The sequence below is a fragment of the Periplaneta americana genome, chromosome 13 (genome assembly GCF_040183065.1).
Source record: "Periplaneta americana isolate PAMFEO1 chromosome 13, P.americana_PAMFEO1_priV1, whole genome shotgun sequence".
Lineage (NCBI taxonomy): Eukaryota > Metazoa > Arthropoda > Insecta > Blattodea > Blattidae > Periplaneta > Periplaneta americana.
Window position 1 is genome coordinate 53,530,222 of NC_091129.1, and position 111,627 is coordinate 53,641,848.

The 111,627-nt window shown below is 35.6% G+C and overlaps 1 protein-coding gene across 1 annotated transcript; it reads left to right on the forward strand.

The window, feature by feature from the left end:
• Positions 1–23,507: 23,507 nt before the first annotated feature.
• On the forward strand, positions 23,508–103,096 carry LOC138711625 (uncharacterized). The gene is made up of 12 exons (XM_069842759.1): positions 23,508–24,214; positions 32,535–32,808; positions 42,175–42,275; positions 47,670–47,891; positions 51,453–51,716; positions 53,345–53,511; positions 70,537–71,077; positions 79,681–79,954; positions 84,322–84,422; positions 93,262–93,483; positions 97,003–97,266; positions 102,350–103,096. Exons 1-12 carry the CDS (start codon positions 23,692–23,694, stop codon positions 102,517–102,519), a joined length of 3,123 nt encoding a protein of 1,040 aa, XP_069698860.1. The 5' UTR covers positions 23,508–23,691; the 3' UTR covers positions 102,520–103,096.
• Positions 103,097–111,627: the final 8,531 nt, after the last annotated feature.

A 111,627-nucleotide genomic window follows, 5' to 3' on the forward strand; every position in this document is an offset into this window, starting at 1 on the left:
GTTATTGAAAGTCATATTACACATCATAGAAGTTTGTAACTCTTTTAACTCCACAGAATTGCTACTGGGGAATACAGATAATAAACAGTTTTATACAATCAGAATATTATGAAATATACAAAATCAATAAAAAGGTTAAATTATGAACAAAATTATTATGACATTTATTTTTAAATGCTATATATTAATAAGAATTTAACATCATGTAACTTATTAAAGTTACACTCGATTTCGTATTATGAATAAACATATAATATTGATCAAATAATAACACTGTTATTAGAAAATAACTGCAGTATTTAGATGTAGGGACACCATTAAATTGATTAAATTTGTAACAATAACGAATGAATAAAGAAGATTAAATATTACAGTTGAGAAATTGTTGAGGAATGGAATTTCAACCCCTGTCCCGAATATTCAGTATCCATCCCAACATACTGCTTATCTGTTAAGTATAAATTGTATTCATAATGAAGAAAATAACAATAACAGTTTTTAAGCGCTGACTGTAAGAGAGTAATACATTTTAAACAGCTCCTTTTTAACATCACGTGCAAACTGGGAGCACATTTCCTTACAAGAATTTTCATAAATCTGTTCCTGAAACAAAATAGGCTACCTTGATAAAATTCTAAGGTAAACTATAGTGGCAAAGCACAACATAGACCAACTAACCAACTAACACTAGGTGAAGTGTAGCTTAAAATACAACTAATAAAATACTGCAGGAACTTACATTACTTAGGGGATCTTTCGTACTAACTTGCGACTTCGTCTTCCTTGTTGTATACTCAAGACCACTATCTGTCAGAAACTTTCGTGACACATCTTCCCCCCCCCCCTTTTTAGATTTATTTAGCCGGTCAATATCTATCGTAGAAATCGTTACTATCTTGCAGTCGTCCATTTTACGTAATAGATCAACCGAAACCACATACACAGAGTTCAAATACCCAGTATTCGTAAAGAGAACAAACTCCCGTGCAATAACTTCCGATACGATATAAACAACTGGATACGCTAGAAGTGACTAATGACATAGACCGTTGTTCCAACCAAGAAATTTATGATTGTAACTCGTGTAGAAACCCCTCTGATATAGCTATGGAAAAACAATTTTTGTGACGCAGTGTAAGACTATACAAAGCATTATTCCATTAAAAATTCTATTTTCAAAATTGTAACATAGACCGTTATTCGGCCCAACGCTTCATTTGTTATTGTATGTGAAGTAGTTTTGTTTTGTGACGGTGTCCGTAATGTGGATGATTTCTTCAATTTGTTATTGTGGTGTGTTGTTGTTTTTGAGCATCTTTTCTAGTATCTGTAGTGTATCTTTCATAGGTATGTTTGTGTATAGGTTGGTTATGTCAAAAATTGCTAATGTTGTTCTGTGTGGGATATGTTTGTCTTTTATTTCATTCACTGCGTCTATGTTGCTTTTTATTGCTGTCTGTTTTTCGAATTTTATGTTGTTTCTTATGATTTTGTCCATGTATGTGGTTAGTTTGTGTGTTGGTGCGTTTCGGTGATTGACCAGCGGTCTGATAGGAATATTTTCTTTAGGTATTTCCGGTAGTGCGTCTAGTTTAGGTGCTTCTGGTTTGATTGGTTTTAGTTGTTGTTTCTTGTTGTTAGGAATTGTGTGTCTGTTTTTGTTTATGGTTTTTTGTTATGTTACGGTACTGCGTTGTGGAGTCGTTTTTGAGTTGTGGGGTTTTTAGGACAAAAACTCCCACATGAGTAGAACACATCACAGATGCCAACCACACCTACAGTAATATAAACACAGACATGAAAATTCTATATTTCGAACCGTAAAACCAAAAACTAAACACACTAGAACAATACGAAATATACAGACACACAAAAACGCACCCGCATGAAATTCTTAACACACAACTCAATTTCAGAACACACACACTTCTTGACTCCCCATTACACTACACAAACACACCTCCACAGGAAACGCAAACAGAAGGCGCGAGGACCAGGATCACCCAGTTCTAAAGATAGCTCACAACAGGCAGAAACTAGTCAACAAGGTACCATACCTAATATTTAATACGCGAAAGCAATAAACTACATGTTCCAAAGTGATATAGTGTTAAAAGTTGTGTAATGTAGATGTATAGCTATTCTTCGTTTTGAAAATTCTTGGAAAATATATGGAAAGACCAGACAGATCTAAATAATGATGGTAAAATTGTCAGGCAGTCACAAAAAAATGCGCTACCCTATTAAAAACTCAACTTATTAAACCAAGTGCTAATTTAACGAATAGGGCAGACTCCGATAAATTCGGGATACTAAGGTTTTGGTGCAAGAATAAGGTCCATATTTTCAAAAGAATGAATGTTTTTAATGTACGGTACGTACATTGTTAGTAGAAAGTTACATGTCAGCATTTTTATCTCAAATAAATTGCAAGAATAAGGTTCAAATTTTCAAAAGTGTTTTTAATCTACGTACATTGTTAGGGTTCTGGAAGTTACATATTATCAGCATTTTTATCTCAAATAAATTGATACAATAGTTACAAACAAGCAATATAAATATACAAAAAAATCACTCTAGAAGGGTTGGTATAATTTCGTGATAGTACAAGGGTATTTTTGTGATAGGAATTAAATTCAAAATATTTAGGCATATTCTGTCAAATTTTAAATTCATCAGTCAGATTCATACCTACAACGGAAACAATTACAGTCCTTCTTGTATTTTGAAAAGTTTTAACATGTTTAAAGAAACCACCGATCACAACTGACACACTGAATCCATCTTTCGCCATACTTGTCGTCCTCGAAATTTCCTGAGCACGATCCCCACACATCATTAGCCTTAACATTAAGCATTGTAGCGGCCATCTACTGAATTAGATGTTAGAGAAGAAAACACCATAGTCCTTTGTTATAGGAGTGGAAATTTTCAGTGGTTTTCACAAAACAACCATAGTCCAAAGACTTTTTTTTGTTGAAACAGTCATTGTCCAGCCAGGACGATGGTAGCATTTAGAAATATCCTATTCATATTATCTTGAAACATTTATCCTTGCAATTTTAAACTGTAGTAGATTAGAAGTACTGCTTCTTACGTACGCGGCAAAAGCCACCTCAGAGAAAAATACTTTAAACGTGAATTGTTGTATTAGTTATGGAGTCATCTTTAGATGCAGAAGTAACGAAAGGAGAAGAAACAGGATATAATAAATAAAAAGAAGATTAAAGGCGAAGCACACTTCAGCCATGATAAAGTTTATTTCTTAAAACAACTACAATCCACAGTTACCTATATTTACACATGTACTTCTACGACACAATTTAAGTTATAAATGTACTTCAGTTTTCCCAAATTTCTACAACACCTTAAGAAATGGCAGGATGTATTTCATATTTGAAGTGTCAACATCACCCATGCCAGACAGTTTTTTATTTATCCTGAAAATTTTTGTTTCTGGACTATGGTTGTTAAAAAAAACCTTAAATTATTTGATTTTGTTAATCCCTTTACAATTGTATTTTTATAAAGATGTTTTGTTAGGGGACATCACTTTGTGTTAATGGAATTCGTCCTAAAATTTAAAAGATCTCTTCCAAATAAGCTATGTTGAGAGGTCTTAAGACTAAGTTCCACTGTCTTAAAATGGGTGCATGAAACGGGTGACACATTTATTAACACTATTCCTCTAAATACTAGTGTCTAGAGAGGAATTGTTTGATACTTTGAGAAGGAAAAATCGTGAACTGTTTCTTCAAAATAAATCTCCGTCAACATTTTATGTTCCATACTCATCAGGCTTAAATCATGTAAGCGTGGTTGTGACATGCGATTTCTTAATTCATCTTTCATTAATTATAACTTGGAAGATAAAACGCTACTCAAATGCAATTGTCACGTCAGAAAACGTCTCAAAAGTGTCTACAGAATCTTTACTTCGGAGTCCTAAGCTAGAAATCAGAGCAGGCATCTATTATCGGAAAGAATGTCTCTATTCTCAGTTTTTTCCCCTCCTCAGCTCCTCACTATACTTTCACCATCTGAAATTATTTGAGTATAAAACTATGTTTCATTTGACTCATATGTGTCAGGATAGTCACTCACAACTAATTTCGCCCTTGCTTTAGACTCATATTAGAGTCAAGTGTTTGATCACACTGAACTTTAGAATAGGAAAACAACATAGCATTCGCAGTTTCTTCAACATGATTCTGAAAAATAGCACCGACCTTGTAAAAGGGAGACATTTTAATTATTCTGTTTGCTTAAAACTCGTATGCAAACCTCGCAAACATTTAAGAATTAATTTATATTAAGCATACGAAAGTATTGAAAAAAATCATATCTCAGTCTGCGTTACCAGCTTGATTCTTGCAATAATTGATGTCAACATGCATTTTAAGATTGTCAAATGAAAACCACCTCTTATTGTCACCGAGTATTGCTTATAGCGAGAGAAAACTCTTTCCACATCAACTTTCTTAATTTTACATATCTCCGAAAATATAGCTATTTTAGAGGTTTCCTGAAAAACTTTCATAGTATTTATTACAATTTACCACGGCTCTTATCTAATGGTTTGAATGAATGCATTATGAGAAATTAGCAAAATATAACATTATGACGCGAATTTTTACTGAATATGTTACAAAACTTAAAAATGCCTAAATATGTATACAGTTATGCCCAAAATATAACGTTAATATGCAATTTATTACTGCATATGCTAGAAAATTAAAAACGGTCCAAATATGCATTTATATGCCCAGTAAAATCCCTTCCATTTTCTTCAGAATGCTTGGAATTAAGTTTAAATCAGTCTGAAAACCGAAACAATCCCATAGGAGAAAATATGACATGTCATAGAAATCCGCCCCTTACTCATAATCATGTGAAGTATACATCATTTGAAAGTGAAATTCCATTGCCACGAAAATTTGAAATAAATCTGTACTAAATATAATTATATAGCATTATTCCGATACATGCAATCAATTAATATTGGAATATACCATCTTTCTTGTAATATAATACATAAATAATTATTGAAATATAAATTATTTTAATGGTTCTGTAGCTATGTCAAAATGTAATGATGCTAATATGAGAGAGAAGTGAACGCAAGAGAAATGATAGATTGCAAAAATTAATACTTGATTTGACACTCTATTTATAATAATGATAACAATAATAATAATAACAATAATAATATTGAAATAATAATATTACTGTTGTTGTTGTCGTTGTTGACATTTTGAGGCCTCCGGAGGCCGAAATGTTCGTGCATGCGGCCATGCGTTGAGAAGAGTATTACATCCTACAAAGAGTATATAAGTCAAGAGACCGTTTGACCTTGTTTGAAGTGCCAAGTCACAAGAATTAATTTACTGATTATGAAAGACAATCTGTATACTTTGGATTAGTACATGCATACATATATTCATTTTCATATACGTAATAAATTACATTTTGTATAATTTAGGATTTATTGCTTTATTTTGCACTCCGTATCTTTCAATTTTATTTTTGGTATGAACATTCTGCTGTCCTTGGCGATATGTATGTTCAGCATTTTAACGATTACAGCACTGTTACTAGCTACGTATAGAGGGCGGTAGTATGTCATGAGATAAAATGTTACAGGGGTTCTGGGGAAATCCCTATGATTGCGAGTAATGTGTGTAAAGAAATTAGAGCAGTGGTGACCAAAACTCGAGCTGCAGTGTTTACTTGCGACAGACAGCCTATGAAGTAAGGAGACGGAGGAAAGGTGCCTGGCATGAAAACTACAACCAGTAGTGGTTCCTATACTAACATTTTGATCAATCCCGCGGATAAAAATCTCAAGCTTTGCTGTATCAGTAATGTCACTGCTGTCATCAAGAGCCAGTGAATAATATACGATTTTTCTTGCTTCTTTTTTAAACTTCCTCTTGAATATAATCAGAAATTTTCTAAATTATTCTCTCGATGCTTAGTCGAGAAATTCGTAGTTTTACAAAATAAAAAACTTCGTATGGACAAGTTATTTAAGCTATTTTAATCATTTCTCTTTTGAAAAATTCTGTTCTATTAAAGGACTTTAGAGCACGAGATATTCAAACTCCATTAGGTAGTTGACTTTCTCACATTTATTTATCCCATTTTTCTCTTCCTGGCTATGATTTAAGACATGTCAATTCCTGGCGTTTAACAGTTCGTTGGTACATAATATTGAATCAATTTTTCTACACTATTATTATTAAATGAATAACTAATAAATAGTTACCCTCATCTAAAGATCAAGAAGATTAAAACTGAGATATAATCTAATAATTTTATCCTTCTAGGGAGAGGATCTAAAAATATAAATAATAATGCATGTACAGAAGAATTATAGAAACACATACTTAGTGGTCAGTAATAATAATAATAATAATAATAATAATAATAATAATAATAATAAAAAGGAAACTCCTCGTACCCGTTTAAAAGTCTGTGATTACACGATGTAATCACGACACCCGCTTTGGTCACCGCTGAATTAGAGTGAAGGAATTAGGATACATAAATGCAATTTTCTGTAAGATTTAAATGTGTGTTATTTATCCATCTGGATATGAGTAATGCCAACATTGAATTAACTATATATTTTAGAGCACTTACTGTGCACTCATCTGTTTCGTGTCATGTCAAAGTGTAACTGAATAACGATATGATTATTTGAGTAGCTTAATATCAAAGATGGACATCTGACCTCAATCAAAATTTAGATAGCTGTGGTTTTTATACAATTTTTCATGCTCTTTCCAGTTATAGTGAAACCGTATGCAAACTCTAACACTACATTTATAAAATAAATTCTGCTAAGTATTACAAAGAACACTGTGAATTAAACAATTGCCTCTAGATCAAAACTATGGAGACGACAGATGTCCGTCTTTGATATTAAGCTACTCATTCTTTAAAATAAGGTGTACTCCTCATAGAATATAGTAAGATCTCATAACTAGGTTATGCATATGCGGACACCCCTTTGTATAGGAATGAACTCGTTCATATTGTTGAGTTTGTAGGTTATGATGTAAGCAGAAGTCGACAAGAGTAAGGCCTTAGGATCTTGATAGCCAATGCACGTGACCACCGCTGCCAATCCATCCAAAAGCACAAGAACGCATTTGCTGTCACATGTTACTCAGAGTGCTGAAGTGATTGTCAACTGTTTGTGACTTGTACGCGTATCGGATTTGTAGAGATTAACTAAGCACAGCTATTTCTCTACATCCATTATGAACAATGCTGTCCTCATACAATCTCTACTATTCCTTTGTACTCAGTCAATACTGTGTAGTCACGTGTGGTAGTGTCATAATATTTGTAAAGCTTGTTGTAAGTAATATTCAAACAGCTGTATCTCCACACCCATTGAAATTTGGACACATATTTACATGAATTATTTGGCTCATAATACTCCATACTATTATCCCTTAAATTATTTACTATTCTTCCTACATCACTCTGTGTATGACTTAATAATTTAACGGTATTCGGCGTCGTGGGTTCTAAGATTTCTGCGCCATACGATAAATGCAGAAACATCATTTTTCTCAGCGTTGCGTTTATGTTTAATCATATACAGTGTAGAGGCGGGAAAAGGGAAACACGTTTGATGGATCCTTTACTTTGTATAACCAAAGCCACCGTTTCTGGCTTGTGAAATAAGTAATGGGAACGTTGAGAACGAGTATCTTATCTTTGCCGCAGTCTGTGGGCGAGAAAGCAGACAACTGTGATTGGCAGATTGCTGATGTCACTTTTGTTTAGGAGGTGGTACCATTCTCAGCCAAAGTGGCAATAGATACCAGTTACTGAACAGTGTATTTAAGGACACATCCCATAAATACAAAGTGCCAGTATCTTATCTTTGAAGGAGTCAGTGGGCAATAAAACTGACAACAACTGTGATTGGCAGATTGCTGACGTGACGTGTTGCGTGGTTCCGTTCTCAGCTGCACTGGCAAAAAATGCTCACTGACTGTCTTTTTACTCAAGGACACGCGCCAGAAACGCTGGCTGTAAGAGCTATTCTCCAGTCCCAGAAGATATCTCCTCTCCCTACGTTTCCTGATGTTAGGGCTATTACCTGCAACTGCGCATCCAACGTTGGTTTCTTGGACAACGTCCAAACTGTGTTTTGCTAGAAAAAATGTTATTCACTAAAATGTTATGAACTAAAGTATTCTGTTATGCCAAATTCCGTAACAATTTTCAGGTTACATAATATTTTAATCGAAGGTTATAGAAAGAACTTGAGTCACTTCAGTACAGTTTTGAGATATAAAAGAAAAACCAAGTTTAACTCTAATCGTTTCCATTGTGTCAGTGTAGCAGAAATTCAAATAATTTTTCCGTATTAATTATTCATGGGGAATATTGAAGTCGCAGTATTTGCATAGAAATACTTGAAACTTTGGTATTCCAAGTTTATATCATGGTATATTTTTGCAGCTACCATTGCCATGCACGAATCTTTATTAAGAAGAAGGTTTCAGCACCACTTGTATAAGAAGAATTTGTTTTTTAGGCGGAGCGCGGTTTTTTATTTCTCACTATTGTATAATTGTGACTTTATGGAGCACCCAATGCGTTAGCCACACACTTTGCACAGCACGATTTTACCAGCACTAGTGAAGGCATCACCAATTGAAATCCAATTTTTTTTAACTTGGATGCTAAGTCGCATGCGACAGCCGCCATAGCAGCAGACTAGCTAGCAGTATCACCTGATGTCAGCATAAGCTTCTCAAGAAAACTAAAAGAACTACTGTTTCCTTTCACAGCAACTGATTGGTGATGTTTGTGCCAAACGGTCATACTCACAGGATAGTTTTCATCCTGCCTTTCACCGCGGTAGCAGTACAATGAGTCAATGACTTACTCTTCGCATTTCTATTTGTTCCTACTTTACTGTTACTTCTTAAGGGATATACAAACTGTTATCTTGGGAAAGAGATGTTCATTTTTTGACAGAACACATTATTATTTTCAATTATTAAGTTATTTTTATGCATTAGACACGAAGGGATAAATTTTACAAACAATTTTCGAAGGTATAACTTACGAGGGAAAATTGGTGAAAAGAATGTGTATTCTTTCAAAATACGCAATATCTTTCAAAATATGTTAAATATGTAATATATGGCGAAATATTTATTATTTAACACAATATGTACAAATATGTAACATAAAAACTTCGGAATAATGATCCCTTTGGTGTGATTCGTCGACACTTTAGTTTTCCTTATAGCTACATATAGGAACAGAATATGTAATTATACATATAACATCCGGGTTCTAGTGATGACCGTCATGAATAAAAATCTATCATATCTGTTTCTTGCACATCTTGCATTTTGAAATTCCTAACAGAACCAAAATATACGCGATGCGTGGAACAGTTGATAGCCAAATTTTCAGTGCAGAAAGGACCTCAGTCCTGGATTCCGGATCTTTCTGCACTCAACCAGTAATTCAATCCCATGTTTTGCACCTTACATCTCCGCCGACTGGAGTCTTTTCCATGCACAAAGATGAATATACCTTCAGAGATTCAGACTGCTCATAAATGAATTTCATAAAAATGTGATTCAAGTCCTCCAATTATCGATTCCTTTGCTGTGTTCTGTCACCAAGTTATGATTTTCGCTAAGAGAGAGATTATAACACATAACTTAGCATGCGTTGTTATCAATTCTTCTCGTGCATCGCTAATCAAAAATGAGTGGTCAGGGATAGAGTGTCATTTAATTCATTAATTTAATGTCTTAATATTATCATTAATCGTTTCATTTAATTCATTAATTCATTGTCTTGGGATTATAACAGACACAGATTATCTCCTAACTCAGGCATTCCAAAACCCTGCACATTGTCCAGTCGCGCACATTGTGCAGCTGTCTCTGTGCGATGTGCAGTTCCTATTCCCCTACCTGGAGAGAGTGAATCAGGTTGGAGGGGAGCGCGTCAGGGCTGTACAGTACCCATGGTGTACAGTACCCGGAGTAGCAGACCAGCTTTTGTTTCAGTAACACAGATCAGTATGGGTGCTGACTGAGCTGTGACTGTGAATGCGTTATGAAAAATAAAATGAGGAGTCCACAGATATAACGAAGAGGAATCAAGGATCATATAACATAATATTATGTTTTCCTCAGCCAACAATAATTATTTTCAAATGAAAGGCTTTCATCAGCCCATGTCGAGGTAATAGTCTTGTGACAGTTTAGATCACATTTGTAAAGTTCTCAAAATATGATATTCGTCAGCGCTTATTTCTTAATACAAAACAAACTTGACAATGACGTTGTTTTGCAGTCTGTACTAACACAGCCATCAAAGGTTAGGCAACTTACGACTTTCATTTTATAAGCTGATAAGTGATGTGAATATAACGAGGAAATCATGTGAGGTTCTTGAGGTTGTAAGGAGCGCAGAAAGCAACTATTTGCAAGAAGGAAACATTTTCTAGAAAAACATATAAAGGCAAATTTTCCATCTCATGTCACTATATTATGTTAATATACTTACATTAATAAATCTTTAAATCTGACATAAAGAGAATGTCGTCGCTTCACAGCTTGTTAACTACACTTTTAATTTCTTTCAGTAACGCTCCCAAATTGTCGATACTTGCTCTCAAAAGTTTTCCAAATAAAAACTATATGTGAATTTAAATTCTAAGCTTAATTTATATCATTGATTAATATTAATGTTAATTTATATTGACATACAGCAAGGAAATAATTTCAGTGTAAAAACTTCACAATATCCTACTGCATGTAATTAATTGGGAGTATAATATTTTCTTCAACATTTGTGTACCAATGGTAATAATAATGCTTGACGAAAAATGAAAAAGTAGGGTCTATTACTTTAAAATAATTAGGAACCTACTTCGTAAAAAGAAATACTGTGTTCGTTTTTTTGTTGTTTCGAAATTACTGCAATATTTTTTTTCTTAAAATACTATATAAAAATCTTGTTAATAAATTATGCTTTACAAACCACTAAGTAGGCTGAGTAAGCCTAATGTTTCTTATATTACAAGTATCAAATGTAGACACTAATAATAACTGCTAAGTGTGTTTATAATGTCCAAATGCCTATTTAATCCAACACTAGAAGCGCAGAATAGATTATTGTACACCCCTCCAGCTAAGAACGGATAAGAGCAACGCCTGAATGATGCAGTCGGCACAGACCCGCGATCCGCGCACATAAATGCACAATCAGTGCCGCATTTCTGGCATGCCTGTCCTAACTCATAAAAAAGAAAAAAATTGTCTTTAAATGTCGGAGTTTACAGGGTCATAATATTTACTCTGATCATTATTTAGTTGAACAAAACTTAGATTACCAGCGAAATGGTACTACAAATGGAACTTTGATACTGTCAAAAATCAGATTTTGATCTCCTTTTCAAATTAAAATTGTTGAAAGGTAAATGCACAACGTACAAATACTAAAGAAGAATCATTTTGAAAATAAAATATAGGACATGAAAAATTATTGAGTGTAAAAAGGTGAAATCTGCGATAGTTTTTTATTTGAAATGTTTATACTTATAATGAAACTGCCTACTGAAGGATGCACTGGAAGTAATGGTAAACGGGAGAAGGATTCGGAGCAGAAGAAAATATCAGATAATAGACACATTAAGATAGGCTACATGGATCATATGCAGAGACAAAGAAGATGAAAGAAAATAGAAAATATTGTAGAATACTGGATTTGCAGTGAAAGGCCTGCCTTTAGGCGGAAAATTATATATGAATGAATTAATAAATATAATAAACAGCTATCTGCTGCAATATAATATTCATAGTCTATCATTTACAGTATGGCTGTGGCGATTATTGGAACTATAGGATTTTGCGAAACATGCCTCAACGATGTTACAATCAGTTTTTTTAAAAGCATATAGCATATCGTCATAACGACAAATAAATATAGATAAAATTACCATTATACTAAATGCGATTAGTGTTTCCTGAGAATGTGAAAATCAGCAATAAAATATGAAAAGAGATTGTAATCAAACCTTTTGGGACGTAGGTCTATAATATTTATTATATCCGGAGATATTTGTATAATTGGTTTACCTGTCACATTTAATTTCGGAACCTTTAATGATCCAAGGTCACGCGCTGGTGGCACTGGCAGCTGTGAGCTTGCTCAAACACATACATCATGTGTTAAAGGTACATTATAGTTTTCTCTTGGCTTGGCTTTTACGTGGGCTGGACACGGGACGGGTCCGTATACTTACGCACGGTTTGGCCCTTTGTGTTCCCTTACATGCGATGATTATCCAAATCCGACAGGCGGTCTGGATGGCATTCATGACTCCGGCGCTGACAGGTGGGTCATCCTTCCTCAGCACCTAATAGAGCCAATTCTTCTTTGCATGCGAATAGCCTGATGAGCTCCAGGGGCTCGGATCCCCAACCCCTTCCTCTATCAGCATCGGTAACCCGTATTACCCCTAAGAGTACATTCCAGACTATTTTTACTATTGCGGATAACAGATGAAATGAGGGGGAAGTGGAAAGTGTTGGAGGAATGATAGAGGTAACAGGAGTACCACGAGAAAAATCTATGCAATGTCTGCTTCGTCCACCACAAATTCCATCACGACTTGGCCGTGGAACGAACCCGTTCCGTCTAGATCAGCCGTGGCGAAAATGCGATCATGCGCAGAGCCACTGTGTAACCTGAAACGTGCATAGCACCTATGGAGGGAGGCGAACACCTGAAGAAGAAGTGAAGCAACTGTCTGACTTACGAGTAACGGATTTTCATTTTCCTTACGTAAAGCACTTCAATATAATTTTGTACAGTACAAGGTTACAAACTAATATTTAGTACGTGTAACGAAGAAAGAAATGAACAAGAAAACATAGGACACATTATCACAACCTAAAAACAACTGTCTTCAGAATGTCTCTGTGACAGAGTTTCAAAATCAGGAATTATGTCACTTACTGCCAGTCGTAGTTGATCACGAAGGTATTTGTCTGTCAGTCGTGATCTAAATTTCGTTTATACTATTTTCATTATTGACAATAATTTTTCACAAACGTAAGCTGTAGTGAACATGGTTTCAACAGTGCAAGCGAAAGAACGAAGCTTCGGATATTTATTTTTTGGCAAAGATTTGAAAAGTTCAACATTTGTCAAGTCCTTACATTTAGGTTTCATTTAACATCACATTGTAAATCTGTGAGTTAAATTGAAGATCTAACCGCATTATTCGTAGATCTGCTGAAAAAAGATCGACGTACAGAGATAATAATAATAATAATAATAATAATAATAATAATAATAATAATAATAATAATAATAATAATAATAATAACAATAACAATAACAATAATAATAACAACACTTAACCTTTTAATGTTTCGTGAGTGACATGTAGTATAATGCCATTTTATGTTATATATCCGTTTTCCTCGTAATACTTGTGAACAAATCATATATTTAATATTCTCATCATATTGGCAGCAAAAATATGCATCCTCCCATCCTACTTGAAACTTTTGTTTTTGTAGAGATATATGATTTCGAGAGAAACATTGCGACGATACGCCACTCGCAGATCAGAGACAAATACAAATGGAACGGAGTTTGACTCCAGTGAATGAGAGGGTGGGGGTTGAGGGAGAGGAAGCAAGAGCTATCATTGCGAGCCACAATGTGCTCGCGAGTCACATTTTCTCCATGGCTGGTCTAGATGGACGGTCAGGGCGCTAGTACCGGGCAACATAGATTTGCTCCAAAAAATTAGGTTCTGATTCCCTCCCCAGAAATGGCACAGCCCTTTTCTCACCCAAGGTTTCGTTATTCATATTTAGTGTAGTCTGATTCCCTCCATAGATTATATTCCTTAACCATGCACACAATTATTTTCTGTCACACTTTATAAAGACTTCGGATTATCAAGGGTATAAACTAAATAACAAAATAATATTATAGGAAATGCATTTAGTATGTTTTTATTTTATTTTAGTAGGCCTAGGTTATTTTACGACGCTTTATCAACATCTTAGGTTATTTAGCATCTGAATGAGATGAAGGTGATAATGCCGGTGACGTGAGTCCAGGGTCCAACACCGAAAGTTACCCAGCATTTAGTATGTTCAAAAATACGTATTTGTAGACATATTTTCCCTATCAGTCGTAACAGTTAATTAATATTCTTTAAGTTTGTATAGAAGTTATTAAAAACAATTTTTTGTTTCTTCTGCATGAAAACACTGGGATGGACCTTGTAAGACATGGTATACAATACCATGAATTATTGATTTTTCCATTATTTAATTCTTAAATTTTATTAATTAAATAGCATATTTTTTGTCTGGAAGTCTTTGTAGTCGGAGCTTGGTTGATAACGGCGGAATTTACTTTTATTTTGGTGCTTGCCTGTACTTTATGTAAACATCTAACGGAAAGAGAGACATTTATGGGAAGGAATCGGTGTGTCAGCCTTCCGGCAATTAAATGCGGCCGGCCGTGAGCAGTTAGGCGAAGGAGCCGTTCCGCTTCGGGGTGAGTTGTATTTTGATTTATAACTACTATAGTTTACTTTTAACATTCCATCTTGAAACTTTTGACAGTTTAAAGAAAAGACTAAATATACTGTATTTACATAACAAATTCCAATACAATCGAAGGGTTTGATTTTATGTTATCTTATTTTATGTATAATTTAATTTCTCTAACTATAGATTTTCAAAAGTTTCCCTTTTGTAGCGTGTTTACAAGACTCAGAATCACATTTTGTGTAATAAATAATAGTACATTATGCAACGAGCCTATAATGGTAGTAATTAAGATGCGAGTATGTTTGTTTACGAAACGAGCGCAAGCGAGTTTCATAATTTTCATACGAGCTTCTTAATTACCATTATAGGCAAGTTTCATACGACTTTTTATGCTCAACCATATTTCTAACTTGAAATTATTCATAAGTATTCATGTTATGGTTATCTAAGTGAAGAGCGGAACTGACTTGAATTGTGAGATGTGCGCAGACGCGAAAGTATTGATTTTTTTCCGTGGCACGAATGTCATTGACCTTGATATAATCTAGAGAATAACATGAACATTAGTCTTGATATAACCTGGAAATTGGTTTAGAATTGAAAAACGAGATGACAAATTGAATTTATTTGAATATTATTTGCAATTAACGCTAATTATTATAGTAACGGAACATAACCTTCTGCGACAGTATTGGATTTCCAGCCTCCGTGACTTTTCGCTAATTGTCTTTCGACTGCATATCCGAGAATAATCGACACTTGCGGTTTTATAATGGTACAATGGTGATTTCTCAATGGCTGAACAACTGAATTATAATGAATAGGTGTACTTTAATGAGGTGCATTAAAGGGCTACTACCAGGTGTATAATTACTACATTTCGGCATGGTCGAGCATAAAGAACACAGCCTACTTGCGATTGTTCATGTGATCAGGAAGGAATATTATTTATTTACAAGATGTATGGGAGAACCTCCGTATTTCAACCCCACCAGTGCTATGGAAGAATCATGCTACCTATTAGTGATGGGCAGAATCGAATAATTTGTTCTCGAATAATATGAAGACTCGAAACATTTATCCGAATAAAGTTCCCGAATACTACTGTATTAACATTTGAATAACGATTTCATTACTCACTTCTGTTGTTCTCGAGTAGTTGTCGCTTCTCGGTTCTCTTATTCAACATCCAGCATGACAGCGATAACTATAGCAGTGACAGCAGTGTCTTGTGCAAGCATAGGAGTTTACATTTTTTTTTTTACTCTAATCACATGCTGTTGCTATCTACAACTTCCGATAAAGATGTTGACGAGAGAAAGAAAGAGGGGGGAGGTGGGACAGAGAAAGACGATCTGGAGCAAGTTTTTATTGCACGCAAGTACGTCATATTTGTCGAGATTAGCCGAATGTATACGATTGATGAGCCATCGGTGATCTCGAGAATCTCCCCTCTATACTGTTTCTTTCTGTTCTCATTCTTCACTTCTCGCAGCATCTACCATCTGAGTAAAGTATTCGAATACTTGTTCACGATTCGAGATATATTTCGAGAACTTACAAGAATCGAATAATTCGTATTTTTTTATTCGAATACTACTATCATTATTACCTATGGTCTATAACTTACACAGTGTGTTAATTAAGTATGGAATATTGCTAATAACTCTTTATATATTAATTATATAAAACATACCAAAAAACAAAAATTGTTGGAGATATCTAACTAAAACTTATGGCTTGGGTCTCACAAAAGTATTGATTCATGTACACAATGTGGCAAAAAAATAAAACTTCTTTAAATGACACCTTATATTAAATTTTATATATTTGAAATCTCCATTCAATTTTATATACAAATAGAAGTTTGACGTAGCATAAATGATGAATACTCTCTTGTAAATTGTATGGTTCTTTCAAATGCTCTGAAAATGTAACACATAATAAATGTGTGTATTCATATGGAATAGGCCATGAAACAAACAAAACAATAACATAACTGTTTCAAAGAATGTTTAAAATTATAACAAATGTTCAAAATGAGAACCATTCACGGTGAAACATTGCCTCAGTCTATCACGAAACCAATCCATTGACTTTCTCACAGTTTCAGGAGTGATCAGTTCCATCTCATTACTAATCCTTAATTTCAGGTCTTCAATAATGTTCGGTCTATCACGATACACCATGGACTTTAAGAACCTCACAGGAATAAATCCAATTGTTTGAGACCAGGTGATCTAGCTGGCCATTCAATATGTCTTCTTCTTCCAATCCATCTACCAGGGAACATTTGATTGAGGAAATCCATTACTCTTCTCCCATAATGTGGAGGGTATCATCTTGTTAAATCCAGATGTTCCCTTGACACACACCAGGAAACAACTGTCTGAAAGCTGGGATAACATCATCATGCAGAAGCTGTTGGTACTTATCAGAGTTCAAATATCCGTCTATAAAAAACTGACCAATTTTGCTGCTTCCCACTAAATCTGCCCAGACATTGAGTTTTTTTTTTGTGTAAGCTTACTGTGCTTTTGCCATCCAATAGGGGAATTGACGGCACCATGTAGAGGGAAGGTTGCTTCATCTGAAAATATGACACACTTCACAAAATGTGGGTTCTGATCTATCTTCCCAATCATTGTTTCACAGTATTCTTTCCTTCTATCAAAATCATCCTCATTTAACTCTTGCACAAGATGAATGTTATATGTATGCCATTTCTCTGATTTCAACCATTTCCATACTGATACATGACCGACATTATATTCAAGTGCCACCTGTCTAGTTGATTTACGAGGATCTTCTTCAATGCATAACATCATATCAAGGACATTTTCATCACTTGTAATTGTTTTTGGTGTTCCAGCTTTTGGTTTATTCTTGACAATTCCTGTTTCATTAATTTTTTTTACTATTTTTGAAACTGTTGACTGTGTTATGTTCTTATTTGAGTATATCTCATTAAATAAATTACATACCTTTTGTTGATTTCTCTTTCTGTCATCATAACCAGCCATCATTAGGATTTCTATCGTTTCCCTTTCGGAAAGCATTGCCATGATGAACAGTTTTAAACTCAGGATTGAAAAGGAGTGATTGTTGATTTATGTTATTATTTTGTTTGTTTCATGGTCTACTCCATATGAATACTCACATTTCTCTTGCATATCAAAGCCACTGCCTGCTGGATCGCATCTTATGGCTGCTTACACTGCCTACTCAATCAACGTTTATGTGCGAGTAATGAAAAAAGTTACTTTTCCGTTAGGATAGTGCCCACCCCTATTAACATTATCAGTATATGCAAAGTACCCTAAAATAACTATTGTTACGACGTCCTTAAGCTCCAGAAAAGACAAGGGCTTAGAGAGAAACAATGGCCCAAGGTGTCCGGATCCTTCCGCAATGCTTAATATGTAATAATATTAATACTGAACTTAAAACTTGTAAAATAGCAGTTTCTTCAGTCCACGGAAATGTTATACAGACATTAGGCCTATGTTCTATTAAGTTCAATATTGCCAGAAAGTAACTTTCCCTATATAAAAAGGCCCATTTGAAGTGTGATAAATGTTGCACTCATAAAAAAAATTCTTCCCCTCCCCGAAAAGAAATGCTGAGTAAAATGCTGCAAACAGATAATTTACCCCATACCTTTGGAAATATTAAGTTATAATACAATGTATTTTACGAGCTACAGTGTTTTGATCCTTTCCACTTCATGTTGCTGTAATACCATGGATGACATAATATAAATTACACTTAAAATGACAAGAAATTAGCTTAATTAAGATCTTGTAGAAAAACTTACACCATTTTAAATATATTATAATTAATATTATTATGTTTAGGAAACAAAGTTTTATATCTGCTATACAAAAATCTTGTTTAGAAAACAACATTAAATTGAATTTATTTTAATTCGAGTATTCTTACTTCCAACATATTTCATAGAAAAAATCATATAATTAATAAACAATTACTTACATACACTGTAATTACTTCTAAGACTTCAAATTGAAAAATTATAATTCACTCTGCACACTTAGCACACCTAAATCAAATACAGTTACTTGCTGAGAATACTGGACAATAATGCTCCACGCGAAACTCAATGCTAAGAAAGAGGAATGAGCAGGCAGTTACGCAGCCATAAGATGCGATCCAGCAGGCAGTGATCAAAACATTTGAAAGAACCATCATTTTAAACATTCCCTGAAACAGTTATGTTATGCTTTTGTTTGTTTCATGGCCTATTCTATTCTGAATAGACACATTTATTTTATGTTACATAAGTATAACAAAGCATTTGAAAGAACCATAATTTTAAACATTCTCTGAAACAGTTATGTTATTGGTTTGTTTGTTTCATGGCTTATACCCATGCGTTATTCTCCATGTGAACATAGAAGAAAACAGGGATACAAAAGAAGGTCGGTGTTGCTTATTTCACGAATAACAGAAGACAAATTCCCACGCGCTATTCTTCAGTGTGAAAGTAGCAGAAAAAAGGAATACAAAAGAAGGTGGGTGTTGCTTATCTCACGAATACAGAAGACAAATATACTTCGCACGAAAACATGACGACCTTCCCTCATCCCCTTTACCAGTTAACTGCAGGCACGCGCAAGGGATAAACCCTTAGCCGAGTTGCCAATTCTTGAAGTCATTGTGATTTGCGAACGTTTTTCAAACTGTGTTCCGTGAAACCGCGATTTTCAGAAAGACTATATTATCTTTGTAAATATACCTTAATTTATAATTACTAAAACAAAATTGGTATAAAAATGAACAAACTTATTTTAAAAACACTTTATATTTATATTTTCACTAACATGTTTTGCCTAAATAAACAAAAAAAAAAAAATGCAGACTTCTATAATAAGTGTTAAATTCTCATGTTATTGAAGTTCCAGAATTTTATACTTAATTAAGAATGTTGCGCCGGTAAAATTTTCTGAAACTGTGATCATTGAATAGTTATAGAATTTATAGTACAAAAGAGTAAAGTTAGATTTTATCAGCTTCCCCTTGGGTGATAATTTCCACGAATGCATAAAATCTGTTTACTCTAGTATGCTATACAATATTTTATTCATTACTGGTATGTAAATTTAATTTTAAATTGTAGGGCTTTTCTTTGTACTGTGTTGTTGGCGAAGAAGTTCATATATATTCATTTTACTATTGCTAATATGTTGGTTGTCATGTAGAGTGATTTAAAAGCATTTAATTCACTGCTGTAAGTTAGAAAACTTTTAAGCACTGCTGTGAATAATGTCATTATTTAGGTTGCTAAGGACGGTGTTGCTGTTGGCGATATCTCTTTCGCGTGCTGTTCACAAACTGTTCGGCGAAGTAAATCACGTATAAAATCGTCTATCTTACCGAATTCTGTTATAATTTGTTTATTTTCTCTTCAGTTGGTGAACCGTAATTCTTAATTTCTATGCCCATATATCCAACTCCGCCGGTTGCGTCCGATGTTAAGTGATTAAGATTTATACTTATTAAACTGCCTGAACTTTCGATTACTTTATGGATAGAATTTCTAACGTTAGACACAATTTTAACACTTTGTTTTCTTAGCTACGCTCCTCTGCAAATAAGATATTCTGTTTTCTTCGACGGTGTTATTTATTGTTCTTGTCGTGATGGTCCTGGATCTTCAGGTGTATCAGGAGGCCTGGCTGCGGATCATCTGCTCCAACACTCATTAATCATGGCCGGAATAAATTAGATATATTGAAGCGCACAACGGTATAAAACAACACGTCGACAAAGACACTTAGAATGGATGAAACCCAACAGGTAGAGGCAATGACTACTAGATTTGGCAATGCTGGGATCTATTGTATTTCTGCCACGCGACTAGGGGTTGAGTAGAGGATGGGGGTTTATGAGAGATTACCTATTCCAAGAAGAGAGGCCGTCATGTTTCCGAGCCAAGTATACCCACGCGTTATTCGGCTAAACTCCAGAACATGGATTGCACCCTTCCCCCTCTACCCCCACCGCACCTACCATGCAATTAGCTACTTTCCTTGCAGACTCCTCCCTCTCTCGCGTTCTCACGCTTCATCTCGCTCCGTCCGAGACACGCGCCACCTCGAAACATCATGGCGGCCACTGACGATCTCCGTAAACATCGCGCCGATGATCCGACGTGTAGCACATGACGAAAAAAGCGGGGTGTCGGGGCTGCAAGCCCTGACGAGGGATGTCGGGCACTGAAAAGTGCCTTTTGGAAAACATGATGCTCATTTGACAACCCATCACCAGTATCTGTGCGCGAAGTTAATTTCATGTCGCCACCACATTTAGGGCAAGTGTACGTACTTGCTAATAACCCTTTCTGCTGCAAAAACCGCATCAAATTACTGATATCGCTCCTAAAGTTATGCACGGCGAAAATATCGACGAACGATTCCATGTTCCTGGTAGAGTAACACAGTCGCACATCCAACCCTTTCGCACGTCGGCACAAAACTGTCGCCACACCAAGATGTCCAGCGTCACCTGTTAATTTCGCCACCCCTTCTTTCTCTGATTGGCTTTTCGTGGCTTAAGTCCCGTTAACTCAACGCTCCTTTACTCACTCACTCACTCACCCGCCCGCCCGCCATCTAGTCGCATGAATTTACATTAATTTAGGCACTTAAAATACAACTTAAAATCGCTTCATTATAACATATATATCCCTCAACATTATTACAAGCGAAAAAATATTGCTTACATGATGATTTATCTTAAATACCATCACGTCTACACATTAATTTATTCTTGATGATTGACACTTGCAACCCGCATGTTGCACTTTTTTCTTCTTCGTGAACATATATACGAGTTCCGAATTTTTTCTACCAAGAACACGTGTTCTCCAGAGAGACTGTTGAGGATTCCGGCTGCTGAGGACTAGAGGATTCAACAATGAAGATGAACACATGAAGAAGAATAACAACATATACAACAAGGACATAGAAGAACAGAATACCACCCCATGAAGAGATGAAGAGATGAAGAGAGAGAGGAAGAAAAAGAGGAGAGAGAGAGAGAAGACAGGAGGGAAAGGAAAAGGGAAATTACCCTCTAGCAGGTAATTTTTTCCCTTCACAGCTTATGTTGGCATGCCCCCCACCCTTCATTACCCATAATTCCCACCGTCCCCTAGTGACTTGGGGAGGGGATGGAAGGTGCAATCCATGTTCTAAAATTTTCCCCGTTATTCTCCAGTGTGAACATAGAAGAAGAAAGGAATACAAAAGACGGCGGATATTGCTTATCTCAAGAAAGACATAAGACAAATGTCCACGCGTTTTCCCCCAGTGTCGCACAGAAGAAAAAGAATATAAAATGAAGTGGGTGCTGCATATCTAAAAAATGACAGAAGAGAAATAACCAAGAGTTATCCTCCAGTGTCACACAGACAGAGAATAAATACAAAATAAATTAGATGCTGCATATGTTAAGAATGACAGAAAAATTTACCGACGCGTGTTATCCTCCGGTGTCTTAAAAGAAAAGGAATATATACCATAAAACGAAGAAGATACAAGTCTAAAAAATGACAAGAGACAAATACATACCCGTTATTTTCCAGTGTCAACATAGAGGCAAAAGAATATTTGGCAGATCCTTAGGCGAGAAACGCAAGACGTCCACTTTGACAGAGACTGAAACAGACAACTGTTTATTAGTGAATGGAAGGATATGATGACCGATGATGATGATGATAGTAATACATAATAGAACTCAAATGAGCTGACCTTTATGAATCCAGGGAATAGTTTCGAAGAAATTAATTATTTTATGTATAAATATATCCTGGCCCAGTTGCCTCATAATGTTATCTCGTTGGTATCACTTGTGAGCTTCAGACCTGTCTGCGAACAATTGACTAAACAACAACAATTATTTCTAATATTTCTTTTCAAATTTCAAGAAGTTTCCAGGGCTCAGGAGAGTAACGCAGGTAGTCACTGGCTTTAGTGAAAAGCGCGTCATCATTTAAGTCTTAGCGTTCCAGTTCATAAAATCATTTGTCATACACTAGTTAACATTAATTTGGTTTGTGTATAATGCAGAAAATTAAAGCTAATGTTATTTGGATGAATATTAAATAATTTTATTTATGGAGGCGTATGTCATTGTGGAATAGTTTCAAATATTAAATGATTTTATTTATGGAGGCGTATGTCATTGTGGAATAGTTTAAAAACATGCATTGTAATAAATAATATCATTCATAACAATACCAAGAACTTAATTATTACGAGACGCATAAGTCGCATAATGAGCAAATGAGCATCAACTTTTAGATATTTCTCTGTTGTATTTGAATGTGCGCATGCAAGACGATGACTTCTCCAAAAGGTCAAGTTTTCAGGAGAAGGTTAAAACTGATTTGTAGTCACATGTCTTATTGCACAACTTCTTTATTACAACATGTCAATAGACAATGGTAGGCCTAATGCCTGCCTTTCTGAAGCAACGAATTTTATTTGCATTAAGTACAAATACAAATTAGTTTTAACCTTCTCCTGAAAACTTACCCTTTTTAGAGAAGTCACCTTCTTGTATGCGCACATTCATTTGAGTTTCGTCCTCCTCGTCCCGAAGAATCGGTATCAAAACGAAAGAAAATCCCACTATGGTTGCGGAGGAATCTCGGACATTGGCATTCATGGAGTTTTGCGGTGCATACGGCACGGATCAGTGCAAGCTTACCCTTATATTAATAATGTTAGACATGTCATTCATATCTTATCCAAAGATTCGTACGAAACAGATCAACAAGAAAGAGTAAAGGTTTCACCACTTACATACAAGTCACTACAGATGTGAACGGAGTGGGGAGAAAGTTAATCGAAGTAAGCGTTGTTATAAATACCACTGTCCGGAAAAGAATTACGCAGTTTTTTGTTTCGCTTTGTCTAATAATATAACCATTTCACTTGACTATTTTTTTTTTTAAATTTTAAAACGGAATTTAGTTCACAATATTTAATTCTATTAATTACCGCATTATTACAATTTCAATTCTTATCAGATAGACTACAATTTTCATTGTACTCTACAAAGTCAATTAATCTTCACGACGATGTTCTTCTTTCTGGGATCGATAACTCTGACTCTGGTTACCGCTTTAACGGTCATCTTCACGAGTGCATACTTCTACCTCACACGAAACTTCAGCTTCTGGAGAAAGCTCGGCATCCCATATATAAAGCCTATACCATTTGTAGGAAATCTAAAAGAGGTGTTCTTCCAGAAGATCGATATAGCCAGTAGGCTCAAGAATATATATGATGAGCACAAAGACAAACCATATGTTGGAATATTCGCTTTCGACAACCCAGTCTTAATCGTCAACGACTTGGATCTTGTGAAGAAAATAATTGTGCAGGACTCGCAGTTCTTCATTAATCACGTCGCAGAAGTGGACAAAAGTGTGGATCCTGTGTTTGGACGGATGCTCTTCATGCAAAAGGGAAAGAGATGGAAGCATCTTCGTGTAAACCTGACTCCCATATTCACTTCTGGAAAGATGAAGTTGATGTTCTACCTCGTGGAGAATTGTGGAAAAGAACTCGTTCATTGTCTGGACAAGGAGTCTGCTGGAGGTAAGATTTTTAATGAAATTTTTATCTTTCTGGGTGTTGGTATTTCGAATCGTGTGTTGAGATGTGATTTCTTCAAGTTTGAGAACTCTTTATAATTTTCAGCCTGAAAGTATAAAAGTATAGTTCAAGATATGAGCCCTTGTCCATCTTGATATGGCAAAGGATAAAGAGTAGGTTGATCTTGAAAATAGTACGTGATATTATCTCAAAAGAATCCGTGAAAATTGTAAAACTTTAGGAACATCACTCTCAACACATGATTGGCTCTAACACAATAATGCTCGCAAAAGATAGTATTTGTACATTACGAAATACGTTATTTGAAATTTGAAGTATAAAAATCCACAGCTCAAAAATTTTGTGCGTGCAGAAAATCATAAAATATTTTTATTCATGTAAGTCTAATATTACATAGACTAAATACGGAAAATGCCTGTTATTATTCGGTCGAGAAGCTTTTATCATCCAGTCTTCTCTCGAAACAGCTGAAAGTTAGAATTTATGACACAGTTATATTACCGGTTGTTCTCTATAGTTGTGAAACTTGGACTCTTACTTTGAAAGAGGTACAAAAGTTAAGGGTGTTTGAGAATAATGTGCTCAGGAAAATTTTGGGGGCTAAGAGGGATGAAGTTACAGGAGAACGCAGAACTGCACGCATTGTATTCCTCACCTGATATAATTGGGAATATTAAATCCAGACGTTTGAGATGGGCAAGGCATGTAGCACGTATGGGTGAATCCAGAAGTGCATATAAAGTGTTAGTTGGAAGATCTGAGGGAAAAGACCTTTGGGGAAACCGAGACGTAGATGGGAGGATAATATTAAAACGGATTTCAGGAAGATGGGATATGATGGTAGGGACTGGAGTAATATAGCTCAGGATAGGGACCGAAGATAGGCATAATTTTAACAGCAATTTAATAGCACAGTATACTCTATGAATATGTCTTTTATTCTCTTTTATTACTTGTGCAAAATTCCAAACCTATCTGTGAATACACATTCAGTAGATGCTTCAAGAAGAAAATTTTAATTGATCTAAAGTTGAAGTTGAGGATGGGTTGTGTTAAGCATGTTACAAAAGGGGCTGAAAAGGGCTACTCAGAACACTTTTAAGTTATTTTTGTAAGATAATTTATACATTTCTGTTGGTATATGATATAACACCACACAATAATTTTCAACTTTTGTTTTGTACTCGAATGACAACAGACTATTATGTATAAATTAACCTATGCTGAATTCAAATCTGAAATCCGATATTTCCCATCACATGCCATTTTTTTAAGGGTATGTTTTTAAACTTGTGACAAAAATGCATGAATGAAGCCTAATTTAAATATACTTCTAGCTACCTATGAAATAGAAGAATTTCATAGCGGTCAAAATGATTTTAAAATAATCGTACAGAATTCATAAATTCCGGTTTACGAAGAATTACAGTGAATACGTCCTTAGTTGTAATACAGAAATATGGGATAATTTTACTTACGTGATTTGAAAAATTTTCCTACAAGATTCACACTTTTTACTCACACCGGGACGTCATTAATCAGCTGCCAATAATAGTCGAATAACTTATTAGGTGATCATTTTCATACATACCGTCGGCCTGGTAGCTTAGTCGGTATATATCAGTAGGTTTACTGGCATGTAAAAGAACTCCTGCAGGACAAAATTCCGGCATACCGGCGACGCTAATATAACCTCCGCAATTACTAGCGTTGTTAAATAAACCAGAATTTAATGTTTTTTTCATGCATACCATGATACCCCTTCCGAGTTATGGAAAAATCTGAAGGTCATTGGACTTGGAAGGGCTAGTGAACAAGCAGACATACCCATCCCACTTGACCGATTGAACGAACACTTTGTAAAGGACCCGACCTTAAACGACACAACGAAACAAGACACAGTTTTGCCTGACTCAGCTCCCCCAACTCGAGACAAATTCTATTTTACTGACGTCACTCCTATTGACGTAATGAAAGCCATCCGACGCATCAAGACGAAAGCTCAAGGGCCAGACAACATTAGCATATTACTCATACAGAAAATACAAGACATAGTAATACCTACAATTGCACACATATTCAATAGTTCCTTAATCACTTCAACTTTCCCTAAAATATGGAAGCAAGCTTTCGTTCTTCCTCTTCCAAAAGTCAAAGTTCCCACCGACCCGAACGACTATAGACCAATCAGTATCCTGCCAGCCATATCAAAAGCACTGGAAAGAATCGTACACAGACAAATTACTAACTACATGAACGAACACAAACTATTCGACAAGTATCAGTCAGGTTTCAGAGCTGGACACAACACAAGCACTGCTCTACTTAAAGTGACAGAAGACATTCGTGAAGCAATCGACTCTAATAAAGTAACAATACTAACACTTCTTGACCTTAGCAAAGCTTTCAACTCTGTAAATTTCGACCTGCTCACCCATAAATTGAGAAATCTGCATTTGTCAGAGACTGCTGTGAGTTGGTTCGAATCCTACTTACGGGAAAGACAACAATGTGTTGTATCCGGGAATCGAAGCTCTTCCTGGTTTAACATAACATCAGGTATACCACAGGGTTCGGTACTCGGACCATTGTTGTTCACGATATATGTCAGTGATATTACATCTCATGTAAGGCATTGTAACTATCACTTGTATGCTGACGACCTTCAATGCTACATCTCTTCCCGCTTAGATCGAATAAATGACGCTATAGATAAATTGAACAAAGACATTGACTCGATTGTGACATGGACAAAGAAATTCCATCTTAATATCAATCCTGGAAAGACACAAGCAATCATATTAGGACACAAACGGCAAACCGACGCTGTAAAGCACCTCGACATTTCCCCCGTTAAAGTAAGTACAATGCATATCCCTTTCAGTTCTTCGGTAAAAAATCTTGGCATTCACATGGATAATAATCTCAACTGGGACATGCAAATCACAGAAACCTGCAGAAAAGTATATTCTATTATTCATGTGCTAAAAAGGATAAATGTTCATCTTCCCTCTTGCTTAAAAAAGTCCCTTGTGCAGACCCTTGTATTTCCCCATTTTGACTATGCTGACATTTTACTGACTGACCTTTCCAGCGACAACAAAATGAAACTTCAACGTGCTCATAATTTGTGTGTACGTTTTGTAAGCAATGTTCGTAAATATGATCATATTACCCCATCCCTGGAAGCAATAGGTTGGCTTAAACTAGATAAGAAAAGAAATTTACATTCACTTCTCTTTCTCTTCGAAATCTTGAACTCTTCTATTCCTTCGTACCTGTCGTCTCGCTTCACTTACCTTTCTTCCCACCACAATCTGAACACACGCTCTCGCCATGAAACAATACTAACAATACCATCCCATCGCACCTCCTCATACTCATCCTCTTTCACAATAGCCCTGCCAAGACTCTGGAATTCGTTACCTGCTAGCATCAGGGACTGTCGAAATAAAATTCAATTCAAACGCAAACTTACTAGGCACTTGGTCAGTAATTGAGACTCGTTCAGACATGGTTTCTTGTAAATAGTTCTTTTAATCTACCACAAAATATCTCAATATCCGGTAATTTCATCACTATAGAATTTTGTTATTGTAGGTTTAATTTGTAATTTAGTAAATACAAAAATATTCTTTGTTCTTAACTTCTATGATAAAATGTCTAGCTTTCATGAATCAGGTATTCTTGTCGTACTTTAATTTTTATTGTAATTGTAATTGTAATTGTAAATTTAATATTAATTGTAATGTTATTGTTCATGTTATAGTTGTAATCCCCTGGTAGAGGGGCAGAGAAGGCCTGACGGCCTTATCTCTACCAGGTTAAATAAATAAATCTAATCTAATCTAATCTAATCTAATCTAATCTAATCTAATCTAATCTAATCTAATCTAATCTAATCTAATCTAATGATAACAATATCAAGATGAAAACATTCTCATGTACATCACTGACACCACCTAGGTTGCGAGAAAAAAAGCCCAAGTAGGCACATAGAATATGTACAGGGTGGGGCATAGGAAGCAAGTGTTTTTAAAATAATCATAAAACAGTTAGTTTTTGTTTTCAGCACATTTTAGTCTATTGGTAGAACAACGTTTGTGAGAACATACCATTTCAATTATGAGCGGAAAATTACATCTGGCATGTGATGTCCGTCTGTGTTGACGCATTGTTTAAGGCGCTGACGAAAATTCACCTCTATTCTTTCCAGGAGATCTCTGTTGATTTGGGTGATGTGTTGACGTACTGTGTCCTTTAATTCATCTAATATTCGAGGATTATCCTCGTAAACACGTGCCTTTAAGTACCCACATAGAAAAAAATCACGTGGACAGGTCAGGGTACCGAGGGAGCCATGGAACATCACCAAATCTCGAAATGAGGCGATTGGAAAACAGGAGGCAAAGAACTGTCATTGACGCTCTGGAGATATGCGCCGTGCCCCATCTTGCTGAAACCACCTATCTTGTATGGGTGTAAATGTAAATCGCCTTGCAAAATCCGTCTTACCGTACGATTGCTGATTCCAAGAGCAGCTGAATGTCTTCGAGCAGAGCGGCCTGGGCTGCGCAGTATCGCTTTTCTGACTGAACATTTTTTGCAGTACGCACTCTGTGTTGGGGGCCGGGCGATTATTCTTCAGTATTGCGCTTTTTTTTTTTTAAGATTTTTAACCCAACATAAGATTGTGTCACGCACGGGAACAGAATCATTGCGATTAATATTGAATCTGTGGCAAAACACACGCCGTATTGAGGTCACCGACTCGCCATTTATAACAAGACAATCATACGCAAACATGCGTCCACTGCTCCACGATGCCGACTGCAGGTGAAATGCTATGAGCCACGGAATGGAATGTCACATGCCGCACGTCTCTCCCTTTCATAATGACCGAGTACAAGCCATTCCAAAAACACTTGGTTCCCATGCCCCACCCTGTATATTCAATTACATGTGACACCCCAAATTTTACTTGCCTTTAGCATGTTTCCAAATATTTCTCTGTAGATTTCAGCCCTTACATTTCCTAGAAAATTACTTTATACAGTCTTGAATTCCACTCATGCTGGTTTCTCATTGCCAAATAAATTTTAAAGCTCTCTGTCTTGCATTATGTCATGTATCTGTGAGCCAATGAAAGATCTTCTCTCTTTAAAATCTTTCGAAAGTTTTCCGTAAGCCTAACTTAATGTGAAGGGTATGTAGCAACATTTTCTATCTCTTCAATAATGGCTCAAATTTGACACACATTTACTCCAATATTCAAGCATCCATTACAGATCACAGTACGTAGTTCAGGTGGAAGGAATGCTTACCAAGTGATCCGGAGCTATGCTCGGAAGTGGATTAGATTCCCGCTAGGGTTGTTACCTGGTTGGGCTTTTTCCGACACTTTCCCCAAATGTAAGGCTAATGTACGATAATATGAGCGAATCCAGAAATGCATATAAAGTGTTTAGTTGGGAGGCCGGAGGAAAAAAGACCTTTGGGGAGGCTGAGACGTAGATGGGAGGACAATATTATAATGGATTTGAGGGAGATGGTATATGATGGTAGAGACTTGATTAATCTTGCTCAGGACAGAGACCGATTGGGGGCTTATGAGAGGATAGAAATGAACTTCCGGGTTCCTTAAAAGCCAAAATTAAGTAAGTAAGTAACCTAGTGAATAATCTAATAGTTGGTACAGCGATGTTAAATAACACTAAAATAAAGTTTCTCCTCAGCCCGACTGTCCAAATCACACAGAAAGCAGCAAAATTTAGTGAAACTACTCTGTATTCGAGGGTCCGCCGAGTTAGCTCCAGACTAGCCGCCCCGGGTTCGATTCCCGGTGGGGTCAGAAATTTTCATTTAAAATCTCTCCGCAATACATATGAAGAGAAGGCATATGTCACTGTTGATAGTGATTCGTCCGTCGGACGGGGACGTTAAGGCTGGCGGCCCCCTTGGCGCTATTCGACAGGAGTAGGCTACGTGCCGGCACCGGGTTTCCCCGTCTCTCTTCTTCATAATCATCATCATCATCGGTCATTTCAGACACTACACTTACACATACACTCACCCTAGTACACGATATAACTCTCCACAGACACATATAAATAACAGTGTGGACCGGCGAAGTGGTGTACAACTAGAAAAATGTGTCACAGTCCTGCCATCTATCTGCAGTATGCGGAAACCGAATCACGTAAAGTGAAGTGGGTAGGCATTGGATACATACATACATACAGTGCGTTCGTAGCTCGGCCAGACCGTTCCACGGCGGCCTTGGACTGGGTGAAGATTGGCGCGCCTGCCGCCAGAGTAGCACTGTAGCTACCGCTGACGCGCCAGTCAGTCGAGTTGGCTCTGTCGTGAGGGAAAGACGTCTGTGCGCGTGTTGTGAATAAAATTATGTTGTCTCGTGGTGATAAAGTGTGTATTAATAAATGGTTGAGTACACTTTAGAACAACGTATTTTTCTTTATGATGCGTATGTGAAATATTAATCTGCAAGAAGGTGTCGAAGAGAATTTGAACAACGGTTTGCAGGTGTTCGAATTCCTAGCAGGTCAACTATTCATGACCTTGTCAATAAAGTCAGACGTACAGGATCTTTTTTGAACAAGAAACGTGTTCAACAACGCCGTGTACTGATAGAAGGGAAGCTTGATGAAGTAGGGGCTCGGTTAGAGCACTCACCTCGCAAATCACTGCGACGTTTAGCACAAGAGGTTAACATTTCCAAAACGTCAGCTTTTGTGGCAGCGAAACTTCTGAAACTTCAGCCGTACAGGGTAACTGTAGTTCATGCTTTACAACCACAAGATCCTGTAAGTAGGATTAATTATTGCAATTGGTTTTTGCAGTCCGTGCATAATGGCGACGTGGACCCACTTTTAACATTCTTCACTGATGAAGTGTGGTTTAATCTTCACGGTCACGTTTCTACTCAGAACAATAAATACTGGGCTGCCGAAAATGCCCATATTATTCATGAAGTTCCTCGCCACGCTGCAAAGGTTGGGGTTTGGTGTGCACTGAGTGCGAGTAAAATTATCGGTCCCATATTTTTCGACACAATAGTTGATTCACATGTTTATGTAACTTCAATTTTAAATATTTTTTTTTCCGCAACTAACAAGAAATGAACGATTCAGTGGCTGGTTTCAGCAGGATTCAGCTACAGCGCACACCGCTGCGAATTATATGCATAAATCTCCATGCGATTTTTATTTATGGGGAACGTTAAAGGATAAAGTGTACGCATCAAATCCGCACACGTTACGAGAATTGAAGGACAACATCATGAGAGAAATACATGCATCAGTCAACATAAACTTTTGCGAGTGAACCAGAATTGTTTTCGGAGATATAGGGAATGTGTTCCGAGTTGAAGGTAATCACTTTCAACATCATTTGTGATCCAGGTAAGCCTAATGTTGGTAGAGTAGTTAGTGTTCCGTACCCATGACTTGCCGATCGTTTACGTCAGCGTTGTCAGACAGGGACTAAACGGAGCGGAGCGCTCCACTATGACTCGTTGCGTGCTCCGGTGTTTCCACAGACATAAGCAAGTTCACATTCCGACTGCACTCTCTAGCTCCACAACCGGTTTTGGAGCTTACAACTCTGACACTACTGGTTTACGTGTAACTCTGGCGGCAGGCGGTCCAATCTTAACCCAGTCGAAGGTCGCCGCGGAACGTCCGGCCGAGCTATGAACGCACTGTACATACATACAATCCACATCTGTGGAGTAACGGTCAGCGCGTCTGGCTGTGAAACCAGGTGGCCCGGGTTCGAATCCCGGTCGGGGGAAGTTATCTGGTTGAGGTTTTTTCCGGGGTTTTCCCTCAACCCAATACGAGCAAATGCTGGATAACTTTCGGTGTTGGACCCCGGACTCATTTCACCGGCATTATCACCTTCATATCATTCAGACGCTAAATAACCTGAGATGTTGATACAGCGTCGTAAAGTACCCCAATAAAATAAAATACATACATACATACATACATACATACATACATACATACATACATACATACATACATACATACATTCTCTGTATTCGAGGCTGCAGGAGAAACTTTTACAAGAGAGGATAGCTTAAATTCTCACAATATACTGATATGATTAGTCTGTTATTATTATTATTATTATTATTATTATTATTATTATTATTATCATCATTTATCATTATCGTTTATCGTTATATTTTTAGTCTATTATTATTATTATTATTATTATTATTATTATTATTATTATTAGGAACAATGTTCTTTCTGCATATACAGTGTTTTTTCAGGTTCGCCTGTGATGGTTCGAGACTTGCTCGCGCGGTTCACTACAGACGCCATCTCGACCTGCGCGCTGGGTATTGAAAGCAATTCCTTGAAGAATCCCAATGCCGAGATAAGACATTATATGCGTCGTGTCTTCGACTTTTCGCCATTGAAGGGTGTCGTTGGACTGCTAATGTTCTTCTCACCGGCCCTACTATATTTCTTACGTCTCAAATTTCTTGACGTAGAGACGGCTAAGTTTTTCAGGAGCACTGTAATTAGTACTGTGGAATATAGGTGAGTTATACACATTTTTACTTGATTTTCTCTACCTTGCTTTTATCTTTGTTTTACCTCTTATCTTTGTTTTTATTATCTTATAATCAAAGAGAGCAGATGGGGTACGTTATCAGTGGACACAAGTTTACTATATCGAGAGCTTTGATTACGTCACGAAGTGGGGGAAGGGGTCTTACCTACAAGGTATATATTGAAGGTATACCGATAAGCTATCACATTTGACTATAATTATGTGTTGTGTTCCGCCTTTGCTTATCATACAATTAATGGAGAAACTAATAAATCATATTTTCATTAACGTTTTCGGTACTTATGTACCATCTTCAGATGTAGGGCTATGTATATAATGCTAATTGTTAACCAATCCTCTAGGTGCATGTGTCGTAAACTTAAATAATCAGTGTTTTTGTGCGTACTGTACTATATCGATGAAGTGTTGCCATGATTGAATAAATAATTACCTAGCTCTTATATACTGTTTGTTGGTGCAATATACTATCAACATTAAAAATTAAAAATTAAATGTTTCAGTCAATGTTTAAAACACTATTTAAAAAACACCATTTAAAACTGTTTAAAACACATAGTTTGTGCATCACTTTAAATATATGAAGTTGGTGATCACTTGTTGTGCGGTGTTTGCCGATGTGAAGTTGAATGAGGCAGTTGCTGTGATCTTGTTTATTAGCGTTGAGCTAGACGTGGTATCGTTGACATGGCTATGTTTGCTGAAAGTGATGTTGTGGCACTTCTATAATAGTTAATGGCATTGCTGTAATTTGTACCCATAGATGTATTGTTAAAACAAATTGAAGGTTGTCAAGTCCATGGATTTAGTATCGCCTGGCGTGTCTGTAACAATGATTAAGTATTAATTTATGAATTTGAAGTTGAGAATATTTGAAATTGTTAATTTGGAAATTCCTTTAACTGGTGTTGGTTTTGGTTAACTGCTAGGGGTGATGCCTGTTATGTAAGAAAAGTAACTTACAGTTTTACCGCGTGTTGGTCTGCTCGTGCTTGATGCCAGGCTGATACTAAAGCGGTGGGCTTGCTCACAGTATATTTAAGTTGTATTGTCTGTTACCGGAAGTGGAGGGGGAATCGGTGAGATCTGTGTGTGCGATTGTTTAGGCGGGAATAATTTGAATAAATTGAAAAGTGGATTATTTATGTTAGCTATTTGTTCATTTAGTAGGGGTTTTCCTGAGATGTGTTCTTTTATGATATGAAATTGTTCAGCTGTTTCTATTGTGGGGTCATTTGTGATTTTTAGTATTTTCAGAGTGTCGTTAATATTTGCGAGTTCGTGGTTTTCATCTATGAAGTGTTGAGCGAATTTAGATCTAATTCATAGATGAAAACCACGAACTCGCAAATATTAACGACACTCTGAAAATACTAAAAATCACAAATGACCCCACAATAGAAACAGCTGAACAATTTCATATCATAAAAGAACACATCTCAGGAAAACCCCTACTAAATGAACAAATAGCTAACATAAATAATCCACTTTTCAATTTATTCAAATTATTCCCGCCTAAACAATCGCACACACAGATCTCACCGATTCCCCCTCCACTTCCGGTAACAGACAATACAACTTAAATATACTGTGAGCAAGCCCACCGCTTTAGTATCAGCCTGGCATCAAGCACGAGCAGACCAACACGCGGTAAAACTGTAAGTTACTTTTCTTACATAACAGGCATCACCCCTAGCAGTTAACCAAAACCAACACCAGTTAAAGGAATTTCCAAATTAACAATTTCAAATATTCTCAACTTCAAATTCATAAATTAATACTTAATCATTGTTACAGACACGCCAGGCGATACTAAATCCATGGACTTGACAACCTTCAATTTGTTTTAACAATACATCTATGGGTACAAATTACAGCAATGCCATTAACTATTATAGAAGTGCCACAACATCACTTTCAGCAAACATAGCCATGTCAACGATACCACGTCTAGCTCAACGCTAATAAACACGATCACAGCAACTGCCTCATTCAACTTCACATCGGCAAACACCGCACAACAAGTGATCACCAACTTCATATATTTAAAGTGATGCACAAACTATGTGTTTTTAAACAGTTTTAAATAGTGTTTTTTAAATAGTGTTTTAAACATTGACTGAAACATTTAATTTTTAATTTTTAGTGTTGATAGTATATTGCACCAACAAACAGTATATAAGAGCTAGGTAATTATTTATTCAATCATGGCAACACTTCATCGATATAGTACAGTACGCACAAAAACACTGATTATTTAAGTTTACGACACATGCACCTAGAGGCTTGGTTAACAATTAGCATTATATACATACATCTGAAGATGGTACATAAGTACCGAAAACGTTAATGAAAATATGATTTATTAGTTTCTCCATTAATTGTATGATAAGCAAAGGCGGAACACACACACATAATTATAGTCAAATACAAGGTACAGTCCTTGTACGCGCAGAGCTCTCTGATGTTACACGTTCTGTCTTAGATAGTTTTCAATACCTGTGCATTTCCTGGGGTATTTGAATTTCCTGTTTTCTGCATATTCTACTTTATTGGTCCTTCTACACTATATCCTATATTCACTTTTTTCCTATCGCAGTCCTAATTAGTTCTATTTGTGTTTACCGTAAGTGCAAAGCATTTGTTTGCCTTTACATCACAACATAGTTTACAATATGCCGAAAGAAAAGATGCCTCGGCATGTACAATTGCAGCGATTTGTTGAGGAGTTCGGATCGCAGCACTTTCCTACAGATGGTGAAAAACTTACATGCATTGTATGTAAAGTCGATCTACTGGGGAACAAGAGACACCATGTACAAAAACACTACAACTCTAAAAGACACAAGGAATACTTTAAGTTGTTGAATTCGAAAAAAATCGAAGCTATTCCCACGAGTTCAAATGTGGAATGTTATTTTTACCAATACTTGTGCCACATGTTCGTTAGGGCAAATATTCCATTTTAAAAACTGGAACACCCATGTGTCAGATCATTTTTGCTAAAATATACAGGTAGAACACTACCCCGACAATCTACTCTGCGTACGGGTTATTTAGCAAAATGTTATGAAGATGTCTTACGTGAAATTAGAGAAACCTTAAAAGATGAAAAATTGTGGATATCTATAGACGAAGCCACCGGCGTGGCTCAGTCGGTTAAGGCGCTTGCCTGCCGGTCTGAAGTTGCGTTCGGGCGCGGGTTCGATCCCCGCTTGGGCTGATTACCTGGTTGGGTTTTTTCCGAGGTTTTCCCCAACCGTAATGTGAATGCAAGGTAATCTCTGGCGAATCCTCGGCCTCATCTCGCCAAATATCATCTCGCTATCACCATTCTCATCGACGCTAAATAACCTAGTAGTTTATGCAGCGTCGTTAAATAACCAACTAAAATAAAAAAAATCTATAGACGAAACGACAAATATTGCAAACAGATCTGTTGCTAATGTTATTGTTGGGGCACTTCAAACTGAAGGTATGGGCAAAAAGTTTCTATTGACATTCGAAGAGGTAGAGAAAGTAAATCGTGTTACCATTGCAGCTCTGTTTGAAAACTCAATGCGATTATTGTGGTCTGACGAAATGAAAGCAGAAAAGCTTAATGAAGTATATTGTTGTGCACTGTAACAAATGTAGTCATGAAGAAGAGCAAAGTAGTACAAAACAAAATACTATGTTTTATATGTTGTATTTATATACAATATATTGTTCTTATGTAGCTACATTAATATCATGTAACACAGAACTATGTATGTTGTAATTAAATGCACAATATAAACAATAGGTTATTTAATATTACAAAGTGAAATTACTGAATAGTAAAGATAAATTGCTGCAGGAACTGTATTCCAGTCGTTGTTATTGTAGCGACACGATGACATTCACCCCCTCCCTTCCTTGCTCTCTAATACATAGCGATATAGTGCATTTAGCAGTTAATGGTTTACGTACACCAAATGCTCTCTCTCTGCTTATAATATTCTTATTTCTTTCACGATTTGGTCACATAGTCTGTCTAACATCTTACCTGCTTAAAGTTTCAAACTTTTGAAGTAGACAATTCTTAGTTTCGACTATGAGCCAGAGGGAAATCAACCAATTAGACAGAAGCAGATATAAAATATATGGCGACAAGTAAAGATATAGGCGACATCTACTAAAAACATAGATAATACGTTTATTATAAAACTAGATGTCTATTTATGAGATAATTTGAAATTAAATAGTAGTTGGTATATTCTCATTCAATATTTCTCCGATTTTATTCATATTGCCCATTATGTGACATCAGGAGTTCTCAATCATTTCCAGATTTATGTAAAGAGCTGGAACTCTAACAACAGCGTGTTTAACACAAAACCACTTCCCATTTAACAATGTATGTCAGTTACAACGCTTTGACAGCGCTTTAACATGCGGAAATACTTAAGGGAGCTAACTTTTTCAGGAGTACTGTGTGCAGGAATATGGAATACGAGTTGTACTACTGACTCGATAGTTTGCAATGTTAGCCTATTAATCACAGAAAATGTCCGACTCGCTGTCCTTACACAGTATGGAAAATTTACTGAAAAATAGGTCGGCAAATATGTTTCTGTGAGGAGAGATGGCGGTGCACAAATTCTAATCACTAGATTGTGCACCAATTTGCCTGGGTTAAATCCCAAATCTCTCTGCAGTGCATTTGAAGAGAAGGCATATGCCACTGTTGATAGTGATTCGTCCGTTGGATGGGGACGTTAAGCCTGGCGGCCCCCTTGGTGTTATTCGACAGGAGTAGGCTATGTGCCGGCACCGGGCTTCCCCTTCCCCCTTCCTCATCTTCATCATCATCATCATCATCATCATCATCATCATCATCATCATCATCATCACTCATTCCAGACACTACACTTACACGAACACTTACTCATACACTCACACTAGTACACGATGTAACTCTTCACACAGATACACATCATGTACAGTGTGATCCGCCGAAGTGGTGTACAACTAGAAAATGGGTTACAGTTCTGCCATCTATCCGCAGCATGCGGAACACGAATAACACAAGTGAAGTGGATATACATACCGTACATATGTTTCTGTGGTTTGCACGTTCATCAAATGTTAGTTAAACTTGCCATTTGAGATGTCAGAAGCAAAGGGGTACAAGTGACATTTCTAAGAACATGAATTAAGTGCATACAGGGCAAGCTAAAATATTTAAAATTTTAGTGGCAAAGGGATATATCTTTTAACCACACCACATACTAAAATTTAAATAAAAAAAATCACGGAATTTACGAAATCTTAAGTACTTTCAACCACATTTTCTCACAAATAACTTAAGCGCACTTATACCCCTTTGCTTCTGACACCAGGGATATATCTTTTAACCACACCACACACTAAAATTTAAATAAAAAAAATCACGGAATTTACGAAATCTTAAGTACTTTCAACCACATTTTCTCACAAATAACTTAAGCGCACTTATACCCCTTTGCTTCTGACAACACCCCCCCCCCCCATTTCTGCAGTAGCATCTAATAGTCCAAAGTAAATCTCATCTTTCGAAAATGCCGATTATATTCTTCTACTGTCCACTTTGCGGCATATACAACTTACCGACATTATAAGCGATCGTAGCCACATGTTCAGTGAGGAGCTCCAAATTATTGCTCTGTCGCATGGGAAGAAATGAATCGGCGGTGAATGGCGGTGATTTAGGCTTATAACCCCTTAAAAATGAATAATGCGTCGGAAAGAGGCAATAAGAAAGCGTTATGTTCATCTTACCTTTTATCAATGGGTATGTTGAAAATGATATCCAACTCAATTAAATGACATGGAGGACGGCATACCACTCTTACTTAACAAGTCACTTTAAAAGAGCACACGTGCAGCGTCAGTACAAAAAGATGGTCAATCTGAATATCTCTAATAATTAGTCTACGAACCTAAAAACCTCTAAACCAGGTATGCTCATTCTCTGACTCCCGATTACATTCTGTAATCACAACCTTCCAAAGTAGAGCGTGCTGTTCCTCGTTCGAAGCTCGACGGATGACTGCGGAAGGCAGTTCAAGTAGCCTACTTAGTAAACGCACGAACAGTGCGGGAAAATGACAGTCGAAACTTCTGTAAGCAAACGATCATTCCGTACAGTTTGGGAGGAAGACTATTTTTCTTGTGCGTTCGGTGAAAACGTAAAGTGTTTACTATGTTTTAAGTACTGTCAGAAATACTACTGAGCAACATAAAACAACATTATAGGCTCTGCAATCCAGAACGTGCCGAAGTAACAGGGAAGCTGTTTCCTGTAATATGTATTCATATACCAACGTTATTATTATTATTATTATTATTATTATTATTATTATTATTATTATTATTATTATTATTATTATTATTGTATTGATTTTATTCCATAAGAAAAACATGTGATAAAATAATTTTTCAGGGGTGCAACGTGCACTACAGCTTCAAGAATTGAAAGCACTTAAAGAAAGGTCAAACACTGAAGAGAGTTGAACAATTCAGAGACTATGTTTAGGAGCAAGTTATGTAGTATGTTGGGAATTAGCTAAGACACTACAACCCTTCACGGATGGTGAACTTGTAAAGAGATGTATGGTGCCTGAACAAAATATAGTTCATTATATCTCTGTAGCCTACTGGAACAGTTCAAATGTGAATTCACAGAATATAGATTTAGTGATTTTGAACGTATGGAGAGCGATATTAATCTTTTTGTTAATCCTTTCATAGTAAATTTAGTAAAGTCCGTGAGAGTGCAGTTCCAGGGCGAGTTAATTGATCTACAAAGTAACGTAGAATTCAGAACTAATATGTCTTGAAAAGCATAGAATTATTTAAAAAATGAACAAAACGAAATATCCCAAGATGAGCTTATTCGCTGCCACTATGTTAGCTACCTTCGCCTAGACATATGTGTGCCAACACTTATTTTCGAGAATGAAGGTTACTAAATCCAAACATAGATCCCGATTAACAGATGAACATCTTTTGAGCCAACTGCGCATTGCAGTAAATTCGTTGGAAATAGATTTCCGATTACTTGCAGAAAAGAATGCGCATGTTGAATAGATCGCAATGTATGGTGCAATATGAAAATAACATTATCTATGATATAATAATATCATAACTATAATAAATAATGTAATAACTGAATATTACAGTGTATACTCTTTCCTTTTTCAAATTCAGTTTATTATCCGTATTTGTAAGAGTGTAAGAACTGTATCACTGGCGGTGCTGCGATGTACAGTACAATGTAATGTAGTTGCGGAGCCCAGTCCGTACACTGTGTGTGTTATGCAATGCAGCATCATCCGTGTAATCGGTGCTTTTACAATTTTGAGCATACCTGCTCTAAACAGTAAGCGATAACTTCTACATGAGCAGGATATATATGAATGAATGGATGGATGGATAAGTGGATGCATAGATGAATGGATGGATGAGCGCGCGTCCTGGCAGGGGCCTGTCGACAGTAGGTCACAGTTGAATTAAGCGATTTATAACATTTTAAAATTCCCGGTTGGGGCAAGTTACCTGGTTGAGGTTTTATCTGGGGTTTTCCCTCAACCCAATATGAGGAAATGCTAGGTAATTTTCGGTGCTGGACTCATTACTCATTTCACCGGCATTATCATCGTCATCTCAATCAGATGCTAAATAACCTAAGATTTTGATAAAGCGTCGTAAAATAACCTACTAAAAACATTTTAAAAGAGAAGCAAACCGAAAGATGGACGCCATATATATATATATATATATATATATATATATGTTTATAACTTAATATGCAACATTGCAGGGGCGTATTCCTGGAGCCATTTTACAGTAACACAATCCAACATTCCAATACAGTAAATAAAGCCGTTCTTGTTGCGGTGTCAAACACTATAACATCCCACTACATCACTCGTTCAGCTTAGGCCTGTAGTCAGTGAATAATGGACATTCTACTGAAAGGGTGATCACTATGCATGTAAATACCACATAGTGCGTTCTTTTTTTTAGTAGGTCATTTTACAACACTGTATCAAGATCTTAGGTTATTTAGCGTCTGAATGAGATGAAGGTGATAATATCGGTGAAATGAGTCCGGGATCCAGCACCGATTGTTACCCAGCAACTGATCGTATTGGGTTGAGGAAAAACCCCGGAAAAACCTCAACCAGGTAACTTGTCCCGACCTGGGCCACCTGGTTTCGTAGTCAGACGCGCTAACCGTTACTCCACAGATGTGGACTTGCTCAGATACATTTACGTTAAATCGATATAGAATTGAACAAGGAATATGCCCTTAAGATGTTACACATTGAGATACTAACACGCTGTATTCGATTAAAATCTTCGGACTTTGGGAAGTTGAAATCGCAGAGCAATATTATACATGAGGTTTAACAGCAGCAGAATCGGATCTCCTGTAGATTGCAGCTCCTATTACTAGCTAGTGTTAAGGATGGTAATCCTCACTATAGGCCAGAAAATCGCTCCGTGAAGCAAGACCTAAAGCCTTGGTTTTTCTGAACCGACGCATGCGAGTTGTGAGGCCCGCCTCGCACAAATCTGGACTACACGAGAGATAGTGAGTGGTTTCTATAACTGCGACGTGCGAAGTCTGCGTACCTCGCAGTTATAGAAACCACTGACTCTTTCATGCAGTCCGTATTTTTTGGGATGCGGGCCTGGCACCTCGCAACTCGCATGCGTCGGTTCGGAAAAACCAAGGCTTTAGTGTGTTCGAAGATGAAGCGCAGATTTGAAATCTTCTGTGACGGCAAGCGACAACAAGTCACCATGTCCGGGAAGTGAAGGCATTTCGGAAGTGCCGAAAATGCTAGTGGAGAGTTGTGCATGCTCATGACCCTTATCTTCCAGACACTCTTATAGGAAATGTGAAATGGGTACAACTCAGGAGCACACACATGTTGCATAATAGAAAATTATATTACATTTTGCATACTCCGAAAATTTGTAAAACATATATTATATCAGCAAATATAAGTAACTATTGCATTTTACTAATCACTCTGCTTATTATATCGAGGGCATGATGCCAGAAGGATGTACCAACAAATTTTGGATTATTGAAAAATGTTCAATGGAACCTACTTATGTTTGAAAACAATCATTTGGGGATTATAATGGACATGAGAAAGAATCAATAAAAGTACCCTGTTATGTAGATAACGATAAGTAAAATCATTTCATATTTATATGGCTCTAATGTAAACTTGTAGGTCTGTTGATACGCCCTTCTATCATGATGATGTCGATATAATTAATCATTTAAAAATAACACATGTTTACTATTGTAGAAAAAAGCATGGAGTTGTGAGGAAAGATCTATTGGACAGCCTCATCGAGCTGAAAAAGAAGACTATGGAGGAAGAAGGAAACTACAAGGACACTGAATTTAGTGAGTTTTTTTTACACAGTTCCGAATTTCAACGTAGTTTATATTTTCGATTATTATTGTGAAATGAATCAAATTATTTCAAATGTTATCATTGGTGCTCTGAGTAAACGAAGGGACCAAAAAGTTAATAGAGATTTTTCGCACCCTCGCACAATGTGCAATTTTCCCAGTCCAGGTGGACAAAAATCAAATTTCGACTTGTTTAATTAGGCATAGGTGACTATGAATTCGTGTTCTGTAACATTTCAAGAATGTTGTGAGTAATGTGAAAAGAGTCAATTATTAGTGATTTATTATGTTGTGAGACATGAAATCTGTTCAGATAGGTGCGTTCTTACTATTGTAACTTCAATAAAATTACAAGTTTGTAAAGTATTTTCCTTCTTACAGTAGGGTTTAAATATTACAATTGAAAAACATATGTTTTTAAAGTTCTCCAAATAGTATAATATGAGTTTTAGTATAGCCGGTCACGTCCGGTTACAACAATTCTTTTACCATTTAATACAGTATAATTTAAAGTGTTGAATCCTTGTTTTAATGTTTGCGCGTTCTTGTGCATTTATCAACAATTAATTTTTTTTTTTTTAGTATTGGGGCATACGGTAACTGTTCCATGTTTCGCTTTACAGGAGAAAAGAATCATGGAATAAGGAAGACTTTAATCACTGTGTGAGTGTTTTAGACCTACAAAATTATTTCATATGATATCGAACATAATTTCAAGAACACATTGGACACATTTTTATCTGACCTTAACAGACGCATAATGAACTAGAACGCAAATCACTAGCTGGACAAAATTAATAACTTGTCTGCACTCTAACGGATTGTTATGAAACTTTTGTACATGCCTTACAGGTGGCACATATGTTTTGTGTACAAACTCTGATTATGTTTGCACAAGAAAAACTACCACTTTATAGCAGGTGCATTTAGACAAAATTAATAACTTCTCTCCTATCTAACAGATCTTTATGAACACATTGTTACGGAAGTTAAAGGTACCATATATTTTTTGTGCACAAACTATATTTACTTTAGAGGGGTACATTTAAACAAAATTAATAACTTATCTATGTAACAGATTTTTATGAAACTTTATACAGACGTTACAAGTGGAATGTACATTTTTTGTCTAAAAAGTCTAATTATATTTTATAAGAGAAACTGCCTCTTTTTTAGTGTTGCAGTTAGACAAAACTAACAACTTATGTCCTATATGAAACTTCGTACAACAATTAGGTCTACGGGTAGCATACAGAGGTAATCAGAATTTCTATTAAAAAACTGATATCCCACCTGTAACTCTTGTGTAAAGTTTCATAAAATCTATTATGTAGGAGAGAAGTTAATTTTCTGTGAATGCATTCCTGTAAAGGGGTACTTCCTCTTATGGAACCGTAAATATAGTTTGTACACAAAAAATATTTTCTACCTATACCTTGCATTCAATCTTTGATAAAAATATGTTAGAAGAGAAGTTACTGTTTTTGTCTAAAACCACCCCCTATGTAAAGGAGTAGTTCCTCTTACACAAACGTAGTCAGAGTTTGTATACAAAGAATATGTGCTACCTATAAGGTCTACAGAAAGTTTCATAACAATCCGTTGGAATGCAGATAAGTTATTAATTTTGTCCAGCTAGGTTTGCGTTATTGCACACGTGCCTCGTCATAATCGGTAACAGCTGGCTAGATCATCGTGCTTACCAGACGTTAGACTGTCGCGCCACAAGTTATTATTATTATTATTATTATTATTATTATTATTATTATTATTATTATTATTGCGCTGTTTATATTCACATTCGCATTCGGCATTAATCTTTGTCCGTTTGGATATACCATTATTTGATGGGAATTTATCTTCCTCTTTACGTTTTCTTTTCCTATACAGTTTCATATATTCTGCGCGACAGTTTCCTGTTGACATGTTTATCTGTGCGTGACGTCACATGCTTGCAGTTTTTAAGGTTACTGCGTCAAGCTCTCAGCATATCAGTTGCGCAAGCCAAACAAACACGGTCATAACTCTTAAACCATTAGATGTTGTCCAAAACGAATTGCATTTACCCGTATTAAAAGGCCACATTCATTAACGTATTTCACTGGAAATATCTTAAGCAATCTATAATTTTATTTTGAAAGCAAAATAAACTCATTTTAGGATAGAACAGTCCTAATTCTTTCATTTATATATAACATGTTCCTATGGTCTGCCATGTAGGGTCACCATAGTTTCTCTATAGAATAAAGTCTCTTCTATACCTATAACAATTTTAACTCTCTTGACTTAATTAGCAGCAAAGTTATTCGCGAAAATCTGGCGTCTCTATTATTAAGTTATTAGTAGGCTTGTAATGTTGAGGACCGATAGGGTGCGTTACGGTGGTTTCAAGTTGACTATCCGTTCACCAGTCAGTACTCTAGCATGCATAAATAGTGTACCTGTTGAATATTCCGTTCGCCAGTCACTACCGTAGCATAAACAGTATACCTCCTGAATAATAATGCCGAAGGTTCAAGGTTCTAGGCACACATTTTTGCAGCAGAATTTGGTGAGTGTTTTGAATGTTTATTTTATTTTATTGGGTTATTTTACGACGCTGTATCAACATCTAGGTTATTTAGCGTCTGAATGATATGAAGATGATAATGCTGGTGAAATGAGTCCGGGGTCCAGCACCGAAAGTTACCCAGCATTTGCTCGTATTGGGTTGAGGGAAAACCCCGGAAAAAACCTCAACCAGGTAACTTGCCCCGGCCGGGATTCGAACCCGGGCCACCTGGTTTCGCGGCCAGACGCGCTGACCGTTACTCCACAGGTGTGGACTTGAAGTGAATGATGGGAAAATTATATATAAATTATGTAATACAAACATGCGAGGTGACAAGCGATATTATATAGAGAGATATTGTAGGGGAAACCCGGGCAAAGCGGATAAGCTAAGAACAAACAATGCCACAAGCTATATTTTGGTGCTCCCGAAATAAAATCTTCTTGACATTGATTGTGACACATGTTGTCCACATATATAAAAAAACAGCAATTCGTTTCTCGTACCTACGGACAGTGATATGATTTGAGAAAGAAAATGTAGTTAATTATTCGCTTTGCCCGGGCACACGGGCAAAGCGAATAATTAACCCGGGCAAAGTGAATATCCCTATAACATTTTCACATTTCTATTTAATATATACTTATTGGTAATAAAATTAAATCAACACATAAACACGATGTTAATGAGTTATATTAGACGATAGGATATGTTATTTACAGTCCATTACAGCACGTTATATTGGTACAAAATACAAATTTGAACAAATCGACGTTTCACTAGTACTGAAGACTTGGATTTCTTCTGCGTTTGCTCCTGCCCATAAGTTACTTCTCTTTCAACGTTTTTAATCGGTATAGATGTAAGAACTTCAGAGCGCTGACATTTTCTTCGTTTACCTCGTATCTTTCGAGCATCCACTTCTGGCACTGGTCTAAATCAAAAGAGCTGGCTTGGATTCTCTTGCTTACGATGTAGAGGGTTTTGGTGTAACCGGAACTGAAAATCTGAGTGTAATTGATGTATTGCATATTCCTTCAATCTCTGAAGATAATGACATCACAGAGGTGGTTGATTCTGAGTGAGCATTAACTGTTTCTTCAGCCGCTGAAGAAATTGGCATCGCAGAATTTATTAAATCTGAGCCAACTGTCGTTTCGCTGATTTTTATCTCAAGTGGGCGATTTGTAAGTTGATCTGGAGCAAAATCTTCATCAACAAACACGTTATGGTTGTATGACCAGATAGCAGAACCAATGATTGGAAGATTTTATTTCTTCAAGTGCTTTCTTCATGGCTTCTTCAGACCATTTGGCTTGTTCCGTCTTCCTCTTGAAAAATTAAACCATATGAAAACACATTACGACATTTTTAAGTAAAAATTAAGATCAGTGTTACAGATTTATAATTTAATTAGTATGACTTAATGCCTCCACTATGTAAAATGATCTAACACGCTTTATTACAATAGACAAATACATACAAAAATACAGCTAACACTTATATAGTCCAATAAAGGTGGCAGGGCAAAACGGATAAGTTATCCACTTTGCCCTATTCACTTTGCCCGCAGACGCCACTTCGCTTTTCATTTAAGGTTATACAAACATAAAGTCAATAATTTTCTTCGTAAGTACGGCACTTTAGAAGTAATCGTATCGCCTATATACTACTATCACATAACAAAAAGTTTCTGCAGTATTGTGTGTTGTACATTTGTTTCTCTTACCTTGAAATATTTTAAGAAAACAGTCAATTTTCTTCAAACACACGCTGACTTCTTCTCTCACTAGCTAGAATGACGACAAGTCAGTTCCAGCAGCAAACTCTGGTTGGGATTCTTCCCCAACATAGCAGAAAGCGCTACCAGTACGCGTTTCTAAGAAATATGCATTATTCTTTTCGGCCGGGTAATTCGTTTTGCCCGGGTCTCCCCTAACACAAGAAAAGAAAGGAGGAAACTCAAACCCACGAATAATTATATGATAATTCTTCTGCAAATAACGAAAGGTACCGTCATTTACCATAACTATGGTCCTGGAACACAACTATGGTCCACTATAGAACCATTCAGATTTTGCCTACCTCGTTAATCTATATTTCTGGTGTACTGTAGTTTGAAGTCTAGTTACTGCAGCTATCTACGAACAGTCTATGTTACTTATACAATGTTCTTTGAACGGTTGTTTCGTGGATCACAGTTGTGTTCCAATACCATAGTTATGGGAAATGACGGTACGTAAAAATACGTATATCTTTGTAATGCTATATAGCGTATATTTACTTTTAGAGCTATTCAGATTTGTGTGCACTTTGTTATTCGCGTAATCGATCGCAGAATCAAGTCAATGTCCTCGTACTAGCTCACGTCCCCAGCCTATGTACCATGCTGCAGTCAAGTTGTGTAATCAGTCCCCGATATTACAAGACTACTTATTAGCATCCAAAGACGGAGTTACGACAGTTTTACGCGAAAATATGTGAATTTCATTCTAGTGACCTTCGAACAATAACGTTAACATTAAAAAATAAAGAAGAAAACTGATGACATAGTATATTACAATATTTTTTATATCCTTCCCTTTATTTAACTTCTATTTCTTCCTCAGATAGTGTGGTAAATACTTGAATTCATCTCGCGAAAGCACCATCTCGTTAACACCAAGTCTCAATATTTCAACCATACTGATAAATGTGCAATTTTACAGAGTCATAGAGTAGCAGATCAAAATACTTTCTCAAAGTGTACTTTTATCACTGCGTATGGAATATTTTGATTCCGCTGGATTGAATTTATTCCTAGTCTCATTCGCATATTTCCTCCGGTGTTTTAGAGCTGGACAATGAAATGTTAGTAGCGCAGGCCTTCCAGATCTTCATCGGAGGCTTCGAGACGTCCAGCTCCATCACGACCTTTGCTTTGTACCAGTTGGCTCTCCACCCGGAGATTCAGAGCCGTCTTAGAGAAGAAATAAAGGAGAATTTAGACAAAAACAATAAGGAAGTGACGTACGACGGCATCAGTGAGATGTCGTACCTCGAAATGGTGATTTCAGGTGAGTTGCTAGTTTTAAATTTTAACGGAAAGGTGTTCTTGGGATCAAAATGAACGCACTTCACTGAACTTACAAATTCTTAAAAACCAAATCGTACTTCGAAGTTTCTTCGAAGGTTTGAGGTCACAGTTACTATGATCTCGTATATCATTTTATTTTGCTGAAAACTACAAGTACAGTACGTGTTATTGGAATTATACAGTAAGTTTTCCAACCAGAATACCAACTGGCAGTAGTACACTCACTGATAAAATTGTATTAACAAAAGTAGACTGAACTCTGAACTCCTGTTCCGCAAAATAATCTCATAAACAGTGAATATATAGGGTGTAACAAGACCTCACCGACAAACTTTGAGGAATAATAAGTCGCAAAGAAAGGGCCATTTGTTTGTAAAGGAACAAAAGTTCGATGATACGTCCTTCATGAGTTATACGTCATTTTTAGAAGCGCATTCCGCATCACGTATATTGCATAAGTGTGCGCCTTAAGTCCTTATCATATCTGTTACACTGCTGTAGTTTGTTACTGATCTATGTAATGCATCTTCAGTCAACAAATCCAACACAACTCTATAATGCTTGACAGATCTGGAGGATGAATGCAGAGAAGGTGTCAAAAATGTAATGAGGTACTGTTACTGTATAGAGCATGTAATTTTAACCATTGCTGTAAATTGTCAAAACATGCACGGAAAATTAAGTTTTATTTCTGTAAAAAAAATACCGGAGATCTGACTTTTCGGATGCTAGTTCCTTAATAAAAAAAATATCCTCTCTCTGTAAACTATCATTCCTCAAAGATTGTCGGTTAGATCCTGTTACACCCTGTATGTCAATTAAATTTCTGCCTACAAACTGAACCTTGGGTAAATGTACAGTACATAGTGTCACTAATATCAAATACTTTATGAATATAAAAATGTTATTTATGAAATACTTTAACAAATGTTTTTCAGTCAAAAATTATGAAAATTCTTACGTGTAAGCGACGCGGGAACTTAAATCTAATGTATTTTACAAAGGAATCTATATTTAATGAGCAGGAATAATGATAATGATTATAGTCTACTCGTATTTTGAATTATTGTAAGAAATGTTGTAGAATTTTGTAAAACGTTTTGGAGGAGGCAATGAAGGAGTATTTGAATGCAAGAAATACAAAATGCAGATAATAAAATAAAAGTTATTTGGAAAATTATTAAAAAGAGGAAGAGACGATTTCCAAGAAATGATTTTTTTTTCTAATTATAACATTTTCATTAGATAGATGGTTAAGTTATAATGCAAATTTCTTTTACAGTTTTTATAGAAAGACAACTGAAAAATTAAATGTCTTAACGTTATTCATTTATTTGTTTATTTATTTGAAAGACACAGGCATTACTGCCATAAAAGCAATTTCTTAACATGTCTTATTATACATGTATAGACATTAATGGAATTTTTGCTCTCAAATTTACTCCCACTGTCGAAACAGAAATTACAATGTGATAAAATATTTAAAAACAAAAGAAAATTGCTCTGGAGATGAAATAATATCAAGTAAAGTTCTGAAAATCTGAAGTAAAATAATTTTATTCTTCATTTTCTTCTGTCATTTATGCAATTTGTTAATTTTTTCCCCAGAAATACTCAAATACTCTATATGGAAATATTTTACAAAAATGGAAAGATCTAGTATACTGCTCCGTCGATGTAGGAGATAGTCAATATTCACCTACTTAGATGTAACACGGGGAACGGCAAGCGGTAGAGCATGAAACAGGAAAACATCGATCATACAGAAATGGTTATTTACGAGTTATTAATTCATTATAAAAGGTGAATATGATACAACGTTAAAGCAAATGAATTTCATTTTCTGGAATATATCCATATATAAGATAATAAATAAATAAATAAATAAATACATAAATAAATAAACAAATAAATAAATAAATAAATAAATAAATAAATAAATAAATAAATAAATAAATAAATAAATAAATAAATAAATAAATAAATAAATAAATAAATAAATAAATAAATAAATAAGTAAATAAGTAAATAAATAAATATATAAATATATATATAAAGAAATAAATAAACACGTAAATAAACAAAGAAGTAAACAAACAATAAACAAAAGAAGCAAGTAAACAAACAAGTAATCAAACAAATAAAAAAAATATTTTGCTCCTAAATTTTTCTCTGCCTGTTATGCATTAAGATCCTCAACTTTAAGCAGCGACGTAATGACCCATTTTAAGTACTGTCACACTTAGCCAGTCTCAGTCTTCAGGGTTAGCGTGGTGTAACCAACAAGGTAGGTGACCTCTCTGGTCTTACCCTGATGATGGAGCCTGTTTGGTTTCAAAACTTTGGGAATGTTAAGTTCCAGGACACGGTATAATACCCAAAAACTTAATTATTAATATTTTCACCAGATGCTTAACCTCGTAGAGATAATGGTTACCAATTTTAATTAATTCGTGCAACTTTGCATAATGTTTTCATGTTTACTTCCATTAATATTGTGTTATTTCCAACGACGTTTATTGCAACTACAAAATGAAATTCTGTTCACAAAATTTTATACATTAAAAAATGAATACTAGTAGCTCATGTAATATAGGCCTACACTTTCTTTAATATCTTAATTGTTCCTGTTGGTACCAACTTGCTCGATGTTGCGATAAGATGATATGCGAGCTATATTAGTACATTATGCAACGAGCCTATAATGGTAGTAATTAAGACGCGAGTATGTTTGTTTATGAAACAAACGCAAGCGAGTTTCATAATTTTCATACGAGCGTCTTAATTACCATTATAGGCAAGTTTCATACGACTTTTTATGCTCGACCATATTTCTAACTTGAAATTATTCATAAGTATTCATGTTATGGTTATCTTAGTGAAGAGCGGAACTGTGAGATGTGCGCAGACGTGAAAGTATTGATTTTTTTTTCCGAGGAACGAATGTCATTGACCTTGATATAATCTAGAGAATAACAGGAACATTAATCTTGATATAACCTGGAAATTGATTTAGAATTGACAAACGAGATGACAAATTGAATTTATTTGAATATTATTTACAATTAACGCTAATTATTATAGTAACAGAACATAATCTTCTGCGACAGTATTGGATTTCTAGCCTCCGTGACGTTTTGCTAATTGTCTTTCAATTGCATATCCGAGAATAATCGATACTTGCTGTTTTGTAATGGTACAATTGTGATTTCTCATTGGCTTAACAACTGAACTATAATGAATAGGTGTACTTTAATGAGGTGCATTAAAGGGCTACTACCAGGTGTATAATTACTACATTTCGGCATGGTCGAGCATAAAAATATTTAAGAAGAGTGTCATTCATTTACGCAATAAACACGATACCATACGCGGATATATAACGAGAGCGGGAAAAAATTAAATTTGATCCCAGTCTTATGATGCAGGCAAAACATTCATTTTTGCTCTTGCATGTTTATCTCATATGACATAAGATCTGATAAGAAACGAGAAATCTACTCTTAATCTAATTAAAGTAAATACATTTTTGTTGTTCCAGAAATTCTAAGGATGCATCCGGTCCTCGGGTTCCTAGATAGGGTGTGTGTCCAAGACTACGAAATTCCGAGCCCCGATGGAAAGGGCAGCATCGTTATCCCGAAGGAAACTGTGATCTACGTACCGCTTCTCGGCTTCCACTATAACCCGAAGTACTTCCCGGACCCGGAAAAATTCGACCCCGAGCGATTCTCGGAAGAGAACAAGCTATCCTACCCGAATTATTCATACTTGCCCTTTGGAGAAGGACCTCGCTTGTGCATTGGTAAGTATCTCAGGATGTGCTAAAACAAGGGTGCTTATAAATTATACGCATTGTGTCAAACTCGTACATGGGTATGCAGTGCAAAATAGTAATTAAATATTAATAGCCTATTTGGCCTAAATGTAAGGTTTAGAAATAGCTTGCTTTCGAGTAGCTTTTCCTTCCGGCTGTTGGGGCTCATGACGTGCTTGACACAGTTCCTCGTGACCATTTAATTCTTATCGGATAGACTGCTCAGTTAAGTAGCGACTTCAAGTAATTAATTTTTCATTGATATGATAAAAGATGTGAGGCATAAGGCTTTCCTTGATTACGGATAAGTTGAAAGATTATCCAAAGACTGACACAACGGAACATTTTACGCTATATTGCTAACAGTTTTTGTTAGAAACTGCATTTCTTCAGGCCACTCTTTCTTCACAATAGATCTATTTACCCGTGTACAGACCCAGAAACAAAATTTGGGCCCCTAATTTTATTAAGTTCCTGATACAAAGCATTGCGCATGTGCAGTAAACAAGGGCAGCTAAATTATGCTATTTGTAGACAGTCTTGCGAAGCTTGTTGCCTACACCAAGTCTCGGCCCATTTTTTAATTCCGTATCTGTAAAAACTCTGAGTTCGGCCTGATATTTTTCAAGTGTGCCTTGTAAGCTCTAAACATTACGTTGAACTTCTGCTGATGCTATATACTGAAACAAATCAATATGGCGAAAAATCATCTCACGTAGTAGAGAGTCAGCTTATAGCTGTTACTGCAGTCAGACTTAAAAAATATTTTCCCAAGTTTTTCAGAAAGTAAATTCAATAAATATATGTATTACTTAAAATACATGTGTATTTGGTAAAAAGTTTCATTTTATTTATGACTTCGAATTGAAACCAATTTCTGTAGTCTATGCCAAGTAAAATAAATGACGTAAAGTATAAAGTTTATGCGAAGCAAATTTCATTACTATCTTTCTATGAACTCTACCCTCGACATACCGCGTTAACGTGTCTTCTAAATAGATGTAGCCCTATTGCTGTCGGTTTGGAACTAAATCAAAAGAGTCTATAAAAATTTAACTTGGGATGTGTGTGTAATAAAAACTGCTGGTGAAACGTGAATGGATGCAGAATTTTCCTGTGGCAGGAGAATTCTTGATAACATCTGCTGCGGAATTTGTCTGTGAAGCCAAGGGTGCGGAATTTATCTGCGATTATTTACCTGCAAAAGTTACCAGGCTCATTCACAACCTTCACCACTATTACAAAAGTTGTTGTGTTAAGGGTTTCCTTCTCCTAGATGAATTGTCTTCACCACAACTTATACTTTAAAGTAGCAAGAAGACAAGAAAGACCAGACAGGGGTAATCTAATTGTTTATTAATTATTATCCATAAAATGAAATAAATGGACTACGTCGCACTCTCACGGCGATGTTCACACAGCTCTAATGATCTATGACAGATGTTACTATTTTCCTTTCGCGTGAGATAGGCATACTCATGAACTCTCATTTAGGCCTACAGACCTATCAAAATCAAATGAAGTTTCTAATATTCTATTCAAATAATAATAAAAATAATAATAATAATAATAATAATAATAATAATAATAATAATAATAATAATATTTTGTTACAGGAAAGCGGTTCGGACTGATGCAGGTGAAAATTGCTCTAGTGCACATCCTCTCAAATTTCGAAGTGACACCAAACAAGGACACACCTAAAGTGATGAAATATAATCCTAAATCCTTTCTACTGCAAGCGCTGAAGGAAATCAGTCTTAACTTCAAGAAAATAGCACATTAGAATCCAAAAAATTTGTACATCACTTTAAATCGAAACTTGAAGTGTTTCGATAAATTCGTTTCAAAAGTAATATATTCTGAAGAAGTTACGTTCATTTGAAAGTGAATACCGTCTTGATCGTGTGACGTTAAAGCTTTATAAGCTGTGATATATCCACCTCGATGATTTCAGATTATCGCATGTGGGTGTGTACTGTAGTTTGACACGTACTTACGTAACTATCAATATTAGGTCCCTCTGTTGTTACTGTATATTGTACATATTTTACAAGTGGAATACATGGTGACATGTACAGAGGGTCGTACTGAAAATCATGAGCAACCCATTACTATAATTCTAATTTCAAAAATGTAACAAAAACAACATATGATCATAATCTACAGACTTTACACTAGGTATTGACATAGGCTATTGTGACGTCATTAGCTTCTAACACGTGATCACAGACAATGTTTGCAAAATGGTCGACAGCGATGATTCGTTTCGACACCGTGCTGTCATTGAATTCCTTATTAAAGAGTAAAAATCTTCTGCTGAAATTCACCTCAAGCTTCAGCATGCATACGGAGATGTATACTTGGACGCCAGCAGTGTTAGGAGATGAGAACAATAGACATGAACAAGAGTATCCAAGATGAGCCTCGTAGCGGTCGCCCTCGAACTGTCTTCACGGAACGCAACATAGATAGAGTTGATCAGTTCTGGGATGCATTCTGGTTGAATTTCTTGAACCTGAAGAGACCATAAATGCTGTCCACTATATTCAGACACTTCTGAAGCTCCGTCGTGCATTGCGCGAAAAGGACCTGAAAAGAAGACAATCCTGCAACACGATAACGCGCGGCCTCACATTGTTCGTGTTACCATGGAGAAAATCAGGACATTTTGGTGGGAAACTCTTCCGCATCCTTCCTACAGTCCCGACTTGGCAACCTCTTTTCGTTTTTCTAAAGGAACAGCTGCGAGACTAATGCTACGTCAATGTCTTCAAGAAACTGGAACGGACTTCTACCGCAAGGAAATTTTCGAACTTACAGAAGGTGCGAAAAATGTATGCAAAGAAATGGAGGCTATGTTGAAATGTGACAGAAAAAACTGTAGATTAAGGCGATGCACCTGGTTTGTCTAAAAAATAATAATGGGTTGCTCATGACTTTCAGTACGGCCCTCGTATAATTGAAAACGGTTTTTCTTTGAGCTATCTTGACTATTTTAAATATATCTCAAACAAATTTAAAAAGTTGATGTAATTATTTAACATCCCCCTGAACTATAGGCAATTCGAAAAAACTGAGGAAAAAAAAGTATAGCTATAATGAAGAGGGAACCATACAGGTATATCTATAAGAAAACTAAAGTACTTACATAGAATCTCCTCGTACTTTTTTCACCACAAGGCTCACAAAGTCACCTGAGATTTAAATACCTGCCATTCTTTCCTTCTATTAAGATATGATGGCAGAATGGGTTATGATTAAACAAATTTATACGTTCGCAAACTGCTGTAATGAAAGCTGTAATAAAATTCAATTATTGTGATACTGGTATTGATTGATTGATATTTACAATATTGCTTCCCAAATGCATAAGACACTAACATATACAGAATATAAAGATATTATGTTCTATAACGATACATTTTAACATATTTCTTAATTGTACCTCATTTATCTAAGAAATGTATGCGATATAGAAACACTAACAAACTATGTACAAGGTGTCTGATTTGAGCCGTTTCTTTTTGTTTAGGCAGTCCAAATATCAGTCCAGACATGTCGGAGGTATTTAATGATTTCGCAGGCGCAATCAGGGATGATTACAACGTCGACACGTCAATATTACGAAATGTTGTTTTCGTATGATAATTTTATTTTAATCATGTGGAGTCAATCTATTATGTTATTTATTTATTTTATTTCGGCTTTCCAACGTTTCTTATAGTCGCGTTTTTCATTGGATAGTGTTTTATCGGTCATTTCCTCATCTCATATTATTTCTTAATACTTAAGTTATCTCCAATCCCACAAATAAATTTGTTTTGTTTCATTCGGAATAAATAACGGACTTAATAAGAAAGTACCTGTATTGAACAGACAGCGTAGGCTTTCAATACAATTGATTCATTTATTCAAAGATATTTTCTTCTAGCTACACTACCTTGAGAATGTCACAACATGGATAGACGATGAAAAACGTTGGGTTCAGACTATGACATAACAAACAGTCTACGACATACGAGATCAATGACAACAGAATGGAGCTGGACTATGTGGACTTATAAGCTACTGCTTGCTGGAATCTCTTACATTCAATTATTCTGTCGCTATCATTTACTTTTGCTATCACGATTGCCGGAGACAAGATTTAAGCTTTCATAGCTATTGCTGTGGAACATTCTGCTTCATGAGATGTTTAATCGATTACATATTTTCGTTTTTAAAGTAGTACTTATTATCTAGTACTTACAAGAACATTCTAGAATCGTCTTCTATCGGAGTTCAACATAAAAAAAGGAACCGGGGATCGAACCCTCACAAGCACACAGGTAGTCGAAATATTCATAGAACTCATTTCTCTAGCTCAGAGTCATTAACTACCTTGAGAGATCCGGTTGTAAGAAATTAATGTTTCTTTACTCAAACGCATCGTATGAATCAATATGTATTTACCAGTTAACCCGTTTATATTTGTTTATTATTTTAACAGTTTCGAATCGTTATTAAAACTAAAAAACAAGCGCTGCGAGTTAGAGAATTTCAACAACAAAAAGCGTCTACCCCTAGTCGTGTTGTGCGGGATGCCTAAAACAATTTATGAACGACTTGAATCAGGCACCCTGTACAAACCCACCAAATACTAGGACCTTCATCTGCTCTCTTAGATGTACTTTCACTCATATACAGTATGAAAACGATTTTATAAGTAAGTTTTCTACAATATTTCCTTTTTATTTGTATTTTTGTAAGATTTTTTCTCGAGAATATTGATGAAATTTATCATATAATCTAATAGCTCGTTTCCCAATAATGAATTGTAACAGTTTTATCTTCAAATAAAGTTGCCTGGTTAAATTGCGTGAAACGGATACTGTTTCAGTAAATTTAACATCCTACAAACATGTTCATCAGGAGACCGAATGACTTTGCTTATTGTTAGATGGAACAAGAATTCATTTAGTGAATATGAAAGACAAACCTACTGCCTTGGTTTCGATTAGATTTTTTTACTCTAGTAGATTATTTAACGCGCCACCAACTACTAGGTTATTTATAGATGGAATTGGCGGTAGCGAAATGGTATTTGATGAAATGAAGTCATGTGATTACCTGAAATTGTCCTAACCGTTGCGGAAAATCTCGAAAGAAAACCCAACTAAGTAATCGAATTCACACCCGAGACCAGCTGAAGGGTTCAGAGCCTTAGAGGGCCAAGTGCCATTTATTAAAAACGGAGAAAGCAAGGGTTAAATTTAAGTGAATGCCATAGATTAATGAAGATTGACATATCATTTAGTTTTAATGTGTATACTTTATATTACTTGCTAAATATTTTCATTGAATTATGGTAATAACTTCATTTTAACCCTTGTTTTCTACGGTTTTAGTAAATGGCGCTTGGCCCACTATGGTTCTGAACTCTTCTGTTCTAGATGACTTTCATTAGTGCAGTACGGTCGCGTCACGCTTGATCCGAAGAACGCGGAAAGATCCCAACAGCTGATTGTTCATGTTTCTAGGCTGCGCGGGCCTGTATGTTACCGGTTGTTGCCACAGGTTAGTACAGTCTGAGATGTTAATGTTACAAGACGTATGTGCTTGTGTATTTTTTAAAAAATATGTTTGAAGTGTGTGTGCTGTGCATTAAATTAGTTGTTTAGATAATTGGAATGCCGACTGAAAAGTTTACTCTACAACAGCGAATATTTATGTACGAAACTTACGTCAAAACAGATTCATGCCGACAAGTGTGTAGGCAGTTTGTAGAGAAATTTCCGGTATTCGACCTCCAAATAGAGATACAGTTCGAAAGCTTGTCATTAGATTAAGAGAAACGGGATCGCTTAACTCTAAAATTCGTAAGCCAAACCGAAGGGTTCCAACAGAAGCAAAACTTGATGACTTTTTAGAATAGCCGTCGAAAGCTTGGAAGCTAATCTCCAACTCACCTGGCTGAGAACCCGAGAAGAGTTATTCTACATCAAACGCCGGGAAAGCTTCAAGTCATACAATGATGTCTTATTTTTTTTTAATTATGGTTTATTTAACAACACTCGCAACTGCAGAGTTTATATCAGCGTCGCCGGTGTGCCGAAATTTTGTCCCGCAGGAGTTCTTTTAGTCTACATGCCAGTAAATCTACTCTCACATAAGCCTGTCGCATTTAATCACACTTAAATGCCATTGACCTCGGTCAGGAACAAATCCGCAACCTCGAGTATAGAATGCCAGCGCTATACCAACTACGCTACCGAGGGCGACTTGATATTGATGCATCACTTGAACGTTCTCTTAATAAATATTTACGTTGTGTTGCACAAGAAGTAGGCGTATCAAAAACTTCAGACCATACGGCTACTGAACTTTTAAAATTGAAACCATACAGAGTTACTGTAGTGCAAGAATTTATTACAAGAATTATGGCCGCATGACAACGAAAATTATGACTGTGTGCATGCCATTAATTAACTAAAGATATATGAGTGCAATAACCTACGCCGGAGATTACGGATCTAAAATGCCGCATTTTACTTCGCGCTCTACAGGCTTGCTCCCGCCTGTGTTCTTAGGATCAAGCGTGACGCGACCGCACTATGTACATGAATATCTACTTTCGGCTTTACTACCATTATCATAGTAGTATATTTGATGAGTGAGATTGAGTGTTATGTAACATTTACCGCTTTGCTTCGCGCCAGAAATTCGTACTTTCGATTTTGTTTTTGATCCCCAGATCGATTATTTTCGGCGATGACAATTATTAGACTCCTTCAATGATGATAGTACATGGTAATTTTTTTGTCTATTTGAATGGTTCTTAACTTGTCATAATTGGCCCCGACTCTACGAGCGTGCTTGTGCCGAGAAGCGTAGACCACGTGATCCATTTTTCACTCGTAATGCAGAATATTAATTATAATTGAAAATATTTTAAATGTCACAGGGGAACCGGAGCATACGGAGAAAACCCCTGTTTTGCCTTGACAACGGGCTTACCCAGCACAATTTACAAATTCAAAGTGGATCAAACAGGATTTGAACTCGAGTCCCCTAGCGTCTAAGTCAGTGTTCTAGCACTCCTGATCATATATAACGGATTGATCAGCCTAATGGACTTCCAAGACAACCACTTTTCTCAGTTCCACTATACTGCCATCTAGTGACTGCAAAAGAAATCACATTGTAACCCTTATGGAATTACATGAAGCAACTGTACTTCCATCTAGCGGTTGTTACGAAAAATACCTTAAGACAGTGACTAGTCTGATATGAATGCGATCAGGGCTAGCACTGAGCACGACAGTTTTACCAATGTTATTACCCTTTGGTCGCCCGAATGATTATATAAGATAAATAACAGAGGCTAAATAGATGTCCAATGACAAATAATAACAATGTATTTGTATAGAAGAGATATCTCACTACCAAAATTAATCATTGATTCCCGGTCCGATAGCGATTGTGAGCCGAAATATTTATATAATAAGAGTTTCAAAGTACATATTCAAAGGTTACGCATATAACTTATCTTTTACAAAGGATTACTTTAATTACTTGTCATACATTTAAATGAAGTTTCTTGTTATACGGACGACAGTTTCGCCGTAACGGGAGCTTCAGGTCCTATCTAAGGGTTTCATTATGGTCACTAATTTAATAATACAGGAATTCGGTCAAATATGAGCATATTAAGAGATATTGATGAAATAGTGCATATAATATGTTTATTAGAACACAACCAATATACAAAATTAAAGCCCATTGTTTTGTCTTTTATTCCCTACATTTACAAAAGAAATGTTTTATCACTTTTTTGTATCAATTAAATTTCTTTAACAGTTACATGTTGCTCATAATAGCCCGTATTCAGGATAATATGATCAGGTTGGTTTATTTATTTATTTATTTATTTATTTATTTATTTATTTATTTATTTATTCTGGTGTAGTTAAGGCCATCAGGCCTTCTCTTCCATAACACCAGGAATACAAATACAATAATATAAATAAACAGAAAAAAATACACTATATACAAAGTAAAGCTACACAAGAAATAAAGAGAGAGAGAGAGAAAAAAACACTATAAACATAGTAAAGCCACACAAAAATATACACACATTGCAGTCACACAAACTTTAAATGAGTGATTAAGTATCATAATTAATTCCATCCTAACTAATTAACTAACATAAACAAGAAACTTGCAATTTTAATCTAGATTAAAAAGAAAAAAAAAACACAAATCAATACTATTAGCAATACCTAAAAAACATTAACTAAGACAAAATTTTCCAATTTAATTTTGAATCGTGATAAAGTCCGGCAGTCCCTGACATCATTAGGTAACGAATTTCAGACGCGAGATATTTCTACAGTATAGGAAGATGAGTATAAAGACGTTCTTGGTTAGTATATATATATATATATATATATATATATATATATGCTCATATATATATATATATATATATATATATATATATATATGAGCAGGATTACTTTGCATGTTAAACAACGAGAAAAACATCAACATCACAAATTAACGTAATGTAAGCAATTCTAACAGTGGTTATCATTCTGAAATAGGGCACATAAGTATTTCAAATAATGACACATACTTGAAAAAGTTCCAGAACCCTATTTCTTTATTTATTCTGAAACGGATTTTCAAGTTTTCTACTAAACTGAATCCTAGAGCCCTTAGCTGTATTTTATGAAGGGAAAGTCCACGTTTGGATAGACTTTTTATGTTCAATAATAATTTGTTCAGCTCTTTCCCCTATTTCCGGCTTATGACCAAGATTTTTGTGTGTGAAGTCCTGATCGCCATCATTATTAGGAGATAAATATCTTTGAAAAGTTTGAGGTGGAACATTATACACAATAGCTGTTTGGTTTTCAGAATATCTCTCTGTTCTCACAGCTGCAACAAGTCTTTTCATGAATTGTATCGACCACTTCTAATGACGAATAGGGGTTTTTATTTCTGTACAGTTCATTTGAAATTTGTAAAGTAATTCATATTATCTCAGTTACATAAATGTTAATTCTATGCTTTAATCAATATAATATGATACTAGAACTGTGTCAAGTTAGGTTAAAAGCTGATAAGGAAGTGTTGCTCATATTAGCCATGTTGAAAAACAGTTGGCCATATTTTCCTTATTGTCTCTGCTCATATTACACTTTCAGCTAACTTTTTTCTACCTAGAGAGCAGCACACAAGCAACTTTGTATAACATCAAACGTCATACACTGCAGCAATGAGTAGAAACAGCATTTTTTAAATATTAGACAATAATTTATTTCACGCTCTGTCTAATGTTATATTTTTGCGCTTGAATAACATTGAAGTTTACTATTGGCTCAAAATTTCATACAATAATTAAACAGACTTACTTTTGAAACACAAATTTTTCGCCCCACCTTAACAATTTTCCCATTTTTGATAGTATTCTAGACACTCATTATAAAATGTGTCCGCCATAGATAGGAATTCATCCTTTTTAATGTCACCAGACCTTTCTCTTCTGAATCTAACGAGCAATTTTTCACTTTAGTAGTAAGGAATTTCTCGTCTTGCTTTCCTTTGTCTTTCCTCGTTAATGAGGAAATGTGTACTGAAACTTGTGGCTGTCATGTCACCCTGTTCAATAACAATAAATTAGTACTGTTTCTTCAATCATATGTACTTGATCACTTACAAACATTAAATACAGTTCGAAACAAGGATAACTGACATTTTTGTCATGAACATTGGTGCCTTTTCCTATGAAAAAATAGGTCCGCAATCCAGCAAAAATATCTAAAATTCTTCTCAAAGCTGGTCCTAGTGACAAAACGAGAATTACCGTGTCTTAAAAGTCTAGCAGCATATTCAATACCAGCAAATTCACTAATCTCTTGTAGCTCCCTCACACGAACAGTGTAAATGTAAAAGTAGTTGCACATATTAACAATGAAGATCTCCACATTATACGGTAAACAATCTATCGCGGTTTGTAAACAACTGTGCACAATATGTGCGCTACAACTAATACCATTATATCTGTAGGCTATTCAGTTCTGATTGAAGTCTATGCTACACATTTTTGTCACATCTACAAGGTGCGGCAGTGAATCGGGCGATTTTGCAACAGCGCTTATTTTGCTTTGACTTGAGTTGGGGGAATGAGGGTGACGCCATCTAGTAAAGCACTTCAAAGCATTTCAGTTACAATGGAGTTGTGGTCAGGAGCGCAACATGCTTATGCTGTAAAAGCATTTACAAAAACGGCGACAGTTACGTGATCGCTCAGTGTCAATTTCGGAGATTCATCGCGATCATGCTGTTCCATCATCTCATGCCATCAAGACCTGGGTTCGTAACTTTGAGGCTACTGGTTCTACACACATTAAGAAATGTGGTAGTGTTAAAACAGTGCGTACACCCGAGAACATAGCGGTAGTGAGAGAAGCCATTCAACGGAATCCACGTCGGTCTGCGCGTCGTCATTCTGTACGCTCGGGATTTCTGACCGTAGTGTTTGACAGATTTTACACAAAGATCTTCATTTCCACCCTCATAAGATTCAAATTACGCATGCACTATAGGAACAGGACCATGGAAACAGGCTTCAATTCTGCTAGACTTTTCTGCAGTTGATTAATGGAAACCAGAAGCTCGTGAACAACTTACTGATGAGCGGTGAGGCCCATTTTCATTTATCAGGGCTTGTTAATAAACAAAATTGGCGTTATTGGGCTGCCACAAACCCAAAAGAAATTCATGAGCAACCACTTGACAGTTTGAAAGTGACAGTACGGTGCGCGATATCAGCTTTTGCAATTATCGGTCCGTACTTCTTTGAAGATGAGAGGGAAAGAGCTGCAACTGTGACAGGGCAACGCTACGTTGACATGTTGGAGAATTTCTTAGTCCTGTACTTGCTCGTCTTCCTGTGAACGAGGACACGTTGTTTCAACAAGATGGAGCTACGAGCCACACCGCACGAATCTCCATGGCAACTGTGAGGAATCTGTTTCCCAACCATATCTCCAGACACGGGGATCGGATGGCCGGCTAGGTCTTCCGATCTTTCAGCCTGTGACTTCTTTCTCTGGGGGTAATTGGAATCTTATGTTTCTAGTGCTCCAGCACCACACACGTTTCAGAAGTTGAAACACTGAATTCGGGAAGAAATTGAATGAATTCCTGTGAAGATGCTGCAAAGAGGAATGGGTGATGTTAGGAAACGACTTACCGAGTGCGTACAGAGGGATGGTGGTCATTTGCAGGACGTTATTTTCGCAAAAGAAGGACTGCTCATTCAGTTAAATTGCTTGTAAACTAAATGCTTGTATGTATAGGTACTTTGTGTTCGTTTGTGATAAATGTGAATAAATCTAGTCATTCACCCATGATAACGTTTTTAAAATCGCCCGATTCATTGCCGCACCCTATATCAACACCACCACTTTGTCTGTGCAAAGTCCAATAACCTTATTTTTTTAATTTGTGTTTCTTAATTGTGTTTTCCAACATTGCACACTGAAACTCTGACATTTCACTAGTCAGTGACTGAAAATCCAGTATTTTCGTTTGAATGCCACAGTTCGGAAGAAAAAATCTTACTAACACAGAAAATAGTTTTTCGGCACCTTAGTTGGATGAGTCAATACTTATTGAAACATTGGAGTATTTCTCCAAATTCTTAATTAATTTTCTTCACATAACACAACATAGTCTCACTTTTGGTGAGGCCACAAGAATATTTAGGGTCATGCACTTTCTTCATTAATTTAGATGTGCAATAATTTGAGCGAAAACTCTGCTCTGTATATATCTTACAGTATGATATGCAACTACGCCCTAAGAATCTAAGAGTTACGTCATGTTGGAGTTTTAGAAAAAAATTAAGTGATACTCGAAGTGCCACATTTTGCTAGTTCAGCGTCTTCATGTTTTTGCGAACGCGTATGCTGATTGATATCAGTTTTGTCACCAAGCGCCACAGAAAAGCTTGCGTCAAATGGTAGACAGACACTCGACTTTGGATTTATCTTGAGATGTTTTGTCTAATAAACGTAAAAATTTACATTTTTTTTGCAAGATTTCATTAAAACTACAAGTAGACCTACGTTTCGGCATAATGTAATCACTTTTTACGATATTGTTTTTGCAAATCAAGCTTTCAAGTATAACTCCCTGTAAAGTTGATTTGAATAATTTCGAGGGAAATGATACCCGGCCCCGGAACAATTTTTCCCTCGAAATTATTCGATATTGTTTTTACTTAGAAAATAAATCCTTTCCTAACAACGCAACGTGTTTATAAGAATAGTAGTGAAAATTAAATTGATCTGATTATTCAATTGCTCAGTTCTGTGTCTGTACTTTTTTTTATCTCTTCCCTTGTTTGAATTAACGAATCGCAATAGTACAGCCGCAATGAATGAGACAAGAATGAGGAAAACTTATGTAGTGCCGACAATGATGATTACTTGGCTCTCATTTCGCTACAGACGACGGATCAGGCAATAGGCAACAAGATGAACTAGATTGTAAGTATTTAATTGGCATCTGTCTTCGTTTCTCTGATGGTCTAATAATGAATAATCTGCCATACTTCTGAATCGAATAGAAGAACAAAAACAAAATTGGTACGAACACATTCAAAGAATGGAATAATATATATTACCAAAAATACTCCATAACTATCAGCCGAAAGCACGAAGAAGTATTGGAAGACCTAAAACACGGTGGATAAATTACATAACCCTCTAAAGTCGGAACAAGCCTTGTGCCCTAAATCCTGATGCTAAAGAAGAAGAAGACTAAGGGTAGTGATGATTTGAGTTACCTGTTATGATCTTGGTACTTTTTATATTTTGAGAACAAAAATTAGAAATAATTATTGTGCAAATAATACCGTAGTTTCCCCTAACTATGGTACACATTTGTCACATTTTTCTTTGTATATTCAGTACTATTCATCCAGATTAAGTGAAATTTTGGCTTCGGACTCTTGTAAGTTTATATTAAATGAATATAAACATATGTGTTTGAAATTATTTAATTACAAGTGTAAAAAAATAATAAACATTGGTACATAGTTGTATTCTGAGTTGCCCAACTATGGTCCACTCATGTATTCCTGCTTGAAAGCATGAATGTACTATAGCTGGAGCTGTAATTATTCGTAAATCAATACATTGAGTTTATAATTTAAGGGTAGAAACATAATCTAGCACAGAAATATTAAAAATAAATGAAAAGTACATGGATTCATTTTATTAGTACACATTACATAAACACTCAATAAACAAGTGAAATCTGAAAATCATTTTTCTGCAATAATGAACAACTACACTCACCGGCAAAAAAAAAAAAAAAAAAAAAAAAAAAAAAAAAAAAAAACGGGCCCCCTAAAGTTTCTCAATTTCTTATGAGGCGAGAATCAGACAATCCTTTATCAAATGAAGGAAACATTGCTTCCCAGACAAAAAAACTTACAAATTATATCAATTTTCTTCCAAAAGTCCAACTGATTTTGTGGCCACCCAGATGTTTCTAATAGCGGGTATTGCCTCCCCGTGACTGTATGACTATTACCATTCGCCGATTCAAACCTTCGATCAGATTCTGGATGTCAGTCTGGTCGATTCTATTCCATTCTTTACTTAGAACATTTCGGAGCTGCTGTAAGTTGCTGTGAGGAGTTTGACGACTTCTAACTCGCTTCCCTAGCATGCCCCACATATGTTCAAGAGGGTTTATGTCAGGACTTCTTGCTGGCCATGTCATCCTATTCAATACAACATCGTGAAGGAACTCATCCACAATTTTTGTAGCATGAGGACAAGCATTGTCATGCATTAACAGGAACTTTCCAACAATAAGTGGGGCATATGGTACCGCATGTTAAATTAGCTTTTCGATGTATCTTGGAGCAGTCAAAGCACCTCCATTGATGAACACAAGTTATGTGTGAGCTTCATACGAAATGCCACCCCATACCATATTGATCCACCTTGGAAACTGACACGTGAACTGAAGTCACATGAAGAAAAAGGTTCCCCTTCTCTTCTCCACACTCTTTCACGTCCATCTGTAAACTAAATCTCGATTCATCTGTGAAGAGCACTCGTCGCCACTCCCCCAGGTTCCAATTAACATGATTGTGAGTAAAACGTAATCCTTCAACATAATGTTGCTGGAGCAATTCTGGGCCTTTAGCTGGTCTTCTGGAATCAGATCACTTTCATCCAGACGTCCTCTTACAGTTCTCTCACTCACATTAACTTGTCTTATTTTCTGGAAGGCTCTTCTGGTCTCAATAACTGTGGAATGGCGATTTCTTAATGTGTTTAGGACAATAAAATGGTCGTCACGAGCCGAAGTTACTCGTTTTCTCCCTGAACCGGGTCTCCTGGAATAATCTCCTGTCTCTCTAAAGCGATGGTACACTCGTTGTACGGTCGATCGAGGAATTCCAAGAACTGTAGCCACATAACGCTGACTATTCCCACCTTCTATCAATGCAACTACTTTTGCTGAATCGGTAGGACTTAGTACAATGAAATACTCCAATACTGCCTCAAAAGAGCTTACCAGTCTGTAGATGTCTTCAGTTTAGCTCGAAATGAGTCCGAGAAGTTTACACACAATATTACAAGAAGAACGAATCTTCTTTTCAGATCATTGTTGGCTATTACGTATTCAGTATTAAATTGTTACGTATCACAAAATAAATGAATAACTAAATGAACCTCAGCACACCTACAATTATTAAAAAATCCTACAATTTTCAAAAATTTATAGAGAATGTAGTTGGCCCGGTTTTTCGCAGGTGAGTGTTTATTAAAGAACAAAAGTACGGTATCAAAATAAGCACATTCTTAGCAAAATATTATTCAAATAAATTCACCGATAATGTTTATTTATCGTACTGAGAACTACATTCATTAGGCTTATTTCGATCCTTTGGATCTCCAATTCTCTTGTAAATCTGAAATTGAAAATAGATCTCTCTTTTTCGAGACGCATTTGGGGTCTTCAATTTGTTTTATTATGTTTTCCTTTCTATAGAATAAAATATCTTCCATTTCTTGCCACCTCAGTAATTGCCGCTTCTTACTATACATGAAACAACAGCTCCATTGTTCTTCACTTCCAAAACTTTCCCTGGCCACAATTCCTCCTCATAAGTAACTGTCATATAACTATGTGCCTTTAGCATTAATTTAACAGATTTCGTCTTCCATATCTGACTCACTGTCTGTAAATATGGAGAGAACACCGGAAACATCATAATGTGTATCCAATTCAATTTCATCGCTCTCATAGTGACTTACAGGGACGGTTGTTTTCCTTCTACCCTGAAGTTTTCGTTTTACCGGACCATCATTCGTGCTAGTACCATTGATGCTGGAACAACCTGTTTCTTTGTTTACTTGACAATAATGTTAAATGGTGTTTTAGAATATACTGCGATACCGTATTTGCAGAAGTAAACAATCACATTGATCACATTTTATTGAAACGAATATTTCAAAATGAAATACAACTATTGTCCACGAAAAATTGTTGTGCATAGTTGAGGACTGACTTGTAGCCTTGAGGTTAAACATTTTTCACGCAGAGTCCTTAACCTCTGCCAGTATAATTATTACGTGAAAGTAAACACTATATAGCCAAGTTTAATTGTACAAAGAATCATATATCTACAACGTACCAGTTCTACAGAGGAGAGCTTAATAAAACTGACAATCACAAACTGAATGATTTCGTGTCTTCACACATTCAATAGAACGATGCACACTGACCTTGTTAAGCATCCATATCATTGTCACGTGTAATGGTAGATAGAAGAATCTATGGGGAACATAATTCCATCACATTGGCGCCCTAAACGGCAAACACCGAACTCTTGGGGGGACTAAGTAGTACATAATGCGTTTTGGACCATAGTTGGGTGCCTGGACCATAGTTATGGAAAATTACGGTAATTAATTTCTACGAAACCTACCCTTTGAGTATTATGTCCCAGCCCGTACCACTTATTTCCTCTGCTTATGCATCATCATGATCATCATCATCATTTCACTGCTTTCCATTATTATCGTGATTATAGTCTACTTTTACGGATATTGACACATAGCAGGCAAAGAAGCCTTCGTTTCACTGATTGTCTAATAATGAATAACCTGCCACACTTCTGTGAAATTTCATTTCACTCCTTTCCAGTTTTCTTTTAGCATTTCTGTTTAAAGTCCAGTTCTCACATCCATAAGTCAAAAGTGGAACGGCTAAAGTTTTGTAGAATTTCATATGTGTTTCTTTTAAAGTTTTATTTTTGAGTGAGCGGCAAATTGTTCGACACATTCTCTGAAATTTGTTTAGTCTGTGGTCTATATCGTCTTCCTTTATGTATGAGATATTGCAACCAACTAATTAAATGATTATACTTGTTCTCTTGCTTCATTATTAATTATAATTTTACATCTTAAATGATCTACTCCTAAAAATGTCACTGTCTTAGATTTAACGCTTGAAATTTTAATATTATAGATCACCACGAATTTTTGAAGACGATGCGTTGCAATTTGTAATTCGTCTTCCGATTCAGATATGAGCAGTTGATCGCCTGCAAATAATAAAGTATTTAAAACAATATTTATGTGAAGTCCATGGGTAAAAATCTCGTTGCCATTCTTCAATAGCTGAGTCACTCCTAGCCAGTCCAAATTCACTTCTAGCCAATTCCAAAGTCGCTGTATATGTTAAAAGTGCTGGTGATAATGGGCAGCCTTGGTTCACGCCCTGATTAATTTTAGCTTTTTTAATAGTTGCATTCGTAATACCTACTAATATTTCTGTAGGGGCATCCGTTACTATACACTTCCCATAACTTATTACGTTGGACTCTGTCAAATGCTTTTAAATAGTCAACGAAAATTGTATAAGTAGGAAGATTAAATTCTCGTATTTTTAATTATCTGTTGTATTACAAAGCCACAATCCCTACATGATCATCCCTTCCTGAATCCACAATGTTCTTCTTTAGTTATGTTGGCTGATCGTATTGACGAGTCTAGTTTTTATTTTCTCAATAATTTGTAGACTGAATTCAGTAGGCTGATGCTTCTATAATTATTACAATCCAATCGATCACTTTCCTTAAAAATAGGTATGACTACAGCTTCATTCCATTCTTGTCGAATTTCAAACGTTGTTCAACAAATATTCAATAGGATATAATAGTCGTCTCTTCATTTCTTCTGGTGCATATTTAAGGAGTTCTATACTGAGTCCATCATTTCCTGGAGATTTATTGTTGTGGAAGCATTTTAGCTTCAATTTCATCTCTTCAAAATCAATCTGATTTATGTCAGTGACAGGAGTAGAAATAACATCATTGGTATTTGTTTCACAGTCTAGATTAAAGTCTGTCCACAAATTTTTAAAATATGCGAGCCAATCTTCTGTTGAAATATTGTATATTACAATATCTTTTTCATTTCATTTAAATGTTTTAATGCTTTATGAGCCATTTATGCATTGTGTACATCATATTATATATATTTTTTTCTACCTTTCTCTGTTTAATGTTCTTACATCTCTCTTTGCAATTGAACATTTGTATTTATAATATTTTTTATTTTCCACCGATTTAGTAAGAATATATTTAAAATAAAATGATTTCCTTTTTTCTTCTGAAATCTTTATTTCATATATCAATTCCTTTTTTGTTCCATCATTTTCCTAATACTTCATCAGCTGCTTTTATTATTACTATTTTTAGGACGATCCATTCCTGATTTACATTTGAAGACATTATTACCAAAACAGTCCTAGTCATTTTTAATGAAATTGAGTTAAGGACACATTTGCTACTATTTCAAATGTTTATAGACTCCAAAAATGACACATGTCAGGTGCAATAGCCACAAGGATAGACACCAGTTGTACGGAAACAGCTGACATGTGTTGCTCTATTTATTTTTATTGTTCTCCTGAAAAATAGCAATTCTGACAAGGGTTGTTTTTGTAATAACGTCTTCATTTGTACTTACTCCTCTTTGATCCTTAGTGAAGAGCGAATTACTGTTACGGAATTATTCACAGTCATACGAATAAATAGGCGACATTTGTTACACGAGAGTTAACCACAGGTTTTGTGTGCATTTCTGAAAACTACAGTTCATCTTGATATGCTGACGCAGAATTTCTACCCGGAAATATCATATATACTTCGGTACATTGTAATAATATATAGTTCATCTTGACATGTGAGTGAATGTTTTGAATAATAGTTCAAGAACATTTAATAAAAAATGGTAATATTGTTTTCACTCGTAACATAAGAAGGAACTGAAATGTGAAAAGCGTAAATATGTCGTATAACGAGAAAGTAAGTTTCAACATCATCACATCCATTTATTTTGTATTATCTTGAGTTTTTCCTTCACACCACAGAGGAACAGAGTCAAAACGAAAGAATATCGCAATACGGGTGTACAGAAACTCCGACAGCATCATCACAATAATGTTATGCAATCTCTAGCGACTTGCAACAAATAAGGCATGAACGGAGAAGGGGGGGTGAAGTTCAGTTGGATTCGGAGTTACTATAAATGACCTTGCCTGGGACACCAATTACACAGTTCTACTATTTATCTTTGACGTGACCATTTCGCTCAACTAAGTTGCTAAGAGTCGTTACTTTCGCATCTTAAAATAGAAGTCAGTTCATAATAATCAATTTTGTGAATTACCCACTTCACTAAAGCCTTTAATTTTTATCAGATATTTCATTGTATAAAATCAATTAACCTTCACAATGTTTTTCTTTATGGGATCGATAACTTTGACTTTGGTAACCTTTCTAACGGTCATCTTCACGAGTGTATACTTCTGTTTCACACGAAACTTCAACTTCTGGAGAAAGCTCGGCGTTCCGTATGTAAAGCCGATACCATTTGTGGGAAATCTCAAAGATGTGTTCTTCCAGAGACTCGATATAGGCAGCAAACTCAAAAATATATATGAAGATAACATAGACAAACCATACGTCGGAATATTTTCTTTCGACAGGCCGGGCTTAGTCATTACTGACCTGGATCTAGTGAAGAAGATTACCGTGAAAGATTTCCAGTACTTCATCAATCACGTCGCAGCATTGGACAAAAATGTGGATCCGTTGTTTGGAAGAATGCTATTCTTCGAAAAGGGAAAGACTTGGAAGCATCTTCGTGTAAACCTGACTCCCATATTCACTTCTGGAAAGATGAAGATGATGTTCTACCTCGTGGAGAACTGTGGGAAGGAACTTGTGCGTTGTCTGGACAAGGAGTCTGCCGGAGGTGAGATAATGATTCATTGCATTTCAATTTCTTTACTGTGATGGTGTTTTAAATATATGCCTTTTGATTTATTGTGTTCAGATGTAATTTATCTGAAAATCGGAACTTTTTATGTCAGCCCAAAATCGAGATCATACTGTCCAAGATACGAATCGGTAACACTTTTGTTATGTGCAATCGATATAGGTAGACAGAGATAATGGATAATCACAAGTTAATCCTTAGGATATTGGCTGATACACAGCCCCGTCGATATAGGAGAAAGCTAATATCTACCTAGTTACATATGAGCCGTTCAGAGCAGAAGTGGTGTAAGTCAAAAATGGGTAATGATGGTTAACGTAAACATTCTGTAAAATACAGCACAAAGTAGCAATTAATATTCGATTTATTTAAACTATTGGTAGTCAGTGTATAGCACGAAGGACATATTAACTGCTACTCTGCGCTGTATTTTACAGAATTTTTACTTTAAACCCCATTACCCAATTTTGACTAACATCAATTTTGCTCTGAACGGCTCATACAATACGTGGAGCAAGTCCCTTGCAATCGGCAAGCATCATGGTTAGATACCGCTTCAAAATCCAGATATATTATGGACAGTAAAAAATCGATCATACGGGAACAGATATTTAAGAGTTATCTATACTAATAATAAATCTGTAGCAGAAATTTTTCTGGTAATTTTCGATTTTCCAAAAATAATTGGTCCTAACATATATAATTAACCAGCCTGAAACCGAAAATCGCTTTTTTTTTAATTTTTGTTTGTATGTCTGTCTGCATGTTTGTTACCTTTTCACGCGATAATGGCTGAACCGATTTATATGAAAATTGGAATATAAATTAAGTTCGTTGCAACTTAGATTTTAGGCTATATGGCATTCAAAATACTTTATTTAAAAAGGGGGTTAGAAGGGGGATTGAATTAAATAAATCGAAATATCTCGCTTATTATTGATTTCTGTGAAAAATGTTACATAACAAACGTTTCTTTAAAATTGATTTCCGATAAGTTATATTCTTTACACAATTTTGATAGGACTGATATTTAATGAGATAAATGAGTTTTAAAATTAAAATAACGCCATCTAAGACGGTGCAATGAAATAACAAATGACTTCGTCTATAAGGGGCCTTGGACAACAACAATCGAAAAAAGGGCCTTGGACAGCAACAATCGAAAGCTATTAAACTTAGCCTACAGACAATGTTTCTGTGTTTGTATGAAGTAATATTGGAAGCTAAATTAACCGATTTGTATAATTAATTATTATTTCACATTGGAAAGTGTAGTTTCTCTAGATGGACATACTGCTATAACGTTATTACAGTAACGTCTTAGTAAATCGAGGACAGGTAAGATTAAAATAGCTTCCTATGCACAGAAAATTTGATAGACTTTTTTGTACATTCGTTTTCTGTATTTCTTAAAATAATATTTATGTACACACTCATTTTAATCTCAGAGAATTAACGAACAACGAGAGTGTATTGATTTAGTATGCAGTAATAATACGTTAGCTTAGCAAGCCATTATTTTATAATTCAAATTTTTACTATGCTCAATCGAATCGTGTTCAAATACATAAAATAGACTATATATGCAATAAATGCAATGCAAAAAAATTGGGTAATGAGCCAAGCAGATTATGTTGCGCTGTTGTAAAAGTTGTTGCTTCTGAGATTCAAGAGCCCCCACAACAAATTAAAAAGTTTCTTATCGGAGTACATCCGTTATCAACGCACTTTTTATATAATATAATATAATATAATATAATATAATATAATATAATATAATATAATATAATATAATATAATATAATATAATATAATATAATATAATATCATATAATATATACTAATAATAAATATATAGCCGAAAATTTTCTGGTAATTTTCGCTTTTCCAAAAATAATTGGTGTTAACATGTATAATTATTCATCCTGAGACCGAAAATCGCTTTTTTGACATTTTTGTTTGTATGTCTGTCTGTCTGTCTGGATGTTTGTTACCTTTTCACGCGATAATGGCTGAACGGATTTCGATGAAAATTGAAATATAAATTAAGTTCGTTGTAATTTAGATTTTAGGCTATATGACATTCAAAATACTTCCTTTAACGGGATCTGAATTAAATTGAAATATCTCGCTTGTTATTGCTTTTTTGTGAAAAATGTTACATAACAAAAGTTTCTTTAAAAATGATTTCCGATAAGTTTTATTCTATGCAAAATTTGGTAGGTCTGATAGACTTTTAAAATAACAATACAATACGTTTTCACCGCCGCCTCAGATTGTAGCGTTGTTGTTCCTGCAATAATTCCCATGTGCAAAACATAAAATTTTTGAGTAGAAGAAAAAAACACATTTATTCATTCCATGGCAATGGTACATAGGAGACCGTGAATTCTTACACTTTCGAAAGAAAGAAATATAATTACATATCACTGTTTATGCTGTATCACTATTTAAGTTATTAGAAGGTTTCAGAACCATAGTGGGCCAAGCGCCATTTACTGAAGACGTAGAAAACAAGGGTTAAAATTAAGTTATTACCATGGTTCAATGGAACCATATAGCAAGTAATATAAAGTTTACACATTAAAACTAAATGATATGTCAATCTTCATTAAACTATAGTTGCGTGTAATAACAAATAAGAAACATGTTAAAGGAATTGTCATTGCACCAAATGAGTGCTCTCTGGACCAAAATGATCGCAATTTAATTATTTAAATACAATTTCAATTAAGTAACATATTAAACGATTTGTCCTTCTAACAAACACGAATGTTCCCTGGATCAAACGTCCTATTTTAATTATGTAATTACTTTATATTTATTTCTAACAGGTGCAGCGGAGCGCACGGGTACGGCTAGTAAATAAATAAATAAATAAATAAATAAATAAATAAATAAATAAATAAATAAATATATATATATATATATAAATAAATAAACAGTATGCGGGAGCTTGGATTCTCGTCACAGCAACAGACCACGTTATAAGCCTACAGTTTTGTTCATTTTTTAGACTTAAAATTCGTATGATGCGGTAATAGCCTCAAAGAAAGGTATTCTCTATTTTTCGAATTTCTATATGTTGAACATCTAGTTATAGGCTGACTTTGTTTCGTAGAGGCGAGAATTAGGATATGCTTATATCTGTTTCGAAAGGAACATTATTGTTCATGAGGAAAGACTTAATAACAAGCATACCCTAGTTCAAAGAGGATACCTTATTTTCCTACAACTTTTGGTAAGAATCAGTGGCTTACAACCCAGCTTCTGAAAGTTTCTTATTGTCATTCATATCGTCACGGTAGTCAGAAGTACGAGAATTGGAATCGCATATAAAGTAGACACGAATAAATCGTACTTGTTCCTGCAATAACTCCTATGTGACATATTTATCGATTTTAAGATTTTTGCTCTATTAAATAACTTAAATAATGATACTGGAAATAATAAAATCTCCTATATGTAATTATATTTCTTTGTTTCGAAAATTTAAGAATTCACAGTCTCCTATGTACGGCTGCTATAAGATGATTATTTTATTTTTCTTCCTACTGAAAAATTTTGTTTTTTGTACATAGGAGTTATTGCATGAACAACGACGAAATACAATATTCTATCCAAATTGAACACTGTGAGTCAAAGGGGATCTCACCTGTTACTCTTTCACAAGCAATGTCAGAGTTCGTATTCTGAAGAAAGATATGAGAGCTCACAAACTTTTCTATAATAAAGGAATTCAAAATCTTCTTCTCCAGTCTCCAAACTCATTAAAAATGCCAACGTGACGGCTATGAATTGGATCCATTCAATATACGGCAGCAACAGTGGAAATCAGAACAGGAGCAAGCCGAACAATCAATAAATGAAGACCTTCCTCAAAGAAGGTTGTATAACATATGAAAAAAGTATATGATATATAACCTTCTTTGAGGGAGGTCTTGAAATATATCCGATACGAGAATAAATGCTACAAATATGAAGTCGACAACCTCAAGTGTTTATTCTTTATTATTGCTTTTCTGTTTTAAGATTCTTTACATGAATATACATTGCTTAGGGAACAAAATTGATGTTTCAGATACATACATACTTACAAACACGTGAAAATCGTATTTTATGTTTCACCGAGCATCAGGTACCCCATGTGACACTGGAAGGATATTTATGTGGAAGTTATTTTGTACCAGATGAGTATAGATACGGTGGTGTAATAATTTATGTAGTACATAAAGATTTACAACTTAATTGTAGGCAGATTAGTCTTGTAAAATTATGAACTGAAAAGAACTTTCGAGTGACAGGTATTATTTACGAAGTTTATAAATTAATTAATTTACACTTTACAGGGCTCCTAGTGGTAACCTTGGTTTATTTTTAGATGAACTTGAAAACTTATCCCATGAAGTGTACAAACCACAGTATATTTTTCTAACTTTTGGAGATTTTAATATCGCTCTTATTCAAGATTCGTATAACAAAACTAAGCTCTGCAATGTCTTTTGTTCTTATGATTACTATTTATCTGTCCGCGAACCTGATAGAGGACGTGTTTCATAATTTTAATCCCGCTTATTTTAAGAATAAGGTTATAGAGTTGGGGTTCTCTGATCACAGTCCCATTTGTAATGAAATATATTTTAAAAATAATGACAATAGTATGGATGACTCTTCCAGTAGTTTTAAAGTACTTACTATGGTTATCTTTAAATAAAATTTGCAGGATTTTATATAGGTGCTGATAAGCAGAAATTGGGAGTTTTCTATACAAATTGACTATTCGACTACTGCATTTATTAACTGGTTTTACGAGTAATTTCATTAATTTTTCCCGTTATAAATAAACAGTATAAAGGGAAAAAACTGTAAAAAAAATTAAATAGTTTCAGAGGAATTAAGATACATGTTTAGAGGCTTCGTAATATTTATAAAATAACTAACAGCTTTGTGAATAAGCAAAGATATGATACAGTGAATAAGAATTATAAATCAGCCATAAGGAAAGCTAAAATTGAAGCTAATATCCAGTTTGTTTCAAACTCCACTAATAAATGTAGAGCCACTTGGTCTCTCATTAAAAATAAAACAACACCCCAGAAAGTGGAAAATGAGAGTATCTCGGTTTATCAGTTTAATGATTATTTTATAACTATGGCTGAAAAGATTAAACAGAATTCACACTTTTCAGAATTTTACAGCTATGGATTTTATTATCAAACTTAATACCTGCCAAGAAGCTGGTTTTAAAACTAAGGTTAGTAAGCTGTGTTGAAGTTTTAGGTATTGTAAATATTTTAGCTACCTCTAAATGTAAGGATTAGTATGGCACGTTTACAACTATTTTAAAGGATATAACTCAATATTGTGTACAAGCATTAACAAATAACATGTGTTTGACTAAAGGCATATTTCCAATTCGCTAAAAGTTGTAAAGGTGGTGACTATATTTCAAAAGGGCGATATTAATGAGCCTGAAATTACAGACCTATTTCTATATTACCTGTATTGTCGAAAGTTCACGAGAAAATTATTAAAAAAATAAGTTGTGTAAATATCTGTAATTATATAATATCATTTCTAATAGCCAGTTTGGATTTAGGCCACTTTATGCGACCTTAGTAAAGCTTTCGACTACGTAGACCATGAAATATTACTTGAAAAGATGCAATATTACGGAATTCAAGATACTGAACTACATATTTTTAAAACTTATTTAATCAACATGAAACTATATGTTATGACAGGGATTAATAAATCGGATTTAAAAATATTGAAGTGTGGAATCCCACAGGGCTCCATCCTTGGACCTATTTTATTTATAATCATTATCATTGAACCAATGACCAATATAAATGTGTTTAGTATTGTCTATGCAGATGATACCACCTTTGTAAATAGTCAAAGTACTTTAAATGATATTTAATGATAAAACACACATGTTAGGTCAATAATACAGTGTTAATTGATTTTATGAAATACATTAAAGGTGATATGTTACAGCTGTATGAACACAAATAATACTAACACTAATAATTATTAGTGTTTATACAACTGTAACATATCACCTTTAATGTATTTTATACTTTAAACGAAATTAAAATCAATGCAAATTTTCACTTGAGAAAGCAAAATTGGTTTTGCACTAATGAACTTTTATTGAATGAAAGTAAGACTAAATCTATTATTTTCACTTTGAAAAATCTTACAATGCACAAATCGGATAAGCTGCTTGGTACTTTTTTGAACAGTAAACTTATTCGGGAATGTCACATTGACTGTGTGTGCACCAGGTTATCTAGAGTATGTACCGTTTAAGAAATTTGAAAACACTTATGCCATGGCCCTATGTTATAGCAGCATATTTTGCTTTTTTCCAAAGCATTATTGCATATGGTGTATTACTTTGGGGAAATGGTGCTCACATTGGCAAAGTCTTTGTTATTCAAAAAAGAGCCATTAAATTATTAACAAATTCTAAGTTTACTGTTCACTGTAGGCCTTTATTTATTAAAGAAGAAATTATGACCGTCACTAGTCTATATATTATGGAGTTATTAACATATGCAAAAGACAATTTAAATTTACTGAAACATAATAATTTAAATCAAGGACTATAGCACAGGCTAATAAAAATCGTACGTACCTAAAAGTGGACTTTCCATAACAGCTAACAACCATCATACTATAGCCTTTAAATTATATAATCATCTTCCAATTCATGTAACAAGTTTGATTAGGCAGAATTTGAAGAAAATTTTATGTAACTACTTGATAGATGGAGCATTTTGTAATATTGATGAGTATTTTAAGATTCAATTTACATGTGTTTAGTTCTAATTTGGAGATAAGGGATTATATCATTGCAATCTATTTGCTAACAGATATTAAATAAATATCAAATATAAACTTAGTTTGTTCATGGAAATGTCATAACCTTTTATTTATTATTGTTGTAAAAAATTTCCACCTACAATGCCAATCTTTAATTATCCAGTGTTCATTTTTTAATTCTTTTAATATGTTGCAGCAATGATTACGAGTAGTATTGGAATTTTAAGGTGAGAGGATGCTATTTTTTGGTGAAAAATGAGTAAATTTTCAAAAACAAATTCTTTAAAATATCCTGTGATATTTGTGGAATGCATAGCATTACATTTTGTGGGTATTTGTGCCCTTATCGGATGTTGAGTCGCGATTTTTAAATTTCCTGCGTTATGGATTTTTAAATAACTCGCCCAATTTTATTGTTGTTTCCGGTAAATTAAATGTTCATTTTTTTCTTTAAAATACCCTTTAATATGCGTTGAATGCATTGCATAACATTTTGTGGGTATTTGTGCCCTTATCGGATGTTGAGACGTCATTTTTAAACTTCCTGCGCTATGGATTTTTAAATCACACGCCCGCTTTTATCGGTTTCCAGTAACTTCATTTTTTTTTGTACATTGCCAGACAAAAATGGATATAATTTCTGAACTATTAAAGATACATGCATGAAATTTAGAACACACATTCTTTAGACTATTAGGAAACGTTTCTCTGTAACAGAATTTTGTTAATTGATTTCACTTAAAAAATACGTCCGTTTGTTTGCAAGAAAGGAAATCACAAAATTGTTATTACATTTTAATTGTTTATTTTACAAACGTAGGGATTAATATAAAAATTCTGTTACAGACAGTTTGTAGAACATGCTTTTGCAAATACATTGCAAAAAGCTGTTTGAATATATAATTAAAAACGGTTTAGATATATCGGTTTTAGTAAAATCCTGCATTGGGTATACTTTTTTCAAATTTGGGCCCCCAAATAATTTTTTTAAAGTATTTTTATTCGGTTGAGTTGCCACAGCTATGAGCTCTCTACATACAAAAAATTAATATTTTACACCAACTAGGAAAAAAGTTAAAAAATACCATCCTCTCCCCTTAATTTACTATTGTTTTCATTTATGTAAAAATTAATCAACATTGTAAGCACTGTAAACATTATTTTCAGATTTTTAATACTTTAAAAGTTAAAACTGAAAGAAACATATAGTAATAAAAATCATTCATGCCAAGAAGCAAAAATATGCAATATATTTTATAAAATTCTTTTACCTTTCATTATTATGATGACATAATTTCATACTATCAGAAAGTTACTAAATACTTTAAGTTCTGGATAACGTTCATGATACAGTCTGCAACTATTTGGTGAGTTTTTCCTGCACTTTCCTTAAATGAATATCATATTATCCACAATATTCATCGCTTGAAAACGATTATTTATATTGCACTATTATTGTAACAGCTATTGTGCTAGACTATTTTTGGCTGTTGACTAGCACATTAATATTAGTAAAAAGTAAAAAGTAAATAAATAAATAAATAAATAAATAAATAAATAAATAAATAAATAAATAAATAAATAAATAAATAAATAAATAAATAAATAAATAAATAAATAAATAAATAAATAAATAAATAAATAAATAAATAAATAAATAAATAAATAAATAAATAAATAAATAAATAAATAAGTGTTATTTGTTAATTTAGAAGAATGAACTTGATTCAGATACAGAATATTTTCAGGTTCGCCTGTGATGGTTCGAGACTTGCTGGCGCGGTTCACTACAGACGCCATCTCGACTTGTGCGCTGGGCATTGAAAGCAATTCTATGAAGAATCCCAACGCCGAGATAAGACATTATATGCGCAGTGTCTTCGACTTCACCGTGCGGAAGGGTTTAGTTTCACTACTCATGTTCTTCTCACCGAGATTATTAAGTTTCTCACGTCTCAGATTCATTGACGTAGACACGGATAAATTCTTTAGGAACACTGTTTACAATACTATGAACTACAGGTGAGTTACTTAAGATAATAGTCTTTTGTCTCCTTATATCCCTTGTTTATACACTATTTACTTCTTCTCTTTTTTAGTTTCTTGTTTTTCTTAGGCTACTCTCTTTCACGGTTAGATTATGTCAGTCATGTGATAGATAGATTTTGACACATCGTTTTCTTAGTTTCCTCAGGTCTTTATTTCTTCTCCAATATCTGCTGCTTAAAATTTCATTTGCTTATTTATGGGGTAGAATGATCTACGTCTTGACTTCGAACACTGTTCAGTAAAGTGAGAAACAAAGGGAAATGTATCATTTAGGTAGGGTAAAATTTTTGAAGATAATTGAAATTATACTTTTATATCCGAAACGACTGACACTTTATTCTTCAAATAGATTCTGTGTATGAGATATCACGGAAAAGATTTCAAGTAGAACATTTGTTATACCTTTCGCATTCATTATTCTCTACCGTAGCACCATTCGGTTTCCATTATTCTGCTCTTACAAAAATAGAACACGAAATGCAGAAGATCCAGGGCAAAACATTCTATTTGGCGAGTGTGCTGTTACTGCATTTTTATAGCCCTACAAGTTTTAAAAATAGCTAAGAGTACCTGCTCTATGATAATTGGTGGCCAGCAGCGGAACTCACTCCCCTCCCGACGGGAGAGGGGGCTTACACCTCAGACCATTTGAAGGAAGAAAGTGGAGGGGCTGTTGGCATAGGTATACGGGTTTGAAAGGATGGCGGGACAGTCGTCAGGGTGTCGGTTCGGCATAGGTGGGGTCGATGGGCATGCAACTCATCCTAGGGCGCGCAATAGACCTCAGGTTGAGATGCTTGGGATATTCTCCTCCCGCCCTCATAGAGAGAGAGAAAGAAAAGAGAACCTGCAGGGGACGCCTAACTTCTTTAGGAGTAAGTTAGTATATGCACTACAATGGAGTACAGGTAAATCGTTATTCAACTGTTCGCAATACCATTAATTGAAGATTGGACATAAAAAAAGCTGTAAGTGTCAATATATTTGAAAATTAGTATTTTCAAAAAAAAAAAAGAAAGAAACAATGTGTCCCTGGCTCAGTCCACTGAGAAAAATGATGACCCATTGTAATTTTATTTAGGGCCTGCTTTAGTCATACAAGAATAGTGTTCAGCCAATGAGTAATTCAAGAAGAATAAACTATTTGAAGCATTAAGTTACAGTACAGTCCGTGCAAAGTTTTCAAGATCATTGCTTCAATACAGTTTACATGTTAGAATCTTCGTCTTCTCAGTGCAATTGAGGCGATTTCCGGAAGATGGGCCTATAGTCCTATAAGCCCTTTTTCGGAAAATTATTTAAACGTAACCGCTATATTAGGTAGATTATTCCACCAAACTTTTCTTTCATTATCTCAACGCTAGAGGTCAGGAAAGCATTTTCTTTGCGGGCGTAAAGCTGTTCAGATTCATTGCTAATACAGCAAGTGTACAGTAGGTTCAGGCTGCGGTTGTTAGTGCAATAGCTGTTCTATTCCTACCATGCTTATGGGCACAAAAAGACATCTTACGACAATTCTAATAACAAGAAAAAAGAAAAGAAGAGAAAACGGCAGATCGGTCAAACCTACATTTCAAGGAATGAAATTGACATAAAAGAACATTATCAGCAGTATCATCATGTTGTCAAGAACAGTGCTATCTCAAGGTACCTATCAGTAAGCAAGAAGAGCTTTTTGGAACGTTTTATAGTGATCAAGGTAAGGAATTACAGGATTCATTTTTAAGCCAATGTATGTCCAAGAAGTCAGGTACACACAATCGGAAGGCAACATTAAATCCAAAGAAGCTCAGGGAAAATATTTGGGAATATTTTCTCCAAACAGATGGCATTAAATTGAAAGTTTGTCGTGGTTTTATATTAAAGCTATATCAGGTATCAGTTAAAACACTCAGAGCGCTATGCATAGACATTTCGCTAGCCTGCGCTACGAGCGTGCTAAACTAGCTCCGGCTATCGAGTGATTACTTGTACAGGATTCATATCGTATCATATTGCTAACATTGGTTTATGAATACGAAAAATGTTAGTTCGCTGATCATCCGCCGGAAGCCCACGCTAAGAATGTCTATTAATATGTCCCTCAGAGTTTTTCAAGATAAAACATTGGCCAATGATTCATTTGTAGAGGGAAGAGGCAAACATTCACAAAATAGAGGCTAATATTTGGCAAATGTTAGAAGAACACCTAAACAGTATCCCAGACAAAAAAGCCATTACTGCTCACGCAAATCTTCTTTGAGGTATTTTGAAAATCCTAATCTAAGTGTCAGAATACTGCACGATTTTTTCTAGAAGAAAGTCTTAGAGGATACAGGTAAAACACTCCAAATGAGTTACGTAACTTACTTCAAATATTTCAAACAACACTGTAACTACAGCTTCAAACAGCCTAAAACTGATGTTTGTGATTTTTGCACTGCTTGTGAAATGAAACTTAATGTTAACAAGAATGATCCTTGCAAAATACATGATCCACAGAAGAAATGCACAGACATACCTCAAAATAAAGCAGAACTTCATTCGTAAAAACTAAAAGTGTACTAATCTTTTTATTGAGTTCGACTACGCACAGAATCTTCCTGTACGTAAACTAAATGTGGCTAGCCAATTTTATAAACGCTTATTGGGGTTAAATGTTGTCGACATCTATATACACAATGGCGATTCTTCGTTTATGTTCTGTTTCATGGAAATTCAAGCCAAGAAAGATCGCAGCTCAGTTGTATCATTCATTCATGATGCATTGGAAAAGAAATTGATGTAGTTTCCAGACGTGAGGCATGTTGTTCTGCTCTCCGATGCATGTGATGGTCAGAATAAGAACTCAGTGGTGATGTTATTTTCTTCATGAATAGCTAAAGTTATTAACGTGGAGGTTATACACCTTTCTCAGTTCGGGGATATACGTTTGGTCATTACGATCGAAACTTTGGCCTTATTAAGTCAAAAGTGAAGAAAGAAGAAACCATATCTAAACCCTACTTGTCAGCGATGGTAATGGCCAGAAGTCATCAGTCTCCCTTTATTGTTCTTATGGACAGAAACCTAATAAATAAACTGGAAAGAAGGTTATGAACCATAATTTACAACCGATGGTCAAAGGAACCGTATTTCAAATACAGAAGTATGTTCTGCTGAATACTGCCTATGGTTCTGTACTAGCCTCAATAACGTATACAGGTAATTACACATCCTTCCGGCTTTGGAAACAGAAATGCAATACTGAAGGTCTGTAAACCATTAAACTTTCCATGGTGGATTTCAATCCAGTAAATCCAAAAAAAGAAGAGGAAATCAGAGATTTGTTTTAGTACATGGACGCTGAAAGCTGTTTCTGGCTCAACAGCATGTTCGAAGGAAGCTACCAGTAACCAAAAATTGCCTGAAACACCTCTCCACTCTGGATAGAATGGTTTGGACATTGTTTCAGCAACCAGAAAATGAATAATCTTATGTGATGTAGGGCAGTGCTATATTAATATTATACATAGAAGTATTCTGTAAAAACCATATAGTACCGGTAATGTAAAGTTTTAGTATGCTTTGACAGTTAAATCAGTTTATCAACATTCAAGAACGTAGTATTCGTTATAGTTTCAAATTTATTTCTGGAAACGAACAGTTTTCACTGTGGGCACCAAATTAACACACTTAGTACATATGCAACCTCATTTCTTACCTGGCAAACGTAATGGTCGTGCATAGCTCCATTTTTTTGCACTATGAGCTATGCGACGTTCAGGATGATTTGCCTCTTTGGGAAAGGGAGCTGCTGTGATACATGCATGACGGAGCACTGGCTCACTTTCACTTGAAGGTTCGAGAGTTCTTGTGCATAAGATTTTGCAACAGGTGTATCAGCTGTGGCTTAGCAATAAAATAGCTTCCCAGATCTCCCGACTTCAATCCTCGGGTTTTTCTTGAGAAACTTGAAATATTTTATATATTCCAGCTCTGTTGATAATGTTAACGAATTCGAAAATACATTATTAATGGTGTCAATGCAATAGAGACACGCAGGAATATTCAATGTCGATGAAAAACGTACTGCTGTCTGCCTTATCATGAACAGTGGTCATATTGAGCACATGTTAAACGCCCTCTTACTCTAGTGCAAATCAGTTATGTTACCCCAGGGCAACTATGCTGACTAGACATGGTAAAACCCCATAGATTTCGGAAGCGGCTGGTTTCCGGACCTGTGTTTGTTAGAACTTTTTGTCTTGTTTCTTTGTCCTCAGCTCACCCTTTCACTTTGTACCTGTAATTAGGAAACACACTGTATAACTTACGTAATTAATCACGTCTTGAAAGATTGTCACTTTTAATTGTTGTAGGAAAGAAAACGGAGTTGTCAGAAAGGACCTCTTGGACAGTCTCATGGAACTGAAAAGGAAGACTATGGAGGAAGAAGGAACTGACAAGGAAGATGCATTCAGTGAGTTTCTGTCTAAGTTTCAACTTCAATTAAATTTAATTTGTTTATTAAGAAGTCGAAGTATTTCGTACTTCTTCCTAAGTACTCTGTTGGTCAGTCCCGCCCCGAGTCGTCATGCTCTAAGAAATATTGCCTAGGACTCACGTTACGGAATGCGCGCTGGTTCGAATCCCTATGGAGGAAGAAATTTTCTCACGAAATTTCGGCCAGTGTATGGGACCGGTGTCTACTCATCATCGTGATGCACTTGGGGAGCTACGATAGGTAGCGAAAATCCGGTTTTGCAAACCAGCTATAACGGCTGGGGGGATCATCGTGCTAACCACACCATACCTGCTGGTTGGATTATCGTCCACCTCTGATTCGGCATGTGGACTTGAGGTCAGCTGCCGACTGGTCGGTCTTCGCCTTTCATGGGCTGTTGCGCTGCGGATTTATTTTTACTCTGTTGGTCATATTTGCACATTTGTAAGAAGCAGCTACCATTAACTATTGCCCACAAGTATAGCTCAAGAGATAGGAGCTGGGATAGTGATCAGAGTTTGCGCTCGTCGTGTGTTCGAATCCCTTTGGGAGGATTACATTGTTAGATTTCCTAAGATCTATCCTAAACTATAAAGTGACTGTTACGAAATCTATGGCGAATCCTTGGTTTCAACTTAGCAAAATTCTATCTCGATATCACCAATTCTACTAATTCTAGATTACCTCGCTGTTAATAATATAGGGTAAATAGTTAAATAACCAATTTTAGACAATTAATTCTGTGGTTTCAAAGCAAAATATGATATACCTTACGTAAATTTCTGGCGAAAATAAGATTTTGTAATGTGTAGTGCAGCCTGATGGTATCTTTATTGTGGCAAAAGATGACATGCATATCTCCATTATTTTTCTGACTAATTGTAATGAAACATGATTCCTATGCTTTAATGCGGCCGTTCGACCTTTAAATGTTCACTCCTGGAAAACTGCCAGAAATTACGTACTGTATCACATTTTGTCTCGGAACCACAGAATTAGTCCTTGATTAAAATGATTCCGTTTACATATCAAGTGCCAATATTAAGTAGGGTACATACAATATATATATATATATATATATATATATATATATATATATATTATGAGTCATAATTTCTAATGACTGCAAAACTGAAGCAAAAATTAAAGGAGGGATAAAGAAAATACTGCTATTATCAACTCAACAGCATTTTGTGGAATATAAAAGTTCGCAAGGAAACAAGAATTAAAATTTATAATGCAAAAATCCGAAATATGATCTTGAATGAAACCGAAACTTTTTAATTAATACATATCTTTAAACAAAAACTACTATCAATGGAAATTGATTATTATTGACTACTATCAATGGAAATTGATTATTATTGGAGGAAACCAGCTAGGGTAGGGTATCACGGAAATACAGAATTATAAATAACACAAGAGACAAAATGGGAGTTCGACTGAATATTCTGGATGATTAATTAACCAGAAAGTTAATATGTTATGGGCATATGCTATAAAAATGCTTGAAGACGAACTGTCAAAATAGCATAGATCTACAAATACAATAAAGGGCAAAACGAACTACACTGAAAAGTAATTTAATTGAGTCGGTACAGTGTGTTTAAAATGTGTACCATCATGTATCACACATTGTTCATGACGTTTCTGGAGATTATTGAACATGTTGATAAGTAAAGATTGCTGTAAGAACACTAAAATGTCGTTATCATTTCGCGTAATTTGGGAATATGTGTAGGTGGGTCATCTGTCTTGAAAAGCGATTCTTTCAACATGTCCCATAATTAGGCACCTGGGGCCTTGAGATCCGGGAAGCAGGAAGGATACGGGAATGGCGTTCCACGAGAAATTAGGGGATCTGGAAAGTGTCGTTGTAGAAGTGCAAGTGACTCCTGCGCGGTGTGGGCTGTAGCTCCATCTTACTGCATCCATTGTCGTTAGAGGGGTAAATTTCTGGTGCGACAAAAACGGCGCAAATCCCGCACGAATGGGGTAATAATGAGTTCTCTGTGAGTGCCTGGTTCATACTTTTTGGATACTGTGCAGCATCCTCGACGAAAAATGGGCCCAATATTCCATGACCGGACACGGCGCAAAAAATTGTATCCCCGAACACTGTGCAGTGGTTCCTGTTTAACTACATCAGGCCGTTCAAACTCCAAAAAATCAGTTGTTTATCGGTTGATGTAGCCATCAAGATGAATATGGCTTTCATCTGAAAACCATATGTTGGAGAAGAAATGTGGATCCTGATATGCCATAGGCAATATTTGCCTGTAATATTGTAATCAGGATTGCTCATCCCTTTCTATTTGACTCTAAGCAACTTGAATGCGGTATGCAAAGCCACCCAGCTATTTAAACATCCGCCGAACAGACATATCGCTCAAACCAAGCAATGTTCGTGGTAGACTACGCTTTGGGGACTGAAATATCTGTTGGAGAAGTCGTCCATGATTCTTGTTTGTACTGACGGTATTTGGACGCCCTGTTGTCCCCTTTCGTTGAGATAAGACTGATCCCCTATGACGGAACTTTTAAATGACAGCTAACATTATTCTGTTATTTGGTGCCTTCTTATTAAATCTCTCCTCGTACTGTTTTTTAACTCGAAGCAAACTTCGCCCATTCTGACGTCCTACTCCGTATGACCGGAAATAATGTTTCACGATAAACACCTTCTCTTCTGTTGTGAGAACCATAATTGCAGAATTCACAATATGTCAAATTACTATATACAATAAATAAATACTTTGTTGGTAGGGAAACGTGGACAGCATTTGAGCAAATTTTCAATATCGTTTATTTTGTCGCATACTGTATATTCGAAAAAGAAGTAATGAAAAATCTCGACCACAAAAAACATGGAGAATATGAAGGAAATAAATTTGTTAGACGATCAGTGCAGTGGACAGATCGCGCAGAATTATACTTGATGCTAGAAGAAATATCCTTCAGAATGGTAGGTTGGCAGTGATTATCAAACTTACACTATAGTGATTTGATTTCTATTTCGTTTGTCAGAAATTATGTTAACATTGTAAACTTACGGAATAATCAAATAAAAACATTCCGGGCAAATTTTCCTACCATTTCTCGAATATCTTCCAGTTTAGAAAATGTCTTCGTACTACAACACTGTGAGTGTATAGGGAGATCACAGCAAAATATTATTTATTTATTTCCTGACATTTCGCTCAATGTCATTTATCTCCGTACTTCTCTGTTAAGATCACTCGTTGATTTATATTCAGTATTTTGATGTTCTACAGTTTTTATAGTTATATAGAATAAAAGTAATTTGATATAGTTGTATGAACACTTTTTAATGATTGAATAAAATTAATAAAATCGGTTAAAAACCATACATGTTTCGGAGGGATGTTCCTCCATCTTCAGTGGTAGTACCACGACGCAGGTGTGGATGTACGACCGCGTAACGTAGCTTAAGGAAGACTTAAGCTACGTTACGCGGTCGTACATCCACACCTACGTCGTGGTACTACCACTGAAGATGGAGGAACATCCCTCCGAAACATGTATGGTTTTTAACCGATTTTATTAATTTTATTCAATCTTTAAAAAGTGTTCATACAACTGTCTCAAATTACTTCTTTTGTATATAACTATTCTACTCATGAATACTGTTGCATCTGACCTAACTTATGTAATTTAATTATACAGTTTTGTTATGGACATAGTCAATAACAATATCAGTTCCTCCTAAAAAATCTTAACTCGTTTGATGGGACAATGGAGATTCGGTATAGATGAGCATTCAGAAGGTCATGGTCAGTCAGGATACGGAATATCACAACTATTTCCCTGTTTGATACATTATTTTTGGAAATCAGTTATGAACTCTTCTTTCAGCCTGCATTTATGGTTCTATGATTATTTCCGAATATATCCTCCTTGAATTTCATATTAATACAAAGTTTAGCCGAAATGAATTTCATTTTTTGGTGTGGTGATGTCACTATATATGTTTTCCTCTTGATTAAGCCTTTTACTCTAAGACCACTCTTATTGCCCCGGTTTCTCAGTTAAAATAAAAGAATGAAAATATAGACATCAATATACAGTGAATCTAACTGCAAGAGAAATTTAAAATAATTCGAAATATCCAAATTTCGAGTTAATAAGAAAATTCGACGAAATCGCAACGCCGTTTATCTGTGCAAGTGGGAATTAAGAGAACTTCGTGTTGAAACATTATCAAAAGGACCTGCATCTGTAGCCCTACGAATTTACTGTTGTGCATGCGTGAAAGCTTCCAGACGAACCTTCGCGTGTTGAGTTCTGCCGGTGGTTTCTGAGTGAAGTGGAATCAGGAGCTTTGGATCCTCAGTTTTTCATTTCTTCAGAAGAGGTCTGGTTCAGCCTGTCAGGGTATGTTACCTCACAGAACATGGGCCATTATGCATAAGTAAATCTCCATGAGTACTTGGCAGAGCCATTGCATAATCTCAAGATTGGTGTTTGGTGCGCAATTTAAGATGTCCACATCGTAACACTATTATTTCACGGAACTGTTAATGCTAACCGTTATGTATATCCAGAATCTATTTAATCCATATGTGGATCAACTCATAGAAGATGAAAGACTGTATGGATATTTTCCGGGTTAGTTTTATTTTGCCCACTATGTACTTTGTATTGCGGACGGCACAGTTTCCACACTGATTTGTTGTCTTCGTCAGCATCCTGACTAGTTCACCAAACGCTGACGAAGACACGAGAAAAGTATCGAAACGGTACCGTCCGTCATGCAAAGTATAGTATTTTTTTTTTTAACAATTTATTGATCGATCAGCGCATTTAGCGCTATACAGATCTTTTCTGAAAAATATAAATACAATATATGACACTGAATTGAGGGCAGCCTAGATTGGGCTCCTCAATGAACAAACATAATTGTTAATAAATAATTGTTTACATAGGTTGGTGTAATGATAAATTTTGATTATAATATGAGGTCCATTGGAAGTCGGCTCTTGATTCCGGTGGGAAATATGGACTTCTTTCCGAGAGAGTAATGGATGGCGCCTGGAACATTTTCTAGGTTGTTATAGAACTTCTTAGCTTGCTAATGAATAAACTGTTTGATTGTGTCAATACCAGTTTCTCTGTGTAGTTGGCTGTTACGGACAAACCAAGGAGAATTGAGTGAAATCCGTAGGACTTCATTTTGAAATGACTTGATGTGTTTAATTTCACTTATTGCAGCTCCTCCCCAGACAGGACAGGCATAAAGCAGTAGAGGTCGTAATAGAGATGTGTAAAGTAGCATGCAATTTTGTAGCTTTAGAGATAATTTCTTGTTGAGGAGCGGATATAATTTAGCGAGTCTTGAGTAGGCCAATTTAAGTTCGTTGTTGATGTGATGTTTCCATGACAGACGGCGATTTAAGTGCACTCCAAGATATTTTACAGCTTCATCCTTTGGCTTCCATGGTATCACGTTGGTTGAAAGGTTTATGCATGGAGGATTAGCAGGACGACACAAAGTAAATATCATTGCTTCACATTTATTGTAGTTCAGTGCGATGCGCCAATTTTCAATCCAAGGGCATATGATGTTTAAGGCTTCCTGAAGGTGATTTGAGCTATGTTAATGTTGCGATGGGTTGCATAAATAGCTGTATCGTCTGCATACATAGCAATTTGTGCAGTTGGTGTTGTAGGAATGTCCGAGGTATATACAGTGAATAATATCGGACCTAAGATAGAGCCTTGTGGAACGCCAGCACTAATGGGTCTAACAGAGGAGTGAGTACAACCCACTCTGACTGAGAATGTGCGATTTGACAAAAACTAGTCATTATGTTGCATATATAGTCTGGAACGCCGGACTTGTGTAATTTGTACCGAAGACCGTTATGCCAAACTCGATCAAATGCTTGAGTGAAGTCAAGAAATGCGACTGCAGTCTGTTCTTTGTTTTCAAAGCCCTGTGCAATTTGTTCAGTGATACGAAGCACTTGATGGTTGGTAGAATGATTTCGACGAAAGCCAAGCTGATATGGAGGTAGGATGGATGCTTGAAGTAGAAACGTATCCAAGCGTTTCAGCAAAAACTTTTCAAAGACTTTGGATATAGTTGATAAAATACTTATGGGATGGTAACTTATTGGATTTGAAGCAGGTTTTCCAGATTTATGAATTACAATTATTACTGCATGTTTCCAAGTATCAGGGAAATATTCCAGACGAAGTAGAGCATTGAATAATGAAGCTAAGTTTGCTAGAGCTTTACGAGTAAGATAGTTCAATACAAAATTAGGGATGAGATCGTATCCAGGAGATTTCTTTGTTGGAAGTTTCTGAATAATTGAGTGGATCTCATTTGGCGAGGTGAAGTTTACGGGCAATGGTGCTGAAGGATAATTATTCGGAAAATGTTCTGTTTCTTCGTTCAATTCTTTATTCTTGATTGGGTTTGGTATGAAAAAGGCTTGAAAGGTGTCTGCGAAAATTTCACACTTTTTATTGTCACTTGCATATTGACAACCGTCTTGTTGTAAAGGTGGAATTATACATGGCTCTTTCAATAATCTCTTTGTCTCTTTCCAAAGAGAGGAATCTTCTGGAGATAAAGTGGCTAGATGGCGTTGATAAGATATGAATCGGTGTTCGTCCGACAATTTTTTTACCTCTCTTGTTAGTTGATTTAGGCGGTGATGCTGCCATGGTTCTCTATGTTTTTGCCACAATCGACGGGTTTGATGTTTCTCCTTTATAAGCCGTTTTATTTTTGAGGGAAGAGTTTCGTGATAAAATTTTCTATGTACCCGTCTTGTCGGAACTGTTGCTGCTCGAATAGATGAAGTAATAGCATCAGTGAAAGTACGAACTGCTGCATCAGCATCGGTGATTGTTTTCAAGTTGCTGGTGGGCTGCAAAACATCGTCTAGGTTTAGTTGAAAGTTGTTCCAGTTTATAGTACCCTCGATAAGTCGATTGGGAGGAGAGCGAAGCATAGGGTTGTCGTCATATGAAATCAGAACAGAACAATGATCGGAGTCTAATTAATGTAATACACGCATGTTTGAGGTGTTCTGAATATATTTGTGCAAAGCTATGTCCAGTATATCAGGTAATATGTTAGGTCGATAGAACGTGGGTTCCAAAGGTGCATCGATATTAATAGAGTTTTCGTCTGAGATAGTAATCGTCTTCCGTTACGTGTGGTTACACGACATCCCCATATTTGATGTTTACTATTTAAGTCTCCTAAAAGTATTGTTGGTGTAGTATTAGAAAAAACGTGTAACAACATCTTGAGAATTCAAACGTACTTTTGGTGGTTTATATGCTGAAATTATAGTAAACTGTGGAAGGTTATGTGAAGTTATCTCAATAGCACAGGCTTCTAAACAGTTCAGTTCTGGCAGAAGTACTGAGTGATGCTGTATATTTTTCCTAATTATAATTGCCACACCACCAGAGGCTTCCGGAGCAACACGATCAGTTCTATAAATATTGTAACCAGGAACTGTAAACTTCTCTGAGTGAATAAGATGAGTCTCAGTAGCACACGCTACAGCTACATTGTGTCGAGAGAGAAATTCTAAGAAAGCTCCTCGCTTAGCTTTGACTCCATTTGCGTTCCAGTTTAAAATAATCAGTTCAGAGAACGTTTTATTGACATTAATGTTCATTATTGAGAAGGCCTGTGACAAGTTGGAGGAAGAAAGTTTTATCACAGGTAGGTGTGGTTTCAGGGAAGTTATCACTAATTGAATTAAGTTTCCAATAACATCTGTAGCAGGAGCGGTATCTTGAATTGAAGTATTGGTAACATTTGTTTTAATAGGTACTGAGTGTGGCCAAGAAGGTGTAGATGGCGAGGCAGAAGGAGAATTTGCTGTAAGATTAGGAAAATTTTGCAAATTTAAGGTTGGCGGTGATGTTGAGAGGTTTTGCTGTGGAGGATTTGAATCAGACTTTTTCTTTAAGCCAAGATAATAACTACAACCCTTAAAATTTGCTGAATGTGCTCCTCCACAGTTTATACATGTTGGTTCGGCTTCTTTAGGTTTAGTGCATTCAGAAACGTGATGATTTTGAGGACACTTCACACAGCGTGGTGTGAGATGGCAAAAGTTTTTAGTGTGACCATAACGCTGATATCTTGTACACTGAGGAATGTTTCGGGGTTTTCGGCGATATTCTACTCTAATGAGAACATGTTGAATTTGTTTTATATCAAAAATCTTCTTACCCTGTTCATTGTTATCTAATTCCACTGCGCAGAGCGGCATAGGTTGTCTGTCTCTATAGAAAAGCCTGGTAACTTTAATAACAGGCAGTTTGAGGGATTTAAGCTCCAAGATAACATCATTATCTGTTAGAGAATGAGGAACATTGCGTAAAACGACTTCCAGTCTCTTGGTATCTGGATTACGAAAAGTATGATAAGGGAGCTGTGATTCTTCTAAGAATTTTGTAACTAAACGAAAGTCAGCAGCAGTAGTACTATTAATTTTTAAGACTTTGTTCTGTTGTTGTGTTGAGTACTCATTGGAAACAATGGAATCTATGTCGCATATTATCTGCTGGTAAGTAGTATTTTTTAAACAATTGTAACACTTTTAAAATTTAAAGCTTTAGTAAGGTTCTATACATATATTATAACAAGTTTTAAAGTAAATATCTAGAGAAATGTTAAATAATAGACTAAAACAATCATCAAGACTGTGGTTTTATCACTAATTATCGTTTAAGTACGTTATTAACGTATTTAGCTAGGGTGTGTGATTGTATTGAATTTATTTCGAGTCCGCTCAATCATTACGTTTTTTTCCAGAGTTGGACAATGAAATGTTAATAGCGCAGGCCTTGCAGATCATCGTTGCAGGGTTTGAGACTTCCAGCTCCACCACGACCTATGCTATGTACCATTTGGCTTTCCACCCTGAAATTCAGAGTCGCCTCAGGGAAGAGATCATGGAGAATTTAGACAAACACAACCAGGAAGTGACATACGACGGCATCAATGAGATGTCCTATCTCGAAATGGTGGTCTCGGGTAAGTCGCACGGGAACAGTTTATATAGACACATACACTGTTTCGGGGATGGTTGAGAAGAAGGTGTACTGATTCCTAGTTCCATGCAAATACATATTCTTAAAGCCAAGTATATCTTCAGTAGTTTTAAATCACAATTAGGCTACGTACTATGATTTAGTTTCCTAAATCATTTAGATATTAATGTAAGTATGTGAAGTTAATTAAATTGATACCGTTCTCATATTCTGACCTTAATATTCACAATAACTCTGTGAGAATTGTCAGATTCCAAAGAAAGCTAGATACAATTTCTTCTTTTGTGTTCTTGAAGTTTACAGTTAAGAAGTATTCTATCAGGATAATTAATAACATATTAAATGGTAGGTCTCGAAAGTTTTAGATCAAGTTCACAAGAAAATAAAAAAAAAATATCTTCATATAATTACAACTTACTACGTATTGTTTTGTGATTGCAATTGTAACCACTATTAATGTAAGCACTATCGCTGCATTACATTATTTTCATAACATTGTAATTACAGATATAACAAAAACAATTTTCATCATCGTCATGGTTTCGTCCTATTTTGAAGTTCCGCTCACTACATAACATCGTCATCATCTCATCTCTTTATAGGGTAACTCACGTTTCATCGTACTTTTGGTTGGTAGGTCTGCTGCAGAATAATTTTAAGTATTCGAATCATATTCCTGTCATCCTTGTAATGTATTCTTCACGAACTCTGATAGTTATGTACTCGTAATACCTCTTATATTGGATTGAAACATATTATGTACTTATTAATATTCATTCATTCATAGTTTTCTGCCCAGAATTCTTCAATCTTTCCTGTTATCTGCCTTTCTCTTAGTCTCCGCATATGATCCATAAATCTTAATGTCGTTTATCATTTGATTTATCTTCTTCTGATCTGTACTCTTCTCCTGTTCACCATTCCTTCCATTGCATACTTCAGTATGCAGTTTCTTCTCAACCAGTGGTCCAACTAATTCCTTTTTCTCTTCTTGACCAGTTTCAGAATCAGTCTTCTTCACCCAGTCTTTCCAACAGAGCTTCATTCTTATTCTGTCTATCCATTTCACAAGTTCCATTCTTCCCCATAGGTTATCCACATTCCAAATGCTTCTAGTCGGATCTCTTCACTTCGTCGTAATGTCCATGTTTCCTCTCCATACAATGCAATACTCCACACAAAGCATTTCATTAGTCTCTTCTTTAGTTATTTTTCCAGAGGTTCGCAAAAGATGCTCCGTCTTGTATGAAAAATTTCCTTTCCCATTTCTATCCTTCTTTTGACCTCCTTGAACAGTAACTGATGTTTCTCCAGTCAAAAAACGCAATTTTGGTGGTGCATGTTTTCGCATATTTTGGGAATTTTTTGTTGATATGTTGTATCAGCTTCTTTTCTTTATAATAAATATTATTATTATTATTATTATTATTATTATTATTATTATTATTATTATTATTATTTCGAGGAAATCAATACAGTTATACAACTTATATCATGTACAGTTATGTTTCCGGCGATTGCTGGGATTTTATAATGCAGTTTATTCTCGTTTGTAAGTACTTCTGTGTCAGCCACAGTAATTCACAGCTTCAACTGTGGGCAATCATATTTTCATTTTCCTTTTTACGATATTAAACAATAAGTTTATTTTACAGTCTTGAGTTGCGTACAAATTTGTTATATGCAAAAATATATTATCATATCGTGGACGAAAATTGCTTCCAGGACGTTTCGTCCAATACATTACGTCCATGGACAACATGACAACAGATATTAGAGCAATAGAATATATGCCCGCGCAAAATACACACAGATATTTCGTCCATAAAACATTTCACCCACAGATATTTCGTCCATAAAATATTTGACCAAATATGATTTCGCCCATGAAACAGTTCGTCCATGGAACATTTCACCAAATTACATTTCGTCTGTCTCCTACATAACAGGCTTTTTATCCACAACGTTGCTCGGCAACTGTTCACGTTATAGTTATATTCAAAGGCTTTCTACTCGTACGTACAACGTTGCTCGGCAAGTGTTCACATTACTAAATTTGGAAAGTTATATTCGCATTATTTTAAATCCGACAAGTTAGTATTCAATGCAATCGAAAATGGTCTCCAGGCTCATAAATTCCACTAGGGATAAACTCATTTTGAAGCATCAAAATTACAAATACCATTATCATTCGTGAAACAAGAAAAAGACTAGGCTAGAAAACACAGTTAAGAGTGGGGCATAGAAATGTACGAGCGCCGATTAAAAAAATATATTTTGAATAAGGAACGGATTGAAAAAATTGTCAGTAAATACGAAGAGTATAAAGAGCAGGATAACATCCTCCAATATTTACGGGTGATAAGTTACAACTTAAAATTGTATTCCGAGGATGAAGAAGAAGAAGACGAAGAAGAAGAAGAAAGTGATTTATATGTATTAACTAATTTCTTGCAGAACTTATGTTATTTTAAATACAGTGAAACACTGGAACTTATAAATATGAGCACACACACATACACACACACACACACAAAAAAAAAAAAAAAAAAAAATATATATATATATATATATATATATATATGTAATAAAAACGTTTGTTTTAGTACTATCTACCATATTCTTCTGCAATATAAGATTTGAATCACTCCCTATATGTTCACGTGTTGGTGTTTGGACATAATATAATTGTGGACGTATTGTTAAATGTACGAAAAATGTGTGGGTAAACAGTTTATGGGCAAATTTTCGCATGACCATAATTGTTGCGTGGACGAAATGTCGTATGGACGTTTTTGTTCTATTGACGAAATATCTATGGACAAAACGTCTGGGCACCCGGAAATTGTTACAACGTACTTAAAAGCAGAGTATGGTGATAAACAACGAGTTTTTGTCTCCGATGGAGGTACTTGTCACGGAATGAAAGAAATTATATAAGCCTGCAAGTGTGGACAAGTACGTGTGCCTAATGTACGATGATATGCCAAGAGGATATGTATTAAGTGCATATCGTCGTTGTTCCTGCAATAACTCCTATGTACAAAATATACAATTTTTGAGTAGGAGGAAAAAACACATTTATTCATCCTATGGCAGCCGTACATAGGAGACTGTGAATTCTTACATTTTCGAAGAAAGAAATATAATTACATATAGGAAATTTTATCATTTCCTGTATCACTACTTAAGCTATTTTATAGAGCAAAAATCTGAAAAACGATAAATATATCACATATGAGGTATTGCAGGAACAACGACGATATATCAACCATATGAGCCATACATATTATGATACCATATGTGGATAAGTAGCAAGTACGGACACAAAAGGAAATAGGCCTATAGGGTACATTTACCATTATAATGTAGGCCTAACATTATTTTACTCTTGAATGTCTGTCCAATAAAAGATATCCACACTTCATGAAGGAAATCCAAACTTTCATTTTATTGTTGTACTGAAATGTCTCGCCATTTAAACACCATTTCCTTGCTACAGAAACTCTTAGGATGCACCCGGTCCTCGGGTTCCTGGATAGAGAATGTGTCCAAGACTACGAAATTCCGAGCCCTGATGGAAAGGGGACAATCGTTCTCCCGAAGGGAACTGTGATCTACATTCCTCTTCTCGGCTTCCACAATAACCCGAAGTACTTCCCAAACCCGGAAAAATTCGACCCGGAACGATTCACAGAAGAAAACAAGTTAACCTACTCGCCTTATACATATATGCCGTTTGGAGTAGGACCTCGCTTATGCATTGGTAAGTATTTCACATGTGCTTAGTCGTATGCATTGGTAAGTACATCGCATGTTTATGATACGAACTGACGAAGGGACAATGGTAACTATTGAATTATACACTTTTATGCTGTTTGTATGTTAGGTTAGGATATATGATATGTGTTTTGTTTGTACCATTTTCATATTAATCTGTGTGTTTTATGGAGAATGGTTAGATTTAATCAAGGTGAGCGGGTGAAACCTACAAAGTAGGATTTGTTTTGTAAAGCACGTACGGTCAAAAGACCCGTGCACTGGATTTCAGAGCAAATTCTAATAGTGTAGTGCACCTGTATGTTTAATATTGCCAAATAAATCCATCTATCTACATAAGATGTGCTTATGCATTGATAAGTATCTCAGATTTGCTCATGCATTGGTAAGTACCTCAGATGTGCTTATGAATTATTAAGTACCTCAAATGTTCTTATGCATTGGTAAGTACCTCAAATGTTCTCATGCATTGGTAAGTACCTCAGATGTGCTGATGCATTGGTAAGTACGTCAAATGTACTCATGCATTGGTAAGTACCTCAGATGTGCTGATGCATTGGTAAGTACCTCAAATGTACTCATGCATTGATAAGTACCTCAGATGTGCTGATGTATTGGTAAGTACCTCAAATGAACTCATGCATTGGTAAGTACCTCAGATGTGCTGATGCATTGGTAAGTACCTCAGATGTGCTGATGCATTGGTTGGTAAGTACCTCAGATGTGCTGATGCATTGGTAAGTACCTCAAATGTACTCATGCATTGGTAAGTACCTCAGATGTGCTGATGCATTGGTAACTACCTCAAATGTACTCATGCATTGGTAAGTACCTCAGATGTGCTGATGCATTGGTAAGTATCTCAAATGTACTCATGCATTGGTAAGTACCTCAGATGTGCTTATGCATTGGTAAGTACCTCAGATGTTCTCATGCATTGGTAAGTACCTCAGATGTGCTTATGCATTGGTAAGTACCTCAGATGTGCTTATGCATTGGTAAGTACCTCAGATCTGCTTATGCATTTGTAAGTACCTCAGATGTGATTATACACTGGTAAATACCTGAGATCTGCTTATTCACTGGTAAGTACCTGAGATGTGCTTATGCATTGGTAAGTTCCTCAGATGTGCTTATGCACTGGTAAGTACTTCAGATGAGATTATGTATTTGTAAGTACCTCAGATGTGCATATGCATTGGTAAGTGCCTCATGTGTGATACAACAGGAAATGTTACGAAATGATCATGTTAAAATCATACACAAGTAGGTATTGTAAAGGAGAGATTTAATGTCCACTGTAAGACATAATTCTCCCAATGGCGATACACAAAGGCGGGAGTGCCGCAGGGCTCCGTATTAGGACCACTACTTTTCTCTATCTACATTAATGACGTATCAAAGAACTTACAGTATTGCCGATATCACCTCTATGCCGACGACCTACAACTTTACATACATTCCAGACCCAATACGATCAATGAATCGATTGACAAGTTAAATTGTGACCTAGCCACTGTCTCCACTTGGGCGGCCAATTTCGGACTCGCACTTAACCCAAGTAAGACTCAAGCCATAATTATTGGACATAAGCGTGTAGTTAACTCCCTTAATAACAGTAATCTTTCAGTTGTTACCCTTAACAACACGCTAATCCCTTATTCATCTGTCGTAAAAAATCTTGGCTTCTTTTTTGATAATAATCTAAGTTGGAATTTTCAAGTTAAAGAAACGATAAAGAAAATCTGTTCCTCCTTTCACTCTTTGAGTCGCTTGAGAAACTTCTTGCCCCAGCAACTAAAACTTACCCTAGTACAAACCCTAGTAATGCCGCACTTCGATTATTGTGACGTTTTGTTAAGTGATCTAAGTTCTGAACTGTCAGTCAAGTTACAGCGAGCTCAGAATATGTGCATCAGATACGTGTGCAACATCCGACGATATGATCACATATCACCGTCCTTCGCAAGTCTCTCGTGGCTCCGACTTAAAGAACGCAGAACTTTACACTCTTTGTCTTTACTCTTTCGAATTCTGCACACCTCAACACCAAATTACCTTTCGTCTCGTTTCTCTTATCTATACTCTAACCACGACGTAAATACCAGATCACTTATCTGTGGCACGCTAAATATACCTCTTCATAGAACATCTTGTTATTCCTCATCTTTTACAATATCCACCTCGCGTCAATGGAATTCCTTGTCACAAAGTATTAGGGGCTGCAAGACAACAAACACCTTTAAGAACAGCTTAAAAGATAACCTTATTAGCATTTCACTCCAATCATACTGATTTAAAATATTACTGACTACACTGTTGCTTTTTTTCTTTAGACATCATCCTGATTGTGCTGCATTTTCAAAATTGTCTCATAATAATCTCTTTCTATTATCTAATATAATTTGAAATATATTAACATTCTATGTATTTTAGTTTAATTCTGCTACCCAGTTTATTTCAGTGTTTAATTAATAGTTCATAGTATTTTGTTGTTTAATTCGTAAATAACTCTTGTATACATGTAACTCTCATCTAAATCAAATTGTTGAATTCTTTGTAAGTTCATGCATATGTATATACACTTTTTGCTGGTTGTGTGGAAGAGAAGGCCTTACGGCCTTAACTCTGCCAGCTAAAATAAATCATTATTATTATTATTATTATTATTATTATTATTATTATTATTATTATTATTATTATTATTAAAGACATCTTGATTTTGGATAGCGATTACGGTAGGCTCTCTTTAAGCACATAATGTTAGACACGGCTCTTCGTGCAGATTCACTCTTTTCATCTAGTCTTGTAGGGAAAACAGATTTTCTGTATGTGATTTTCTTTACCATATTGGATTCTGTTGGAAGATACAATAAAAGCGGATTTAAAGTTATCAGTCTGTTTCTATTACAGTGTAAGGTGTAATGAATTTGGCATGTCTTCATTAAGGCTAATGGAAAGATTATGCAAGTATGAAACAAAGAAATTAATTGAGCTTGAATTGGAATTTGTCTCAGTGTCCCGTGTCGAAAATTTGAGTTCAAAGCCCGTTCGATATAAATGCATTTCTTTTGTAGATGTAAGTTATGAGTTTTGTCAATGTGGTGAAATAACAGAAACAAGATAAGATAAATGCAAGACTTAGGCCTAACAATTTTATTTACAAAACAAGGACTGAATATCATAATAATTATGTAGATTAATAATAAAAATATCCGAAATTATTCATGCAGTTTTCTTAAATGTCTTACAACAATATGCATGAATCGCAATTAGGCATAATTCTCTGTTATGATAATGAGATAACTGCAAAAAGAAGAAAATATGGAGCGTTTAATATCACCAACAGCAACAGGCGCATTTTAAACACTTTTTATATAATTCTAAAGTGAGTTATAAATATGAAGAAAGAGTTGGTATGGAAGACACTGACGAAATCACGATGCTCTGAAAGGGATAAAAATAGAACAGCTACAGAATTAGACGGTACAAACAAACAAAATATGAAATCAACTGTCCGAAGACAGTCTGAACCTCACAAGTGATACCAAGAAGACAACACTTATGAAGCAACTAGGCCAGGAGATAATCGGGGAGGGAAGCCTCTTAAATATCCGTTAGTTGTAAGTGAATTCAACAATTTCAACACGAAAGCATCAAACAAACCAACGTGTAATATAGTGTGAATTAAGAAGAGACAAAGTGTCCATATTGAGCCCGCCATGACTTTTATGAATGAATGAAGTGCATTTATTGATACACAATATATAGAAACACATGTACACATGATCCTTCGGACGAACCTGTACACGGCCATTCGTGCTATAACTATACACAGTTTGAATCGCCATAAAATAATAATAAAATAGTAAAATAATAAAATAACAACAATGGCAATAATAATAATCATTCTTAAATTTTTATGCCCTTATATAAATCTCTAATGTTTTTATCCTTATTATTTTTTCTACCTCATTCAGTTTTTCCTTCAAGTAATCTGTCTTTTTATTCCTAAGTATATGATTTGCTTCCAGTCTTTTATTGAAATAATTATCTCTATTCGCCTCAAGTAGATCCTGTAAGAATTTAAATTTTGCCTGTTTCCTACTTTCTACTACTATACAACAATTTTAAACCACGGTTTCTTTTTCTTAGTTTCATAATAACCTATGCTCTGCTCAGCTGCAATTTTGATATTATCTCTGATATTTTCCCCACACGCTATTAACATTAAGTCTTCAACTTAGTCGGAAATTGCTAAAGCGGCAAACCTATTTGAAATTTCGACCTGATGATGTTGCTTAGTTTCCTCGTTCCTTAATTTCGGAATATTGAATCTTCTAATATTAACTTGTTGCTCTACTCGCTTGGCTACTGATAGTCTTTCTCTTAGTTCTCCAATTATCAAATAATGGTCAGAATCACAGTCTGCCCACTGAAGGTTCGAATGTCTACTATACTAGTATGTCTTCTTTTATCTATCAAGATGTGATCTATCTGGTTGTGTGTCAATTCATCTGGAGAAGTCCAAGTATATTTATGTATATCCTTAATGAGGAATGTTGTAACAAGATAAATGATAGAAAAGTTTTAATTATGGACGATGAAATAAACATGAATCATATGAAAAGATAGAATTATTGAAAGTACAATGTTGGCAAACAAAGAAACAAATGCTAGGGAGATGATAAAACAAATAGTAGGGAGGTGATAAAAATTGTAGGATAAGCAGCCATGATTGGTTGAAACAAGTTGTTCCGTACTCTTTTATTGGTCAAAAGTAGGATGATGTAGTGAAAGTGTAATGGTCCATAAAATCATGGGAAAATCGCACTGTCACTGATGTTTTTACAGATCTGATTATCTATGGCCAGATGTAATAATTTATGAATTACGACAGATATTCACATACAAATCAATACAAAAAGCTAAGCAAAGTCTCTTAATATTCTATTCATACAGTAGTGGTTGGGGTGGTGGTGCTGGTTTTGGTAGTGTTAATGGTGTTGCTGGTGGTGGTGCTGGTAGCAGTAGTAGTAGTAGTAATCTAAAATTATTCTGTGTTACAGGAAAGAGATTCGGCGTGATGCAGGTGAAAACAGCCCTAGTACACATCCTCTCAAACTTCGAAGTGACTCCATGCAAGGACACCCCGAAGGTGCTGAAGTACGATCCAAAATCATTTTTACTACATCCCCTAAAGGAGATCAATCTTAACTTCAAGAGGATTAGAGTTTAGTTTCAATAAACCAGTCTGAAGCGAAGTATGTGCTCAAGATCTTACGATCATTTGAGATTGAATGCAGGTTTCACCATATGATGTAAAAGATTAAAATTCTTGTGTTCATGATGCTTTCAGACCATTGCATATGGTTGTGATGTAGTTTCAAGGAATGTCTTTATTGAATTATTAAAATTCGCTTACTCCATGACCACGAGCACATGCTACATATCTTACAAGTACAAAATATGTTTTTCCTTTGAATTACTTGGACTGTTTTCAGTTCACTGCATGTCAAATAAATATACTCTCTCCGATTATAATGTAGGTAATTGTGTCTTAAAATACCCTTCCGAACTAAAAAAAGAAGGTTTGTAAAAACTGAGATGATATAACGGTAATAAAGGCATGGTCATATAGGAATAGCTATGGAAACAGAAGTATTCTGCCATGAAAATGTACCCTCCACTTGCTTTTTCATTACAAATTTCACAGTATTGACTGATAAGAAGGCATCTGCAGATTAAGTTAGTATTGAACAAATATTTCTATAGATAGGTAATGAAAACTGTAATAAAATTATTATGATATCAAATACTGAATATTCATTACTACCCGAAAAATAACACACCTCGTTTCAAAGCGATTGCTCCGATTTCACAATACTTACCACTAGAGATCGGAATCTTAGCCACTACTCTCTGAAGTTAAGTGAGTACGGAGTTTGTGCAAAGTGCGAAATGACTTGACGAAGAGTAGTGGCACGAAGTGCTGTAAGATTCAAAAGAGACTACTCCTGCATCAAGATTAACAACCGCAGTATACACAAAAAAAGAATGATTTCAATAGTCGGGTTGTGTTGTGTATTACAAAAGAATAAACATAGTCTTTGCTGTGAACTTTTAACTTAAAACATTACTGTTTCACAGACACTACTATTAATGAAATGTTTAAGCCTATATTACAACAATATATGATGCAAAATTTTAACCTTAAATGTTAACGTATCAGAGGCACTTGCAATGTTTAAGCCCATATTAAGATAACCTTTGTTGTAAAATTGTAACTTAAACCACCGGTACAACTGTAACACAGGTACTGCCCTGAATGAATTGTTTAAGCCTATATTACTATAATGTTTGCTGTAAAATTTAATTTAAAATACCGATACTACTATAACACAGGTACTGCCCTAATATAAAAGTACTATCCAACAAAATTTTTAAAGTGCTTAACGTTGTTGAAATGAATGTTGGTATTTACAATCATTTCATACAGATCTCTGTTAAATTCGTCCACTGATGCTGAAGGTAGGTTGTCAGATTCACTTCTTTCTATCAATTTCAAATGGTTTATATGTTTTTTTTTAATAACAGTGCTGTTGTAAATACCATCTTGTAGAATAGATTATGTCAGTCTTACATAAATTATACCAATTATGTCGCAACTTACAAACATACTGTCTTCCGAATTCCTCTACCCACTTCTGTACTTTCGTACTTGTTTTAGGCACCTCTATTTGAACTAGTAGTGCATAATATCATAAACACTGCGAACCTGAAGTACATTATATTTGTTTAGAAGTAAGGAAACTGTTTAGAGTGACCCTGTAGTGCGCGTTACTTTGTGTTTGTGAGCAGGGTTTCTGCTGAAGGTCACGTGAGGTAATGTATATCCCGTGCACACTTATACTCATTCCATCTTGTTGAACTAAGAAAACAGTCTATACTTTTCACTAGAGTCCTGCGTTTGGTTACCTAAAGCCTCCAAGCGACTCTTAATAGTGTAGGTATTTATGAAATATAGATCGGAGGCACCCGACCCTACTGCAGAGTTGAGGTGTACTGTTCATGTTCAGTGAATATACGAAAACAAAACAAAGTTAGGGCCTTGGAAATTAATGCTGTAATATGAGAATTTAATAGCCTGCATGTCATGAGGAAAGAAGAACATATATTTTATCAAAATGAAGTAGACATTTTCCATTTGAAACACTTAAAATATTTACATCATTCATTGTAATGTGTAGAGACTCGTAAAGCACGGAGTCATATTTGATTTATTTCATGTTTGTGCTGACATTTGGTTTTTCTTTTGTTAATTCCAACCTTTAATTAAATCTAAAGTATCGTAATGCGTTTCATTTATTGTAAAAATAAGAAATAGACAAATTCCGAGCAGCATATAGCCACGGCGACTAATTTTTTTTTTCGGAATTCAAAGTATATAATGCTTTCACATATTAGTGTTGAAAGTTGTGCAATCAAGATGTTTAAAAATTTTTATGTGGTGCCTGAATTGTTTGTTGAGTTCAAAAATTTTAAGACTTATTTCTTTTATGTAGGAATGTGATTTTAGATTAATTTTGTTACATTTATTGCGCATCTCAAGATATTGTCCTACATAACTTCAGAGCGTTTCTGAGAGCGTATGTTTGCACTACAAAGATATTTAATAGTGTTTAATATATTTCAGTAAATGTATCTTTATCTTAGTTCGAATGAGTTTCTCATTGCATGTGTGAGCAAAATGTGCTGGCTTCCAAAAATAAAGTGGCTAGCTCCTGAAAATTTTTTAGTTTTGTCTATTCCTTATAAAATTATTTTTTATTGGATATAGGGTGCCTTTGAATAAATACTTAGTTAATATTGTTATTTAATCCAAGTGGTAGTTCGTATAAGAATACTTTTCTTCTTGTTCACCGACTTAAACACAAACACACAGGTACACAAATAAATAGATGTAAACACACAGTACGGAGCGTGCGAGGAGAGATTGCAGCGTGAACTGTTGTCTCACAAACACTTAAACTTGTATTCAAAGTAACCAAATGCAGCACTCTACTTATCAGTAAGTGTAAATATACAGATAAACTTCTCCAAATGTTATTTGATATCTTACAAGTTCTCGATATACGATCAAATTCCTTCTGACCATAGTGCTATGCTGATAACCAGGCTTCGATCTAGGGACACAGAGTAACCAGTATTAGGGTTTAGAGTACACGGAGTATAAATGACGTCATGACCCGTGTGGGGTGACTGCAGCAGAACAGGTGGGTCCGTAATGTGCATTACCGTTGTGTGTACTACTTGGCTGCGGTACGTGTAACAGGCTTCGGCGTAGGGACACCTGACTGAAGGTTACAACTCACGTTAATACTTTAACGGTAGACATTTATTGTCTACACTAGGAATGTACTGTATATACTGCATCTGTACAGGGTGAAATATATTTTGTGCCGTACTATGACGGACTGTTGACATGTTGAGACACGAAGTAACGGCGCGCTCCATCTCCCACTCCACTCTACAAACAACACTATCGTCCGTGCGTTCTGTTCATGCGTTTCTGTGCTCAGGACCGAAGCCTGCTGATAACACAGGGGAGGGGAAATAGTTGATATATCAGTCCCTAACTATTCAAGTACCTCATGTAGTAATTAATTTCTACCTTAGACAATTTTGACGAAATCGACTTTTGAAAGCCTAGATTGAGCAAATATCTCTCCGTGCACTGGTCTGGTCAAATTTTGAATTAAAGAGAAACAGAAAAAGTGGAGGTCGAAGACTTTACTGAATGGGTTGTCAGGAGGAAAATACACGAGTGTTATACTATAAAGAATATTACGCAAACTTTGGCAAAACTCAGTGCTGATTTACACAGCAGTGGAAATTTAAAAGGCAACAGGAGGCACCTGATGAATCTCATTCTCAAGTTAGGCTTCAACCTCGAGCACAGAAGGCAAACGCTATACCGACTATGCCACCCAGGCCGGCTATACTTTGTAAAGTAACAAGCAGACGAGATAGAGAAAGGACGTGGATGAAGTAGGCCTAGACGTAATCTTTTATTCATCGCTATTCATAAAATAAAGTACATAAATAAAATCACTATCACTGATCTTACAAACTTCATGATCTATATAGTTAGATGCAACGTGTTACGATTTATGAGAGCTATTAACACACAAATCAATATAAATTAACTGAAGTCTCTAATATTATCCTTTTTTTAGTGTGTTATCTTTAGTCCGAATGATATGAAGGTGATAATGTCGGCTACAGCACCAAAAGTTACCCAATATTTGCTTTTAATGGGTTTAGAGTAAACTCTGGAAAGAAACTCAATCAGATAACTTGTCCCAACCAGAATTTGAATCCGGGTCCTCTTGTTCCAAGGTCAGGCATGCTAGCCGTTATTTCAAAGCGGTGGGTCTAATATTCTCTTCTCTTCAAGCAGCAAGAGTAATAATACTAATGATAGTAATAATAATAATAATAATAATAATAGTAATAATAATAATAATAATAATAATAATAATAATAATAATAATAATAATAATAATGGTAATGGGAATGAATTTCTGTGCAAATATATATTTACAATGAAGCTCAATCATTTATATTATGTATTATCTTCGTGTGTCGTGATGTGTAGAGTTTGAAAAATGCTATTTTTATTTTCCTGCTTTAGAGCTTAGCACATATTCTACAATTTTCAATATATTTCCATATATTAAAACATTAAAATAAATATAGTTTACTAATTAAATATTATTGAAATGCCATTAAATAGAAACGTCTAAACTGAAACTGGTCTACTCTATATCCTATAAAATTAAATAATTGGTTTGTGTTATTTTGAAAATAACCGTTCTCTCAGCAGCAGCAAAGAAAATTATAGTATAGATGTATGTATGTATGTATGTATGTATGTATGTATGTATGTATGTATGTATAGATGTATGTATGTATGTATGTATGTATGTATGTATGTATGTATGTATGTATGTATGTATGTATGCATGCATGCCGACAGATATGAAAATAATAAATAATACATGAATTAACACAATACAAGATAAGGATGATATTAAAACAGGAGATTTCTACTAAATAAGTTTATTCACATCCATAGCAGAAAAGTCGATGAGTCACTTATATTGAAAGTGAGGTAATAGCAGTACAATAGTCTCTATTACTAATGCACCATATACGTGGTAAAAATGGCGCAAGACACATATGAACATTTTCAAAATCATATGAAGAAAATAATAACGTAGGTCGTTTTGAAACATGTGAACCATTTTACAAATTAGAACAATTGCTTGCGCCATGTGTTATGATTATGAACGTTCATATCCACAACAATAAAGTGCAAGCAAGAACAACAGTTGCTTTTGATTTATTGGGTCTCAATGCAAAAGAAATATTTTGCTAAAATTTTTGTAGTCCTCAATTATGGAAACGTACCAGCTAAGGTCAAAATATCACAGTACTGCAGAACAATAGCTGCCCCTCACCAAAATCTTTCTAGATATGGTTTACAGCAGTAAATTTTCCTTCGTAACTATCATTCCAATTTGCATAGCCCTTCGAAGCAGCACAAAACCATATTCTTTTTATAGTTTAAGTCTAATGGACTTACCCGTAATAAGTTGTTTCAGGCCATGAAGGTCATAGTAAGGAACCAGTGACTCATCAATCGCGTAGTTTTTCTTCATGTGTGACATGTAAGAACTTATCGTTTAGTGTTTCATACAGAGGGCGGACCCTAGCGAACTTGTCTTCTTTATTCAGTTTGTCATTTTCACAAACATGAATATCTATCATGATAAAGTCAGAGCACCTTTGCAGAACATTCGTCTTCGTTGTACTGGGACATACCTCCTTAATAAAAGTACGCCAATTAAACAATACAGTTCTTTAATGGAAACAACATGTATCCTATTTCGCAAGACAGCATACCGATTGGATTTATCCAATACAAGAGAAATTATATCTTCATCAAAGAATAGGAAAAATAATTCAATTGAACTCAATTTATTATGAACATACTGCTTTCTCGGCCAGTTAGTGACATCGATATTTAAAGGATGGTTCCACAGTGCAATGTATGTCTTCTTGTTTCTTTCCTTGAGTACCTTCTTTGGAGGTTGGTATGCATATTCGTTAATGGTGCATTATTACTTATGAGGCGCATCCATAAAGTAAGTTTCCCGATTTTTCCCCTTGAAAGTAAACGTAATTAGCCGTGTCAATTGCGCATGGGTAACAGATCTATGACGTATCAATCATACGCCAGCCGGACAGGTCCCGCCTGGTGCCAGTAGCGTGGCAGCAGTGGTCTGAAATGGAAGCTCTTATTCCCTCTCCCGCCACCTGCGAGGTTCGGTCGGTGATAAAGTTCTTTAATGCACAAAGCATTGCGCCAATTGAAATTCATCGGCAGCTCTGTCAGGTCTATGGGACGAACATCATGAGTAAGCAGATGGTGCGTCGCTGGTGTAGGCAGTTTTCCGAAGATCGTGAAAGTGTCCATGATGAAGAGCGCAGTGGGCGACCGTCCCTCATCAATGATGATCGTGTTGAGCTGGTGCGGCAGTGCATCATGGAGAACCGTCGCTTCACGATTACGGAGCTGAACAGCCATTTTCCGCAGATATCGCGATCTTGTTGCATGAGATTGTCACTAAACACCTGCTGTTCAAAAAAGTGTGTGCCAGGTGGGTGCCGAAAAACCTGACACCCGAACACAAATGCAACGTTTAGGAGCAGCACTGACATTTCTGCAACGGTATGACGATGACGGCGACGAGTTCCTCGACAGGATCGTCACGGACGATGAGACTTGGATTTCGCACTTCACCCTAGAAACCAAGCAGCAGTCAATGCATTGGCGACATAGTGGATCTCCGGTCAGGACGAAATTCAAACAGACGCTGTCTGTACGGAAAGTGATGTGCACGGTGTTCTGGGACAGGAAGGGCATTCTGCTCACTGACTTCCTTCCAAGAGGTGAAACAGTGAACGCTGACCGTTACTGTGAAACACTGCGAAAATTTCGACGTGCCATTCAAAACAAGAGGCGTGGAATGCTTACTACAGGTGTTGTGCTCCTCCATGACAATGCTCGTCCACATACGGTTCGGCGCACAGCAGCTGTTTTGACGGAATTTTGCTGGGAGTTGTTTCATCAACCACCCTACAGTCCTGATCTTGCTCCCAGCGATTTTCACGTTTTCTTGCACCTCAAGAAATTCCTGTTCTCCGGTGAGCGTTTTGGCAACGACGAAGAGTTGAAGACGTCTGTCACACGCTGGTTCCATTCACAGGCGGCAGAGTTCTACGACAGACGGATACATAAGTTGATCCCACGATACGAAAAGTCTCTCAATTCTGATGGTGGCTATGTTGAAAAATAGCTGAAACATTGCTGTACCTGTTGCCAATAAATGTTTTCCTGAAAGTATGTGTTCTTTTTAAAAAAAAAAAATAGGGAAACTTACTTCCAGGATGCGCCTCGTATTTTTTGTTGGCGTAATTATTTTCAAACAACAGTGTTAATTCAGCAGGTGTTAAAATCTGGGGTCCAGGTAGGTTGCTCAGTGACAGCGTCCTCATCACCAGAGTCTTTGTCTGTTAAATTTTCATTGGCATTTTTTGAAGTCTGGATGTACAAGTATAGCTTTTTATTGGCCTCATAGGCGGAGAGAGAACCGTTTCCTTGGAGGGGAGGCAAAGCAAAACCATAGAATCCCGATATAACGAGGTTACGGGGGATATCATTTACTTACTCCCCTGTTATAGCTTGACCGTTGTATAGTATATCGGAATATGATCATTTAATAAAAGTGTTTTTGGGGTGCATGTTTCTTTTAGTGTTACATCCATATCCAAGATGTTTCGGACCGAGTTGTATAAGGCTTCAACTGTAGGTCCACTGCAAATTATAATAGAGCATAACTATAGGCAATTTATGTGAGGGTATGTGGGAGCACTGCCCTCCCTAAAATTTGTCTGAACTCTTTTCTTTTTCCTATTGACATTACAAAATATTGAATTCAAAAGACTTTTCTTGATTTTGTTTATGAATGGGATATTATTGGTAATGCTACCATCGTACCATCTTCCCGGAAAATAGCTGTTTCACAAAAAAATCTTTGAACTATGGTTGTTTTATGAAAACTACTGAACATTTTCACTCCTTTAACATGGGACTATGGTGTTTTTTTTTTCACTAACACCTAATTCAGTAGATGGCCGCTGCAGACTTCTAACACAGGAGTACAGGCTCTTGCAAAATAAACATTACAGTGCTTCCATTCACAAACGAAGTACAGAAATTCTTATACATTCAGACATTTAAAATATAGTCTAGACACATGATCTGAAGACATTAATTCGTCAATTTAAGCACAGAAACTTAATCATAAACAAAAGCAAGAAAGGTCTTCTGCATTCAATATGTTCTAATGTTAATAGAAAAAAAAGAGTTCAGACGAGTTTTGGGGGCTAGTTCCCCCCAATTCCGCCCCCCACAACTCTGCCTATGATTGGCCTGCACATCAGAGTCACAATTTTGTTGAGTGAATATGTACTAAAATAAAATAAAAAAAAATATATACATATATATATATATATATATATATATATATATATATATATATATATATATACACCGTACCTTCATCTTTGTGTCTACTGAAGACTCGTGACTGTTGTTATCTCTCGAACAAAAGACGAACAAACGCAATAACCAAAGTTGTAAAAACCTATACAAGTTTCCTACATGTAGGACGCCAGTTTGAACGATGTAGCTTATATCTTAACAATCACATGCAAAAGTTTGTTACATTCAGTTGCATCTTATCAACAGACACTTACTGTCCGGCCAACAGTTCTGTAACTCTGAAAGCTGAGGAAAGGAGGGATAGGTTCTCAGCAAAGACGTTCTCAGTACAGATAGCTGGGGTAGGGTCGACTGTAGTATTCATGTAGAAAACACTTGCCTCAACGACGAGGCCAGTGTGCTATATACTGTATTATGGTGTATGTACGACTATTTACATTTTTCTCTGCTTTCTTCTTCTGTTTATTGTAGTTGTGACTAACCTTTGAAATAAAAAATAATATTATGCTATATGGAAGGAATGTTATGTGAAAGTTTCGCCAAAAGGGACAATAAAGCGGTCCATTCGGAGAGCACCGAAATTAACATTTCCAGGTTGAAGATGAAGCTAGAAATAATGCTCTTTCATTTCCGATAAATTAGACAACAAGAAGGGTAGCACTATATTACAATAAATCGCAATCTACAATAAAAATAAATGCAAATAAAATA

What these genes read in the sequence shown, in the direction of transcription:
- LOC138711625 (XM_069842759.1), top strand. Translation starts at nt 23,692, where the DNA reads ATGTTCTTCTTTCTGGGATCGATAACTCTGACTCTGGTTACCGCTTTA. An exon ending in CCTCGAAATGGTGATTTCAG is followed by an intron (nt 47,892 to 51,452) that starts GTGAGTTGCTAG and finishes TTGTTGTTCCAG; the next exon opens with AAATTCTAAGGATGCATCCG. An exon ending in AGGACCTCGCTTATGCATTG is followed by an intron (nt 97,267 to 102,349) that starts GTAAGTATTTCA and finishes TCTGTGTTACAG; the next exon opens with GAAAGAGATTCGGCGTGATG.